This window comes from Sturnira hondurensis, unplaced genomic scaffold (assembly GCF_014824575.4).
Source record: "Sturnira hondurensis isolate 20B ecotype Veracruz unplaced genomic scaffold, ASM1482457v3 Scaffold0005791, whole genome shotgun sequence".
NCBI classification, from domain to species: Eukaryota; Metazoa; Chordata; class Mammalia; order Chiroptera; family Phyllostomidae; genus Sturnira; species Sturnira hondurensis.
Window position 1 is genome coordinate 244,771 of NW_028078422.1, and position 138,832 is coordinate 383,602.

Here is a 138,832-nt window from a genome sequence, read left to right on the forward strand (position 1 = left end):
GGAATTCTCACTCCTTCTGCTTTCATCTCCCAATCGCCCCTGGGAAAGAGAGAGAGAGAGAGAGAGAGAGGCTCCACCTCTCATGGCCACCTCCACCACTGCCAGGGGTGGCCCCCAGCCCTCCTGGCGATGAGTGGAAGCCTCTCCACTCAGGGATCTTAAGAGCTGGTCTGTGAGGCTTGTCTGATCCCACCCGGAGCCCAATCTCCACAAGGAGGGTTGAAATGGACTCCGTGGGCTGATGTCTGCTCCCTGGGGACAGAAAGGGGCTTTGAGGAGATGTCCTTTCCATCCCTCAGGGCAGGATCCTTAAATCATTTTTTCTGAATCAAGAGACCTTTGAGCAGACACCAGATGAGAAGTTACCAGCCCTCCCCCTCAGAAAAACTCATGGACAGCCTATATTGATAGTTATGGGAGGGGGGTTCACAGAACAGATGAGAGGGTAGAGAACAATTTGGTGTTTTAGGGAGTTTTCTCCTCAATCACCCTTGACGTGGAAATTGAAAAACTGAGGCCTAGAATGATAGGTAAGTGTTTTACCGAAGAAACACTGGGGACAAAGGTAGGGCCTGTACTTTCCATTGTTCTGCATAATATCGATCTAGGTGCAAAGCACAGGTGCTTGTATCAGACTGCCAGGGTTCAAATCCCACCTGCACTCCTAACTTGCCCTGGGACCGGTGCTGCTGCACGAACCTCCGAGATGATGTCGACAGCTACAGGACTGTGTTAAGAACAGAACCTGGCTCATAACAATGGCTAAATAAATTTTATTGATACTTTGCCACAAGGAAAGGTAGGCACTGAGGTGTGAAATTATTTTGACAAGAACATAGGAAAGGCACGATTATAACTAGGGCCTGTGCATCTCCCAAGTCGGCGAATGCCGTTCACCCCTACACGAATGTTGTTCAAACTGCAAGGCCTGACCCACTTGTGGTTCAGAAAATCAGTTCCACGGGGTCTCATATGGCACTGAAAACAAAATTAAATATCAGAGTGCATCACACATAAAGGTAAGCAGTATTCGGTGACTTTTGTTTCATGATACTATAAGTGTACATACATACGTGCTAGGCCTTCAAGTAATTTGGAAGTGATGACCTTGGCCGACGAGGACTCCAAGGAGTTTACACACAAGCACACTGGAGGGCTCAGTGAGATAAAACCCCTGTGCCCTAGGAGGGGCCGGGATCTGAGTTGTCCAGGGAGACTCTGAGGTAGGGGAATGGGCTGTGAGCTGCTCGGCATGCAGAGGAAGAAGAGGGTAGGCCACAGAGTCTAGACTGGAGCAGAAGGGCTAAATCTTGAAAGAAAAATTCCCCACAAGCCCACTCAGTGCCAGGCCCTTTGCTAAGTACACAGTGACGACTGTGACTGCCTTGGTCTTTTCCCTCTTGGGGCTCTCTGTGTCGTGGACAGAGTCCTGTCAAAGACTCTCCAGTGGTCAGGGCTGTAGTGATGGAAGCATTGTTCAGAGTTATCAACACTGTGAAGGGGCAGGACCATGAATCAGGAATACAGAGCAGCGAGTTCCAAGCTGGAAACCCATAGCTAAGGGATGGTTCTAGTGTTATGTTTACCTAAGGTCCATCCCCGCGCAGGACTTGACCGAAACACTCTCACAGACTTAGGTGAACTCAGGATAATCAATGCTTACTGGCCAAGCTGTGCGGCATACTGAAACCCAAATTCATAAGCTAACATGTTCCACCCAACCTATGCGAGAGACGGGACTGGGAACCAAATGTCTCACAGCTAGGTAGTACACTAGCATAAATAGGCCAGAATGTGTACAAAACTCTTTTCTTGCGGGGTCATTTTAAGGTCTTTGTCGGCCCATAAAAAGTTATATCCCATATTTAATTGCATATATGATGAGCAGATAATATTTTTGAGTCACAGAATGTCTAATTGATATAAATTGTTCTGTTTATATAAAATAGTCTACTAGCCCATTTACGCATGTTGTTTCGGCAGATGTGGATACTGAAGCACACACACGAAAAAACAGTGGAGCCTTTTACCCATCACTAGTAAGAAAATGCAAAGCTGGGTTTCACAGCCTGAGCTCAATCTGAGCTCAACCGTGAGCGACATACTGAAAAGGAAACCCCTCCTAACCTCAGGTCCAGGGCCCTTTAAGAGCCTCGGAACCGGGAGGAAAATCGAGAGCCGAGTAAAACGAGATCAAAGCCTATGCAAATAAGGAACAGGGGCTGTCGGGAAACACCACCGCTGCCAGCCTCTAGGGAAAGCGGGCGTCGGTCAGAGTCCTACTGCGCCTGCTCACTCCTCTCCGTTCTTTTCTTTCGGCGCCTGCGCGATCCCCATCACTAACCCACGCCGGCCCAAACTTGCCTACTGTACGGAGGCGTTCTGCTTTAAGTCCACTGCCTCCTTTTGTTGCGCTTGCGCTCTATCGCTCTCCGAGTCTAGCTCCCGCTTCACGTCAGTTCCTGTTGTTGCGGGAGAAGGCGGTATTTCCGGCCAGTGGGTGGGACGGGGCGGTAAGCGGGGGCTGGGGGAGGGGGCGGGGGGGCCGCGCCGCGCGAGCCGTTGGGCCTGGCTCGGAGAAGGCGTTGCCGCTGCCGCCGCCGCCACTGCCGCCAGGAAACAGAGCAGCAGGATCAAGCGCAGCGTGGTGATGGGCGGGAGTAGAGCCCCGCCGGAGAGGCTGGGCGGCTGCCGGTGACAGGTGAGCGCGCCAGTGCGTGTCCCCGAACGCCCTCCCGCCCCCGCGGTGGTCGCGTCGGGACCCCCAGCGGTGCCGCGCTGGGCCGTACCACCAGTGCCTGCCGGGCGGGGACCGCGGCCCTCGAGTCCCCCCCTTCCGGGAATGAGTTGGGGTGACTGCGCGGGGGCGGGGGCTCTAGCCTCGAGGGGCCGGGGGCGGGGGCGGCGGATTGCACCACTGAAGCGGTGGGGGGGCGCGTACCAAAGTGCGAAGACCGAACCATTGTGGAGTTGGGGCACGCACCCTAGCATGTGCGGGCTTGGGGCTGAACTCGTGGGCTGTGAACTGAGAGCATGCCTGGTGGGCGAGCGCTAAGTCACTGAGGGGGCGCGCCTTACGAAATGTAGGAGGCTGTACCTACTCGGGGCTGTGGGAGCAGGTTCTATAACTCGTTGAGAGAGGTGGAGGTTTTGGGGGAGGGATCTGTTCACCAAGTGTGGTCCGGGTAGCGCCGTCTGGGTTATACCACTGAGGCGTTGGGGGGGAGCCATCCCGAGAAAGTAGAGAGCGCTACATCAAAGTAGTAGGGCTGTGATGTTTATAATATTTGAGAGACAGGGCAGGCCGAAGACGACGTTCACGGGAGTGTTTTGGGAGGGCTCTAATGCTAGTGATCAGGAGGGGTTTCGGCCTCCTGTGTTTGGTGGGTGGAGCTTGGGGTTTACACTGAGTTGGAGGAGGATCGTCCTTTATTGAACTTAATAACTTTGGGGGAGGAGACTGTGTGGACCCTGGACTGCTGTCTACCCCACAATTTCCTATTGTTACACTCTGTTTTAAGGTGTGTGGGACAGACACCTCTGTGGCACGTTCTTTCCGTAGGGTGTGGGGAAATGTCTTAAGAGCTGCTGTTTGAAGTTTTCTGAGCTTTTGACTACATTTAGGGAGAAGAGGTAGTGAGCTTGGATTTAGGGAGCTGTGCTCACGAACCCGCTTAAGACTGGAGGAAGGAGTGTTTGGTGGGACACCTCTTCCAGGGCAAAGTGGCTGGAGACATCTTGATCCTTAGGATTTTTAGGTCCCCCTTCCTCTGATTTGGGGGCCGATTGAGCTCAGCCAGAGGTCTGTACTGGAATAATTAGGTCCTCCATGAACTGCCATTCAGCTTTGTCCCTTTTTCTCATCTCAGACAAGCATGGGGAGTCCAGTCAGGGCCTGACCTCAGTTGAGGGTAGGTGTGAAGGAGTCAGGCACCATGCTCTGCAGGCCCCTCCGTTTTCCTTGAGGCTGACTGTGTCTCCCTGGTTAGCTATCCAGGTGCCCATCATGTTTGCACTCCCCACCAGGGAATAACAGTTGGCTTCATCATTGGGTGGCAGTGGGTGGCAGGCAATGAGGCTAAACACTGTTTTCCCAGCTGTTCCCCATTGCATAGGCCAAGGGGACCTAGTCCAGCCTGATCCAGGGAGGGAGACTGCCCTTCTGAGGGCCTGGGACAGCCAGATTCCTCACAGATCTGTTTCTCACTCTGCCTGCTAGGTGGGTGCTTGGAGCAGCCCGCTGCAGATGGGAGGCCACTGCCCCTGCTCTCTAGGCCAGCTTGTGACCTTGGCTTGACTGGTAACCTTTGCCTCCAGGTCTGGAGTTCCTGAAGGGCAGGGCGAAGTCCAGCCGGGATGAGGATGGTTACGTCTGGTCCATGGCATCAGCTTCCAAGCTGACTGGCTTCCGTGGGTTGTGGTGCTTAGAGAGAATGGTCCCTGAGGAGAATGGTCTCTTCCAGGAGGCCTTGGTGGCTCTGTAGAATTTTTCTCTGCTAGGGGTTTGTTGCTCTGGTTTCCTCCTGCTAGTTTTAGAGGGTTTGCCGGATGGGGTTAAAAGCAGCAATAAAAACAATAACCGTGAGGTTGATGATTGACATTTATTGAATGCGTTCCATGTGCCTCACACTGTTCAGAATGTCTCACATGGACCAACTTGCTGAATACTCACATCTTAGAACTGTAAGTACTGGTGCTATGCTCTGTTTTAGAAGGGGAAACTGAGGCACAAAGAGGAAAATCATTCCAGAGCTAGTGAACAGTGTTTACTAAACATTCGCCATATGTCAGGAATGTGACAGGCCTTTTACACACATCTCATTTAAATCTCAAAATACCCCTATGGGTTGGGTATTGGTTGTGCCCATTTTATGGACCCCTAGGAGGTAAGGAGAAGTGTGCTACCCGTTTTACAGGTGAGGATACTGGGAAACTGAGACACTTGCTGTGAATGAAATAATTTGCCCCAGGTCTCACAGCCAGAAGTGGTAGAGCTGGGATGCAAACCGCTGGCCCCATTTGCCCTCAGAATGAACCTCTTGTCAACAAGTAACTGGAACCGTGGTTTATTTGCACCCAGAGGTGGATATGGTGTTTCTATCATTTTGCAGGGTCAGAAATTGAGGCTTAGAGGTGGCCTTACCTTACCTAGGTCTGTCAGACCTCCGGGGACAAGCCGGGGTTTGGAGGTGTATCTGCTTGTCCCTGGTGTCATGTACTCCTAGCTCACTGGCGGCTTCCAAGCTGGAGTGGATCTCTGTCACCTGAAAACCCCTGCCTTGGGCCCTACCAGCTGCACCCATGGTCATTTCTTTCTCCTTGTCCATCCGCAGGGCCTAGGGCAGCTGTGAGCACCTTTGTAGGCAGCCGGTCCAGCAGTCCTGGCTCACTGGTGGAACTAGGTCTGTCTTCAGAGTTGAGCCAGAGCATCCTTTAATCCAGGGCACAGTGTGTGCTGGGGCTGGGAGAAGACAGTAAAAGCAATATGCAGGGGTGACACAGGGTGCCTGTGTTAGAGGTCTCTACAGAAGGACGGTGTAGTGGGCAGGTGTGCATGTTCTGGTGCTTTCACATTCTGGCTATGTGACAGTGAGCCGCAGGGTTAATTTCTGTGCAGTGGGCTCAGAATGGTACCCATCTCTGGCTGCTGTGAGGGTTAAATGAGCTAATTCGCGAGAAGCTCCTTAAAGAGCATCTGGCACTGCGTAAATGCTTAGTCAGCAGTCCTGAGGGCATCAGCACCCCACCCTCAGCCCTCTGCAGCATCCCACTGTCCAGCCTCCCAGCCCTGCCCCACCAGGATTCAGGAATCTGGTGTCCTGGTCTCTGACCTCTGTAAAGAGCTTCACTGTGTGATTCAGAACACTGGATTCAAATCCAGCCCTTTTACTCAGTGGTCTGTGTGACCTTTAGCAGGTTCTTCAACCTTCTGGGCCCTTCTCATCATCCGAGTTATGGACTGCTGCTGATTCTCCCCGGATAGGTTGTGAAGGTTAAATGGCTTAGTTTGTGGAAAGCATTTATAACTGGGAAGTTCTAACAGTAAGCCTACAGTAAACATCCTGCTCTCAGGATGTATTTAACAAGAGTACCTGACACACGGTGAGTCCTAGGATAGCTTAGCAACTGCAATTGTTATTTTTGCTAGGATTTTGAAGGTGCTTTTCAAGTTACACAGCCTTGTCAGATAACACCAGGAGGAGGACATGGCCAAAATTAGCATCTCTGGTTTCTAGATGAGGGTTGGGAGTGGGAGGGACATATAATCAAATAAAAACTGGAAAACGCAGTGCCCAGGGCCCATCTTTCTTCCACACAGTTGCTGCCTTGAGCCCTTTTGAGTCTGAATTCCAGCTCCTCTGTAGATGTTGGTCTCTGCTAAACTCTCTTCTTCCCTGTATGTGTGTTTTTTTTTTTTTTTTTTACAGATTTTATTTATTTATTATTGGGAAAGAGAGGGAGAGAAACATCAGTGTGTGGTTACCTCTCACATGGCTCCCACTGGGGACCTGGCCTGCAACCCAGGCATGTGCCCTGACTGGGAATCGAACTGGAGACCCTTTGGTTCACAGCCCGAGCTCAGTCCACTGAGCTACACCAGCCAGGGCCCCCTGTATGCATTTTTACTGAATCTCCATCACAGCCCCCAGCATTGGTGGGAGTGGCCCTTTTGAAGGCTGCAAGGCAGAAGGCTGGGCAGGGAGAGTTGGAGAAGTGCGTGTAGATTTGGGTCAGGCTTCATAGAGCCCGGGGGGCCTGGTGGAGAAGTGTGGATCTGATCCTGAAGGCATTGTACAGCTGAGGAAAAGTTTCCATTCTTCTACCATTCATTGAGCTCCTGCTGCATGGCTGGCATTGCTCCAGCTCTTTGGGACTCGGGGGTGTACTTGACAAAGGCCTTACCCCTGTGGAGCCAGGGGAGACAAACCCGAAACCTGCTAAATAAGTAAGGGGCAGGTTAGAGGGGCTAGGCAGTGAATTAGAATCAGATGTGACTGGTGCTTCTTTAGATGAGCTGTCAGGAAGGCCTCTGCGATGGATAAGGAGACAGGAGAGGGAGAGCCTTGGGGTGGGGGAGAGAACCACAGCACAGGAGGCCGAGTGAGGCCGAGTTTGGTGAGGTGCAGGGCCAGGGTGAGTGAAGGACAGAGGAGGGGCTGGGTTACTCAGAGCCTTGCAGCCCCCTCCGAGGAGCAGCTTGGACAGACTTAGACTTTCAGCAGATGCCTTTTGCCATAAGAGGTTCTCAGGCCTCTGCTTGGGGTGGGGGTAGGTTTAGAGCCAGTCAGGGAGTTTCACATGCGTCCCACTTCCCCCTTGAGTAGAATCACTGCCTTAGAAATGCTGCAGGCCCGATGGTTGCCTCCCTCGGCTGTGGTTTTCACACCGTGTTCCCCAGGGCCGGTGGCTGTTCCCCTTAGGGACAGCTCAATGGGTTGCTTTGCTGCCCACCCCTCCCCAACCCAAATGGTTGGGCTAATGTCAAGTAACAGTGCAAAATAATAGGAATACCTGGTAAAAGCCATACTTGCTGATTCTGCCTTCCATTCCACTTGTGCCCGAGGGCCAGCACAGTTCCTGGCACTGCTCTAGACCTTGGAAGACCAAGCCTTGTGGGCCTGCCTTCTGCTGGAGACAGGAGCCCAGCAAACAAATCTGTGATAGGACGTCAAGTCACCATCAGTGTTATGAAAGCAACAAGAATGGGGGTCAGGGGGAAGAGAGTGTGACGTGTTAGTGTGTTTTATTTATTTTTTCATTTTTATTATTATTTTTTTGGTATTAGTATGTTTTAGCTGGGCTGATCAGGGGGCTTCCTGGAGGAGGTGACACATAGGTTGGGACTGGTGTGTGGTGAAGCAGCCATGGGAGAACTTGGATGAAAACCCTTCAGACTGAAGTGGAATCAGCTCTGAGTCCTACCTCACAGCGATGAGAACTGAGGCCTGGAGAGTCTGGGTAACTGTGCCGGGTCCCCCGGCCTGGCAGTGTTGGGGGCAAGCTCTCAGTTTGGGCAGCATGGCTCCATGGTTGCGGAGTGCCTTCCGTAGCCCAGCACAGGGCTAAGCCTCAGTAACTGTGGCTTCTCGTTCCACAGCTGAGCCTCAAACTTAGCTAAGCTGTAGAACGGTGAGCAGGAACCTGACTGCTGATTTTCCCAGACTCATTCAGGAATGTCTTCCTGGAAGGAGTGGAGCCCCTCAGAGCACAGTCTTGGGGTCTTCAGAATTCCCTTGAATTAGGAGGGCGGAAAAGAGTGTCCTTTGCACTTGATCTCCAACCCTCTGGGGGGCCCAGGGACACCCCTCCCTGGGCCTCTCTGACTTCCCAAGTGGAAGGCTCTCAACCACCAGGCCTCCGAGGCTGCACGGTGGGGTGGTTCCGTGGCAGGCTCTTCTGGACAACCAGCCAAGCAGTGAGAGGCCCAGCTTGGGGAGACAGCCCTGGGAGCAGGACCAGAAGGGAGGGAGTGAGGGAGCGGGCGTGGGAGGGGCAGCAGGGTGGGATCTCAGCCTGGCCCCCTTGGGGGCAGGACCCACTGCCAACTCGGCACCCACAGCAAGACCCGCTGTGCTGGGTTTGTGGAGCAGGGGACAGCAAGCAGGGGCTGGCCGAGGGGAGACTACGTGTCAGAGGTCTCTGCAGGAATTTCCTTGAGCCCAGCTGTCCTGCCCAGGAAGCTCGTCCGCAGATGTTCCTAAGGGTGAGGCCAGAAATCCAAGCGTGTCTTGGTTCGCCACCTTCTGGGCCCTTCCCCACGGACTGGGGTGGCTGATAATCCCTCACCCCCCTCCCCGAGCCCTGCCAGCCTGGTTTCAAGTCATCTTCAGCTGGTGGGTTATTTCAAAGTGGCCCGAGCTGGGGGCAGCCGGCCTGGTTGTAAACCCTGCTCCTGGCTCTCCCCTTGGTTGCTGGGAAACTGGGGACCTTATTTCATCTCTCTGAGATGTATTTTTGCTCAGCTGAAACCGGACCATCCCTGCCGGGACTGTAGGGAGGAATCAGGGAGCTAACGTGTTAAAAAGTGCTTGTCCCGGGCTGCCTGGGAAGGTGCCTGATGGGTCCAACCAAGCTGCTGCTTCTGCTGTTGGAGATTGTCAGGCTGGGCACCTGAGCGCAGAGAAGGGGCTCTGGGTGCAGCCAGCCTGGGCTTGCTGGTTGGCAGAGTAGGTTTGTGTTTAAAGCCTTGGGAGGGAATGGCAGGCCCGCTAGCCGAGGTTTCCTGCTGGGGAGGGCTCCGGACAGAAAAATTAATCACACTCGTCACTAAGTTCCTGCTCGCTCAGACTCGCGGCGGCCTGTTAGGTGTGTAGCAGTCACCTCCATTTTGTAGACAGGAACCCAGGCACGGAAAGCTAAGTGGGATGGCTGTGTTTTACGGAGAGCCAGCAGAGTGGCCCCTCTGGGGTTTTATGTGGTGCGTGCTCTCACCAGTCCACCACAGGCGGGGAGCTCGGCACAGCTGTTAGCGTTACACTGGTGAGGACACAAAGGCCCGGGAAGGTGATTGGATTCGCCAAAAGTGTTAGTAGGCAAAGATCATGAAATTGGAACCCGGCTCTGTCTGGCGTCAGGTCTACCTTTGTAAGCCTGGCTCTTCAGCCTCTGACCGATGTCATGGCTGTTGTTTCTGAGGTTATTACTGGTATTTTAATGATGTTTTTTGCTTTCTCTTCTATTAGAGCTGGCACCAAGGAGGCCTCAGTTGTCCTAGAAATGACTGAATTAGCTCCACTTGATGCTTGCTTAGGAGATGGGATGTGGCTGGCTCTCTCCAGCCCGTGATGCCCAGGGAGCCCTAGCCTTGGCCCCTTCCTTTCTCAGAACCACGGTGGAGGGGGAGCAGGAGGCACTCCCCACACCCTCCCTGCCTTGGGGTCTGATTCCTGAATCGCCTCTGGTGTCAGCCCTTGGCTGTTTCGGGTCATTTGTGTATTCGATTCTCTCACCAAATGACTTATTGAGTACTTGTTACTTGTCATGTATAGTTTTGGACGCCAGGGAGTGGCACGCACTCTGTGGAGGAGGCAGAGAAGTGGCATTTGCCCTGTGAGGGTCCCATGTGGCCAAGGAAAGGAGCAGAGATCTAGCGGGCCTTGGCTGGAGCGGGGCTTGGAGAGAGCCCTGAGGCGAGGCATCAAGGCTTGAAGGTGAAGCCCAAAGGATTGAGTGGGTCAGGCGGGCGGGCGGCCTGGGAGAGGCCCCAAGGCACCTTCGTACTGTGGAAGCGCTGAGAGCCAGGCTGCAGGGCGGAGAGGAGGGTGGCAGGGCGCAGGTCCAGCAGGCAGGGCTGGGGTCCCTTAGGGCCGTGTTTCTCAAAATAGTGTCTGAAGACCTGGGGGGCGGCAATGGCAGGTGCTGAGCATGTGATTTGGGGTAGTGTCTGCAAGTCGTCTACTTTATTTAGCCATGTTTTCATTTAGATGATATTTTCCAAAAGTGAATATGGGCACGTCATGAATCATCTGGGTGATTTCTTTCAGCCAGCTAGTGACAGTATTCACATAGCTGCCACTTCCACAGCTCTAACTGAAGCTCGGGCGGGCCCTTGCCTTTGGAGTTCGCCTTCGTGTGATTGCTGCCTGTCTCCCAAAATCCTGGCCTTGTCCCCGTGGAGCACGTCTCTTGTTCGGCCCCCATGACTACTCTGGGTTGTTCAGAAATAGCAGAAGCGAATGCTCAGTTAGGTCGATGTTAGGGTCCCGTTTCATAGGTGGGGTTGCTACGGTTCAGAGAAGAGACCAGTGCATCCTAGAAGTGGTAGTTAGGGCGTGAACCAGGCGGGCCTCCAGGTGTGCCTTTGGGCATCTGAGCCCTGTTCCAGCTCCTTGGGCTGAGTGGGTCAGGGCTCAAGGGCGACATGTCGGGTGGGAGCTTCTCCTTGGCCCCTCGGGCCTGTGAGCATCACAGTCCCAGCCTCACTGCCCACCCTCCTGCCTTGAGGCTCTGCTGCTTCGGTAGCAGAGGTTCTGTAGAACTGCACCTCCAATCAGCTGGCCACTAGCCATGTGTGCCATTTAAATTTTAAATAATTAAAACGAAATGAAAGTAAAAATTCAGTTCTTTAGCTGCGCTAGCCATGGTACCCACATCTTCAGCATTATAGAAAGTTCTCTTGGCTAAGAAAGCCATCTCTGGCACTCACCCAGATCCTGGGCGTGTGATCTGGTCTCTCTGGGTCTCACTTTTTGCTTGTCAAGAATGGGGATGGTAGCAGCATCTACCTCTCAGAGTCGCTGTGCAGGTTGGTATGAATCCAGGCCAGGCATGTTATGAGCTCTCAGGAAATGCTAGCTGTGGGCAGGACCGGGCCCGTTTGCTCCCAGGTGTCTTAGCCATGAGGTGGGACTTGGGCCACCAAACTCTGCCTCAGACCTCCTGGCTGGGCACCCCCAAGTGATGATGTGGAGCAGTGCCTTTGAGGGAGGAACCCCTCAGCCAGGCTGGGTGGGCCCTGTGTGTGTGTGTGTGTGTGTGTGTGTCTGTACGTTAGTTTGTCGGGGACAGCCTAGGTCTGCGGGGTGTCGGGCATTGTAAGGGCCGGCTGGGTCGGGCGGGTAGGAGGGCTCTGCCTCTTGGGAGTAAGGGCAGAGGGAGGAAGAAGAGTCTTGGCTAGGACAGCATGACCCAGTCTTCTTGGCTGTGTTCTAGCTGCCCGGCCTTGGGTACTCACTGAAACCTTCCAGGCCTCAGTTTCCCCTGCTCTAGGGTGTGGGTCCATCCCTAAGTGAGCCAGGAGTTAGGAGTGTCGGGCCAGTGCTTCTCCTGCGGACAGTTCCTGAGAATAAGGGTGTGACACGGCCCCTTCCTCACTGGGGCCGGGGGTTCCCTGTGCTGCTGCTCCTCAAGCCAGCAGTTCCCCATGTCTCCACGGGAAACAGCCACAGCCCTCGCCGTGGCTGGCAGTCCCTGCCCAGGCCAGGCCCCAGCTTCCTCTGAAGCCGCAGGTGCCTCGCTCTCCTCCGTCACCTCCTGACAGTGTCTCGCGCAGGCCACACCTTGGTGCTGCCCTTCCTGGGCCCGGTGTGCCCTTCGCCGGGTCCCCACGTGGCTTCCTAGTCTCTTTCAGGTTTCTGCTCAGATTTCACCGTCTCACTAACCCTTCTCCAGTAACCCTACACAACAACGTCAGAAACCCTCCCCCCTCCCCCGTACCTAGTCCTCGTATGCTTCTTCTGTCCACAGCATTTGCTAGCTTTTGGTAGTCCATGTAAGTTGCCTGTTTATTTAGCTGACTTATTTTAATGCCTGTCCACCCTCCGTCCCCTTCCCCCATCCCCAGCCCTGTAAACTCCCCAGGGCTGAGAGCTGTTTTGGTAGCTGCTGCCTCCCTGGGGACACAGTGTGGGTGCCATTTTTGTGGAATGGATGAATGAATGCAGGATTTTTTGTTTCACCTTCACTTGGCAGAACTCTTGAGCTCAAAGCTGTGGTTCTGTGTGCCATCCCCACCTTGCATTAATGAACACTCTGGCCTGGCCTGTGCTGGGTGGGGCTGGGGACACAAGGGGACCAGGACAGACCCCATCCCTGCTTTGTGGAGCTCTTGGTCCCTTGGGGGGGTGCACCCGTACCCAGGTCATTGTACACGTGATTGAGACAGTGGAGGTACGTGCTGCCAGGGGACGGGAAGGCTGAGGTCTGAGTGTCTGTGAATTGTAGGGCAGGGGCTGTTGGGATGCTCCCCTGAGGAAACAGGGATTTAGCAGGTAAATGTGTGTGAACAGTGTGCCAGGTGGGGGGACCAGCACGTGCAAAGGCCCTGGGGTGAGGGGGAGAGAGCAAGAAATGTTCACGGGACTAAGAGAAGGGGAAGGTATGTGTGGGGCAGCATACTGACCTGTGAGTCTGGAGAACCGGCAGGGGCCACCTCAGGTGGGTCCTGGTAGCCTCCATCAGGGCCTTGGATGTGACCCCTGAGCAGGGGGGAACAGGGTCAGAGCTGTGTTTGGAGGGTCCCTCTGGCCACATCATGGTGCTCTCAGCATATTTGGAGCCCGTGGCCTGGCAGACTCAAATATTTGACATGATTTCTGCGGGTGCTGAAAGGCCCTGGGTGGCAGGGTGAGGGGGAAGGTGGCAGGGAGGAGAAGGAAGCTGCTCTGGTGCTTATTCTTGTCCCGGCATCTTTTGCAGCCCACCCACGTCCTGAGCCTGCCTGCGGTCCTACCTGCTCCAAGTAGACAGATGGGGCAGCTGGGGGAGTGTGTGGTGTTTAAGAGGAAAAAAATATCTTTAATGCCGCTTCTTACCAAGAAACTGGGATAGGTAAAAAATTCACATGTTACGGAAGTGTGTTTGTGGGAAGTGAGGGTCCCCATGTCTCCACCAAGCGGAGGGAATAGTGACAGCTGGCAGGTGTTCAGCCATTGCCCTCTCAGGCTCTGTCTGAAGGACTCATGAGGATTAACTCACTCACCCCTCACAGCAGCCTCGGTGGTGTGTGCTGTTATTGTTTCTAACATACGGATGAGGAAACTGAGGTGAAGAAATGGGAAGCGATTTGCCCAAAGTCACACAGCCCGGCCTCACGACTGAGGTTGGAATGCATCTGGTTCCTGTGGCCACCTCAGCTCCTGCACCCTTATTCTGCCTCTGCTGGCTCTTTGACACAGTTCCTTCTCTGTCTGTGACGGCTGAACACAGACCTCTTCTTGCACCCCCAGTCTGTGATGCTGTTCCCTGTAAGGTCCACTGTTGATCATACAACCGCTTGTCCAGAAAGGATGCTGTAGATGAAAGCATCCTTTACATGTGCGTGGTGAGATGTCTGTCAATCTCAGTAATGTCGTGTGAAAAAGTAAGCATGTGAGAATTGAGGCGACAGGGTGTGTCCTGCTTGTTCCAAAAGGGATCGGTTGGACGTCCTATTGTGTGTGAGCACACTGCATGCTGACTGTCAGCGTTGGCCAGTCGGGTATTTCTTGTGCACAGTGTGGCCGTGTTGTGTTCTGTCCGCCGGACGGGTCCCCATTGAGGGCTGGGTGCTGTGCTGTGCCCTTTCCATGGATGAGCCTTGGATAGTGGTGCTGCTCGCAGCCCCGTTGCACAGAGGGGAACCTGAGGCTTGGGGAGGCTATCAGGCTATCAGGGAGCGAGGACTGGAATCTGAGTCTGCCTCAGGCCGTGTGGTGCATTGCAGTGGGGAAGCCAGGCTGCCTGGCGTCCCCTCTCAACTCTGTGTTTTCTGATTTGGTGGTGGGGGCAGTCTTTCCCCATCTGTGATTCAGTGTCTTTATTAAAATAGAGCCAGTAGAGTAAGTGCCTGCTGCAGAGTGTGCCTGTGAGGGTTGGATTTGCATGTACCAGGCACTTAGGTGTGCTGGGCGTGTGGTAAGTGCTATATAGACATTCCCTCTTTCTAGCATTGCCATCATATTAACTGTTACTGTAATACCAGAAGCTGTTGTGGACTTGAGGTTGCTTCCCGTGTCTCATGAGTCCAGCAGGAACACCCTCAGAACAGCGGTTCGCCCCCAGGGGGCATTTGGTAATGTCTGAAGACACTTTTGATGGTTCCACCTTGGGGGAGGATGTGCTTCAGCGTGTGGAGACCAGGGTCCCTGCTGAGTGTCTTGCTGTGCACAGAACAGGCCCCACAGCTGGAATGGCCCAACCCCAAGCAGCGCTGGTGCTGAGGCCGAGAAACCCCTCTGTGCGCTGTCATAAGCATTTTCTGCAGAAGTTCCTCCAAGGGCGAGTGTTTTCCACATTATCCGTTATGCTAACATGCTCTCATGAAGCACAGGAGCAGTTCACCGAGCTGCAGATGGTGAGTGAGGGAGTCGTTCTCCTCGCCCACCGTGTGCCTTTCCTCCCAAATTCCCACAAGCAGATGCTGATCATTGAACTTATTTCCTGAGCAAGTCCTCCTCTGGGAGCTGTAGGTGAGGCGAGGATTGGAGGGCAGATGACAGAGGCTCCCGGGGGGGGGTGGGGGGGGTCTCAGTGCCCGGAAGGAGCCCTCGCCCCACTCTCTCAAGTGCCTGAGATGCAGAGCCTCAGCCTCCGCTCTGCCTCCCTCAATCCCATCTGTCCTGTCTGGCAAAGAAACCAGGTCAGGGAGAGGGGGCGAGAGAAAAAGGACCTGACAAATGGTGAGGAAAGGAATTTCACTTATTTGGAGTCTGTTCTGGTACACATTCATTCCACAAATATTTATTAAATGCCCACGGTGCACCCAGCACCGTGCACCAGGACAGGCCAGAGCCCCTGACGTGTACTGAGGAGAGGTCGACAGTGAACTGATGAACAGGTAAGTCCTGAGTGGCAGGCGCTCATGGAGAAAAAGCGTATGGGGAGGAAGGCTGGGTGTACTTTTGTCTGGGGAGTTTAGGAAGGCTTCACAGAGCAACGTGAGCAGAGGCTGAGGATAGTGGGCGGGGCCCCGTGGGTGACTGGAGAAGAGCCTCCTGGTGGAGGAGCAGCGCGTGCAAGGGCCCTGAGGTGGGGGTGTCCTGGCGTGTCTCAGGGGCTGCGGGAGCAGACACCACTGACGTGGAATGTGTGTGGAGACGCAAAGGGGCAGGCGGCGTAGGGTTCTGGGGCTACTTGTAAGGACTTTGGCTTGTACTCAGGGTTAGTTGGGGCTCCAGAGGGTTTGAACAGAGAAGGGTGGGCTCTGACTCAGGGAGTCACAGGGTCCCAGACTAGAGAGGGGTGAGGACAGAAGCACTGGAGCTCACAGCCACCCTCAGTGGCAGGAACCATCCAGCTCGTTTTGCAGAGGAGGAAACAGGTTTGGAAGGACCCTTCCCAAGACTAACAGCTGGGACGAGGCCCTCATCCGGGGCCTCTCTCCGCTTGGCGCTGTGTCATCTTGTGAATTGCCTCTCGTGGATCTGACTCCCAGCTCTGAGATGTAGCTTCTGAAGGAGCTACATTTTGAAAACCATTGAGAAATAAGACAGATGGAAGTAAAAATGTCTTTAAAAACTTTTATAATGATTTATTATAGAGTGAAACATAACAATAAAGTCAGTGGTACCCATGTACTCAATGACTATTTTTAAAAAATAAAGCCTTGCCCTGGCTGGTGTGGCTCGGTGGGAGTGTCATCTGGGAACCAAAGGGTTGTGTTTTCAGTTCCCATGCAGAAGGCACACCTAGGTTGAAGGTTTAACCCCTGGTCTTGGTGCATACAGGAGGCAACTATTCGGTGTTTCTCACATCTATGTTTCTCCCTTCCCCTTTCCCAAAAATCAATGAAAAAAAAAGTCCTCAGATGAGGATAAAAAAAATAAAACCCACCCTGGCTGGTGTGGCTTAATGGACTGAGCACTGGCCTGTGAACCGAAGGGTTGCTGGTTCCATTCCCAGTCAGGGCACATGCCTGGGTTGCAGGCCAGGTCCCCAGTAGTGGGTGTGTGAGAGGAAATCACACATTGATGTTTCTCTCCCACTCTTTCTCCCTCCCTTCCACTCTCTCTAAAAATAGATGAATAAAGTCTTTTAAAAAAAAACCCAACTTGCCAGTACAGTCAGAGCCCCCTTAGGGACCCCTGTCCAGTCGCTGCGCCCTCCCTGCTCAGAGCTGATTGTTGAGTATGGTGAATTGCGTTCCCATTCAGCTTGCTTCTGTGCAGGTAAGTGTATCCCCTGAAATTCCAGCCTACCCCTTTCTGGGCTGCCCTGCTCCTCCTGGAGTGCGTGTCCCTCCTCCAGCAGGACCCTTGCGCAGACGGGATCACTGCGCTGCCTAGAGGAAGTCACACAGCCACAGAGCGGCAGAGCCTGGGGTCGAGATCTGGACCCTCTGGACCCCGGATCCTTCTCCTTATTCATTGGTGGTCCGGTCTTTTTGAGGAGAAATCCAGGCAGGCCAGCCTTGAGGTCAGGGGAGCCCTGGAAACCTGGAGGCCCAGTTAGAGCTCTCCTTTGGACCTCCAAACTCTGGTTCCTTTTCGTAGTTACTACTTTTGTCATAAAATACAGAAAAGTACGTTAAATTTATGTTATAACAAGTAATTGTAAAGCAAAGCCTGGTGTAACCACCACAGAACATCGTCAGCTCCCAGAAATATTCATCTGTCGTCCCACCCCCACCCAACAGCTATTCCCAAATCTAACCACTGCTGACTTTGGGATATTTGTTGCCTTGATTTCCGCCCAGTTTACAAGTGAGAAAGTCATTTTCAAACAAATAATGCCACGTGGCCTGTTCTGAACTTGCTATGAATGGGCTTTTGGTGTTTTATTTTGTGTCTGGCTTCTGGCATTCCATGTCACAGTCTTACACTTCATCCCTTTGTGTGTGTCAGTAGTTCGGTCCTTTTTATTGTGTAGAACGCTGTGCCGTCTGAATTTACTTCAGTTAACTTGTCCGTTCTTCTCTGGGTGGACACATGCTCTTCCAGTTTGAGGGTTACTGCCCACTGCTGTGAACATACATGTCCTTCTGTAAACACACTCTCGTTTCTGTTGGGGTGGCGGAATTACTGGGGCATGGTGCAGATGCACACTGAGCTTTAATTCTTACGCACGGTTTTCTGTAGTGGTTGAGTGTTCAATACTCTGGTCATGATTCCTTTACATCCCTGTCAATGCTTAGCCTTGTCAGTTTAAAGAATTTTAGCCATCCTGGTGAGTGGCTTTGATTTGCGTGTCCCTGTAACTAATGAGGTTGTGTGTGGTCCTTGGTCGTCCTCTCCTGTGCGGTGCCCTTGTTCTTTTCACCTCGCTCCCCACGTGGCTCACCTCCAGCTGACAGCGGCAGCTCCAGCCTAGGACTGGAGACTCAGGTCGGGACACCCTAGGGAGCAGCAGTGAGGGGGGGCGGGGCCATGCAGTGCTCCCCGCTGTGGGGCGTGCTGCCTCAGGCAGCAGCCAGGGCAGGCCCCCGTGCACGGACACCAGAGGCTGCTTCTCTGTCCTCTTGCCTAGGCGTCCTCCATCGGCAGCTCCCCAGGGAACAGGCCATCCTCTTGGCTGAGGTGCCTGGTATTTCATCACCACAGGACTGCGTCACAAACACCTCAGCGGAGGCGCCACCCTCAGTGGGAGGACAGGGCAGGATCCAGCCAGGACACAGGGGATCTTCCATTTCCTCCCCCTGCCCTTGCCCAAGCTACCGCTGGCCTCTTGATCACTGAAATGAGAATGTAAAAAGTGACTCTGGTGTGCAGAGCAGCGGCCAGCGCCTCCGCCACTGCTTAGCTGGGGAACCCAAGGTAAACGTCTCTCCCTCTCTGTGCCTCTGCCCTGCCCTAGGTGTGGTCCCCGCCCCTCCGGTGGGGTGGCGTAGAGCGTTTAAGAGAGGCTCCATGGGGACACTGCCACCCTGCTCAAGGCCACCCGACTGGCAGAGGCCACCCTTGGGCCTCCCTTGGCCCCCCTGCCTTCACTTCTCTCTTTCAGAGCATGGCAGCCATGTGTTTGGGCATTTCGGGGGGCCAGGCTGCAGGCTGAACCTCTGCTAACAGTGGGTGCTTTAGTGCCTTTGAATTACGGAGACTCCTTGAGGTGAAGTCACTGGCCTGGGAGGGGAGGGAGAGGAGAGCTGAGATTGGGTATCAGACCCCGTCCTTTCCTTTCACATCCACCCTTCCTTGGACTCCAGGTCCATCTTGGCCCTTTGGGAACTATTCCAAATTGAGCTCCTACCTGGGGAAGTACAGTGCCGGCCCCTGTGTTGGGGAGAAATTCCCTAAGTCCTCATCACAGCTGCCGGACTCTAAATGTTCTGCCACCCACCTCTTCTGACTTCTGACCCCATAGCCATGGGGACCACGTGGTAGTTCCCCATGCTTACCAGCTCCTTCCTGCATCAGGCCTTTTGCACTTGCTGTTCCCCTACCTGAAATTCTTTTCCCTGCATGTCAGGACTCATACCCTGCTCACAGTGCCTCACAGTGTGTGGCTAACAGCCCCATTACCTGCCATCCTTTTCCCCTGCTTTATTTTTTTCAGCGCCTCTTCACTGTGCGCCATTGCTGTGTGTGTTGGTGCCTTGTTTGCCGCTCCCACTGGAGTTTGAGCTTCATGAAGGCAGGGGCTGTGTCTTAGTGATGCTGTGTCTCTGGCCCCCAGGATAGTGTCTGGAGCTTAAGACACACTAAAAAAATACAACAGAAAACTGGGCATGACTAGACTTTGGGAGTGCTTCTGAGGCTGTCTCCGGTCCTGGCCTGGGGCTGTGCTGGGGAGACTTGGGTAATTCGTTGTGTGCGCAGCAGATGCACAGGTATGCTGGTCCACTGGGTTAGCATTTGTAGGGGTGGGGAGAATTGTTTGAGGAAGTGCACCGAGAGCACCCAGTGACGCCTCTGAGGTCAGGAAGGCTCTCTGGAGGAGAAATGGGTTCAGCCGAGACCTCAAGGAGGAGGGAGAACTCATAAAAACAAGGGCCTAAGTGACAGAAGCGGGCAGAGTGAGGGTGGGGGAAGGAGAGGTGGGGGAGTAGTACCAGGCGTAATCATTGTCATGGTCGTTAGCCTTTACTGAGGGCATTCCAGCTGCTCCTTGGCTCACAGGGAGGGATAGGGCTAGATTTAGCTGGAGTTTAGGGGTTGAGTACAGAGGGCTGGGAGCCCAGGGAGAAGGCTGTGGTGGGAGGGGAGGGGAGGGGAGGGGAGGTGGTGTTAGGTGGGAGAGGCAGTCAGGAAGCTGGGTGGCTGAGCAGTGGGAACCACCCTGGTCAGCAGGGGTGGGGGGCAGTGGAGCATAGGCCAGCAGAGGCCAAGTCCTGAGGGGCCTTGAATCCCAAACCTTGGAGCTTCTTTGCCAAGGCCAGTGGGAAGCCATGGAAGGGTTTTGAGTAGGGGAAGGACAGGGTTAGGTTTGAGGTTCCCCATAGCTGCTGAATGAGGGGCAGATTGGAGGGGAGGAGTCCAGGAAGGAGGTGGGGCTGGACTCTCCCCGGAGAAGCCAGCCCTGGATCTGAGCCAGGTTTAGGGAGGGCCGGATCTCCGGAGAGACTGGTCACATTAGCAGTTGCAGCACAGACTGGTGGGACATTCAGGATTGAGTGTCTGGCAGTCCCGGCTGTTGGGTTCACGGCTTGTGAGTCCTTTGGGGTGCTTGTCATGCCTGCTGGGGAGGGGAGCCCCATTGCTGCTTCTGGCCCTGCCTTTGCAGCTTGGAGTTCAGAATGTGATTTCTCATCCTGCTGTTTACTTCTCCGCCACTGTTCGTCTTGTCTTTCCCCCGCTTCCTCCCACTCACCTCCTTCCCTGTGCCTGGCCGGCAGCCTGCCACAGTCACATGCCAGGCAGTAGTGTGTCCAGCTCCCCTGGGGCACGAGAGAACGCTGATGCCCAGGGTGTCCCTACAGCCAGCTGCCACTTCTCTGGGAGCCACAGTAGCTCCTGACCTGCTGTCCGCAAATAACCCCAGGCCAGGAAAGGCAAAAGGCGCCTTGGGCTTCGTGGCTTCTCTCCAGGCTCCAGGTAGGGGCCCAGCTGGTGGCTGCCTCCCGCCCTTCTCCCCTCCACCCGCCTGCCCAGGAACCTGAGACAGGAACAGCAGCCTCGGCGTCTGTCAGTCTGTCAGCTGCTGGTCCCTGAGGACAGAAGCAGAGGTCTCGGGGAAGGGACCAGGGCCTTGACTGAGACCCCAGGACTGGCTCCTGGGCCCCAGACAAGTGTGTGTCTACACCGTAGGTTGCTTTCCTGTTCAAGATCCGGAGTGCCTGAGACGTGTCTTTTCTCAGTCATTTGGTGGGGGGCAAGGAGGGACCTGAGGCTGAGGGAGTGACGTGGGGTGGCCTGTCACAGGGGAGTGGTTTGCTAAAGGTGGAAGGGTGTTGGCTCCCTGATGTGGAAAGGAGAGAGTGAGTGAGTGAGAGTGTGTGTGTATTGGGGGTGGCAGGCAGATGCTGGTGGCTCTGAGCACTCCCTCAGGTGCCCAGGGCTGTCTGATTCATCCCTGGTTACCTCAGTGTTGGGGCATGGGAGTGACGCTGGAGGTGGGGCTGTGGCTCCCTTGCCACCTTCCCAGCCTGGAGCGAGGGTGGGTGGGTGGGTGGGCTGCCTGTATTCAGCGTGGGTGTCGTGGGTGTCATGGGTGTCGAGCCCGCACGTAGGCCTGGGAGCTCTGCTCCCTGCAGAGTAGGGCTTGGAGGGCAGAGTTGTGTTCTTCCTCCCACCCCACATTGGGGTCCCTGGGGACGCAGCCGAATCTTCCCCCCACAATGGGAAGCAGGGCTCTCCCACTTTTCCCTGCCTCCACTGTGCACAGAGCAAACCAAGCAGCCACAGGAGCCTCAGAGCTTGGCTGTCCGGAGGGAACGGGCTGGGGCCAAATCCCCCTCTAACTCTGATGCGCTCCCCTCTTGTCTTGCAGATCGTGCTCAGTTCACCGTGCTTCCTGCATGTCCTGCTGCCCTGAGCTGTCCCGAGCTAGGTGACAGCGTGTCACGCTGCCACCATGAACGAGGTGTCTGTCATCAAAGAAGGCTGGCTTCACAAGCGTGGTAAGGGGCTGCTCATGCTGCTTAGGCCCGTGGTATTGCACCATCCCCCCAAAACACCCCCACACCCTTCTTCCTGGCAGCTGATGCTGTGAGAAGCAGAGATGTAGGGCCTTCGCAGTCTCCCAGGGCCAGGATCCCCACCCCGCCTGCCTGCCCCAGGCCGGTAGCTCCTTAGCATCACATTTCGTGGACCCCTTCAGTGGTAGTCTGGGCAGGGGGGCTGGGGCCCCACCTGGGGCCGAGTCTCCTGGCCTTCCTGGGCACCCTGCATGAACCCACAGACCAGGCCTCAAGTTCTGCTTCTGCAGTGGTGATTTCATTCATAGCCCCATTTCGTAGGTAAAGAAACCAAGGCACAGAGAAAGGGAAGTCATTGAATTGAAGTAACAGGCTGAGGCGATATTCCGCATTCATTAAGCAAATATTCACTGAGTGTGTGTGGTGTGCCAGGGTGTCCCAGGCTCTGGGGACAGTGATGCCCTCAGGAAGTATACGTTCCATTTGGAAGTGGGGACAAACAATAAACAGATAAGCAGGTGTGATGGTAGGTGGTGATAAGTCTGTTGTGAAGAATAGGAACTTTGAGGGTGAAGGGGCTGGGGAGAGAGGAAGTGGCTCTGAGGAGGCGACAGCGAGCAGAGGCCCCGAGCAGGTAAGGGAGTGAGCAGTACACAGAGCGGGTTAAGGGTGGCAGCAAGGATGAAGGTGGGAGGGCGGCTGGAGCCTAGAGTGTGTGAGGGTGAGCGGGAGGAGGTAACAGGATGGAGCAGTGATGGAAAGGGCCCAGCCGGGAGCTCCCCAGGTGATTGGAAGCCGAGGAGGTTGTGGGCCATGGTGTGACCTGATCTGGTTGTGTTGGTGGGCAGCCAGGCCAGAGAAGTGAAGTCATTTATAAGGAAGAGACTGAAGAGAAAGGATCCCCAGACCCCGGCCACCTGTTTGCAGATCTTCACCCAGCTGTGCTGCCAGGTGCTGCCGGGGAGAAGCACATGCTGCGGGTTGGCTTGTTCAGGCCGAGGAGGTAGAAGGCAGACCGTCCCGGCTTCTGTGGACCTTCTAGAGGGAGGGAGGTGTCACGCCCGCTGGTAGCTGCTCTCTGTGTACTTTCATTCATTCAGCAAACATTTATTTTAGAGTGGCTTTTTTTTTTCCAATTGATTTTTAGAGGAAGGAGGAGAGAGAGAGAGAAACATTGATTTGTTGTTTTACCCATTTATGCATTCATTGGCTGGCTTTCGTATGTGCCCTGACTAAGGGTCAGACCTGTAACCTTGGCATATTCAGTGCATTCATTGGCTGGCTTTCGTATGTGCCCTGACTAAGGGTCAGACCTGTAACCTTGGCATATTCAGACGATGCACTAACTAACTGAGCTACCCGGCCCAGGCTCAGCCAACAGTTATTGAGCATCCTTTGTATTTCAGGCACTGACCTAGGCATTGGGGACATAGCAGTGAACCAAACAGGCAAACCCCCGTCTTCATGTTGGTGTTTACTTTCAGTGGGGAGGGTGGGTGGCACCAGAATAGGCATGCATGACCAGTGGTGGGAGGTGCCGTGGAGAAAACCAAGCAATGTGAGAAGGGAGGGCTGGGAGGTTAGCGGGGGAGCCGTCATAAACACGGTGTCAGGGAGGGCCTCGCCAAGGGGGGCCATAAGAATAAAGACATGAAGGAGGCCAGGGAGTGAGCCCCATGGCTAATGGGGGAGGAGCACAAGGGCGAAGGGGACAGCCAGCCTATGAGTGTGGAGAGGCGAGTGATGGGCGTGTTTGAAGAGGGCAGGGTTGCTGATGGGGCTGGTCCTGCTCACCCTGTCCTCTCCCAGCCCACAGGCACAGAGCGGTGACGAGGGACAGAGGCAGTTCCCCAGGGCCAGGCTTCCCCCGTCAGACTGAGCAGTGAGACCTGTCCTTGTTGCCCTTAAAGAAAGGGGTGTCATTCAAGACACGTCATTTTACCCCCCACAGATTGGGCCCTGTGTTTGGGGCTGTCGACTGAGCATTCTGAACCTTGGCAGATGTCAAGGTTCTAATCCTGGCTCTGCCACTTCCTCTTGGTGTGACCATGAGCAGGTTGTCACCTCTCCGAGCTTTGATTTCACATTCGTAGAATGGGTTAACAAGCCAGGCCTCTGCTGTCCGCTCTCTGTTTGCTCCAGGAGGCCCAGTGCCTAGAAAAGTGCCTTGGCATGTGGTAGGTGCTCAGTAACTGATTGCTGAACGACTGGTTGGGATGGTGTGTGGTGGTGGTGTGAGTGTGGTTGGTAGGCCAGGGTCCCGGGCTCTTGAGTTGCCCAAGGCCTGTGGCTCTTTGGGCTGGGGTGTGGGAGTCCTGGAGGTGGCTGGAGAACTGGGGTGGGTGTTGGGGTTTGTCTCTGGTCCGGGGCTGCTGTTGGCAGTACCCGGGTCTCGGCCCCTCTCAGGCCTTCAGTGTCTTCATTTGTGCTACGGGGGGGCCAGATGTTGAGATGGCACCTGCCTGGGTTTGCACCATCCACACACGTATTGTGTCACTCCTGGGCTCCCCAGTGCCCGTTGCTCTAAGCAACAGCTGGCAGAGGGGGGCCAGGCAAGGTGGCCCCTGCTGACTGCAGCTGTTTTGGCACCTGCGCTATCCCACCCCGCTCACTCCTGGTGGCTACAATAATAGCAGTCCCAGTTTCTTTGTGCTTGCTCTGTGCTAGGCATGGGCTCTGCTGTAGGCAAGCCCGACTTTGGTGCATTTTCTTCTTTTTAAAAAAAATCATCACCCAAGGATATGTTTATTGATTTGAGAGAGGGAGAGAGGGAGGGGAGAGAGAGAGAGAGAGAGAAAATGTCAGTATGAAAGAGAAACGTTGAGCAATTGTCTCCTATATGTTCCCCAACCAGAGATGGAACCTGTAACCTAGGCATGTGCCCTGACTGAGGGTCGAACCTGCAACCTTTTAGTGTATGGGACGACGCTCCAACCAGCCGAGCTGCCTGACCTTTTGTTGTATTTTCATAGCCGCCTTGTGAGGCCAGCATCTTACAGACCAGGACACTGAGGCTGGGCGGGAAGACTTGACTTCCCAGCAGAGGGGAGGCCGTGCTGCATCCTCTGACTTCTGAACCAGTGCTTCCAAGGCCAGGCCCACGTGCCGCCTCTCACCCGTCAGGGTCTGTGCAAGGAACGGGCAGAGGGAGAGCACCACTGTTGGGGCACCTTGTGCCGTGTGCTGGTCCCCTTGCTGACACAGCCAGGCCCTGCCAGGCCTGGTCCTACTGCCAGTTCAGAGGCAGACAGTGTGGTGGTCGGGAGTGTGGACGGAGTAAACCCAAGCTCCCTCCTAGCTCTCCTGGTTAGTAACTGTGAGTCTTGGACAAGTAATGGAACCTTTCTGTGCCTCAGTTTCCTCATTTGTAAAATGAGATTGTTCTGAGGCGGTTTTTCCTTTCCTCCCAGGTTTCTTTTGTTTTCTTAGCTTGTTACTGGTGCATAAAACACCACAGGCAAGTGCTTGGGTTACAAGCTCACCCCGAAACTAGTGTGAGGAAAACTAGTGTGAGGATCAAGAAGTAGAACAAGGTAGCCCCCAGAAGCCCCCCATTCCTCCCAAGCAGTAACTCTCCTAATTTCCTGTTTAGCTAGAGTTTTTCTGGTTTTGTTTTGCTTTTTGAAATTGAGGTAAAATTTATATAACACAGAATTAACCATGTTAAAGTGTACAATTCAGTGGCCTTGAGTGCATTCACAGTGTTGTGTAACCGCCACCTCCGTCTAGTTCCAAAACATTTTCATCACCCTAGAAGAAAACCCTGTGCTCATTAAGCAGTCAGTCCCAGTCGCCCGCGCCTTTTACCCCTGGCAGCCACCAGTTTGTTTCCTGTCTTTACGGGTTTACTTATTCTGGACAGTTCCTGTAAATGGGTCATACGATCTGTGCCTTTGTGTCTGGCTTCTTTCACTCAGCATAATGTTTTTGAGGTTCATCCATGTTATAGCGTGGATCAGTGCCTCGTTCCTTTTTGAATCCAAATAACATCCTATCGTATGGATATACCGCATTTTGTTTATCCTTCTGTCTGTTGATGAGCGTTTGGCTTATTTCTGCCTTTTGGCTGTTGTGAGTCGTGCTGCAATGAACATTTACGTACAGGTGTTTGGTACTTGTTTTCAGTTCTTTTGGTACTTCCCTAGGAGTGGAGTTGCTGGGTCATACATTCTGTATTTATAATATGTGTTTTATATAGATTATATAAATTGGGTCATGTTAGATTGTTGTTTTTATTAAAGATTTTTTTCATTTATTTAGAGAGAGCAGAAGGTAGAGAGAGAGAGAGGGAGAGAGACATTGACTGGTCACCTCCTGCACATGTCCAGCCAGGGACCAGGCCCACAGCCCAGGCATGTGCCCTGACTGGGAATCGAACCAGCAACCTTTTGCTTTGTGGGATGACATCAGCCCACTGAGCCATGCCGGTCAGGCTGGGTCATACGTTCTAGATTTGTAATCCATAGTGTATTCTATATTTAACTTTTAGAGGAAGTGCCAAACTTTTCTGTAGGGCTGCCCCATTTTACATTTCCACCAGTAATACACAAAGGTTTCAGTTTCTCCACATCTTCACCGACAATGTTCTTTTTCTTTTTTTTTAAATTGCAGCCGTCCTAGTGGGTGTGAAGTGGTATTCCATGATTTTGACTTGCATTTCCCTAATGACTAGTGATGGTGAGCGTCTTTTCCTGTGCTTGTCGCCCCTTTGTGAGATACATCGATGGGTTGCCCCTTGCATGCCCCCAAACTGGGGACCTGGCCGGCAAGCCAGGCGTGTGCCCTGACTGGGAATTGAATCCAGGACCTTTCAGTTCACAGGCTGGTGCTCAATCTACTGAGCCACGCCAGTCAGGGCTATTTTTTTAATACCTTTCTTTGCACAAAAGTTATTTATTTATTATCTGCACTCAAGGACAAATTTTCATTGCTTTTAGAGAGAGGGGCAGTGGGGGGGGAGAGAGAGAAACATTGCTCAGTTGCCTCCTGTGCAACCCCCACCTGGGGGTCAAACCTTCAACCTTAGGTATGTGCCCTGACTAGGAATTGAACCAACAACCTTTTGGTTTGTGGGACAGTGCTCCAACCACCTGAGCCACACTGGCCAGGGCTAAATGTTTTTAATTTAAACAAGTCTACTTCATTTTGTTGCTTATATTTTTTGTGTCATATCGAAGAATCCATTGACAAATCCAAGAAGATTTACCCCTGTGTATTCTCTAAGAGTTTTATAGTTTTAGCTCTTTTATGTAAGTGATCCTTTTGAGTTAATTTTTTGTATGCGGCATATGGTGTGAGGTGGGGTCTGACTCTCTCTTTTTTTGCGTGTGGATATCCAGTTGTCCCCGCACCATTTGTTGAAGAGACCAATCTCTCCCCATTCCATGGTCTTGGCACTTCCATTGAAAATCGGTTGATTGTGGTGTGTTTGTTTGTTTGTTTGGACAGTTCTGTCCCCTTGCCCCGTATGTCAGTCCTTACACCACACTGATTCGATTCCTTTAGCTTTGTGGCAAAATCAGGAAGTGGGAGTCCTTCTCTTCCGTTCTTCTTTTTCAGTGTTGTTTTGGTTGTCCGGGACCCCTTGCGGAGTGAATTTGAATTCCACGTATATTTGAGGATTGGTTTTTCCATTTCTGCAAAAAAAAAAAAAAGCTGTTGGAATTTTGGAGGGGATGCGTTCAATCTGTAGATCACTTTGGGCAGTGTTGTCATCTTAAATATGTCCAGCCATCCAGTCTGTGAACGCAGGCTGTCTTTGCCTTATTTAGGTCTTTAATTTGTTTCAGCAGTGTTTTGTAGTTTTTATTGTATGAAATTTTCACCTATTTATGCTATTATAAGCAGAATTCTTCTCTTAATTTCTTTTTTGGATTGTTCACTGGTGGTGTAAAGAAACGCAACTGGGTAGCCTGTTCTTTTGTCGAATTTGTTATATTAACTCTAGTCATTGTTTTGTGGATTCTCTGTGACTTTCTATGTATAGAATCATGTTATCTGCAAATAAAGGTCGTTATACTTTTTCTTTCACACTGGATGCCTTTATCTTTTTCTCTGACCAAAATGTCCACTTTCACCACTGCTCTTAAGGACGGTACTGGATGTCTTTGTCCTGTTCCTGGTCTTAGGGGAAGCTTTTAGTCCTTCACTGATAATGAATGATGTTAGGTTTTCATAGATATTCTTTATCATGTGGAAGAAATTCCCTTCTATTCCTAGTTTGCTGAGTGTTTTTATCTTGAAAGGATGTTGTGTTTTGTCGCATGCTATTTCTGCCTCAGTCAGAATGATTGTTTGTCTTTTTTTCTTTGTTCTAGTAACGTGTATTATGTTGAATGATTTTCACATATTGAACCACCCTTGTATTCCTGGGATAAAACCCACTTGGTCATAGTGTATAATCTTTTTTTAAAATAAATTTTATTTATTTATTTTTAGAGGGTAAGGGAAGGAGAGAGGGAGAGAAATATCAATGTATGGTTGCCTCTCGTGGGTCTCCTGCTGGGAACTGGCCTACAACCCAGGCATGTGCCCTGACTGGGAATCGAACCGCGATTGTGTGGTTCACAGGCCCGTGCTCAATCCACTGAGCTACACCAGCCAGGGTCATAGTGTATAATCTTTTAATCTGTTGTTGAATTTGGGATTTTGCTAGTTGTTGAACTTAATATACATGGAATCATTTAGTATCTGCATTTGAAAGAATTTGGTAGATTAACATCTGTAAGATACTTAGGACAGTGTGGCACAGAGTACTACTGTAGTGTTGTCTAGTCATCATCAATATCAGTGAGTGGATAGCCCCATAAGAGGAAACAAAGACTCTGAGGAGTGAGGGGACTTCACTAGTGGCCACACAGCAAATACAGCTCAGAGCCCACCTGCCGTCCGGCTCACTTGCACCAGGCACGTGAAGGCTTTGGCCCACTCTCTGCAGTGAGCTGGTGGGGGAGAGCGTTTAGGGAGGAGTGCCTGGGGTGTGCTGGGCCATGACCTCGGTGCTTTGTGGTTGAGGTTTACATTTTTTTAACAGTTTGAGATGTAATTTTCATACAATAGAATTCAGCCATTTAAAGTGTGCAGTTCAGTGGGTTTTAGTGTTGAGTGTTACATCATCAGCACCATAGGTTTGAACACATTTCACTGCCGTCCTCCTGCCTGCTCTCTTGTCCGCCCTCCTCCTACCCAGGTGCCCCTGTGAGGCAGCGTCACGCCCTGCTGCCCATGGCCGCAGGTTTGTCTGGTCTGGACATTTCACAGCAATGGGATCGTCTAATCTGTGGTTCTTTCTCCTGCTGTAGGTTACGGTTCATTCATGTTGTAGTGTGAATCCGTACCGTACTGTCTATCATTGAGTAGCGTTATATTGTGTGGATGTACGATGTTTCGTTTATCCGTCCATTAGCTGATGGACTTTGGGGTTGTTGTTACTTCTTACTAGTATGAATAATGTTGCTAGGGACATTTATGTGTAAGTTTTTGTTTTATCATCTCTCTATTTTTTGAGAACTTAAATAGCATTTTATTTCTTTTTTAAAAATATTTTATTTATTTTTAGAGAGAGGGGACAGGAAGGAGAAAGAGAGGGACAGAAACATAAGTGAGTGGTTGCACTGGGGACCGGCTTTCAACCGGGCATGTGCCCTGACTGGGAATCGAACTGGTGACCTTTTGCTTCACAGGCCTGCGCTCAAGCCACTGAGCCACACCAGCCAGGGCACATTTTATTTCTTTTAAAAATTTTATTTTATTGACGTACAATACCCTGTTAGCTTCAGGTGTGCGTGTGATTTGATATTTACATGCGTTATGGAGTGATCCATAAGTCTAGTTAACCATCTGCCGCCTCAGGAACTTTCTGCAGTGCTACCAGCTGCGTGTCCTGTGCTACACTGCACGTCCCCGTGACTTACTCGTTTTGCACCAGGTAGTTTGTGCCTCTTAATTTCCTTCACTATTTTGTAGCCCGTCTCATTTTCTTCAGCAGCCCTGTGAGGAGTGGGTCCTTGTAAATGTGTGTGTGTGTGCATGCGTGCACAGGGCGCTTGGGTATTCACGGTTAGAACAAATAGAGGGGTCAAGGGGCACTTGGAGGGCGCAGCAACATTTATACGCGGCCTGGCACAGTGTTGTGACACTTGACCCACCTGCACGGCTGTACTGGTGAATGTCAGCCCGCGGGGATTTGGCCTTACAGGGCCATAGGGCATGTGTGTTTGGAAGCCTGGGCTTCTGTCTTGGGACTGGGCCACGTGCTGGCAAGGGTGGCTTGCTGCTGGCCGCACGCTGAGGCAGCTGGGGCCCTGGGACACTGCAGCAGGCGCCTTCCTGCCACGCATGACCTCTGAATCACTGGGCCCAGCCTGGCTCCAGCCTTTGTCAACAGGGGCTGCCTCAGGTTTCTCTCGAAGTGGCACTCTCCTGTCCATCCAGGTGCCCCTTGTGAGGCGCGGTTCCACTGGGCTGTCTGCCCTGACCGCTCCCCCCCTTGCCTCCCCTTGGTCCAGGAGAATACATCAAGACCTGGAGGCCTCGCTACTTCCTGCTGAAGAGCGACGGCTCCTTCATTGGCTATAAGGAGCGTCCTGAGGCGCCTGACCAGACCTTGCCCCCGCTAAACAACTTCTCTGTTGCAGGTATGTTTGGGGAGGGTGGGCCCGAGTCTGGGCACTCGGAGAACAAGTGGCAGGCCGTGGGGGCACAATGGCTGTTCTTGGGCTCTGGGCCTGGCCAGGGCCTGTTTCCCCTGTTCCCTCCCCTCCCCCGCTCCACCTGCCTGTCAGCTGGGTGAGGTAAAGCAGGGAGCGGGGTAGAAGCCAGGCGTTTCCCAGAGCCCGGCCCCAGGCAGTGCTGCCTCCGTGGTCCTGCTGCTGCCGGCCAGGCCCTGGAGTTCCGGCTGGTGTCAGGTGCCTCTGTACTGTCAACAGCCTGCTTCTCTGTCCCTCCAAACTGGGGGCAGCAGTGGCCTCCCGCTCAGCTGACTGCAAAGCTAACTTCACATCCTCCATCTCCTCCTTGGCGTCTGAGGTGTTGCCCTCCAGCTGGACCCTGGCCAGTGAAAGCTTGGCAGACCCAAGCCCTTGCCTGGATCTTGCAGAACTACAGTTTTGCTGCCAACCCTCTGCCCCTGCTTCCTTCCTTCTGTGCTGACCTGATTGGTCACCGATCTTCAGTGTCTCACCTCCTAAGAACATTTCAAAGACACCTCCGTCTCCACTGCCACTCCTTAGCCCAGACCACCATTCTCTCCTACCTAGCTCCCTGTTCCAGCCTCTTGCCCAGTCTCATCTCTCCCTGCTTTCTCTGGAGCCCAGCCCTGGTTCCCTCTCTGTCCTGCTTAAAGCCTGTCCTGGTTGCTTTCTCTCTGTGACTGTGACATGGCTGTTCTCAGTCCTGGCTTCTTGCCTGAACTGCCAGCCTGTCTTGAGCAGCTTCCTCCACATTTCTCTCTGGGTGTCCTCTAGGTCCCTCATGCCCACCATGTCCCAAACTGGCCGTCTAGTTTCTCCTTTTGTCCCCCAACCTCCTACTCCCTGTCTCCATTTCGGGGAGTACCCTGCTGCCCCCTAGTCCTCAGGCTACAGGCCTCAGCCTCAGCCTCATCCCAGATGCCTCTCTCTGCTTCCTTTCTGGCCTATCGGCCTTCCCATCCCAATGGCTTCAGTCTGGTGTGGCCTCTGCCTTCTCCCTGGGCTTCCAGCGCCCATTCTCTCATCCTCTACACGGCAGCCAGAGGGATCTGGCTCAGTCTGCCCCTGCTCCTTCTCATTTACGCCTTCCATAGCTCCCTTTTGCCCTCAGGACAAAATCCACAGTCTTCACCGTGCCCCTGAGCCCTGCAGATGGCCCCTGCCCACCTCTCCAGCCTGTCTCACTTCCCCGCTCCTTATACCTGGAGCAGAATTTGCCATTTCCTAGGGGTACTGGGCCCTTTGGCACCTCTGGGCTCTGTGCACGATTCACCCTTCTGTCTCACTGGCCATATTCTCTCTTCCTTCAGGGCTCAGTGTGGAGATGCTCCTGCCCCCGGTTCCCCCTATCACGGTCCTGACCCCTGAGCCATCATTGTCTAGTGGTTTCTCCCCCATCCACACACATGCACCGGATCTTGAGCCCCATGGGGCAAGTTCAGGGCTGTCCACAATATGCCACTCAAGTGTCCCCAGTGCCGTCTGGCATGGAACCAACACCCAGGAAGTGGCTTGGGGACCAAGGTCTCCAGGCCAGCAGGGCTGTCCCCTTACCCTCTTGTCCCTGTTCTTCCTCTGCCTACAGAATGCCAGCTGATGAAGACCGAGAGGCCGCGGCCCAACACGTTCGTCATACGCTGCCTGCAGTGGACCACAGTCATCGAGAGGACCTTCCACGTAGACTCTCCAGATGAGAGGCGAGTCTGAGCCTCTGTGTGTCTGCCCTTTGAGAGTGGCCAGGCCTAGTGAGGGGCAGTGGCGCAGGTGGACAGGTCACCCGGGGCCCCCATGTAGCAGTGTTCTGTCCCGGCCCTTCTGGTGTGCGTTCTCCCCCGCGGGGAGGAGCGGGGTTCTCAGCCTGCAGATTGCCTGGGGCCCGAGGACTGGAAGGTGCATTGGGATCGCAGGCAGAGCTTGTTAACGAGATGGAGCTGGGGGCCACTTCAGGGCCTGTGGTTATGTGGAGGGTCAGAAGGCTGCAGTGTTAATGAGCATCTCCGCTGACTTTGAGGCAGGCCGTCCAGAGACCCGGTGTTAAAAAGATCAGTGTAATAATCAGGAGAGGCGATGCAGGTTTACCTGGTTCAGAAACTAAACATATTATAAGGAAGGTGTCCAGTGGAAGCTTCCCTCTCCCTTTCTGCCCCACGCCAGCCCCAAGTTAATGCTCTTCTGTGGCCGCCAAGAGCTTCGTCCGGTGGGGACAGGCTCGCTCAGATAGAGCCCTGCGCGCCCTACTCCCCTGGTCGACTTCTCACACGAAGGGTAGTGCTGCACACAAGCTGTCCTAAACCTGCTTTTCTACCTAACTTGTCATGGAGAATCTTTCTGCTTCCATCTGTAGCGAGCTGCGGCTGCTGCATTTCTGTGCTACACGACTGCATGGGTGTGTTCCCAGGTTTGTAGAGCGGTTCTTTCGGGACGGTGACGGGGCTGTTGGCGGCGTTGGCGCGTTCCCAGCCGTGCCGCAGTGCGTGCGCTACCAGCACCCGTCTTGTCGACGTGTGTGCACATGCGTCTGTGAGGCGAGTTACCGAGTGGAGGCCTGCTTGGTCACAGGGAGTGTGTATTCGTGATGTTGACAAGTGTGTCTGTCAGGCCGTGCTGAAGCGTGTCCGCGCAGCTTCGTGTTTGCAGGCGTTCGGGTTTTTATCAGTCTGCCCAGTGGGCAGTGGCACGCCAGGGCGGTTTTCACTGGCCTTTCCGCTGTGGGGGGTTTGAGCTCCCCTGGTGCTCAAGGGCCATGCGAAATTCTCTGGTTGTCTGTTCCTGTCCTTGCCTATTTTTCTGTTGGGTAGTCTTTTTCTTATTTAGTTCTGAAAACTCTTTATATATTAGGAAGCTTAGCACTTTATAATGAGTGGCAAGTATTTTTCCTCACTTTGTTCCTTTTCTTTGAAAAATAGTCTTTTAGCCCTGGCTGGTGTAGCTCAGTGGATTGAGCACAGGCCTGCGAACCAGAGGATCGCAGTTCAATTCCCAGTCAGGGCACATGCCTAGGTTGCAGGCTGGTTCCCCGCAGGCCAACTCCCAGCAGGGGACGCTCGAAAGGCAACCATACATTGATGTTTCTCTCCCTCTGTCTTTCCCCTCTAAAGATAAATAAATAAATAAAATCTAAAAAAAAAAAAGAAAAGTAGTCTTTTAGCTTTTCTATTGGCTGAGAATTCAACTGACCCCCCTGGGGAACCCCAAAACAGTGCTGTCCAAGAAAATGTTCGGCCATGATAGAAATGTTCTGTACTTACAGTGCCCAAGAGAACGCCTGGTGAGCATTTGAAGTGTGGTTAGTGTAACTAGGGGGTGGGATTCTTTTTTTTGTTGTTTAAAGATTATTATTTATTTATCTTTAGAAGGTAAGGAAAGGAGAGAGGGAGAGAAATATCAATGTAGGTTGCTTCTTGTGTGTCCCCTGCTGGAAACTGGCCTGCAACCCAGATATGTGCCCTGACTGGGAATCGAACTGCGATTGTGTGGTTCGCAGGCCCGTGCACAATCCACTGAGCTACACCAGCCAGGGTGGGGTGGGATTCTTTTTTTTTTTTTTAACTTCTTTTTTTAATATATTTTTATTGATTATACCATTACAGTTGTTCTATTCCCCCCCCTTCATTCCCCTCCACCCGCAAACTCCCTCCCCCACCATTCTCCCCACCTTAGTTTATAACCACGTGTCTCAAGTTCTTTAGATTCTATATTTCCCCTACTATTCTTACCCTCCCCCCTATCTAGTTTCTACCTACTCTCTATGCTATTTTCTGTACCTTCTCCCCCCTTCTCCTCCTCCCACTCCCCTGTTGCTAACCCTCCATGTGTTCCTCATTTCTATGGTTCCACTTCTGATCTAGCTGTCCTCTTGGTTTGCTTTTGTTTTAGGTGTGGTTGTTAATAACTGTGAGTTTGCTGTCCTTTCACTGTTAATATTTTTCATCTTCTTTTTCTTATATAAGTTAAGTCACTTTAGCATTTCCTATAATAAGGGCTTGGTGATGATGAACTCCTTGAATTTGACCTTATCTGAGAAGCACTTTATCTGCCCTTCCATTCTAAAAGAAAGCTTTGCTGGATAAAGCAATCTTGGCTGTAGGTCTTTGGATTCCATGACTTGGAACACTTCATTCCAGCCCCTTCTTGCCTGTAAGGTCTCTTTTGAGAAATCCGCTGACAGTCTGATGGGTACTCCTTTGTAGGTGACTGTCCCCTTATCTCTTGCTGCTTCTAGGATTCTCTCCTTCATTTGAGTCTTGGCTAATGTAATGATGATGTGCCTTGGTGTGTTCCTTCTTGGGTCCAACTTCTTTGGGACTCTGTGAGCTTCCTGGATTTCCTGGAAGTCTATTTCCTTTGCCAGACTGGGGAAGTTCTCCTTTATTATTTGTTCAAATAAGTTTTCCACTCGTGGCTGTTATCTTTCCTCCTTCTGGTACCCCTATAATCTGGATGTTGGAATATTTAAAGATGTCCTGGAGGTTCCTAAGCCTCTCCTCATTTTTTTGAATTCTCATTTCTTCATTCTTTTCTGGTTGAATGTTTTGTTCTTCCTTCTGGTCCATTCCATTGATTTGAGTCCCAGTTTCCTTTCCATTACTATTGGTTTCCTGTGCATCTCCCTTCATTTCAATTAGTTTAGCCTTCATATGTTCCTCTAATTTGTGACTATAATCAACCAGTTCTGTGAGCATCCTGATAAACAGTGTCTTGAACTGTGCATCTGAGAGGCTGGCAATCTTTTGGTCGCTTAGAGTTATTGGCTCTGGGACTTTGAGTTCTTCTTGGGCTATCTTTTGGGCTGTTCATGCCTGTTACGTAGCAGGATCGGAGCCCTAGGTGTTCACCAGAGCAGGGCAACTCAGTCACTGGGTTGTGACGCTGTATGTGGAGGCGGGGTCAAAGAGGAGCAATGGCGTCCCGTCTGCCACCTCCCGCCGCCGCCGCCACAGGTGCCACAGCTGCCACTGTCACCGGGGCCCACGCGTTTCATCCCACTGCACTCGAGTGTGCCACCGCTATCAGCCCTCCACCACTGGGTTCACCCCCTGGGGCCTGCATGGTCTGTCTCACTGTGCGCGAATGTGTGACCATGGTCAGTCTGCCCTACACCCTGACTGGGGCCGGTCTACCTGTGCACCTAGGTTGGGGGATCTTTCCTGCCCCACCCTGCTCCGCTGCTGGCTCCGCCCCTCTTACCGTCCCGGTTGAACGGTTCGTTGTTGTCGGACTTCCATATAATTCAATTTTGTGTTCTTTGGCTGTGTCTTTGTTCTCCAGACCTTTGTTGTATTCAGACTTGGTTGTGGGAGAAGGCACAGTGTTTCCACCTATGCCTCCATCTTGGCGGAAGTCCGGATTCTTTTAATTAATTAATTTAAATAACTACATGTGGCTAGTGGCTACCCTCGTGTACAGTGCGTTTCTAGAGCATACACAAAACAATGTCACAAGAGGTGTTGCCACAATCTATAGTATGATTGTTGTATACCTTCCCAAGGTTAGAAACATACTCACCCCACCAAGGGGAACAGAATTACCATCTCTGGCCAGCTGAGGTGTCACCGTCACTAAAGCCAGTTAGGGCCGTTAGGTGCATAGGATCTGGGTGCTGGGCTGAGTTTTGAAGTGCAGGTCGGAAGGAGTAGGCAACAGAGATAGGAAAGAGGGGCCAGCGCGTGTAGAGGCGGAGGTGAGACAGCTCGGCGTTCCAGGGGTCCTAGTGTGTTTTTGCGCCACCAAAGAATCCCAAGGCCAGAGGTCCTGGGAGGGGAGAGGTGGAGAGCCTTGAAGCTGGTGAGCCCAGCCAGGACCTAGACTCCAGACGGAGATCCCCACCGGGCTTGGCAGGCGGTGGATTAGTTGGGGTTTGTCACAGGGTTTCTGAAAGGTTCAGGGAGGTACAAACAGGAAGCCCTTGACTCAGCAGTAGCTGGCACACAGTGTGCAAGCCTGGAAAGGACCTGTGTGGAGCCACCAAAGTGCTCCTTGGGCAAGAGACCCCCTCTGGTTTTCACCGCAGCAGATGCCGTGCCCGTCAGCATGGGGAAGAGCCCCTTTCTGAGGACTGGTCCCCCAGTCAGGCACTGGCGTCTCCTAAGAATAGGACCTTTTCCTGTAGAATCATGGTACCGTCATCACATTTGAGGTGATTCTTTTAAACTGAGTTTGGTGACAGCCTCCCCATAGCCATTCTTGAACTTCCCCAGTTCTCAAAATGGTGCTTTACAGATCAGCGTTTATCGAAGGTGCATGTTGTCTGTCTGGCCTGTGTCAGCCCTTTGTCTCCCTGCCTCCTGTCCCCTGGCTTTCACCCTGTGACATTGATTTTTTTTTTTATTAGCCAGGCCAGTTGTCTTGTAGAATGTTCCACACTATCTACATATCATATTACTGCCTCGTGGGTCTGTTTACCCTGGTCTTCTGTGCCTGTATTTCCTGGAAACCAGGAATTGGGTCTGGAGCAGGGTTGGCAAGCTACAGCCCAGCCTCCTGTTTTGTAAATAAAGTTTTATTGGACCTCGGCCATGCCCATGGCTGCTTTTTCCCTATGGTGGCAGAGTTGAGTAGTTGTGATTAGAGGCCGTGTGGCCAAGCAAAACCTAAAACGTTTTACTCTTTGGACATTTACAAAAATCTGCAGACTGCTGGTCTTGGCAGGTGTGCTTACTAGTGTATTGCATTATTGTGATTGTTTTTCTTTAAGTATGTTTTATTGATTATGCTGTTATGGTTGTTCCAGTTATTCCCCCGTTGCCCCCCTCTGCCCGATACCCATCTTCCCTCCAGCATCCCCCCCTTCCCCGCCCACTTAGTTTATGTCCACAGGTCATGTATGTAAGTTCTATGGCTTCTCCATTTCCTATACTGTTCTTAAGCCCCCCCTGTCTATTTTGGACCTACCATTTATGCTTTTTATTCCCCATACCTTTTCCCACATTCTCCCCTCCATTTCCCGGCTGATAACCCTCCATGTGATCTTCATACCTATGGTTCTTTTCTTGTTCTGGTTGTTTGCTTTTGTTTTTTAGATTCAGTTGATAGTTGTGAGTTTGTTGTCATTTTTTTTATTTTTATTTTTTTAGAGATTTTATTTATTTATTTTTAGAGGGGAAGGGAAGGAGAGAAGGAGAGAAATATCAATGTGTGGTTGCCTCTCGTGAGTGCCCTGCTGGGAACTGGCCTGCAACCCAGGCATGTGCCCTGACTGGGAATCGAACTGCGATCGTGTGGTTCGCAGGCCCACGCTCAATCCACTGAGCTACACCAGCTGGGGCTCTTTCATTGTTTTTTCAAATAAAGTTTCAATTTCTTGCTCTTTCTCTTCTTCTGTCATCCCTATGATTTGGTTATTGGTGTGTTTGGAAATGCCCAGAGTCGTCGTCTTCTCTCCTTTTTTTGAATTCTTGTTTTTTTCGTTCTGTCCTGGTTGAATGTGTATTTCTTCCTTATGTTCCAATTCATTGATTTGAACCCTGGCTTCCTTCCCTTCACTGTTGGTTCCCTGTGAGTTTTTCTTTATGTCACTTAGTGTAGCCTTCATTTCTTCCCTTAGGCTTTTGTGGAGCTCAGTGAGTTCTCCGAGTATCCTTATCACCAGTTGTCATAAGGTCTTCATCTGATAGGTTGGCTACCTTTGTTTCTCTTAGTTCTTTTACTGGGGTTTTGTTCTTTCATTTGAGCCATATTTCTTTGTCTTCTCAATTTGGCAGCCTCCCTGTGCTTGCTTCTGTGTATTAGGTAGAGCTGCTTTGACTCCCTGTCTTGGTACCTGTTATAATGTTGTATAGGGTGGAGCCTCCAATGGCCAGGGCAGGGGCAGCCTGCCTCACCGCTTTGTGGCTTTGTGTGGTGGGGAGGGGCTCTCAGGGAGGGGGCAGTGTGCTGTGTGACTGCTGGAGCTTTATTCAGCACTCACCCCACTTCCAGCCACCTATGTGATGGCACCCTCTGCTGTTGCCCTGGTGGTGATTCCCAGAGTGGGTGGGTTTGTATTCGTTCTGGGGCCCTGCAGACCCTTTAAATGGACTTTCCTGAGAGGCTGGCAGTTGCTTCTGCCTCCCCAGCCCGCACTGGTCTTTCCAGCCAGGAGTTAGGCTTGCTCCCAGGCATCCCTGGTGTGAGAGTGCCTGTCCTGTGGGCCGCAGCAACCTGCCCCCACCGCCTCCCCCGCTGCCGCACCGTGTCCTCTCCACCCTCTTTCCCGTCTGGGTGAACGTGTCTTCTATAGTCCTTGGTTGTCGGACTTCGTACAGCTCAGTGTTCTGGCAGTTTTGGGTGTTTGTTGTTTCGAGGTTTGTTGTTGTCCTTCTTATGGTTGCGCAAGGAGGCAAGGTGTATCCTCTGTGCCTCTGTCTTGACCAGAAGCCCCCTAGTGTGATCTTTTTCATGTAAATCTTATAATGTAATTTCTCTGCCTAGAACTCTGGGGGCTTTTAGTCCCACTTGGAGTAAGTGCCGTGTTCCAAAGTCAGCACCATGATCTGCAGAGTCCCACGTGGTCTGGTCCCCTCTTCAGAATCACTTTCTGCCGCTGGTTCCCTCTCTTTAGCCCTGCTGTTCCTAAACATGCCAGACACACTTTCGGCCCCAGGACCTTTGCACTTGCTGTTCCCTTGGCTTAGCATCTTTTTCTCCCAGATGTTACTGTTCTTTCTTTCCTTAACTTCATCGGGTCTCTGCTCACATGTCACCTTCTCGGAGTGTTCTGTCCTCCCCCCGTATTTCCCTTACCCTTACCCTGCTCTATTTTTCTTCATAGTACCTGTCTACCAGCTGTGATATTTCTTTCTTCTTTTAATTTTTATTGATTTGAGAGACAGACAGACAGATATCAACTTGTTCTACTTAGATTCTTGCATGTGCTCTGACCAGGATCAAACCCACAACCTTGGCTTCTCAGGACAACATTCTGACCAACTGAGCTACCCGGCCTGGGCCACATTTTCTGTTTGTGTGTGCTGGGAACATAAGTGGATGTTCAGTTAGCATTTGTTGAATGAACAAGAGAATAACGAAAACTAACTCTGTTGGCCAGACCCTGTTCTAAGATCTTTATGTGTACTAACTCATTTTACCCTCACGGTATTTCTGGGAGGTGGCGCCCCACCTGTAAAGCAGGGATGAGGATAGTGAGGTGGAGGCACAGGGAGTTACAGAAGAAAAGAAAGATCTGGGGGATCTGAGTTCTCCCCACCAGGCGTGGCTGGCTCTGCACCAACCAGCTTAGCCATCTTAGGGCATCTGCGCGCAGAGTGGGAGCGCAGATGCACTCTGGCCGCCTGCACCCGTCTAGGACGGCCCTGGTTAGGGAGAGAAGTCCCTTGTCTGCTCTCAGACCAGCGGCCACTGTTCCCCCTGAAGCTGTGTGGAGGGCAGCCCTGCTGTCTCGGGTGTCCTGGGCTTCCTTCTCCTGTGTGTTTAGTCTTGGTTAGCAGGGCGCCTTGGGGCTGCGGCCCAGGATCTGGAGTCAGGCCGGCGCCTTGCCACTTTCTCAGTGGGGCTCAGTTCCCTGGCTGTCACACAGGACAAAGGGGGAAGGCAGTGTGGAGGCACTGCCCAGGCAGGTGCCCCACGGAATCCTGCATGTTGGCACCTTTTCTCTCCTCCATCTCCTTGCCACCAGCACCGCCTGCCCAGAGAGCTGCCGTGGTCTCCTCATGCTCCCTCTCACTGCCCCTAGTCTGTGCCCCACACAGCAGCTGCGGACTTAAAACAGAACTCGATCCCCTCACCCCTGCATAAACCTGTCAGTGACTTCCCATGGTAAGATGTAAATCCCTCGCACGGTGGGACATGCAGTCCCCTGTGGTCTGGGCCTGTCCTCCCTCCTATCCTCACCCCTCCATTCCCCTCTCTCGGATTCAGCTCCAGGGCACCTGCTGGGCCTTCTGAGGACACCAGGCTCCCTCCTGCTCAGGGCCTTTGCCACGCTCTTCGTCCACTGGGGTTTTCCCTCCCAGCACTTTGCATGGCTGCCCCCTCCCTCCGTTCCACTTCACAGCCATGTGCCAAGTGCCTATTCTGGGTGCTGGGCATAGTCTGTGTTCCAGGGACATCTGTCAAGTCCTGGCTTACGTGACACCTCCTTGAAGAGACCTTTCCAGACCACCCACCCTCTGGGAAGGGGCTTCCGCTCCAGTTCCTGCCTTGGAAACTTCACACACTTACCTTCTCCGTTAGGCTCGGAGCTCCATGGGGCTGGTTTCCTCCCGCAGCCTCTGAGCACCCAGAGCCAGGCCGGGTGAGCAGACGGTGTTGAGGAAGTACTGCTGGCTGGCTGCTGGGGCGAATTCTCACAGCCGCCCCTTGATGTGCTCACTCAGTACCAGGCACTGCCCTAAGCGCTAATGTCTGGTGTCGTATTTCACCCTTACACTGCCCTCTGGTCCCTGCTCCGTGTGGCAGCCAACTGAGACACAGGAAAGTTAAATCACCTGTCCAGTGGTACCTCCAGGAGAGACAGAGCTAAGATTCATGCCAGGCTATCCAGCTCCGGGGGCTGTGCGTGCAGCCCCTGGACGATGCCCCATGTGTGTGGGAGGCAGGGAGAGGCTGGAGAAGCAAGGCAACTCGGGGCCCCTCCCAGCCGGCTTGCAGACCAGAGCTGAGCTCTGGGCCCCAGCTGCCGGCTCCCAGGCCTGTGCCATCCTCAGCCTGCAGCTGGATGAGGGAGTGCGCCTCCCTCAAATGTGCCTTCCTGGCCTCGGAGCCCAGGGGAAGGATAAGAAGGCTCCCGGAAGGTCCTCTGGGGGGAGAAGTGCTTTGGGGGTGGCGGGGGCACTTGGGTCCCTGGGCCTCTGCTTTGGGCCATGTAACTGGGCACATGTCAGCCTCTCTGTCTCGGTCTCCTCCTTTGTCAGAGGAGGTGAATAACTGCCTACTGCACAGGGTTGTCAGGAGGCCTCATGGGTTACCTCACCTAAAGTGTCTGGGCACTTGACGTGAGGTAAACTGTCCTCTTAGGAATTTTAAAATGTTGGGTGTAAGACCATGGGTTAGAGAAACAGAGCGCCCCTGCCAGTGACAGGCTTGTGCTTCTGTTCAGTGGCGGGGTCCACTCTTGGGGGGCAGTTTCCCTCCGCTCAGCCCCTGTGCCTGTGGCACGGTGTTCCCTTCTCCCCGAGCCCTCGGGAGCGCACCCTGCCTCGTCCCTCTGGGCCTCATCTGGGAAGGAAGCGGTAGGTTTCATTAGGGACTGGTGGCAGGTGCTAGGAGCCAGGTGGCTCCACTGTGGCCTGGCTGTGTGGCCTGCGCAGGTGGCTGCCCTTCAGTTTCCACTGAAGGGACACGCCCGGCCCTCCTCCTTAAGTGCTCTTAAGTAGACAGAATAAGGTGGTGTTTGTGGAGCTGTTACTGTTCTGTTGTGTCTCCTTGGGGGAAGGAGATTGGTTCCCCTGGGGGCTCCGCTTTGAGGTGTGGAAAGCACATCTTCCCCAGCTCGGGGTGGGAGCTCCCCTCTGCCCCAAACACCATGTTGCAAACCCTGAAGGAGTACACCCTGGACCAAGGCCCTTGCTTTTCCCTGAATTTCGAGTGCTGCAAGCACCCAGCCTCAGTCCAGTTGGAGCAGAGTTGGGAGCTTGTCTGGCCTTGGGAGAGCCCCAGTTACCCTGTCCAGCCTCCTGCCGAGTTCTGCAGGTCCCTGTGCGACTGGGCGCCCGAGTCAAGGTGGGTGGGGTAAGCCAAGGCCCTATCCAATGTTGTTAACATCTTGCTCGAGTTGAGCACTTTCTATGGATACAGTGCTTTGCACATTTCCGCTTATCAGTGTCTCAGTGTCCCCAGCCCACCACGGAGGGTGGCAGACTGAGAGGGGTGAGCTTGCCTGTGTGGCAGAGGTGCCATTTGAGCTCCAGCCGGTGTGGTCCCAGAGCCCGTGCTCCTGGTCAGAAACTGCGTCCGGGAGGCTGCTCCAGACACCCTGCGGTGTGGGCGCACCAGTGCCCACTTATCCGAGGTGCCGCTGAAGGCTGCCCGTGTCCCCCTCGTGCGTGACGACGAGAGCACGCCGGGCATCTTAGTCCGCAGCTTGCTGTTTCTTGTGTGACAGTCTGTGAGATACATGCATGATTTCCTTTGTAATATGTCAGTGTCTCTCTTAGTACATGGTGATGCCTTTTAATCCGTGGTTTTATACCCACCGTCAGCATTTTTAAATTTCTAAGAGGACAGTTATAATTTGACAGAGTAAATCAGATGTGTCCCCACCCCCATTTTTAGAAATACAGGCATATGACTGTAGGCACAGGGATTTATGTTGTAAATGGTTCCAAAGAGGGCACAGGGTAGAACTAGTTGAGAAATGCCTGCCTGAGGCGTTGGGTCAGAGAAGAGAAGCCAGTGCCACTCTGCGGAGGTGTGCCGGGGCCTCAGTGTGCTTTGTCCAGGTGTGCACAGGCCTGGGTGCTCTCCCACCTGTGGTGCAGGTGGAGGGGTGAGTGCTGCGTGTGCACACATGCTCGCGTGTGTGTTAGAGGACAGTAGTGGCAGACTGCTCTTTGCCCCTGGGTTCCAGTCCTCTGCCTGGAGTCCACCAGGGCCCTGGGTCAAGACCATCATTTTCAGAGTTGTTTGTGCTTCTGCGAGTGTGTGTGTGTGTCAGTTTCTTTTGTTTCTAACTAATAGTGTGATAGCGAGCTCTGTTCTGCCCGTCCTGTTCCATGTAGGCTGTCTCGGGTCATTCCAGTCTGCAAACTGGTCTGCCTCATTCTTTCTCTCAGCTGCAGTGTGCACCCTCTCGACCTTGCAGCGCCCCATGAGCGCGTGACTGCTGCCCTGTTTCATCGCATCCAGGGTGCTGTCACCTGAAGACACGCCAGTGTTTTACATAATATTAGGGAAAAAACAGTGCCCACTTAAATTAGGACATGGGTTGTGGGGCGGGTGGGATTTGGAAGTGTGCTGGACCCTTGAGCAACGTAGGTCAGAGCTGCATGGATCCACATATACATGGAATTTTTTCCAATCAATACTGTAAATGTACCTTATCTTCTTTATGATTTTCTTCATAACATTTCCTTTTTTCTGGTTTACTTTGTGGTAAGAATATAGTATATAATACATATAGCAACCAGAATAGGATTTAATTGACTATGTTATCAGTAAGGCCTCTGGTCAATAATAGGTTGTTAGTGGTTAAGTTTTGGGGGAGTCGAAAGTTAAATACATGGGTTTCACCTATGCAGGGGGTTGGCACTCCACACCTGCGCTGGTTCGGGGTCGGCGGTAGTGCTGTGCGCTGTGTGTGGAAATAGAGGCTTGAGGCATGCGGCACAGAAGGCCGGCCCGGGCTCTGCCTCGGAACCTCGGCCTGTCCACTGCTCCTTATGACCTTGGGCAGGGGCCTCAGGGGTGCAGACAGTTCGCACCTGCTGCCTGGGCCTGGAGGGGGATTCCGGAAGACTCTGTGCTCATCGGGGCTTGTTTAAATCATGGTGATTCTGGAGGTTGCCTGCTTACACTCTCTGAATTTTCTTATTCCTAGCAAATGTTTTCTTTTTTCCACTGTTCATGTGGCTGTTTTATAGACATAAAATCCATAGGGGGTTCACAGATACTGTGTTGGACCACCTAAAACATTGCGGGGTGGGCCAAAAGTGGAGGTATGGGCAGTTTGAAGCATCCAGCCTCATGTTTTTTTCTTCTTGGTCTCTGGTGGCTTTTACTTATTTTTCTCTCGATCCAGACAGAACAGTTTGCAAAGTAACAGAAGCAAATGCTTCCCCGGTGAATTTTAAGGCACAAGTGACAGACTAGTTTGTAGTTCTTAAACCAGACTTCTTTTCCTGGGACCTGCTTCCCTGCCTGCCACCTTCTCCTCCACACCCTTCCCCACTGGGGACCCCTTCCCCACTCGGGACCCAGTCCCTGAGCCTCCTCCCAGCAGACAGCCCCCTCCAGGCAGTCATGTCTGCGGCTCTTGCCTTTTAAGATCTTCAGCTACTTTGGCTAATGAATGCTTCCTTTTACTCTGGGTTTTCTTTAACAAAATGTTGGTCACTCGTACACTTGAGCATGTTGTTTGTTCTGGAAGAATTCAGAGGAGCCCTGTGTCTCCCTCATTCAAGGCTCAGGGTGGCAGCTGATTTTCAAGGAGCTGAGAAGAAAGGTGGTCTCTGCTTTGATCATGTCATCGCTGCCTGACTTCAAGTGGCCCCTCCTGGGCCATAGATGGTCTCTGTCCTTGTTCCACTCTTGCCCCCTCCCACCCGGGGGCCTGTAAAATTTCAGTTTAGTCCTGTCAGCTCTCCCCAGCGCAGATATCTACCTAAGTGCCAAGGGTTTTTGGAGGGGGTGGGGCTCAGCCCTTCCCGCCCAGGTCTCATGGCTCCCCTGACCTGTCCCCACACAGGGAGGAGTGGATGCAGGCCATCCAGATGGTAGCCAACAGTCTCAAGCAGCGGGGCCTCGGCGAGGACCCCATGGACTACAAGTGCGGTCCCCCTAGTGACTCTTCAGCAGCCGAGGAGATGGAAGTGTCGGTTAGCAAGGCTCGGGCCAAGGTGGTGAGTACCCTGGGAGTGCGGGCAGCACTGCTGGTCTGTGAGCACCCCCCCCCCCCCCCCGCAACGTTGGCTCTGCTGCCCTTGTTTTGCATGGAGAGTGTGCAGCGCCCAACCCTGCCTGCCTGCCCGTAGCATGGGAGAGCTCAGTGCGGACGTCCCGGGGCCTCTTTGCCCGCTCCTCCTGTGGAGTCGGCAGCCTCCGTCCACCCCCATGTTGGAGCCCTCCCGGGGCCTTGTGTCCGGGAGAGCCTTGGTCTGAAGGCCACTGCAGACACAGTGGTTGCTGCCCAGAGCCTCTCTCCCTGCTCCTACCGGAGCACTTTGGCAACAGTGTCCTTTGATTTTCCTTTTTCTTTGTGAAAATGTTCTCCCAGTGGCCATGCGCCAAGCTGCGCTGATGGCCCTGCTCCCCCCACCCTGGCAGACCATGAATGACTTCGACTATCTCAAGCTCCTCGGCAAGGGCACCTTTGGCAAAGTCATCCTGGTGCGGGAGAAGGCCACCGGCCGCTACTACGCCATGAAGATCCTGCGGAAGGAGGTGATCATTGCCAAGGTGGGTGCTCCCCGGGCTGCGCTTGGCTGGCCGGGGGTGGGGTGGGGGGGCTGGACCTGTGTGGGGCCAGGACACATAGGCGCGCCTTCCACCGTCACCATCTTGTTTCCCCACTGAACCCATAGCCCTGTGCTCAGTCCCGCGCATCCCCAGCACCCCTGTGGGTGCCTGGGGAGGGAGCTGAGAGAGTCTGACGGGGCCTGGAGCGCACCCGGGGGTGGGGGCTCAGCTCAGGGTGTCTCAGTAGGATGACGGGCCAGAAATGGGGTCCTGTTCCTTTTTTTTTTAATTTAAAGCTTTTAAAATAGAAAATTTCTAACATACACAAAAAATTTTAAAGAAAAATAAATATAAGGGATACCCGTGTAGCCATCANCCCATAGCCCTGTGCTCAGTCCCGCGCATCCCCAGCGCCCCTGTGGGTGCCTGGAGCGCACCCGGGGGTGGGGGCTCAGCTCAGGGTGTCTCAGTAGGATGACGGGCCAGAAATGGGGTCCTGTTCCTTTTTTTTTTAATTTAAAGCTTTTAAAATAGAAAATTTCTAACATACACAAAAAATTTTAAAGAAAAATAAATATAAGGGATACCCGTGTAGCCATCATCCAGAATCAGCGATTACCAGCATTCGGTTGGTTTTGTTTCGTCAGCTCTGCCCTGCCCTTCTGGAGCACTGGCAGGCATATTTTAGACAGCATACAGTGTACCCATACACACTGGGACAGTACTTTAGTAAGTGAAGATTTTAAAGACGGTGATTGTGATATTGTGATTATTCTCAGCAGAGTGAACAGTCCCAGTGTCATTGGTCCGAGGCAGGGTTTCTGGGCCTCAGCACTGTTGACACGCGGGCCAGATGGCTCTCTGCTGTGGGGGGTGCTGCGCCCTGGTAGGGCGTGCTGCCTGTCCCGCCTTCCCCACCTTCTCCTCTGAGTTGTGACAGTCAGAAATGTCTTCAGACCTTATCACCGAGCACCCTCAGGGGATGGGCCCCCCCGGGGGAGGGCCCGAGTCCAGGCCTGCAGGTGGTTCCGGGTTCTCAGCACCTCTCTGGTGCCCGAAGTGCGCTCAGGCCCCGAAGTCCAGCCTGCGCTGGCGTCAGCAGGTGGGCCCAGGGAAGGGCCCGAGCATCTGCTTTTCTCTGGGTTTCCAGGCAACGCTGGCGCCATCCATGTGGGGACCAAACACTGAACTGCTGCTCCACATTTTGGAATCTGGTTCTAGGTTCAGTTGCTTCTTCCAGCAAGAACATTTATGGGTGGTGGTTCCCACGACCTGCGGCATCACCTCAGGGCTTCACGATGTCTGCTAGTATCCCTCTCAGGGATGTTCAAGTTGGCCTGTGGCTTTGGGAGGTGACAGCCTGATCTCGTCGTCATAGATCCCCATCACCTTTTCACCTTGTGGTTTTGAGAGCAAGCCACTGAACATCCTTGCCTGGGTCCTCGTTTCAGTGGGGTTTGTGGGCGGTCAGGTGCCATTCCTGCCGTTCTCTCTCTGCACATCTGCTAGGAACGGAGCTGCCTTTCACCAGTTGTCCCATCCTTAGGTGCAGGGCAGGTGTGCTGTCACCCACAAGCCCCTCCCCTGGCCTCTGTTTGCAGGATGAAGTCGCCCACACAGTCACCGAGAGCCGGGTCCTCCAGAACACCAGGCACCCGTTCCTCACTGTGAGTGGCATCCCCTCAGCCTCTGCGCCATGGGGGCTCCTTTAGGCCAGCCACTTTGGCCAGACCTCAGGGAGTGAGCCCAGCCTGCTACTGTGAAGCAGGGACTTAGTGTTGGCCAGATGGCTGGGGCCAGGTGTTGCTGGGCTCCCCAGGTGGCCTGAACTTCCTCATTGACGGTGGCTTCATGTCAGCCCCTCTGCTGACCAATGAAACAACATTACAGTATGGCCCAGGAGAGCATGGCTGCCGTTACGAGTTTGAGGCATTTAACGCAGCTGGACAAAGTGGGAATATTAGTTTCTGTTTTTATCTTACCAGTGCAGCCCTAGAAGCAGATGTGTCACTGTGCTGCCTGTCAGTGCAGACTGAGCAGATGCCCCTTCGGACCGCGGCCATCAGTTATGGTCCAGGCTCAGGATGGCTCGGGTTGTTTCTTCAGCTCAGCGGCTGTCCAGGGGCTGTTAGTAAGCCAGGTGCTCGTTCACATGAACCCGACAAGGCACTTCCACATGAGGGACGAGCAGAGGGGCAGCGCAGGGCTCTGAGGAAGCCTCTGAGGGGCTCCCAGGAGCCCAGGTGAGGACTGTTGGCAGACCGGTGGCCCAGCTGTTTTTGGGGTCAGCTCCAGCTCCCACCAGTAAACCTCAAGTGTACGTGTGTGGGTGTGCGCGCGCACGTATCTTTAAGAGTTGAATGCATTCTACTGCACAATAAATAGGAAGAGGAAGAGACGTGAAACGGTGCTGGTTGCTCAGAACTTAGTCTCTCCCGACTGTGCTTCCTGGAAGCTTAGTGGCAGGCAGAGGACACCATGCTCAGTGCAGTGACCTGCTCCCAGCACAGGGAGCCACGAGGCCACTCACACACCCCAAAAGGTGAAGCGGAGGTTTGAACCCTGGCTGCCAGGTTCCCACGGCCGGGCCAGGGTGGGGAATGTCTAGGCAGAATCAGCAGTGCCCAGGCCGCTTCCTTCACTGCAGGCGCTGAAGTACGCCTTCCAGACCCACGACCGCCTGTGCTTCGTGATGGAGTACGCCAATGGTGGGGAGGTGAGTCATGCTGTCTCCCGCCTGGCTTCCGGGGTGTCTCGTTTCCCAGTGCGGGGGCAGTGACATGCCCAAGTTCGCATAGCTAGTGAGTGCTGGGTGGGTGCAAACTGCGGTCCAGTGAGGTGTGGAGAGGGCTCTGAAGGTGGCTGGACGGCAGCGCTGCGGAGGACGTAGCGCTGCGGACGCTGTCGAAGGGTGGCCTGCAAAGAGCATGTGCAGGTCAGGAGCTGCCAGTGCTGTGCTCTCCCCATGGCCCCTGACACGGAGCGGTCAGCCGCTCGGTGTCCCCCGCTCTGCATTCTCCGTCATGCAGATGGGATTCACTGGCTCGTGATCGTGGGCTTCGTCGGTCCCATTTGGTTTCACAGCTGTTGTCACTCGCTCGTGACTTGTGCTCCTCTGCTTCCTGCTGTCACCCCTCATTCACTCCCCCTTCCCGCCGCCCCCTTCACTCTCCCGCTGGCGTCTGCTGTCAGCTTCCTTCACGAACTCATCTCAGTGGGTCCTTCTGGCTGTCACCTGCTGGTTCATGGAGTGGGTGTGATGTCGTCACTGGGCTGCCAGGCAGGGTCTGTCTTCCTGCTCTGGGCCAGGAGTCTGACGTCCCCCCTTCCCTCGGCCGGCAGCTGTTCTTCCACCTGTCCCGGGAGCGTGTCTTCACGGAGGAGAGGGCCCGCTTCTATGGCGCAGAGATCGTCTCAGCCCTGGAGTACCTGCACTCGAGGGACGTGGTGTACCGAGACATCAAGGTGGGTGTGCCTCCCGGCAAGGGCCCGGGCTGGCCCACGGCATCCACACAGAACGCACACCAGGGAGCCAAGCTGCCCCCTCTGGAGAGGGTTTGTTCGTGTGTCTATGCCCAGCTTCCCCTGGGGCATGAACCCTCCTGCTCCGGCCCCAGGTGGTGGTCCTCAGCAAGCAGCCCCACGTGAGGTCCCTTCCAAGCCTCCTCACGGGAGTGAGCTCTCCTGTGCTGCCAAAGGGTGCAGCGGGCACAGGCACTTTAGAAGACAGTTGGCAGAATCCACCGACACTAGCCATGTTCGTACACAGCAAGCCAGCCTCTGTGCCCCAGGCGTGTGCACCCGGGAATGTGGACACACCCTCCTAGCAGCCCTGTCCACACTAACCCCAGACTGGGAGCAACCCAAGTGTCTGCTGTCAGAGCGTAGATAAAACCCATGCTGTGCACTCACACACTGGGGCTCTGCACAGCCGTTAAAGAGAATGGACTCCAGGCAAACACAGCAGCATGGATGCATCTTACAGGCTGATGTTGAGGCAAAGAGCCACAGGCAGGACAAACCTGTAGTGTTCACAGGTGTATGTGTGTGTAGGGGGGAACTGCGAAAAAGAGCAAGAAAGTAAAGTTACTTCTCTGTCCGGGGCCAGGGGCGGGGGGTAGTTACTAACAGGAAAAGGACACATGGGGGATCTAAGGGCCTGGAAATGTTCTGCCTTGACCTGGGGGAGGTTATACAGCGGCTCCCTAAATAGCCCATTGGTGTGAAGTTTAGGAAAAAGTAAGAAAAAGAAAGATAATAGCCCTCACGTCCGAAGTTGAAAACTGCAGCCCACGGTGGGAGGTAGGCTGGGGCAGGACCAGGCACTGTTTCTCGCCCTGCCTTTTTCCAGCTTCCCCAGGCTGGGGAGGGCCTGGGGAGGTGTGCAGCCTTGGGGAGTGAGCACTTCAGTGTGTGCTGGGTGTGCCCATGGCCTAGTCAGGAGCCCCTGGTCTGACAACTGCCATCGCAGGCCACAGGTCCCTCCAGGACAGGGCTGGCTGCCATACGGGGTGGCAGGAAGCCCTAGGAGGGCAGGTCCCTGATACACCGACTTTGCCTGCAGCTGGAAAATCTCATGCTGGACAAAGATGGCCACATCAAGATCACTGACTTCGGCCTGTGCAAAGAGGGCATCAGTGACGGGGCCACCATGAAAACCTTCTGTGGGACCCCCGAGTATCTGGCGCCTGAGGTATCTGGGGCTGTGACGCCGAGGGAGGCGGGGCCCTGGGACTGTGTGCTTCCCCGGCCCAGACTCTCGGAGGACCAGGCTCCAGTTCCTTAGCTAGGCCTCCCCAGTCCCGGGGGAGCCTCGTCCCCACTGGCCTGTCAGCCTGGGCCCTGGGGGGTGGGCCTGGCCCCTCACTGCCCCTCCCCGCCAGGTGCTGGAGGACAACGACTACGGCCGGGCCGTGGACTGGTGGGGGCTGGGCGTGGTCATGTACGAGATGATGTGCGGCCGCCTGCCCTTCTACAACCAGGACCACGAGCGCCTCTTCGAGCTCATCCTCATGGAGGAGATCCGCTTCCCACGCACGCTCAGCCCCGAGGCCAAGTCCCTGCTTGCTGGGCTGCTCAAGAAGGACCCCAAGCAGAGGTGAGGGCCGGCACCTGTGCTGCCCTGTGCTGCCCGCTGCCACTGTCCCTACAGCCCAGAGGAGCAGCGTCCACGGGCACCCCTGCCGGTGGACATAGTGTACGGGCCCCACACGGCTTCTGATAGTGCCCACGGCTGGCGCTTAGGGAGTACTCCTTGGAGGCCAGGCCTGTCCTCCGTTCTCTGCCCATACTGCCTTGCTTAACGGGGACACTGAGGAACAGGGAAGCCCTTTCCTGGCCTGGGGTGGCACAGTCGTCTGTGACAGAGCCTGGATGTGAGGTGGCCATCTGCCCTCTCGGTTTACGTTGTGGGCCGGGGGCCCGGTGGCGGGCTCCCGGCCCTGACCCTGGGCGCCGAGCCCCCTCTCTGCCCCACTGTCCTCTGCGAGGTGCTGGACTGTGGCCAGGACAGGGTGCGGAAGGTTGTTCAGGGCCTGCGCTAAGCGTGTCTCCCGAACCGGCTGGCCCGGGAGGCGGGTACTCACGGCCATCTCTGCCCAGGCTCGGCGGGGGGCCCAGTGATGCCAAGGAGGTCATGGAGCACAGGTTCTTCCTCAGCATCAACTGGCAGGACGTGGTACAGAAGAAGGTGAGTGCCACCACCCACCTGCGCCCAGCAGGAGCCTGGCCCCTGGTGGGTGACTTTGGCCAAAGCCTCCTGTTCTCAGGGTCCTGAGCCTGGGTTCCTCTCCTCCACAGCTCCCGCCACCCTTCAAACCTCAGGTCACGTCTGAGGTTGACACGAGGTACTTCGATGACGAGTTCACTGCCCAGTCCATCACCATCACACCCCCGGACCGCTGTGAGTGTCTGAGGCCCTGAACCCCGTGGCTTAGTGGGCATGGAGGGGGTCCGCCCCTGACCCAGTTAAGCTCGCAGGGGCTTTTGCTGTCAGTTATCTGTGGACCCAGTGACAGTCACCAAAAGCCGTTGGGTACAGCACAGTCCAGTGCCACAGACAGAAGTCTGGGCAGGAGACGCTTGGGAAGTTGCCAGTGCTGAGGCGGCAGACCTGTGGTTGCAGTCCCCATCAGCCCAGGTCTCTGGAGCTGGGTTAGTTCATTGACTCTGTAGCTGTTTGAGTTCTTATCCTCACCTGCCAGTGCTGGGCTGTGCTGGAGACACAACAGTGATGGGGGCAGTCCTGGGCCCTGCCCCGAGAGAGCTCCCAGTCCAGGTGGGGGTCAGTCCAGAGTGGTCAGGGCTAGGTGTACGCCAAGCACTGGGGAATCCCAGAGGAAATGCCCGACTGGGCCTGCAGGTCAGGGAGAGCGTCCTGGAGAGGGAGACATGGGGACATGGCAGCTGAGACTCAGTTCTGGCAGAAGGAATGGCAGGTGGACGCCTAGAAAGGGGAGCATTGCAGAGGCCAGAGTGCACGGGGCGGGGAGAGGGCAGGAGGGAGGAGTGGGGAGCCGGGGGAGGGTGCTGTGCACAGGAGGGACCGGGTTGCATCAGGTCTTTGGAAAGACCCTCGGCTGCATGTGGAGGAAAGATGGTTGAGGGCGGGAGTGGTGGCCAGGGAAGCCAGGAACGGGGCCCAAGGGATCTGGTTCCCCTCTGCTACCCCCACCCCCACTCCGGGAGTCTGGGCAGGGTGCCGGGCCCTCTGCAGTCCTGCTCTCCACAATCCACCTCCACTGGCCCCTGCAGATGACAGCTTGGGCTCGCTCGACCTGGACCAGCGGACTCACTTCCCCCAGTTCTCCTACTCGGCCAGCATCCGAGAGTGAGCAGTGATGCCCACGCGCCCGCTGCCACTACCACGGGACACTCATGGCTGCCATCACGGCCCGGGGGGGACTTTGTCCTTTTTTTAAAACTGTTTATTTTGCCTTTTTTGTTTGCATCTCCTTCCCTCATCCCTGCAACCCCATTTCCAGTTTTTTTCTTCAGTCCTCTGCCAAACTCCCCTCAGCGGACCCAGCGGCCCTGCCTCCAGAGTCCTGGCCTGCTCTCACCTTCGTGCCCAGATCAGGACTGGGGAGACTCCCTGGCCTGCCCCGGGGAGTTGGGCAGTTGGGAAGATTCTGGTTTTTAATCAACACGCCCCAGTGGGGAGCAAAGGTGGAGTTGGGGGCCTGCCTGAATTTCTAGCCAGGCGCCCACAGCTGCCTGCCTCTGCACTGTGCCGCCCCCAGAGAGTGGACGGCACCTGGGGTTCCTTCTATGCCTGTCATCAGGCTCCAGGTGTCCTGGCAAGGGGACAGTCCGGCCCCCTCCTCACACAGGGGCAGAAAAGCAATAATGTCCAGGGCCAGGTGGGGCCTGTGGGAGCTGTGGGAGCAGAGCTTCCTCGCGAGGCTGGGGTCAGTCACCTGGTGGGGAGCCCGGAGGGGCTGAGGGATGGGCACTGCCTCCCTGTGCCCCGTGCTGCTCTCCTGACCCTGCGGATGAGGCAGGAGGAACATTTCGGGGGCTAGCCCCCCGCCCCCCAGCCCGGTGCCTTACCAGGGCTCCCTTCCAGCTGGCCGTACCACCCGCTGGGCGCTGGGCCCTGGGCCTTGCCCCTGTCCCTCCCAGGATGGGGCTGGAATCGCCCCTTCTCTGCCTGGGGCCGAGGGGCCCAGCCTCGGCTGTTATACATCTTGCACCGAGACAGGATTGGGCCCCAAGGACTCGGGTCGAGGAGGGGGCGTGGATGGGTGTCTGGTACATGCTGGAGACCTCTGGGAAGAGAAGCTTCAGGCCCCCTCCCCCTTTCCCAGCCCCATGTTCTGCAGCCTTAAGGTGAGTGTGTCAGTGCTGTGTGTACTCGCGTGCATGTGTGCCTTGGACTGCGTGTGGGTGTCCTTGTGCCCAGGGTGTGTGTGTGTGTGTACGTGTGTATGTGTGTTGGGTATGCGTGTGTGGGGGCATGTCCAGGCTTCGTGTGTGTGGTGTGTGTGGGCTTGGGCCCCTGGCCTTGACCCCAGCCTTTCATCCCCCGGGGAGAGGTGCTGGCCTGGCCAGGGAGCCACACCTGAGGTCCACTTGCTGCCCTGTCCCCCCGCCCTTCCCACCAACATCTCTGGGTATTTGTAATGTAGCTTTTGTGGTTTTGATAGCCCCACCCCATCCTGTAGGTAGTTTACAGAGAGACATCTGGGGTGGGGTGGGCTGGGGTGGGCTTGGTTTGGGGAGGGTGGGAGGTCTCTTCCTTTTTGTGTGTGTATGTCATTTATCTGATAGTTCTCTTCCCCACCGGCCCTTTCCCGTTCCTCATATTTGTACGGTACAAGCAATAAAGACTCGTTTCAGACCAGGCCCACCACCCAGGGCCTTTCCTTGCTTATGGAGTCCAGCCCCAGGTACAGGTACCCGTCGCCTCCTGGCCCCGTTGCTCCATTAGGTAGGGCCTTTCAAGTCGTTGGAGCCAAGAAGCCTTGGGTGGGGGTGTTGTCAAGCTCTGGCTAGAGAAGGGGCTGCCTGGGGGTGGAAGCTGCTGAAAAGTTTGGGAACCCCCCTGGGCCTGGGGTGGGGTACAGTGGACAGAGACCATCCCAGGCCCTCAGAAGCTGCTTAGGTGAAAAGAGGTGGGGTGCAGGGTCAGGGGTGGCGGGGCTGGGTGGCTCTGAACAAGGCGGTTGTGTGAGGGTAAGCGCATTCATCTTCCATGGTGCTTGAGCCCTAGAGCAGGCATTGCTTGCTCACCCCCCCCACCTGTTTGTGCTAAACTGGGGAGCGCCCCCCATACCCACACAGATTCCTTGGTGTGTCACTGGGATTTGTGGCTGTCAGCTGGGAACACCTCAGGTTGGGTCGCAGCCCTCACAGCTCTGGGAGTCCTCTGGCAAGCTGTTCCCATGCTTGAGTTACTCCTCCCAGACCCCGGAACCAGGGCTGCTGCTGCTGCACACAAGTGGATTTAATACCTGGTTTTGCCAGACGCTAAGGCTTCCCACACGTGGAGTTTTTGAGGTCTTCAGTGATGGTAGGAGAGAAGTGGAATTCAGTTTGCAAGTACCTTGTTACCTGCAGCCAAGACTTAAGGAATTCTTCGGATTTCTTCCCCTAACTTCATATGGACATTATATTCCAATTACAAAAGTAGGTTCTGGTTGTAATCAGAGAAACAGCAGAGGCCTATAAAGGAAAGCCTTTTACTCTCACCTCTAGTCACAGCCCGCGGTGACTGGCGCTAGAAGAGGGCCCTTCACACAGTCGCCGCCCTGCCCGCCGGGTCTGCCCCACTGCGGCCCGCCCTCCCGATGGGCTCCTGCAGGCCAGCCACCACTGCCCCGTCGAACGCCATGCCCGCAGTTGCAGTGGTGATTCTTATTTCTGTTGAACTTTACCCACAGTTTTAGGTGGAAGAACTCTAATAAATTTGCCAATTAAAAATTTTTTGAGTAATTTGGTTTTTGTCATGTGAATGTGGAAAATGTCACAAGGGGTGTGTGTGTGTAAAAAGAGGAATGCAAGCAAACACGTGCTGAAGAAAGTAAAAATCACCCAGCTCCCAGGCCGAGGGCGCTGATTTTGGCATCATGTTACTGCTCCGCAGATGGACGGGGCTCGTGAGGAGGCCGGTCCCTCCTCCTCCCACGAAGCTCTTCCCTCCCACGTAGTCGTGCCAAGCGCCTGGGCGCTCTGCCGCCGTGTCTTGCCCACACTCCTACCGCTGTGCGTGCTTTCAGAATGTGTGTGCACTCACTTATGGAAAAGACCTTTCAGCCACTGCGTTGCGGGGACTGCCTCGTGGACATTGCTGTTGTACTTTCCAGCTGCTTCACAAGGTTCTCGGGGTGGACGTACCTCAGCTGGTCAGCTCCTCCCATTGACAAGAACTGACTTCGGTGCCAGGGTTTTGTGTGCTTCCCGTTGCCGCGGACAGCCCTGCAGTCAGCCTTAACGGTCTGTCTTCACTGCGCTTGTGCTTCTGTGGCCTACATGCCACGGTTGCTGGAGTTCAGTACGTGTTGGATGGCTCTCCAACCAAGTGTGGTTCACGTATTTTCCACTTGAATCGGAAATAATTGCAGACTGGTAGAAAACTTTGAAACTTAAAAATAGTACATAAATGATCCTAGGACTGGAGCAGGAAGTAGGGTGAGCCTGGAGCATCTGGTTGTCCCCAATAGTAAGGACCTGCTTTAAAAAAAAGGGAAAAGAAAACCTTACTAATGGCAAGTAAAGGGAGACGGGAGCCAATAGGAAGAGCTGCTAGTGGCCAAAGCTGAAAGCAGTTTGAGCACCAAAGTAAGTAGTAGTTCAGTGTTGGTTGTACGACATGAAGGGTAAACTGAGTCCGTACTGACAAGTGAGGGGGGCAGAAGTCTGTGCGGAAGTCCAGATGCTCTCTGTAACGACTTTGTTGTCTGTAAGGAGGGGAGCATATCCCCACTCCTTCGGTTTGGGGGCTGCAAAGTGACTTCCTCCCAGAGAGTCCAGTATATAACAGGCAAAGCCTGCAGAGACTTCAGCTGGTGATCAAGGTCGCAGTCAGCACTGACGGTCACGACGGGAGGACGTGTCTGACTCAGTGCAGTTACAGTGGCACTTGATCCCTGTGGCCTTCCTCCCTGGAACATACCCCCAGTCAGAGAAAGAACAGATATCAAGCAAACCCCAGCTGGAGGATGTTACGAAATACCGGACCACAAATTCTCAAAGCTGTCAAGGTTGCTCAAAACCAGAAAAGCCTGAGAAACTGTTACAGCCAGGAGGAGCCTTAGGAGATGAGAAGGTTAAATGTGTCCTGAATGGGGTCCTGGGTTAAAGAGGGGGTGTCAGGTAAAAAGGAAATCTGAAGAAATCTGAAACACATCTGACTTGAATGATGTATTTCCTTGGGCTCATTAAACCGACTAGTCATCTGCCCGCATGAGTGTGTAAGAGGCTAGTGGGGGAAATTGGGGGGTGGCCCATGAGCACTCTGGACTATCTGCCCAAATCTACATTTTTATTTTAAAAAGCATAAATAGCTCTAGACTCCCCTTCAGGCATGTTCCCCACGATGTTTTACAGTTACTTTATTCCCTCCGCTCTCCATATTTATCTGTTGGTGCTATGATGAGAACAATCTCTTACTGAACCACGGCCCAGTGGTCAGGGTCGGGAAGTTACCATTGAAACGATCAGGTTTCATGATGGATACAGCAGCAGCCTTGTGTACAAAAGAAAAAACTTGTGGCTAGCCATTCAGCCCAGGCTCACACTGCCGAGTTCAGTTGTCAGGTTTGAAGCTTACAGGGCAGTTAGTTGTTTTGCAGAATGCCCCTCGGTTAGGTATTGTCTGATGTTTCCTTGTGGCTGTAGTCAAACTTTTCGGCAGAAATTCCCAGGAATGAAGTGCTCTCGGTGCAACTTACCAGGAGGACCCCAAACATCCCCGTGGCGGTGGGGACTGACCCTGTGGTTGAGGTGGTGTCTGGTCTCCACCGTGAAGCTATCACGTCGTTCTCCTTGGCGTTGGGATCTTGAATAGAGGTGCTCAGACAAGGTAAATATCCAGGTTCTCAGCAAGTGCTCGTGGGAAGGGACAGCAAGTGCAAAGGCCCCGAGCCAGACAGGTGCCAGAGGTGCTTAGGGACGATGAAGAGGACAAGGTGTCTCGAGGGGAGCGAGAGTCCGGGGGAGAGGAAGGAAATGAGGTTAGAGGGGTAACAGTGGGCCAAAGGGGACTTTATGGTAAGGAGTTTGGTTTTACTGCGACAGGAAGCCACTGGTCCAGCGTCTCACACTCTGCTCACTGCGCCAGCCTCACTGACCTCAGAGCCTGCGAATAGCAAGCTCTTTCCTGCCTCTGCTCAGTCAGCCTGGTCTCATCACTTGGGATACTCTCCCCCATCTGCTTTCCTGGCAAAGGCCCCTTCTCCTCTTTCAGGTTTCAGCCCCCATATCACCTCTGAGATGTCCTTTGAGACCACTATTTCTAAATTACAAAAGCAGCCTTTCACTCACTCATTCAAATGTCTACTGAGTACCTCCTGCCCAGCCCTGTTCTAGGTACTGGGGATACAGAGGAGAAAAACAGGCAGACAAGCCCTGTGTCACGGGGTTCGCCTTCCAGCCCGGAGGGACACAACAGGCAGTTTCGGACTAAGGGCTCAGGAGGACACGTCTCACGGGGAGGGTAATATCTGAGTAAGGGAGCGGTATGGGAGGAACATTTCAGGCCCTGAGGTAGGAACATGTGCCTGGTGTGGGTGAGCCAGGAGGCCAGTGTGGTGAGAGAGAAGGAGTGGGGAAGACTGGGAGAGGAGACTAGCCCACAAGTGTGTTTGGGGGATGGGTCGGGGGTGGGGAGATAATACACATCCTTGTGGGCTTTCGCTTTGAGGGGGATGGCAGCGGCGATGGAGTTCTGAGCAGAGACCCAGGGTGAGCTGACTTACTAGGTGTGCACGGGATGCCTCCTGGGAGTATGTGGGGGACAGACAGTAGGGCAGGGGTCCCCAGTCCCCGGGCCAGGCCGCAGACCTGTACGGGTCTGGGGCCTGTTAGGAGTCGCCACAGAGTGGGACGTGAGCGGCGGGCAAGCGAGCAAAGCTTGGCTCCCATTAGCGCCTGAGCTCTGCCTCCTGTCCCCAACTCCCTCTCCCCGTGAAAAACTGTCTTCCACGAAACTGGTCCCTGCTGCCAAAAAGGCTGGGGGCCACTGCTGCAGGGGATGGGAACGGGGACCGGTGAGGAGCCGCCGCACTCCAGGCCCGGGCAGGCGCTGGTGACTTGTCCACATCACCGGCCCAGCTCTGGGCCTTCAGGAAGCAGCCACAGGGGATTTGCTCACCCCCAAATTCCCACCGCAGAGAACACAGAGGCCTTTAGGTTATGAAGTGACTTGTAGCTTCTACGAGTTGAGCTTCGGCTGTGTTAAGCCCTGTGCTAGACACTTAAACACAATCTTGTAAAATCCTCTGTCAGCTAGGTGTTGAAATAAACTCCCGCGCCATAACTGAGGGACGTGAGGCTCCGAGGGGCTGTTTCCAGTCCTGTACTAAGTAGCGGGACGAGGGGCTGACTCCAGCTGCCTGACCCGAGAGTCTGGAGCGGGCAGAGCCGGCCTGTGGTATCCGCACTGCCCGTGCACCTGCCCGTCTGCCCAGGTGAGTCGTGCTCAGCGCGCATGCGCCCAGGCTCATTTAAAGCGCCGTTCGCGGATCCTGCCTCCAAAGGGAAGAGGTGGGCTCTCGGTTTCGCCCCCAGCGCCAGCCTGAAGGATGCTGGTGAGCTGCAGCAGAGCGGGTCTCAGTCTCGGCTCCTCCAGGGTCTGACCCCGGCTCCTCTCCCCAGCAGATTCCGGCGGCCTCCCTGGGCTCAGAGCCTTCGAGCGCCCCAGTCCCCGATGACGTCCCCGCGGGCAAGAGCGCCTCCCCAAGACGCCTGGAGAGGCCCCCGGGGCCGTGCGTGCCGGCGGGGCTGGAGGAGGCGCTGAGCGCTCTGGGGCTGCATGGAGAACGCGAGTACGCCGGGGACATCTTTGCCGAAGTCATGGTGAGGGCCCCCCCCCCGCCCCCGGAGAGACACCCTGAGGGTGGCAGAGGCGGGCAACGAGGCCAGGGCTGCCCCGTTCGCCCAGCGCCAGCCCAACGGGCATTTCGGAACTCCTTCCCCGTCAGTCTCAGTCCCGCTCCAAGTTTGTGGGTTGGTTTTTCCTGCACATTCCTCGAATGCCCTTCCCCACCCTCCCAGGCTGCTTGCAGCCCCTCCTTTGGTATTTCAGAGCCCCTCGTACTTGTCTCTCACATGTGTTCGTTTAACAAAGATTTAGCGATTTGTCGACAATGATTTCCTCCCCCTGTCCTCCCTGTACCTTAAAAGATTATAGAGTGTCAAAGTAAAGTTAACAAACGTTGCTGAGCGTGCCCTAGGCGTTGGGGGTGCTGTGAGGCACAACACAGGCAGTCTGAATTCATTGTGGAAGACAAGCAAGCGAATGCAGCCCGTAACTTCAGAAGGGCCATGGAGACCAAAACACAGGCCGTGGGAGTCCTCAGACATCTGCCTGAGACAGGTGCTGTTGGAAGAAACACTCAGGGGATGAATTTATTTAACACACATCTTGTGAACATCTCTCCTGCGCCAGGGTCTCTGTTAGGAACTGAGATACAGCTGGGATTTGGACAGAAACTCCCTGCCCTTCTGGTGCCGGCAGTCTACTGGGTCAAACAGACAAAACACACAAGGAAACTCGAGCTATCTCCAGACCGGAAACACTATGAGGGATAGGGAGGAGCATGGAAAAAGTTCGGGAAATTTTAGCTGAGAGTGGAATGACTGAGAAGTCAACAATGCAAGGAGCTGGCGATGGACCATTTCAGGCACAGGGAACAGTGCATATGTGAATGCACAGGCCCTGAGATAGGGATAAGCTTGGCATAGCCTGAGGCCCAAAGAAGGCTGAGGCAGCTGGAGTGTGGGGGGAGGGAGAAGGTGATGTTGGAGCAGGGGCAGGGCCTAAGAGAGTCTAAGAGGAATCAGATTTTCTCCTGAGGGTACTGGAAGCCTCGGGAGTGGTTTAACCTGGGGAGTTCTTGGTCAGGTTTGTATTTTAGAGAGGCCCTTCAGGGTGCTCTGAGGAGGATGAACTGAGGAGTTGGTGGGACCCCAGGGGAAGATGCTCAGGAGGACCTGTGGCCACAGGGACTGCAGGGTGGAGAAGTGGATAGGGACACATCCAGAAGAGAGGAGTCTTGGGATCTAGATGGTTACAGGAAGGCCAGTTTGGGTGTGGCATCGTGCCTCCTCCAACTGGGGCGACGAGGCTGCCTCGCCCAGGGCTGGAGTTGCCGAGAGAGGCTGATGCACAGGTGTGGAGAATGAGGCACTCCCTACCTAACCCCAGGTGTGCCGTGTGCTGCCCCAGAGGGCTCTGCCCCGCACTGTGACCCCGGAGATGCGCGCACTAGTGGTGGACTGGCTGGTCCAGGTGCACGTAAGTACGTACCGGGAATGGGGCGGGGCTGGGTCTGCATCGCAGCCTGGTTGTCACTCGCACCCCTCCCTAGGAGTACCTGGGTCTGGCGGGGGACACACTCTACCTGGCAGTGCACCTGCTCGATTCCTACCTGCGGTCGGGCGGGGTGCGCCTCCACCGCCTCCAGTTGCTGGGCGTGGCCTGCCTGTTCCTAGCTTGCAAAATGGAAGAGTGCGTGCTTCCCGAGGTACTTCTGGGGTGGGGCTGGGAGGGTGGAGCCCTTTCTACGCGCTGCAGTCACAGGTCAAACGCCTACTTTGTGCCAAGCATCGTGCCCGGCAAACACTTCTTGTCTTCTTGGAATCCCAGCAGATCCGATAAGGTCGGGGCTGCCAGTGTGGCCCTTTAACATTGGAGGAGGCTTAGGCCCAGAGAGAGGAAGACACCTGCCCCAAGTCAAGCAGATGGGACTTGGACCCAGTCTATAGTTACAGTAGTTATAGTCCTTATTGAGAAGTTACAGTTAACATGGGTAAACCCAGTGCATCTTCATAACTGCCTAGTGAAGTAGGAGCAATATCTCCATTTTACAGATAAAGAAACTGGGTCTCAGAGCACTTCCGTGAGGGTCCATGTCACACAGTGCAAAGTGCCAGGGGTTCTAACTCTGAAGTCTGAATCCTCCACGCCTTTCAGACAACAAATCAACGGCCCCATTTTACAGAACAGAAAACTGAGGTCCAGGATGTGGACAGTACTGAACCCAAGGCAGGGAATAACAACTAGAGTCCAAGACTCTCCCCACCTCTTTTCCCCAAATCCACAGCCCGCCTCCCTCTGCCTCCTGGGTGCTGGCTCCTTCTCCCAGGTCCAGCTTCTGCGAGCTGAGCGCCGTATTCTGAGCCGCTTGGATTTTCGGCTGTACCACCCAGGTCCGCTCCTCTGCCTGGAGCTGCTGGGTGCGCTGGCAGGGAGCAACCCCCAGGTGAGGTGTGGGGCAGGGGGAGCAGGGGCGTGGCTTGTGCGGTTAGGGTAGTGATCTGTGCAGTATAGAGATGTGGCCTGATGGCCACCCCCATGTTTGGCAGGTGATGCTACTTGCCACCTACTTCCTGGAGCTGTCTCTGCTGGAGGCTGAGGCAGCTGGGTGGGGGTCTGGTCGCTGCGCAGCTGCTGCGCTGAGCCTGGCGCGCCGTTTGCACCACGGGGCGGGCTCTGGACCAGAGCCGGTGCTTTACAGGTACGGCCACAGGGGAGGGTGATGGCTTCAGGATCTGCCTTCCTGGAAGTTGTCTTTTCTGTCTCAGAGTGAGAAACGATGCGGGGGGTGGGGCGAGCAGGGAGGGGACACAACGGACACCTAGACTTGATTTTTCTGGGCGTGAGAGAGAATGGGGTTTCTGCCTAGCTGGAGGGGGTCCCATTTGCTTTTCTCTGAAAGTGTCTGAGAGAGTGGGGTGTTTGCCCAGACTTGGGGACCCTTAATCTTCTTCAGGGTGGAATACAGAATCTCCCCAGGCCCGGAAGATGCTCTGACTGCGTTCCAGGGTTGAGAATGAGAGGTCTGCTAGGCTAGCATTCCCCAGCTTCCCTCTAACCACGAATGGGATGCCGCCCCCTTGGCTGTTAGAATGCCCATTTCCTTGTTAACCAGGCTACCGAGGAGCAGGGTGAATTGTCTTTGATCACAGCCCGAGCCCACGGGGTAGAGTTGGATTCTTGCTCTCCTCAGCCCCATTCCTTTCGTCCTCGAGAGCTCTGGCTCTCCCTAACCGTGCCCTGCAGAGAGAATCAGGAGTCTGCCTGTCTCTGCCCGCCTCCCGGCCGCCCCCGCCCCACTCTGGATGGTGGGTCGCTTGCCCGACCTACCCCCCAGGCGGTTTCCAGGGACTCAAGTCAATGTCTCTTCTCGACCTCGAGCCCCCAGCTCCAACTACGGGTCATCTCCGCCACCGCTACCCCTTGCGTCCACCTTAGTTTCCCCGCCTCCCCGCCGCAGCGCCTCCGAGCTGGGTCCGCTGGAGCTACGCCTGGTCGGCGCCGCGCTCCGAGGTCCCGCGCCTGGCTGTGCCGCCATTTTCCTCAAGTACGCTCGGCCTCAGCGTCAGGGCACCAGCCTCGCCGCCACCCGCCTGCTCCGCTGCCCCCAGCCCGGCCGGCCTGAGCCCTGAGACCCCGTCAAAAAAGACTCCGTGTATTTTGTCTGTCTCCCACTTCAATAAAAGAGTTTCTTTTATTCCGAGCGCTCTCTGTCCTCATTGGTCGAGTTACGGTCCCACTCTCGCTTTTGATTGGTTCCTTTCTGGTCATCCTTCTGATTGGATGTTCTTACCAAGTCCTTTAACGTTGCAAACTATGGACTCCTCCGCTAGGGGGTACTGGCTGGCTTCTGCAATTGCGGCTCTGCCGGGTCAAACAGGGACCCCAAGCGCAAACACTTGCGGGAGATAGATGGGCAGAAGCTGACAAAAAAGTTGCAATGCAACTGGCCCTCACTCTCGGAGATGGGAAGAATCTGGAAGGAATGGGGACTGTGGGAAACTGAGAATGTCCGCTTCAGTCATGAAGGCAACTTCGATGTTGCCAGATTTGCAGATTTTGTTTAGGTGACCCCGAAAACCTGCAATTCCATAAATATCTCTGCTTCCATATATTGGCAACTAATTCAATATTTCTTAATGGTTGCACAAGCCCGACATATCACATATCCTAGCCTGCATCAGTGTGTGACGTTATGGGTCTTTGACAGCAAGAGCTTGATAAATGAGATCTGATTTATTTAATCTCATTGCATTGTAATAAGGTTGTAAATTAATAGATTCACAACGCTTTAGGACATGGCCTGACACGTAGTAGGTGTTTCAAAAATGATATCATTGCATTCTAGCAGGACTGAGTTAGGGACAGTGTCCGATCTTTCTACTGAGTCCCTGGCACTTAGCCATTTAGTAGGTGCTCAGAAAAATTTTTAATGAGTTAATAACTCTCCATGTTTTTTTAAATTTATTTTTAGACAGAGGGGGAGGGAAGGAGAAAGGGAGAGAAACATCAGTGTGTGGTTGCCGCTTGAGCACCCCCTACCTGGGACCTGATCTGCATCCCAGGCATGTGCCCCGACTGGGAAAGGAACCACCAATTCTTTGCTTTAGCAGCCCGGAGGTCACTCCACTGAGCCACACCAGCCAGGGTAAATCTCCACATTTTTAGCTAAAATAAAACACACCTGAGATGCAGAAAGGTGACCTGGCTGCTCTGGAATTCATCCTCAGGAATATTAGATTCCTAACCAAGCCAGGGTTTGGATGTTCAGGGAGGAGTTTCTGCCTTCAGATGTTGAGGTTGTAGGACCAGGGATGGGAAGAGCCTCCCTCAGCCAAGTACAATAAGAGCTAAAATCAGATGCTGCAATTGGAACGGAAGGTGCCCTGTTCAGGATTGGGGCTGTCGGGTGGGGTCCACCATGGGACCTCCTTGGTTCTTGGGGCTAAAAACCAAGCTAGGGTCTTGTGGGGGGTAGGGGGGTAATATATAAAGTGATTCATTCATGCACTCATTCAACAACCAGTATAGGGATGCTGACTCAGAACTCAGCACTGTGATCACCTCTCTCACAGTCTCAATGATGATAAGAAACACGGGTTGTTAATTGCCTGGTATGTACCAGGCCCTGTACTAAGTTCTTTTTTATTTTTAAGATTTTGTTTATTTATTTTTAGAGAGAGGGGAAGGGAAGGAGAAAGAGAGGGAGAGAAACATCAATGTGTGGTTGTCTCCCACACCCCCTGCTGGAGACCTGGTCCACAACCCAGACATATGCCCTGACTGGGAATAGAACCGGTGACCCTTTGGTTTGCAGGCCAGGGCTCTGTGCTAAGTTCTTTATCTGCAGAACATAATTCAGTCCCTACAACCACTCTGAAGTAAGCTCACTTGTTAGTCCCATGTCACACAGAAGTCAGGCAAGATGGGGGCAGATCAAGGAGCTTGCCCAAGGTTCTACTGCTAAGTAACTAGCTAAGAAGGGTGGAAAGACAGCCACCTCCTTCAGCCTCATTTCCCCCAAAGCCTCTCACATGTGTTCTTTTCTGTATACTCATGATTGCACAGCTCACTCTGGGCTGTCATATGCCTGCATTCCCACTCGTTTTCTACTCGGACAGTGAGCTCAATGAGGGCAAGAAGCAGATCTCCTATTCAGAGGGTTATCCCCTCCTCCAGGAAGCCTTCACTCACCACTATAGTCTAGGGAAGGTGCCTCCTCTGGGCCCTCAGAGCCTGTTGTGTGTCCTCCACCCCGGGCTTGACCTCCCTGCCTGTGCCTTGCCCTGACCACTTTGCCTGAGCTTCCCAGGTTAGCCCACTCTGGGCGGCCACTGGGCACTAGTCTGTCTCCTCACTGGACTAGGGGTTCCATGAGGGTAGGGCCCAAGGCTCACTCACTCCCTGCTGCGTCCCAGCATCCCCAAAGCTGGGCACAGAAAATATATCAGTGAATATTTGTTGTGTAGATAAATAAGTTTCAAAGTTGCTATCATTGTCCGTTCCATTTTACTGAGGAGGATACAGGTAATTTAGGTGAAGAAAAAAAGCAGGGACTTGAATCTGGCAGCTTGAGTCCATAGCCCGTGTCCTTAGCCAACATGCCAAGTGCCTAGTGAGCTGAAAACCAGCTTTCCACGAGGTTGAACTCTCTGTGCTCTTTTCTCCAGTCTTGTCCTTTCCTTTCTAGAAAGCTTTGGGAGCTTTGGGCACGAGGGAGGAGAGCAGGCAGGAGGGTGTGGGGAGTAAGATCAGTGGGGAGAAGGAAGAGGTGGGCTGGAGGACGAGGGCGGGGGCTAATGTGAAGGAGAGAGTGAGGAAGTCTTGAGGGGTTTCTCTAGACCCATAGGGGGCAGCCGGAGCCTGCTGCCGGAGGTGCGGGGGTGGAGAAAGGGTGGGGGACCGGCCCCGCGGGGGGCGATGCGGTAGCTGCAGCAGCGGCCGCAGGAGTTTCCCACAATGCAGCGCGGCGCGCTGTCCCCGGTGCTGATGCTCAGCGCTGCCCCGGAGCCTCCGCCGCGCCCGCCTCCCGCCCTCTCCCCGCCGGGCCCGGGCCCCCGCCATGGGTCAGCTCGGCCCGGTCCTGCCGCAGAGCCGTCGGCGGGCCTGGGCGCGGCGCTCGACAGCAGCCTGCGGGCCGCCGTGGCGTTCAAGGCTGAGGGCCAGCGCTGTTACCGAGAGAAGAAGTTCCGGGAAGCCATCGGCAAGTATCATCGGGCACTACTGCAACTGAAGGCGGCGCAGGGGGCCCGCCCCGGAGGCCTGCCCGCCCCCGCCTCAGGGCCCGCCACCAGCCCGGGGCCGGCCCGCCTCAGCGAGGAGCAGCAGCGACTGGTGGAGAACACGGAGGTGGAGTGTTATGACTGTCTCACGGGTACGCGGCCATCGGGGGCGTGCGGCGGGGGCTGTTCATATGACAGGGGTGGGGAGTGAGGGGCCACCATGAAGCCTTGGGTAGAGGGTGGGGGCCGGGGGCTTGAAGGGGCCAGGGCTGGGGTCTGTTGAGGGAGACATCAGAACTTGTCAAGGAAAGGGGTTGGGGATTTACGGGGCCGCGGGGATGGAAGGAGCTGGGGTGCAGAAAATGGGCTTTGGGCTGCCACCTGCGAACCTCAGGTGAGAGAGGCTTACCCTGGAAGAACCATTTACAGCCCCATTCATCACCTGAGATCGCCCTCAGTAGTATTCCCCGCGCCCCCGCCCTCCCCGCTGAAATCGCCCCAGAGCTCGTGTCTGCGTTCCTCGCGCCCTCTAGCGGAGGCGCAGGTTGACTCTGTCCTGATTGGTCAGAAGCCCCGGAGTTCCTGGTGGCCTAAATAAGCCCTTAGTCCCGCCCCTGTGGGAAAGGGCGGGGATTCCCCGCAGCCTGGAGGCCGCGCTCCTCGCTGTCAGGGAAGTCTGGGGTCGCGGGCAGGCTCTGAGAGCACGGGTCCCCGTGCCCCCGCAGCCTGCCTGTTGCAGTCGGAGCTGGTGAACTACGAGCGGGTGCGCGAGTACTGCCTCAAGGTGCTGGAGAAGCAGCAGGGGAACTTCAAGGCCACCTACCGGGCTGGTATTGCCTTCTACCACCTGGGCGACTACGCACGCGCCTTGCGCTACCTGCAGGAGGCCCGAAGCCGGGAGCCCACAGGTGAGGGGCGGGGCGGGGCGGGGCGGAGGAAACAAGGGCAGGAAGGCCAGGGCTGAGCTACTTCAAGGGAGTGCCTCTCCACCTACACGTCCACTCACGTTCTTCCACCTGCCACCCTTTCATTCTGATGCTTCCCATTCAGCTGATTCCCGATTGCCTAATCCCCCCACCCCCACTCATTCCATCCACTCCTTCCCTCACTAACGCATTCCCACACTCACCTGTTCATCCACGGGTTCTCCTAACCACCACTTGCAAACCACTTGCTGGGAGGCAGACCTCAGGATGGGAAATACCGGGGAATTGCTGGGGGCGGGGTTGTAGGATGGAGGGGATGGCAGACCTGGAGGCCTGTTCCCTGCCCTCTGGGAGATCACAGTCAGGGAGCGTGGGTGCGCAGAGATACAAAACACAACTATGGATTAAGAGCCAATGAAAAGGAGCACAGCTGGTGAATGACACGGGGCTGTGGGTGCGGAAGCAGGGTGAGTTTTCCAGGTAAATGACTGGGAGAGAACAGGCTTCGTGCAGATGCCGTTGGACGATGAGGAGAGTGTGACGGGAGCCTGAACCGAGGCATCCCTGGCAGCGGGCAGGCGTGGCAAATGCAGCCTGGAGGTGTGATGTGTCCGGTCCTTGTTTGGGCTGCGGCTTTTGGAGAAGTGCCCTGGTGATAACCAGGGAGGGAGCCACTGCCTGGGGACAGTGAGGTGTGCGCTGAGGCGCTTCAGATGCCACCTGCTGCCCCCAAACACCCAGGTGATGCCCTGCCCACCTCCACTGCAGACACCAATGTCCTTCGCTACATCCAGTTGACTCAGCTGAAGATGAGCCGGTGCAGTCTCCAGCGGGAAGACAGTGGGGCCCGGCCTCGGAATATCATCGGCTGAAGCCCAGCCAGGGGACCTGTCCCTTCCCCCCACCCTCCCCTACCCTCCCCCACCCTCCCCTACCCTCCCCCACCTCCCTGTGTAACTTCCCTGACTCGTGTGTCTGCTGGTAAAGCACTTACCACTGGTAATTATAACCTCTTTGTGTGATGTTCTTGTGGGAACTAGGAAGGGGACAGAGTTTGGGGCTTCACTCTCTGCACCTCAGAAATCCAGAGGAGCCCGGGAAGGGAGAAAGGGTCGGGGATATCCCACTGGGGATGAGCCAGGGCCAGGGAAAGACACAGAGCCAAGCAAGGTAGGGGGCATGGGTTACCTTTAATGCTGCGTTTTGTGCTGAATCCCCCATGTCACCCTGTCCCTGAGTGTCCCTGCCCACCCTCCCCAGCTGCAGGGTGAGCACAGGGCCCAACCCCAGGGTACAAAGGAATAAATTAAACGTCCCCCCTCCCCCCTCCCCAATAAATAGAGTGAGTATCCTGCCCGAGTCCTCCCCTGCCTTGTGGCCTGGTGGGAGGCCTGAGGCGCTACATTCATGGCTGCCCAGGCGGGTAGCGGTGGGCAGGCCTCAGTGGGAGCTGCGGGCCCCGCACAGGGGCACTGTGCTGTCCTGGCTCTGCCCCTCCATGTCCATGTCAAGCAGCGTGGGCTGCTCACTGCGGGGCCCAGGGCTGTCCGGAGTATCCGGCCTGCTAGGAGGCGAGATGCCGAGTGTCCGGCTGAAGGAGACCAGTTTCCAGGGGTCCAGGCGGGGGCGGCTGGCAGCAGGCCGGGGTCTTGGGGCAAAGGTCAGGGTGGTGGGGCGACCAGGAAACTCGGGGGGCCGGCGGCGGGTAGGAAACAGGGCCTGGGGTTCGGGCAGGCGGGGGAAGTCCAGGGGATCTCGAGGGCCTGGTGAGAGAGGATCAGACCGGGTGAGTGGGGTGGAGCAGAGGGCGGTATTGAAAAACCAGGAGCGTTGACAGGAGGACTGGAGCTTCTGACTCCTCTCAGAAATCTGCAGGAGAAAGAGCCCTCCTCCCCCGCAATTCCCCTGCCCTGGGCCGGGCCAGAAAGAGCGCTCAGAGCCCCGGAAAGCCTCCTGCTCAGCAGCACCTCCACGTGGGGATGGCTGTCTCTCCCACAGGTGAAACACGAATCAAATGGGTACAATAATCGTAAAACAGTAGCTCAATGCCTGATAGGAGGTGCTCGCTTCCAATCATCTTTGTCAGGTTAAAAAAGGCACAGAGAACAGGGCCTAGTGCAGGTCGCGGCCTGGCCCTGTGGGCACTTGGGCTTGCTGCCTCCACTGCGTCCGTCCACAACGCCTCGGCAGGGAGAGCCCCGGGGACACAGCCCCTTCTTCCCCTGCTAAGCAGGAAATGGCTGCCAGGCCGGGGCACTGGACCTCCGCAAGGGCAGGGAAGAAGGGGCCGTTTTTTTTGCGCACTGGGGCACGAGTTGCCTCACTCACCAGGGCCAGGGGCCGCCGACTCCGGTGCCCCCCGCTGCCCCAGCGCTCCGTCCGAAGGCGTCCGCCGGTGCCCGTGGCTCACAGCGCGAGTGGCCGTGACGTGGGTGGGCGTCAGCGACTGGCGCGGGTCCTTCTTGAAGCTCTCCAGCTCCAGGTCCACCAGGGGGTTTGTGCTGGGCAAGGGCGCGGGCGGGGAGGGCGGCGGGGAGGGCGCGGCCGGCGCAGCCTCGTCGCTGTCAGAGCGCAGCAGCGAACGCGTGGAGTTGCAGTCGGACACGGAAGACAGAGACACCAGGGTGGCCGAGGGCGCCAGGCCCGGGCCCATGTCGTCGCGGCGGCCCGGGGAGCGCGCAGGTGGGCTGAGGCCGCGTGGGAAGCGGCCGGCGCGAGGGAAGAAAAGGCCGTCGAGCCAGCGCCGCTGTTCCTCGACGTCCGCCGCACGCGCCTCGGCCACGTCGGCGCCCAGGCCCACGGCGCCCAGCAGCGTGGCGCAGCCCAGCAGCGCGAATTCGCAGCGCCGCCGGGCACTGAGCCCGTGCCGGGTGCAGGGCCCCGGCACCCCCGGAGAGGGCTCGGTGGGCAGCGGCACCACGAGGTAGGCCGGGGTGCTGTGGGGAGAGGGAGCCCCGCTGCTGCCTCCATCTGCCTCGGCGAACTCCTCTGCAACCGGAGAGGGCCGGCACTCGACTCCGGGCGGTCCCTGGGGGCTTGGTGGCAAGGGCTGCCCCCAATGACCCCTCCAACAGCAAAACCACCATGTCCACTAAGCATGGCTCCCCGCTATAGCCCCCTGCCCCTGGGAGTGATGCCCACACCCCCCTTTCTCGGAACACTTTCTGCCCTCTAGCCCAGTGAAATCTGGTTCCCTCCCCACACCCCTGGGGAACGGTAACCCCTTTATCTTGGCTTAGAGTCCCCTTCAGCGGGGAATATCTCCTCCCTTCCCCTTTAAAGCACCCTTACCCTCTTACCCATCTCATTGAGGCTGGCGAAGCCTGGGGCAATGGGGGTGTGTTTGGGGGACTTGCCCAAGTTGGGGGCGCTTGATGACCACTGTTTGTTGCCTTCCCCCAGGGCCTTCAGCCTGCAGGGGAACCAGAGATGCAGGGGTGGCCCTGAGCCTTCGGGGGGGGGGCGCGTGGGCCTGGGGGTGGGGCACAGGGTGGGCTCCAGCGACCAGTACCTCTCCTCTCCTCCAGCCCGCTCCTTCTGCAGGGTGGAACTGGGCCCCCACGTCCGGCCTTTCTTCTTGCCCCCAACCAGTTCTTCCTTCTTCGGGGGCCCGCTGCGGCCCCAGGTCCCACTGCCACCACTGCTGCTGCCACTGCTGCCACCGCCACCGCCGCCATCCACGGGAGTCACTGGGCCGAGAGAAGCCACTCGGTTACCGTGTCCTGGGAAGTCTGTCCCCGCTGGCCTCTCCCTACCTCGGATTCATCCTCCACCTGGAAGCCCAAACTTGAATCATGACCCTTCTGTGCCCTAAATCCTCCCACAGCTCCCCAGTACCGTCAGGAGACTGTCCCAGCGCCTCAGCTTGGCACACGAAGCCCCTCAAACGCTATTCCTAGCTGCCTCCCTCAGCTTTAATCCCATCACTTCCCTTGGCCTAACCCTTCGACCGTCCATTCAGCCCCAGGCGTTTCCTGGGCACCTGTTCTGTGCCAAGCCCTGGGGCAAGTGCTGAGAAGACAGCAGTGGACGAAGCACATCAGACAGCCCATCCGTGGTGTGGGCATCTGAGTGGGCGAAGACGGATGACCAACAAGACCCACGCTGGGCGGGTCATCCGTGCAGTGTGACAGGGTGGCCCGTGTTGTGGGGAAGACGAAGCAGGGAAGGGGCCTGGTGGCCAAGCTTCTCGTGGGCAAGGGCGAGGTGGTGAGGGGGTGAGTCAAGAAGACACAAGGGACAGGAGCACTTCAGGCGGGGGAACAGCCAGCGCCAACGCCTCGAGGCTGGAGCGCGGGAAGTGTGCCCTGCACAGCTGGGAGGCCGGTGGGTGGGGGTGGGGAGAGGGGAAGGCCAGCCAGAGTCAGGTACTCGGGCAGAGGGTGCAAGTGCCATGGCTGGAACCCCGCGTCTACTCCGGGTCTTTGCACAGGCTGTTCCCTTCCCCTGGAATCCTGCCCCTTCTCAGTCCCTTTCCTGACCTGGCTGGCTGCTCGCCCTTCAAGCCTCCAGCTCCCGGGGACTTTGTTCCCTGGAGGGTCACTAGCCTGTCTTCCCTGCTCCTACAGCACGCGGAAGGCACCCTGATCCCAGAATACTGATTCCACCCCACAGCAGTTTCTGTCTTTATGTCCGCCATGAGAACGACCGCCAGACCTGGTACAAAGCAGGTGCCCCAACAGGCCTGCAGGGCCAGTGTGCGGTGCAAGGCTGGGGTGAGTGATGGGGCAGAACAGATTCGGTTCAGCTCTGTACCCTTCAACTTGTCGGCAACCCCCCACAGCGCACCTCTGCCAGGCAGCCCCCACTGCAGCCACCTCCGAGGCCCAGCCCTGGCCCGGCCCCCACCACCTCCCTGGTCTCACGCCCTTACTCCTGCCCTCCTACCACCCACGTGCCCCACAGCAGCCAGAGGGAAAAGGTATGTTTCACCACATCACTGCCTTGCTCACGGCCCTCCAGGGTTGCCATGTCACCTTTAAAATAAGATCCAGGTCCCTTAACCTGGCTCTCAAGGCCCAGCGTGACCCCACCACTGCTGAACCCCTGACCACAGACCTACCGCTCTGCATCCCGTCTGTTCTCCTCCAGCCAAGTAGCCTTTTGGGCTGACACGCACGCCTCGCCTGTTCCTGCCCTCAGAGCCTTGCCTTTGCTGATCCCACTGCCCGAGACCCTCTCCCTCAGACCTCTGCATGCCTCGCTCGCTCCTCACCACAGAGGCCCTGCTCAGCCCCCGCGCCTCAGACAGGCCTTCCTGACGGAAAGCAGCAACTTTTCTCTTCAATTTCCTTCCCTGATTTCCTTCGCAGCACTCATCTCTGCAAGAAATTATCCTGCCTGCTCACGGATGTATTCGTTGTCTTTCCCCCGACGAGAATGAGGGAGGGGACCCTGCCTGCCTTGGTCCCTGCGGGTCCTCTGGCCTGGTGCAAGGCGCATGCTCAGAGACGTTGGCCTGGTGCAAGGCGCATGCTCAGAGACGTTTGCTGGCTGGTGGACTGGTCAGGGTCTTGGGAGACACTCACGGCGGATGGCCCTCAGCCGGGGGATGATGCTGGGGCTCGCAGGGGGGCTGGCCCCATCGGATCCTTTCCGCTTGTCCAGGGTTGGAGAGGCCTGGACTGTGATCTTATGCTCAAAGCCTGCAAAACAGAGAGATTCCCTTCAGAAGCGGTTGCACGGGTTAGGAGAACAGCTCCCTCTACAGAAGGGCCGTCCCCTCTGAAGGACAGACGTGCCACCATCTTGCATTCCTCGGTGCAGTGCTCTCCGAGCGCGGTTCCCAGACGAGCAGCACCCACATCAAGTGGAAACATCCTGGAAATGCATGTTCTCGGCATCTGCCCCCCCCCCCCCCCACAACAAGCGGCTTTGGAGGTGAGGTGCAGCACCCGACTGCGGTGGAGCAAGCCCTCCAGGTGCCTCTGATGCATGTTCGGGTTCGAGAGCTGCTGCCCTGACCGTAGTCTAGGCCCGAGGGCCCGCTATGGTGGCCACGAGCCACACGTGGCAACGGAACACCTGAGGAGTGGTTTATGCAACCAAGGGAACGGGGAACTTTACCTTTATTTATTTAACTGTAATTAATTACAGCTTACTGTTAAAGGCGGATGTGCAAATTTGGTCATTTTTAGAAACAGTTACGCACGTTCGGGATGACTTGGGCGCGTCAATCTACTTTTCCAACATTATATTTTGTGAAATCTAAACACAGGTCGAGCATTGTTGGTGAAAATTTAGCCCGGGGTTGACATGTGCTGTGAATACAGCATACACACTGGATTTCAGAGATTTAGTGTGGAAAAAAGAAGGTATAATATATCAATAGCAAGTTTTTCTTGTATTTATTACATGTAAAACCAGCCCTGGCTGGTGTGGCTCAGTGGATTGAGCAGTGGCCTGTGAACCAAAGGGTCACCGGTTCGATTCCCAGTCAGAGCACATAGCTGGGTGCAGGCCAGGTCCCCTGTAGGAGGCGCACAAGAGGCAACCACACATTGATGTTTATATCCCTCTCTTCCTCCTGTTTCTCTAAAAATAAATAAAATATTTTTAAAAGGGTGAAAACATAACATTTTACTATGTTGGGCTAAAGTATATTATTAAAATTTCACTTGTTTCTCTTTCCCTTTTTTAAAAAAATAAATATCTTTATTTATCTTTTATTTTATTTATCTTTAGAGGGGAGGGAGAAGGAGAGAAACATCAATGTATGGTTGCCTTTCGTGCGTCCCCTGCTGGGAGTTGGCCTGCAGGGAACCGGCCTGCAACCCAGGCATGTGCCCTGACTGGGAATCGAACTGCGATCCTCTGGTTTGCAGGCCCACGCTCAATCCACTTAGCTATGCCAGCCAGGGCCCTCTTTCCCTTTCTTAATGTGGCTATTAGAAATTTTAAATCGTGCACTGTGTGTTAGCTGGGGCTGTTGGCGGCACCACCCTGCGGCCGTGGCCTCACATAGGGAGAGACACCCGGCATGATGGGCATTCATAAAGAGTCCCACCAACCCTCTGTCCAGGTGGCACTGGCAACACAAAAACATCACCTAGGAAGCAGTCTTTGAACAAAAAACATCAAACCTGCACTTGAAACTGATTAAGCCCCGAGACCCACGTGGAACTTCTGTTTTTCTACGTCAGGAATGGCCAAACATCAGCAATTCCACAGGGTTCGACCTAATACCGTTTTATAGGAAAGCCAGGGGACAGGCGCCAGGCAGGCGACACCAGGGCAACGCAGGCGGCAGAGTCCAGACCGTGGGGATGCCACAGGGTGGTGTATTTCCAACAAATTGTGGCAAGGAGGGAACGGAGGTGGAGTCAAGGCTGCGAGCANCAGTGGCCTGTGAACCAAAGGGTCACTGGTTCGATTCCCAGTCAGAGCACATAGCTGGGTGCAGGCCAGGTCCCCTGTAGGAGGCGCACAAGAGGCAACCACACATTGATGTTTCTCTCCCTCTCTTCCTCCCTCCTGTTTCTCTAAAAATAAATAAATAAAATATTTTTTAAAGGGTGAAAACATAACATTTTACTATGTTGGGCTAAAGTATATTATTAAAATTTCACTTGTTTCTCTTTCCCTTTCTTAATGTGGCTATTAGAAATTTTATTTTATTTATTTTTTTAAAAGATTTTATTTATTTATTTATTTTTAGAGGGGCAGGAGAGAGGGAGAGAAACATCAATGCATGGTTGCCTTTTGTGCATCCCCTGCTGGTAGTTAGCCTGCAAGGAATCGGTTTGCAACCCAGGCATGTGCCCTGACTGGGAATCGAACCGCGATCGTCTGGTTCGCAGGCCCGCGCTCAATCCACTGAGCTACGCCAGCCAGGGCTTAGAAATTTTAAATCGTGCACTGTGTGTTAGCTGGGGCTGTTCGCGGCACCACCCTGCGGCCCTGGCCTCACACAGGGAGAGACAACCGGCATGATGGGCATTCTGACATCACCTAGGAAGCAGTCTTTGAACAAAAAACATCAAACCTGCACTTGAAACTAATTAAGCCCCGAGACCCACGTGGAACTTCTGTTTTTCTACGTCAGGAATGGCCAAACATCAGCAATTCCACAGGGTTCGACCTAATACCGTTTTATAGGAAAGCCAGGGGACAGGCGCCAGGCAGGCGACACCAGGGCAACGCAGGCGGCAGAGTCCAGACCGTGGGGATGCCACAGGGTGGTGTATTTCCAACAAATTGTGGCAAGGAGGGAACGGAGGTGGAGTCAAGGCTGCGAGCACATAGCGGGGACACAGAAGGCAGGCAGTGACGGCCCTGAAAGTTGAGCCAGGGGTCACTCTACGGGGGCTGCGGGCACGTGAAGGGCATCTGGGTGGCCGTAGGTTCTCTGCTCTCAAGGGGCATTATACAGACTCATAAAGCTGTACAGTTTTTTGGTGGTTGTCTCTGTGTGTGATATACTATGCAATAAAGAAAAGTTAAAAAAAAGAGAGAAAGCGATAAACCCCGGGTTAGAGATGCTCTCAGCGGCCTGCCGGGGGGTGCGCAAGGGAGGGAGGAGGTACCGGAGGGCAGGCTGATGTGGCTGCTGCCTTCCCGCAGCTTGAGCAGGCGGCTGCGCTTGAAGTTGCCCTTGCGTTTGCGGACTCGGGGCTTCTCCTGGCTCAGCTGGCACATCAGCAGGTGCAGCTCCCGCTCCACGATGTCCATCTCGCGCTCAGCCAGCTCCTGCTCCCGCCGCCGCAGCTGCTCCTCCTGGAAGCGCTGCTCCTGAGCCGCCCTCAGCAGCTCCTCCTCGCGGCTCCGGAGCTCCTGCAGAGGACGCGGGCGGCTTGTGGGGCGGGCCTTACCTGCCCTGCCCTGGAACGGACCCAGGGCTGCCTGGTCTGCCTGGGCCCTGCGCGGGAGTGTCCCGCTGTGAGGCAAGTCGGGGGACACAATCCACTGACACTTCGCTAGCCAAGCCGGGTGCCAGGGCAGGGGGCTGTGCTAGACGGAAGAAAAGAGTGCCTTTTTTTTCCTTTGATTTTTGATTCTTTAACTCTTCAGTTTGGAAAACTGAAAACATCCACAAAAGCAGAGACAATAGCGTCCACATACTTCAACAACTGTCTCTATCGTGCAGATCTTTCTCCATGCACCCCCTTCCTCCTCTCCTCTGGCTCCTGCAGTACCACTTGTAAGCACTTCACTGTGGGGCGCGGCTTCCTTACCAACCCGCCAACAGCAGGCTGTCTTTCCTTAACACTCAAAAGCAGTTCCTGTGCCCCAGCCCAGGAGAAGGCACTCTGCCCGACCCCAGGCCTCAGGCCTCAGGGGTCCTGCTCCACGCCTCTCACCTTGGCCCGGCCCTACCTTCTCTTTGGTCCGGAGGTCATCGAACATGTGCTGAATCTCCAGCTTCCAGTCTTCCTGCAGCGAGTGGAAGGACTCCAGTGGCATCTGGAACAGGGCTGACTGCTCTATGACTTCAAGCTGCTTCAAGATGCTGCCGAAATCTGGCCGCCCGTGGGGGTCAGGGTCCCAGCATTCTGGGGTGGGAGTCGGGGTGTCAGTGGCTCTGCCCTGGGGCACCAGCCTGCTCAGTGAAAGCCAGGACTTCACGGGGCTGTGGCCAGACAGCCTCCATGGAGCTGAGGGGAAGGAATTCAAACCCAAATTCCTGGCGACATTTCACTTGGTGAAATTCTGGGAGAGACACCCAGGGACCTGCTCCCTGACTGGTGGTAGAATCAGGGATCAGGGAGGGATCCCAGGGCCAATGAATCTGGCAGGGTGCCCTCCAGGGCTGAGGGCCTGGCCAGAGTGAGGGCCTAGGGGCCGTGGAGCCAAGTGTGGGAAAGACCGTTCATGCTCTGATGGGTCCAGTCCCTTCTCCCTTCTTCCTGGGTCCACCGGCACAGACGGTGGGAAGGGGCGAGGTCTGGGCCCAAGGGCGCCTGCCACCCAAGCTGACCCTACCCTCTCCACAGGGCCCTGGCTCACCCTCTAGCAGGCGGGCAAAGGGCTCGGGGCACGTGGAGGGGATGGGAAGCGTCAGCTTGTTCATAGCCACGCCATATGCCACAGCCAAGGCGTCGATTTCACGGTAGGGGACCTCACCCGTCAGCAGCTCCCAGAGCAGCACCCCGAAGCTGCAGGTGGGGGAGAGGGAGGGGTGATGCTGCGGTCCACCCCAATCTTCACCTATATGCTAGCCCTGCCTCCGGTCCCCAGCGGCGTTCCTTACCCCAACATCCAGCCTAGCTGATGAGGCCAGAAGAACCTAATTTGACCTCCACTGGCCCGGTCTCAACTAAACGTGGTAGGATTGCTCTTTGATGTCTTGCCTTTGCTCCCTGCCCCCTCACCCCACCTGAAAACCTCCAGTGGGCCTCCTGTGTCCATGCAAATCCATCCTTCTTTAGCCCTGACCTCTGATGACCTCAGCTCTGCGCACTCTCAGGCCCCGCACCAACCTCAGCTTCCTCATGCAACCACACCGAGGAGCTGAACGGGCTCTGTTCTTCCTAACATGTGGCCTTTGCACATGCTGTTCCCTTTGTCAGGAACACGTTTTCTCTTGTGTAACTGTCCCTTAAGTCTCAACTCAGGTGCTCCCTCTGCCAGGAGGTCGTCCTTGATTGCACAGCCTCCAGAGCTGGGTTAGAGGCCCCTCTTCTATGTTCCCATTGAACTTCGGCACTTACCTCTGAAAGCCAATGAACACTATTCAACATTTATAAAGCACTGTCTTCTGGCCAGCGCTGTACTGGGCACTCTCAGGAATTCCTACCACAGCCCTGGAAGGCAGGAGGTCTTGGTATGACTCCCCTTGCACCCACTGACCAGAGGTAGGCTCAGAGAGGTCGAGCCACTTCCCTACAGGCGCGGAGTCACACTCACACTCAGGTCTGCCCGGTGCCCAGGGCAATGCCCTTCACGGCTGTACGACGTCAGGGTGTACATCGCTGCGCTAGAGCTGCCTGGGTGTCTCTGTTTGCCATCTGACCCTGATCGCTGTGTCCTGCCACGCCTGTCGTGCAGTAGGCCACATGCTCCCTGTACCCACACACGCATTTGTCCAACGGACACCTATCAAGTCTCCATGCCGTACCGGACACCGTTCTAGGCACTGGCACCGCAGAGGCAGCCCCTGCCTCACGCGGCCGGCAGCCTGCCTCCTTTCTCAGGGACAGTCCTGGTGGCTTTGTGCTGGGTGCGTGCTGCCTGAAACGATTTCCCATCCTCCCGTGCAGCTATGCACACCCGTGACGGTGGTGCTGGTGGGGGGGGGGGGGCGGTTTGCAGGAGGCTGTGTAGTGAGCACCTAACTTCCAGGACCCCTTTCAGCTTTTCCCTTCCCACTGGCTGCACTGTGGACAGAAAGCTGGAGCTCAAGAAGCTGTTTTGGACCATGCAGTGAACTTGGCAGTGGAGGCTGTACACGGTGGAAGAAAGTAAGAGGGGCTTGTAATCAGAGATGGCATGACTCCCACCTCTCTTGTGTCCCTGGAAACCGCTGGGGTGTTCTAATGGCCACAGGGAATGGGGAGTGATACTCAAGTTTGGCAGCTGGGAACCATGGGTACTTTTGTCCTGAAAAGTACAGGACAACACCACACAGACAAGAACTGTCCTGCCCAAAGTCGATGACACCCCGTTAAGGAACCATGACATAAGGCCTTGGGTCCCTAACACCGGAGGCTCCACGTCAGTCCTGGTCTCGCACGGCAGCAAACGCTTCAGTCTGGCTTTCCTTTGAGGTTTCTGTTCCCTGCCACCGAACTGGGACCAGCTGCACATCTGGGACCACAAGTGAACGCCCGGCGTGAAGCCAGTCAGGGCCTCGCCCAGAGGACTGCGCTGCTCTAGCTGAGACGTCCTGTCTGACTTTTCAGCCCCAAAGCCATGACTTTGCTGCTTGGTCCACCGGGAGCTGCAGCAGGGGGCTGACCTGGGCTTGGCCCTCTCCCAGCAGAAGGCCCTGGTTGCAGAGTTTTGCTGCCCCCACAAAGTCTTGCAGGCGACAGCCACAGCCTCCTGACTGGCCTCCTGCCCCCACTCCTTCGCCTACGATCTGTTCTCTGCCCTGCAGCGGGAGGGAGGCTTCCACTGCTGAATCAGACTGTGCCACTCACAAAAGCCTCTAATGGCCTCCCACTGCGTTTGGAGTAAAACCAGAGTCTGGTGCCTCATCCCAAGGGCCTTCCAGCTCTGCTACGTCATTGCCTACCACCGTCCTCCTGGTCCGCTCCAGCCGACCACACAGGCCCGCACAGCTGTGTCTGGAACATACCAACCTTGTTCTCACCTCAGTCCCTCCTTCGTGTGAGCTGTTCCCTCTGCCTGGGAAGCTTCCCCCCCCAGATTCTGCAGAGCTGGCTCTGGCTTGCCATCCAGAGAGCCGCTCAAGCGTCGCCTCTCAGAAAAGCCTTCCGCAAGACACGCTCCAGTCTAGGGCATTTTTCCATCAACCTCCCGGCTCGTCATGCTATCTAATACTTTGGTCTGGTGAATTAACTTCTCTTTTTAACATGGTTTTATAATTTCCTTAGCCTAAAAACAAATTTTATCAGCTTCGTGTGTATTTACTACCCCTGCAAGCAGGGAACGTGCATTTTTATTTCCCGCTGTATCCCTAACGTCTGGCACAGGTGGATGGATGGATGGATGGATGGTTGTCTCCAAAGACCTCAGCTTCCTGTTTGACAGCTGGTGTCTGCAGGGCCTTCAGTACTGCTAGCATCTACAACTCTACCACTTTGGGGGTCCCCCCATCTCCCCTCACTCCAAGTCATCCTCAGCTGCCACTTTTTCCAGCAGAGACCTGCTTCAGTGCCTGTCTGATGGCCTGACCTTGCCGGCAGGCCCCTTTGCTAGGCCCGGATCCTGCCTTCAGGTGGAGACTGTCCCTCCCGCTCTGCCCTCGCCCCTCCTCCCTTTCCAAGAGGCCTCCCTGCCCCACCATCAGCACCTCCAGACGTCACTGCTTTTGGAGAAGAGGGAGAGACGGATAACCTCTGGGGCCATCCAGGCGTAAGTCCCTGCAGCGCTCATTTTGGTGGTCTTGTGCCACTCGCGGGCGAGGCCGAAGTCTGTGATCTTGAGCACCGTGTCTGCGAGGTTGTGGTTCTCGATGGCGTCCAGAATCAGGACTGTGGGGTAGGAAGAAAGGCGGTCACCCCAGACCTGGTGCGCTGTGCCCTGCAAGTCCCCGCCCTGCCTCAGCTGGAACCTCGTCTCCTCCCTCCCACCTCAAGCGGCCAGTACCACCCCTGCCCCAGGCTCCCGGGAGGTCGCCTGCCCTTCTGACTCTAACCTGGACCCTGGGGAGCTCAGTGAAAGATCGATGGCCAAGGCCTTGCTTCTGCTTGGTCCAAGCCTTGAATTCCCAACCTCCCCAGAAGTGGCGACTACAAACCGTGAGCAGAATGGATGCCCTTGCCATCCCGTGTATATACTGCACTTGTGGCCCAATTCTACTCCTTCCTGTGTCATAGTCTTTGCCGTGTGACCTCGCTGGTCTTTCCACTAGAGGCAGAGCACACGTCTCCTTCCTTTCCTCCGGGCTGGCCACGCAACTTGCTTCGGCCAGTAGAGTGAGGCAGCAGTGAGAGCGCCAGGCCTCGGCCTTAAGAGGCCTCCCGTGCTGGCTCGTCCTCTTGCACGTCGGCCATTGCCAGGAGAACGTGCCTCGCTGGTCCAGGGAAGGTGAGAGGTCCTCGGGGCAAAGCCTCTCCAGCTGAGCCCCGCCCAGAGCATTTACCCTCTAGCTGGCCTACAAACGTATGAGCAGTCATACATGACAAGGAGTTTGACGACACCAAGTTTGGGGACAGTTTGTGACACAGTAGTGCTGTGACGAAATCCGATGGGTCTGTCCCGCAAGCAGACGGAATGGCTCCAACCTGCTTGCTGCCTACAGTGGGTACCAACAAGAATGATCGCCGCGCCTGGTGTGCAGCAGGAGAGTATTTTGTGGCGGGCACAGTGCTAAACAACCCACGGATTACTTCATTTACATTCATTTCATTATATTCATTTACATGAATTAACTAGCAAGCAGCCCAGGCACTAGCAAACTGAGGCTCAGAGAGATGAGGTCGCGTGGCCAAGACCACACAGCTTGAAAATGGTGGGGCAAAGACACGTCTGTCACCAGAGCCCAAAACTGCCACGGTATTCTACCACCTTACATCCGACAGAAGCCCCAGAACGTAAAGTGTACTGCCTGGGTTTCGGGTCCAGTTCTGCCTCTCATTGGCTGCATAATCGTGTATAATTTACTTTATTTTTCTTACTACTAAAATTTCTCCTGTTATTTATCTTCTAGGGTTATAATAAAGATCTAGTGCCTGAAGCAACAGTAGGTCCTTTAAAAACATCAGGTTAGCTATGACTATCAGTGTGTGTGATGTTGCCATAATTGTTCCTTATTTTCCACCTGTATCTTCGAGCTTCTTGATTCCTTCTTTGGTCACAATAACAAGGAGGTCATTCTAGCATCGGGTTGACTGGGCGGATGAAGAAACCGGGGGTTAAAGGGATCAGTGCCTTTCCCACGGTCACACAGTTGGTAATCTTGTCCACTCTTCAAAGCCGGACTCAAATGCCGCCTCCTCCTGGCAGCCTCCTGTGGCTCCTTAGCCTGTGACTCCAACTCCCAGGAGTATTCCCTTCTTGGGCCCCCACCTCTCCTCTTTGTGGAGTGACCCTGTGACAGAGGAAGCAGCCTTATAGTCACTTGATTTCTGCACCTTCCAGGCAGGGCCTAAATCAGTCTCCTTTAAAATATATTTCTGATCATGTCAGCCCTGCTTAAAATGGTCCACTGGCCACTACTACACTGAGCAAAATGCCCAAAGTCCTCAGCATAGCCCCCAAGGTCAACGGTCTGACCTCTGTCTACTGACCTGTCTACCTGTCTGACCTCATCTGTCCTGCCTCTGCCTCATTTCTACTCTCACCGCCCCCCCCCCCCCCCGGGTCTCCTTGCTGTCTCTCTAACAAGGTCCACACGTTCCCTCCTCACACCTTTGCCCTACCTGCGTCTTTGTAGGGCTGGGTCCTCTCTGTTCAGGTCTCTGTTCAAATGTTGCCTTCCCTGACCATCTGATGCAAAGGGCTCTCTCTGCCCCATCCTCAATGTGTTTTATTTCCTTCAGAGCCTGACACTTTCTGGGAATTTTATCTATCTAAATATCAATCACCTATTTCTGTTCACTAGACTGTCACTTTCACGAGTGGGGAACCTTGCCTTGCTCACTCCTTGCACAGTGCCCGGTATGCTTAATTCTGCTTAAGAATCATTGGTTGAAAGACCCAATGAATGCATGACATCAGATGAGGCGCCCCTTAGGGAAGGGGGCCTGGGGGAAGCGGGGCTGTCGAGGCCCCGCGTCCTCTGTCTCAGGCACGGAGCAGTCCCATTGCCTGAGCAGGAAGCTCTGGCCTAAAGAGTCCCACCAACCCTCTGTCCAGGTGGCACTGGCAACACAAAAACACGGGGGTGTGACCGCAGCGTCCTTGTACCCCAGCTGCAGGCTGTGAATTAGTGGAGGCAAGGGAGAGCTCAGAAGCTGTCCCAGTCTTCAGGAGGCGCAGGCAGGTGGTCCTGACTCCACTCACCCAGCATTTCACAGGAGTTCGAGCGGGAGCATCTACGAAGGCAGGGACCAACTACGTCTGTCTTGCTTCACTCTGCAGCCCTGCCTCAGGGCTTGACACACCTTGGACACTTGGAAGCTCTCTGCTGAGTGTACGAATGTCAGGCCTGGCAGGTAAGGAAGACTGCCCCCTCTGTTTTAGGTGGTGGTGGGGGCATAGCAACAAACTTACAAAACTCGTGGGATGGATTCAAACAGATTTCAGCAAGTAGCATTGACGGGGATCAGCAACAGATGAGATGTGAGCGCTGAGCAGAGCCCTTCACAGTCACGTGAGGGCGGGGACATGTTGGTGTTATTCACCACTGAGCCCTCTCGCTTAGCACATGATCTGGCCCAGTAAATATGAAACTAAGGAGTGAATAAATAAACGCAGAAATGAAAGGAGGAGGGAGGGGGCAGAGGAAGGATAGGAGAGCCAGGAAGGCAGGATTTTTTCCCTGTTGCATCCTTAACAGCCAGGACAGGGTCTGGCATACAACAGGTGCTCTGGAACGACCTGGGAATGAATGAAATTCCTAGTTTGCAGGTATCATTAGGGCAGAAATCACGGCCATCTTGTTCCCTGTTTGGCACCTACTTAATAGGTGCTCAATTAATATTTGCTGACATCATGAGAAGCTCCTTGACCTAGATGTGTGTGGGTCCTGGGGAGCCTTCCCTGTTAGCTGGTCCCCATCCTCATTCAACAACCAATCAACTTTTGAGAGCCCGCGTTAGGCCCAGCAGCCTAGAAGCCTTTACATAAGGCGCATCCCTCTTCCTTCTTCCTCATCTTTCCCAGTCTGCCTCAGCCAGCCGGAGCAGAGGTGTAGGAGGATGCCAGGAAGTGGTTCTCAACTAGGGACCGGTTTGCCCCCCAGGGGACATTTGGCAATGTCTGGAGACATTTTGCTGATCATAGCTGCAGGTGGGGGTGGGGTGGGGAATGCCAGCGGCATCTAGTGGGTTCTAGAGACCAAGGATGCTGCTAAACAACCTACAACACACAAGACAGACCCTGTGATCACCCCTCCCCGAGGGTCAATAGTGCCAAAGTTGAGAAACTCTCACTCTAGGCCAGGTCCTCTCTGTCTCGGCAGGGCGGATGCTGGCGTCCTGGCTGGACAGGAGCACCACGAGGGCAGGCACTGCATCTGCCCTGTTCACACTGGGGAGGCAGGGCCTGTCACAGTGTTCACAGATCCGTATTCACCAAGCTACTGTGTGTGACTCTGTAGACTGCGAGGCAGGTAGTCCTTTGACCTTTCTCAGCAACCCTTCTCTCCGAGAGGGGCAGGCCTGCCTCACTGGGCCCTGAAGGTATACTGCTGGCCCTTCCTACCCCAGGCAGTGTTTTCTGGTGTCCCCATTTCCCGCCACCTAGGCCTGGTTTCCTGAGGTTCTGTGAAAGCAAGTTTTGGGGGAGGACACCACTTACTGTTGATGGACTTGAGGTCCCGATGGATGATGGGCACTGGGGCATCATTGTGTAGGTAGTTCATGCCCCGGGCCACCTGCACAGCCCAGTTGACCAGCACATGAGGGGGCACCCGGCGACCTGCCAGCACCCTGCTCAGTGCGCCCCCCCTGGCATACTCCATCACCAGGCAGAGGTGTGGGGGGCTGAGGCAGGCGCCCCTGAGGGCAATGATGTTGGGGTGCTGAAGGGCTCCAAAGAGCCGGGCCTCTTGGCGCACCTGCTCTGCTGTCACTGCCGGGTCCCGCTCAGGGTCCAGCCGGGCGGCCTTGACGGCCACCTCCTCGCCACGCCACAGGGCCCGATAGACCTTGCCAAAGCCCCCTACACCGATGATCTCTTCTAGCTGCAGCTCGTGGAAGGGAATCTCCTGGGGCAGCTGGAGGCTGGCGGGTGCAGCGGGTGCGGCTGGGGCCACGTAGTTGCTAGGGAAGACGCCCACACGGCCGCTGGGTAGCTGCCCGGTCCACCAGCCCTCGTCGCCCGATACCGCACAGTCCTGTGAAAGCACCTGGACGCGGTCGCCCCTCCGCAGGGTCAGCTCCTCGTCTCCCGCCGCCTCGTAGTCGAACACTGCGGTCCAGACGGGCCCCGCGGGGGTCGTGCCCCATTCCTTGGCCACCGCGCCCCCCTCCTCCTCCTCCATGGGGGAGGGGCCGGGGGCTGCGGGAGACGGCTTCAGACAGGCTGCCCGCGGGCTGCAGAGGGCGGGCCCCGGTGGCCAGGATGGGGGGCAGTCCCTGCGGGTTCTAGGGGGTTCCTGGGGGCCATGGCTGGGGGGCCCTCCGCAGGAGCAGGAAGAAGTCGCTTTAAAAGGGCAGGGTCCTCAGCTCTGATTCAGCTGTCCAGGCGGGGCGGGGTGGGGGTAGGGAAGCAGGTTCACTGGTCCCTCTCGAATGTCAGGGCACCAAGAAGGCCTGGCTGCCCGGTTCCCGAATTCCTGCCGGGGCCCGCCGGTGGGGGATGAGGGCGAGGGCAGCTGGCAGCCCCCTTCCCCGCACCTCTCACCCCGCGCAGCTCCACCGGCGGCCCCCGGCTCCGCATCCCGGGCCACGACCGCCGGGCAAGGCGGGGGTGGCGGGCCCGGGGGCGCCCGCCCCAGGACGGGGTGGCGCGCCCCTCGGCCTCCTCAAGCTCGGGGCGGCCAAGCGGCCCCCATCCTCTGCACCGGCCTCCGGGTCGGCCCCAGCCCCTGCCCCTGCCCCTGCCCCCGCCCGCGCCGCTTCCCCCCGGCCTCTGGCGGTGCCTGAGTGACGCGATCGCCGCCGCCGCGGTGCCGCTTGGGAGTTGTAGTCTTCCACTGTGCGGCTTCGCGGCTAGCCCCCAGCCCAGAACCCCGCTGCCAGCCACTGACAGCAGTGAGGACTTCGTGGGGCCGAGGAGTCCTCCCGGGGAGAAGAGCCTGGCCTCGGACCTCCCTGAGACCCAGAGGCCGAACGCCTGAAGGAGGTAAGGAGAACAGGGGAGCGTGCCTCACAGACCCTACTGCGGGGGCTGCGGCCCGGGGTCGAGTCGAGGGCAACAGGCACGCTTCGCAAAGCGCGAAGGTGCTGTGTAAAGCAGGGTTACTGCTCAGAGCCTCTATCGGCCCCTGGGGGTCCCTATCCGAGATGCACGCCGGGAAACGTAGTCCGCTCTCCGACCCGCGCTGCGGGAGGCAGCCCACTAACTCCTGGTTTCGGGAGTCCGCCGGTGGCACCAGCACGCTAGGGAGACGGGCCGATGGGGAGGCCTCTGCGAGGAAGACGGGGCTGGGAGGATGTGTTTGCCGTCCCTGGGGATAGCACAGCCGCATCTGCCTCCCCCCGCCCAGCTACGGGTTCCTCTGTCTCCTCAGTCAGAACTCCTACCCGCGAGAGTCCCCGCCACGCATAATAGGAACTTCGATTAGTGGGTGGGAGGCAGAGAGGGCTTAGACCCCAATTCTCTACGCGTACCGATGACGCGTAGAGAATTGAAGTCCAGGTCTAGAACTAAAAATGACATGGCAAGAATCAAAGGCAGATTTTTAAATTGAAAAACAAAGCTATGTGATTAGAAGTGCCATCCCATGCATTTCATTTTATTAATTTTTAAATTTATTTTTTTGATTACAGTTTGGATTCAACGCTTTTTAAAATTAGTTTCAGGTGTACAGCACAGCTGACAGATATTCATATAGATTATAAAGTGTTCCCTGTGATAATTGAAGTGCCCACCTGGTACCATAAATAGTTATTATAGTATTGTTAACTATATTCCCTCTGCACTACCTTACATCCCCATGCCTGTTTTGTAACTGTCAATTACCGTATTTTGCCACGTATAATGCGCACTTTTGTGCCCAAATTTTTTAGGGAAAAATAAGGGTGCGCATTATACATGGGGAGTACTAATTCCATATTAAACCAGCTTTGCTTGTTTTTGATCACCTCAAAGCCCACGTAACACAAAGTGCAAAACCAATCACGGCGGACTTGAAAACCCAACTTGCTGTGATACTTGGTGGACTAACTAGCCAACTGCAACCTCTCTGATGTGTCAGTAAACAAGCCCTTTAAGGCCCTAAAGAAGGAAGAGTGGACATCATGGGTGCAGTGAGCTGGTAATGATTTAATCACCTATAAGCAGGATCACGAAAGCATCCATCGCTCAGGTTTGTGATTGGGTCCTAAGGTCGTGGAATGGTGTCAAGAAGGAAGTGGTTGTGGAATAGCTTAAACGACGTGGCACCAGCAATGCTATGTATGGAACTGAGGATGATGAGATTTACCGGCATGAGGACAGTGACTCTTCAAAAGACACTGGTAATGTGCAAATTGAAGAAGACGAGACTTCTGATATTGACAGTGACGAAGAGTTCTTGGCCTTCTTTGATGCATAAACACTGTAAATTTGTTACAGGCACATAAAATTCCTTGCGCCTTGTATCTGCTCTTGTGTCTTGTAATTATGTGTTACCTAACATTTCTTGTACCACGATATGTTAAAAAATAAATGCTAAAATTCCTTTATTAAAAAGTATCTAAATATAACTAAATAAATAATTGAATTAAAAACTTAAAAGATTTTTTCCCTTAAATTTTGGGCTAAAAACCTGGGTGCGCATTGTACACAGCAAAGTAGTACTTCTTAACTCCATCACCTTTTTTTACCCTGTCTCCCAATACCCCTCCCCTCTGAAACGCCCCTGAAAAGGGGGGGAAAGAGGAAGCAGCTGGCAGAGGTTCAGTGACTTGTTCAAGATGCTCAAATCTGTGAAGGGCAAAATTCTGGGTCTTTTCACTTGGCCTCTCCTGAGTGGTCTGAGGGTCTGGAGGAGGCTAGAAGAGGGGAACTCCATTGGGCTCTGGTTCCCAAACTCTAGAGAACCGCCTCACAGCCCTGCTGGGGTTCCACTCTCCAAGGGAAGTGAGTACCTGGATCTTGGCTACCTGTGGGGCAACTCAGGACCCACCAAGAATGCTTGTTGGCAGAGAGAAAACCTGCTTCATTCTGAGTACAGATGGTTCTGTTACATCCTGATACATGCAGTTTCTGAAAACCTGGAGTTCTGTAACGCAGTGCACTGAAATGACAAGGCTTTATGGTGTCAGATAAGAACTTACAAACCTGTAGAAAATTTAAAAGAGCCTGGCATTTATTGGAGCCTGACTGAAGATACACCTAGAAGCAAGATCTCAAGAGACTGTAAAGAATGCTTCCCAGAATGACAGTTTGCAGTTGCTTTTTTGCATTTGAAATGAAAAAGGGAACATAAAGAATAGTACATGAAGGTGGGAGAAAGCACGGTGGAGATAGGATTACTGTACAGACTAGTTAAAAATGTGCTCTGTGGTAACTTCAGGGCAGGATGGTGGCCGAGGTAAACAGCCTGTTTCCTCACGTAACCACATCAAAATTGCAACTAAAATATAGAACACCATCAACTCAGAACCATCAGAAATCAAGTTCAACACAAGCCTGACAAGTACTGAGTTAAAGAAACCACACCCATCCAAACTGGTAGGAGGGATGGAGATGCAGAATGGGCAGGTCCCACATCCGCATGTTGTGGATAAAAATTCGGGAGGGGTATCTCGGGAGTGAAGAGTCCCAGCCCCACACCAGGACCCCACCCCAGGGTTCCAGTGACAGAAGACAAGTTCCCATAACTTTTGGCTGCAAAACCCAGCAGGGACTGAGTCAATGGAAGGAACTCACGGAGTCCCAAGCAGTTCCCCTTAAAAGAACCCACACATGAACTTACTCAGACTCACTCCCTCTGAGTTCCAGCATCAGAATAGCAACTTGAAAGGCACCAATGGCATAGAGGGAGAAACTGAAGTGTCTGGCATCAAGGTGGGAGCTGGGAGATTGCTTTCTCCAGACAGAAAGGTGGGCAGAGGCCAATGTCCCTTTTTTGAACCTTTCCTCCACAAAGCCACAGAGCTGGCAGGTAGGTGCCCTATCTGAGGCTCCATCAACCTGGCTAATACTGTTTGCTCTGCCCCAGGGAATCCCCAGAGAGGCCATCCACCGCAACTTGCAGGCCCACCCAAGCTGCTTTTAAATATGAATGGCTGGTCTTAGCTCATGCTTCACAACCTCCTAAATCCTATCAAACAGGTATACCCACCCAGCCTCAGTAAGTCCCCAGCTTCCAGGCCCAGTACCTCTTGCTAAGTGGCCCCAGGCCCGGCACTAGCAGCAGCCAGCCTAGATTGCTTTATAGCTCAGCCACGGTGCCCCTAGGCAGAACACAAGTAGGGGATGACCTTGGCCTGCACCACCCAGGAAACCCCAGCCCCTGCACACACATCAGAGCACCACCATTCTCCCCCTGCACAGCTGATCCTCCGCAGAGGGTGGACGTTGGTGGTCAGTGGTCACAGCCAGTCCTTGTAGCTGAGTGGCCTGGGTAAATCCCTCCCGTTGATCGGCAGATAGCGATCAAGACTCAACTACAAGAGGAGGACGTACTCAGTCCACGTGAAGAGCACACCTCCAGTACCCAGCTTGGGTGATAGGAGAGGCTGTGTGACTGGACCCTATAGGACACCTCCTATGTTAGACCACACTACTACCAAGACAGGGAGTCATAGCAGCTCTACCTAATACCTAGAAATAAACACAGCATGGCTGCCAAAATGAGGAGACAAAGAAACATGGCTGAAATAAAAGAATAGAGCAAAGCTCCAGAAAAAAAGAACTAAACAAAATGTAAATAAGCGATCTATCAGATGCAGAGTTCAAAATATTGGTTATGAGGATGCTCAAGGAACTAGTGAGAACCTCAAGAGCATAAAAAGACCCAGTCGGAAACAAAGGATACACTGATAGAAATGAAGAACAATTTATAGGGAAACAACAGTAGAGTGGATGAAGCTGAGAATCAAATAAATTATTTGGAACATAAAGAAGCAAAAAGCAACCTATTAGAACAACAAGAAGAAAAAAGAAAAAAAAATATGAGGCTAGTGTAAGTAGCCTCTGGGACAACTCCAAGTGTTCCAACATTCACTTCATAGGGGTCCCAGAAGGAGACGACAAAGAGCAAGACATTGGAAACCTGTTTGAAAAAATAATGAAAGAAAATTTCCCTAATTTGATGAAGAAAATAGACATGCAAATATAGAGCCTCAACCAAGGGGCTGCAAACAAGATGGATGCAAAGAGGCCCACTCCAAGACACATCATGATTAAAATGCCGAAGATTAAAGATGAAGAGAGACTCTTCAAAGCAGTAAAAGAAGAGCAGTTAGTTATCTACAGGGGGGGTTCCCATAAGATCGTCAGCTGATTTCTCAACAGAAACTTTGCAGGAAGAATTGTTTGGCAAGAAATATTCAAAATCAGGCCTGGCTGGTGTAGCCCAGTGGATTGAGCACGGGCCTTCGAACCCCATGATCAAACCCCATGATCAAACCCCATGATTGTGGTTCGATTCCCAGTCAGGGCACATGCCTGGGTTGCAGGCCAGTTCCCAGCAGGGGACGCATGAGAGGCAACCATACATTGATATTTCTCTCCTTCCCTTCCCCTCTAAAGATAAATAAATAAAATATTTAAAAAAAAGAAATATTCAAAATCATGAAAAGCAGGGACCTACAGCCAAGATTGCTCTACGCAGCAAAACTATCATTTAGAATCGAAGGGCAGATAGAGAACTTCCCAGACAAGAGAAAACTAAAGGAAGTCATCCTCACCAAACCATTATTATAGGAAATGTTTAAGGGACTATGAACAATAAAATTCCGTTGTTGATAGAACAATACATATCTATCAACAACTGAATATAAAAAACAAACTAAGCAAGCAAGAAGAACAGAAACTGAATCATAGATACCGAGGGCATTTTGAGGGTTACCAGATTGGAGGGGTGAATAGGTGAAGAGGTGAGGGGATTAAGAAGTACAACCAGTTACAGTTACAGAACAGCCACGTGGATGTAAAGTCCAGTGTGGGAAATGGAGAAGCCAAAGAGACGCATGACCCATGAACTTGAACAATGATGTGGGGGTTACCCGAGGGAGTTGGGCGTGCTGGGTGGAGCGGTCACAGGAAGAAAATTGGGACAACTGTAATAGCATAATCAATAAAATATATTTTTTAAAAATGTGCTTTTTTGAGGGTGGTTCCCCTCTGAGGGTTATGAAAAATAGGTATTTTAAATATGTGTTAATACAGATACACAGAAGCAATGGACAGGACTTCCTTAAGGCAGAGATAACTCCTTACTAAAGAAGTTATATGCCTGGGGTGTTTACTATCCACCATGATCTGCCCTGTTAGGAATTTATAATCAGATAACCCTGGGATTTATTATAGTGCCCCTTTTTCATCCACAACGGAAAACATAGAATTAGAGATGGTTTGCTCAAAATGTATGCAACTTTATAATCAGAGTGCTAAAAAAATACACTAACAATTCTAATAGGAATACTAACACAGTTAAATTTTTCAGATATTTGCGCTTAACAACATCCCCTGTCCCTTTGCAATTGTAAAGCCTGGGGCTCGTCTGGAGATATGAACTTGGAAATGCTGGTCTGGAGATATTCAATTCTAATGAAGACTATTTTCGTCGAGATTAAAAATGGAATCTTAGGGGTAGCCTTCATTAATCTGCTATTTTATTTTATTTATTTTCAAAGATTTTTATTTATTTATCTTTACAGGGGAAGGGAAGGACAGAAGGAGAGAAATATCAATGTATGGTTGCCTCTCATGAGTCCCCTGCTGGGAAATGGCCTGCAACCCAGGCATGTGCCCCAACTGGGAATGGAACCGAGATCCTTTGGTTCACTGGCCTGAGCTCAATCCACTGAGCTACACCAGCGAGGGCTAATCTGCTATTTTAAGATAGGAAAATAAGTTGCAGGTTCTTCACCTGCATTTACAGCTTTGCCACATACCCTAACATTGTTGCAAGGGTTGTGGTCTTTGAAGCCACTAAATAGGCCACTGTGGGTATCAAGAAAACATTTTCTGCAGATAAGCAAATTTCCCTTTAGGATCTTCTTTTGTGACTAAAGCTGTCCGCTCCCTGTTCAAAACATTGACTTCCTGGAGAAAATTGTGTATTAGCCGACATGCTTGTGTTATGCTGACATCATTGCTCTCTTTGCCAGCTGCTTATGGGGTGATTCAAGTCAAAGAAGGCGGCGGCAGAACAGGTCGTTCCAAGCATATGCCTGGACCTGGGTGAGGAAAGGGACCTGCCTTGTCCTAACCTGGTTGGGCACCGCAGTGGAAATGGGGAGAAGTGGGGTGGAATGGGTCAACGTCTTTTTAAAAATCCTTTGGATTTTGATTGAGATTGTAATGAAGTTCATTTGGGGAGTATTTATGACTTTTAAACATTGAATCTTCTGTCCTTGGACACATATAATTTTCTCCTGGGATATCTTGTACATGCTGTCTGTGGTTCTTTCACTGGGGCTTTACTGTTTTTATATTATTTGTGGCTGGGATTTTATTTCTTTTTAATCAGTTACTACTGTTTTCTTTTTAAGAAAAAATCCTCACCCAAGGACATGCTTATTGATTTTAGAGAGAGGGGAAGGGAGAGAGAGAGAGTGAGAGAGAGAGAGAGAGAGATATGAAAGAGAAACATCGATGGGTTGCCTTTGGTACACACCCAGCTGAGGATGAACCTGCCACCTAGGCAGGTGCCCTGGCCGGGAATCAAACCCACGAACTTTTGATGTACTGGATGATGCTCCAACCGGCAGAGCTATGCAGACCAAGGCTGCTGTTGCGTTGTTAATGTGGCTCTTGAATCTGGCTACCTTGTTGAACTCACTCTTGTTCTGGAATAGCTTGACATACCTTCCTAGCCAGTTGATTCTGCTGTCAGGAAAAAAAAAAAAGAAAAAAGAAAGTTTAGTCTTTCCAATCTTTATAACTCATCTCGCTCCCTTTGGCTATGACTTCCAACAAGTGTTGGATAATAGTGATAACAGACAATCCTTGTCTTGTTCTGGACTTTCAAAGGAATAACATGAAGGTTTCACCACTCAATATTGTATTTTCAGTAGATTTTTAGTAGGAGTTCTTTATCAAATTCTATTCCTAATTTGCTAAGAGGGTTTTTTTATTACAACAGTGTTGACTTTTTTTTTAGAGTTGTATCAATTTATTTTATTTTTATTTTTTTAAAATTTTATTTAACTCTTGTTCAAGTACAGTTTTCTTTCTTGTATTCCCAGCCCCGCCCCGCCCCACTGCTCCCCACCTCCCTCCCATCTCCGCCCCCAACCTTAGTTATGTCCATGTGTCCAGTTCATGTGAGTCCTTCCCCTTTTCCCCTGTGATTCTCTCCCCTCTCCCCTTTGGACCCTGTCAGCACATTCTGTATCTCAGTGTCTTTGGTTACATTTTGCTTGCTTGTTTGTTTTGTTGTTTAGATTCCTGTTAAAGGTGATATCATATGGTATTTGTCTTTCACCATCTGGCTTATTTCGCTCAGCATAATGCTTTCCAGTTCCATCCATGATGTTGCAAAGGGTAGGAGCTCCTTCTTCCTTTCTGCAGCATAGAATTCCATTGTGTAAATGTACCATAGTTTTTTGATCCAGTCATTGACCGATGGGCATCTAGGTTGCTTCCAACTCTTGGCTATCGTAAATTGTGCTGCTATGAACATTGGGGTGCATAGGTTCTTTTGGATTGGTGCTTCAGGGTTCTTAGGATATACTCCTAACAGTGGAATTGCTGGGTCAAAAGGCACGTCCATTTGTAGATTTCTTAGAAAACTCCATACTGTTTTCATAGTGGTTTTACCAGTTTGCAATCCCACCAACAGTGAACTAGGGTCCCCTTTTCCCCACAACCTCTCCAACACTTGTTTGTTGCAGTGTTGACTTTTATGAGAGCCTTTGTATGCATTTATTGATATGATCAGATGTTTTTATTTTCTGGCTTAATATGTTAATATTGAGCCATACCCTTCTTTCTTTCGCCATTGCTGGATTTGATGTAATAATATTTTATTTAGGATTATTTTGCATTTGTTTTCATGAATGGAATCGGCCTATGGTTTTTTTCCTTGTGCTATCCTTGGCCAGTTTTGACATTGAGGAAATGCTAGCTCTGTTCTTTGTTTTAAAGTATATTTTATTGATTAGGCTATTATAGTTGTCCCATTCTTTTTTCTCTCCTTTTCCCCACTCCACCCGGTACCCCTCGTCCCTCCAGCATTCCCCTCTTAGATCATATCCGTGGTTCATACTGATCGATGTTTCTCTTATACATCAATGTTTCTCTCCCTCTCTTTCTCCCTCCCTTCCTCTCTCTCTAAAAATAAATAAATAAAATCTTAAAAAAAGAATTTGTTGAGCTTTCCTTTTTGAGCTGGTATGTGGCTTTTTTGGTTTTGTTTCAGAAGTGTTCTCTGTGTATTTTTAAATGAGGTGCATTCCAGTTGTTGGGATCTGAGGTATGACTATATAGGTTTTATTATTTAATTTTTATCTACTTATTTTTTCTCATTTACATTTTTTTTCTGTTTGATCTGTGCCTTCCTGAAAGTACAATGAAGTCTCCCATTATGAATGAGAATATGTCCATGTCTCCTTTTAGCTGTATCAGTTTTTACTTTATATATTTTGAGTTATGTTGTTAAGTTCATAAGGGTTTATCATATTAGTATATCAATGAATTATTTCTTTTATCAGTATCAAATTATTTCTTTTATCATATTAGTATATCAATGAATTATTTCTTTTATCAGTATCAATTATTTCTTTTATCACAACAGATTCCTTTGTTGTTCTTCCCAATGATTTTTGCTGTTAAGGCTCCTTTTATTAACATTTCCCTGGTGCTTCTTTTCTCATTCATTCATTCTTCTTTTCTTTTTATTTTCTAGAGCTGATTTTGCCATACCACAAATGTATCTCATTTTTGACACACAATTAGCAATGCTTATGTAAAGCTACTCTTTTATGTTATTTCTCCCCATCTCCCCATTCCCACGTCTATTCCTTCCTCCATCGCATAGGCACACTTTCTTATGTGTTTAATTTATGGTTCTTAGATATGTCTATATTTCTAAAAGATGTATAAAAATACAGACGTGTCCTATGTGTTATGCAAAATTTCCCAGGTTGGAGGAGGGGAAAAAAGAGGCTGAGAACTCCACCATGAGAGGAAGAGTTTATTAAGGGAACTTACACATGAGGTGTGTCTTGGACGATGGCCAGTCAATGTGGATATCCTCCGTCCCCCTAATTCTGTGTTTCATAGTGAGTCCCTGTGCTGGGAAAGGAATGTGCATATAATCTTCTGGGAGGCGGACCGCCACATGGCCAAAAGGCTCGGGCTCCAGAGCTGGTTAAGAGGCAGATCATGGTCATGGGCATTTCACTCCCCCAAGGCAGAGCACAAGTTCTTGTGTGAATCCCTGGTGGGGTACAGGGTCTGGGCCCCCTTAGGAGTCAAGGCTGCAGAGTATCTTTAAGATGGAGTTAGCCCTGTCTGCCCACTTATGTATATGGATAATGTATATTTTTGTATATATGTATATGTTTTTAATTTACAAACATGGTATTAAGTAAATTTCTGTTTTTACTTTGATTAGTCAGTATTGTTTTAAGAGAATTCCATGTTTTTTAAACATCTTGATCGTTGTTTCCAATTGCTGCATAGCACTCCAATTTATTAATTCACCATGCTTAATTATTCACCGACTGATGAAGACCATCACTGCTCTGAATCCTTGCTACTACAAACAATACTTCAATCAACAACCTTGTACTTATATCCTTTAGGACTTGTGCGAGAGTTTTTCTGGATTATACACCTAAGATTGGGACTGACGGACCATAGGACATATGTATTGAATTATACCAATGTAGGGGGTGTGATAGTTCCAAATTCCACATGCCTTCACTAACTCCAATAACTTCACTGATAAGTTCCTCTCTGACCTTCTAATTCTGGGCACTCTAGTGGATTTAAACTGACATGTAATTTGCTAACTTCTTACGATGAGGTTGAGCATCTTTTCAGACATGTTAGCAATTTGGATTTCCTTTTCTCTTAATTGTCCTTTCGTATCTTGAACCCATTTTTTTACATTGGGTTTTTTGTTCTTAAATATTTGCATATTTTGTTGTATATTCTGGATATTAATCACTTTTTTAAGGATTTTATTATTTATTTTTAGAGAGAAGGAAAGGGAGGGAGAAAGAGGGAGCGAAACATCAGTGTGTGGTTGCCTCTCACACACCCCCAACTGGGAACTCGGCCTGTGACTCAGGCATGTGCCCTGACTAGGAATCGAACTAGCAACCCTTGGGTTTTTCAGGCTGGTGCTCAATCCACTGAGCCATATTAATCACTTTTTGAAATTGAAGGCATCTCCCAGTTTGTCACTCATTAGTTAACTTTTCCAATCATGTCTTTGTTTGGAAGAAATCTTTAATTTTAATTTTCACTATACGGCTTATGTTTTCTGTGTTTAAGAATGTTCATTCATTCCAAAGTCATAAAGATAGTCTATATTTTTCTACTAGTGTTTTGGGTTGAATTGAGTCCCCCCCCAAAAGACATTGAAGTTGAAGTTGAAGTCCTAACCCCCAAGTACTACAGAATGTGATCTTATTTGGAAATAGAATTGTTCTAGATGTAATTCGTTAAATTAAGGTGGGGTCTTGCTGGAGTAGGGTGGGCCCCTCATTCATTATGATGGATGTCCTTCTAAGAAGACAGCCATTTAAAGACAGACGCACACAGGGAGAACGCCACGTGACAACAAGGGCAAAATCGGAGCTGTGCAGCTGCAAGCCAGATTGCCAGCAAACCACCAAAAACTAAGAGGAAGCAAGGAAGGGTCCCCTACAAGTTTCAGAGGGAGCACAGCCCACTGACACCTTGACCTTGGACCTTCAACTTCCCAAACTGTCAGACAATACACTTCTGTTGTGTTAGGCCGCCTAGTTTGTGATACTTTCTTCTGGTAGCCCTGGGAAATGGATATACAACTTTACAAACTTATCTGTCATATTTAGGTCTCGACTCCATTTTTTTTTAATCTTTGTGTTGCAGTGAAGGTAGGGTACTACCTTTCAAGTAAAGGGACTTTATTTTCTCCTTATGAGGAGTCAGTTTTCCCAACACAATCCTGTAACAATCCATCCCTTCTCTTATGATTAGGATGCTTGCTCTGAAATTCCGTGAGTGCTTTGATGTACTGGTGTCTATTTCTGGCCTCTCTACTCTGTTCCCTTGATCAGCTTGTCTGTTCGTGTGCTATACCACCTTTGTTTCCTCCTTCTTAACTCTGGCTTTAAATTTATCTTATCCAATACAGAAAATCTCTCTCTCTCTCTCTTTTGCCATTCTTATCTCATTGTGGGTTTTGACTCTTACATATGCATTTTTGAATCTGTTTATTGTGTTCCTCAAAAAGGAATCTTTCTGAAATTTGGACCTGCATTGAATTTATAGATGGATTTGGGTAGAAGAGATATCTTAGTGTTAAATCATTGCTCTCATGAACGTGATTTATCTCCCAGTTTGTTAGATTTTGTTATGTTTATTGACTTTAGAGAAAGAGGAGGCAGGGGAGAGAAACATGCATTTATTGTTCCACTTATTTATGCATCATTGGTGGTTTCTTGTATGTGCCTTCACGGGGGATTGAACCCACGACCTTGGTGCATCAAGATGATGCTCTGACCCATGGTGCTGCCAGCCAGGGCATCCAAATGGCTAGATTTTTTATGTCCTTTTAGTAAGATTAATTTTTTAATAAACATCTTTTGGATTGATAGGTGAATTACTAGATTACTTTTTAGCTTTTGTTACTAATCTGAATGGAATCCTCTATTTTGTTAGAGTTTCTAGCTACTTATTATTATATAGGGGAATGCTATTCATTTTTCCAATGTGATCTTTTTTGGCCAATTTGCTGAGTATCTTAGTTTTTTTTCCCATTGCTTTAGAGAGAGAGAGAGAAGAGAGAGAGAGAGAGGGATGGAGGAAGAGAGAAGGAGAGACAGAGAGAGAGGGAGATGAGAAACATCATGTGAAAAACATCAACTCGCTGCCTTTTTGTTCGTGTCAACCAGGGATCCAACCTGAAACCTGGCACATGCCCGGATCAGGAATCGAACCCATGACTCTTCAGTCTATGGGATGATGCTCCAACCAACTGAGGCACAGCAGCCAGGGCAGTATCTTTTAAAAATATATATATTTTATTGATTATCCTATTACAGTTGTCCCATTTTCCCCCTGCCCTCCCCTCCACCCTGCACACCCCCTCCCACCCACATTCCCCCCTTTTAGTTCATGTCCATGTGTCATACTTATAACTTCTTTAGCTTCTACATTTCCCATATTACTGTTACCTTCCCCCTGTCTATTTTTTGCCTGCCATCTATGTTACTTACTCTCTGTACCTTTTCCCTTTCTCTCCGCCTCCCACTCCCCTGTTGCTAACCCTCCATGTGATCTCCATTTCTGTGGTTCTGTTCCTGTTCTAGTTGTTTGCTTAGGTTGTTTTTGTTTTTGTTTTAGGTATGGTTGTTAGTAATTGTGAGATTTTACTGTACATGTTTTTTTATCTTCTTTTTCTTAGATAAGTCCCTTTAACATTTCATATAATAAGGGCTTGGTGATGATGAACTCCTTGAACTTGACCTTATCTGAGAAGCACTTTATCTGCCCTTCCATTCTAAATGAGAACTTTGCTGGATAGAGCAATTTTGGATGGAGGTCCTTGCCTTTCATGACTTGGAATACTTCTTTCCAGCCCCTTCTTGCCTGCAAGGTCTCTTTTGAGAAATCAGCTGACAGTCTTATGGGAACTCCTTTGTAGGTAACTGTCTCCTTACGTCTTGGTGCTTCTAGGATTCTCTCCTTTATTTAATCTTGAGTAATGTAATTATTATGTGCCTTGGTGTGTTCCTCCTTGGGTCCGCCTTCTTTGGGACTCTCTGAGCTTCCTGGACTTCCTAGAAGTCTATCACCTTTGCCAGACTGGGGAAGTTCTCCTTTATTATTTGTTCAAATAAGTTTTCCACTTGTTGTTCTTTCCCTTCCCCTTCTGGTACCCCTATAATTCAGATGTTGGAATATTTAAAGATGTCCTGGAGGGTCCTAAGCCTCTCCTCATTTTTTTGAATTCTTGTTTCTTCATTCTTTTCTGATTGGGTGTTTCTTCCTTCCTTCTGGTTCACTCCATTGATGAGTCCCAGTTTCCTTCCCATCACTATTGGTTCCCTGTACATTTTCCTTTATTTCACTTTTCATAGCCTTCATTATTCATCAAATTTGTGACCAAATCCAACCAATTCTGTGAGCATCCTGTTTACTAGTGTTTTGAACTGTGCATCTGATAGGTTGGCTATCTCTTCATTGCTTAGTTGTATTTTTTTCTGGAGCATTGGTCTGTTCTTTCATTTGGGCCATATTTTTTTGTCTTGACGCCCATGCTACGTAGTGAGGGGCGGAGCCTTAGGTGTTCACCAGGGCGGGACAACCCAAGTTGCTGTGTTGCGATGCTGTATGTGGGGGTGGGGTCTGAGAGGGAACAATGGTATTTGCTTCACTCTCTGCCAGATTTCAGTCACTTTCCCTGCTTCCCCCACTTCCCCCAAGCAAATTGGGCCCTTCTGGTGCTGATTCCCGTGTGGGTGGGTTTGTGTACGTTCCAGGACCCTGTGAGTCTCTCCAGTGAACTCTCCTGTGAGGCTGGGAGTTTCCCCCGGCACCTCATCTCCCACAGGTATTCTCAGTTGGTATTTTGAGGCTTTATTTCCCCGAGCTGGGACCCTGGGTTGCGCGGTCTGTCTTGCTCCCCATTTTTGCCTGGTTTATCTGCACATAAATGTGGGACCACCCAGTCCGCCAGCCACTTTGTGCACTGCACCCCTCCACAATCCTCCACCTCTCTGGGTCCACCAGCTGCTGCCTTGTATGCCCGGGATCCGCCAGCCACTGCCTTGCCACCAGCCCTCTCCGCCTGGCCACCTGACTCCGCCCCTCCTACCGGTCTGATGAATGTGTCTACTTTAACTCCTTGGTTGTCAGACTTCCATCCAGTTCAATTTTCTGTCAGTTTTCTGTTTCTAAATTGTTGTTGTCCTTACTTTGCTTGTGTGAGGAGGCACAGCGTGTCTACCTACATCTCCATCTTGGCTGGATGTCCCCCAGGGCAGTATCTTATTAGTTTTAATGGTTTGGAGTTTCTCTATAGAATACCAAATGACATCCACAGAACGACAATTGCATCATCCCCCCTCCCATTTCTTATTTACTTATTTAGAATGAGTTACTGCCATGGCCAGCCCCCCAGGAGAAAACAGTGGTGAGGGTGGCTAGCTGTGTTTTCTTCCTGTACAGGAAGGATATGAGTTTAAGTTTCTGTGTTAAGTGTGAAGTTTCTGGGAAATTTTCGGTAGAGAATCCTTATCCATTTATGGAAGTTCCTTTCCATTTCAAGTTTTCTGAGGACTTTTACCATAAGTAGATGTTGAACTTTATCAAAAATTTTTTCATTCTCTGGAGGCAACCATGTGTGAACTTCACTTTTTTATTCCACAGTGGAGTACATTCATTGCGTTGTTAATGTTCTGATACTTACTAAAACCTATTTGGTGATGTTTTTATTTTATTTTTATTTTTATTTTATTTTATTTTTTAAAAAGATTTTATTTATTTATCTCTAGAGGGGAAGGGAAGGAGAGAGGGAGAGAAACATCAATGTATGGTTGCCTCTGGTGAGTCCCCTGCTGAGAACTGGCCTGCAACCCAGGCATGTGCCCTGACTGGGAATCGAACCGCGATCCTGTGGTTCGCAGGCCCGCGCTCAGTCCACTGAGCTACACCAGCCAGGGCTGACAGTTAATTTACTTCAGCATTCTCAGCACTTCTAGGATCTCATTCCACTGTCTTCTGCTACTGTCATTCCCTTGTTACTGAGAAATAAGAAGCAACACTTCTGGCTATTGTAATGATTTTCTCTGCAGTGTGCTAAGGTTTATGTCTCATGTGGATCTATTTTTAAATATTCTGTATGGGATTCATTAGATTTTCTGCATCTGAGGAAGAGTCTTGTCAATTCTGAAAAATTCCCATCTGTCACTCCACATATGCTTCTCCCCCTTCTATCATCTTTTTCTAAAACATAAATTAGATGTATCTCGGACCTTCCCACTCTGTTATATATTTCTTAACCCATTCTTTGTAATTTCCCTCGTTTATTCTCCCTGTGTTATGCCCTGGGTAACTTCTTCAAATAGGTGTATTTTCTAGTTTCTTCTTCCTTCAGCTGTGATATAAGCTATTTAATATGTCCACTGGGTTTTAAATATTTCTCTAATTTGTACTTTTTCTTGTTCAAATCTTCCTCACCAATCTTTTTTTTTTAAACTTTATTTATTTATTTTTACAGAGGGGAAGGGAGGGAGAAAGAGAGGGAGAGAAACATCAGTTGGTTGCTTTTCATGGGCCCTGACCGGGGACCCGGCCTGTAACCCAGGCACGTGCCCTGACTGGGACTTGAACCTGTGACCCTTTGGTTTGCAGGCCAGCATTCAATCCACAGAAGCCCACCAGCAAGGGCTTCTTCACTCATCTTGATAGTCTGTTTTTCCTTCAGTAGTTAGTAGTGTTTAAAGTCCACCTTTAATTTCTTTAAAATTTAATATATTTTATATTCTATATCTTGTAATTTTAATATTTATATCCTTTGTGAGTCTGAAGCTGAGGTTTATCGCTTCTGCTTTTGTAGTTGGTGAACCTCACTTTCTTGGGATTTTATCTGTGGGAATTCTTTAAGGCCTGTATTTAAAATGCATTTCCTGGGACTTCCAGCCAAGATGGAAGTATAGGTAGATATGTGTAGGAAGTGTAGGTAGTGTAGGTAGAAGTGTAGGTAGATGCTTTGCTTCCTTACACAACCAAAAGAAGGACAACAACAAAATTAAAAACAAAAACCAACAAGAACTGCCAGAAAGTGGAACTGTATGGAAGTCTGACAACCAAGGAGAAAAAAGAAACATTCATTCAGACTGTGCCACACACAGTGACACGGGTTGCCCCACCCTGGTGAACACCTAAGGCTCTGCCCCTGACAACATAACAGGTGCACTAACACCAAGAAATGTGGCCCAAATGAAAGAACAGATCAAAGCCCCAGAAAAAGAAATAGCCAATCTATCAGATGCAAAGTTCAAAACATTGGTAATCAGGATGCTCACAGAAATGACTGAGTACAGATACAAAAATAGAGGAAGAAGTGAAGGTTATGCAAAGTGAAATAAAGAAAGATGTACAGGGAACAATGAGTGAAGGGAAGGAAACTGGGACTCAAATCAATGATTTGGAGCAGAAGGAGGAAAGAAACATTCAACCAGAACAGAATGAAAAAACAAGAATTCCAAAAAATGAGGAGAGGCTTGGGAACCTCTAGGACAACTTTAAACAGTCCAACATCTGAATCATAGGGGTGCCAGAAGGAGAAGAGGAGGAGCAAGAAATTTAAAACTTATTTGAACAAATAATGAAGGAGAACTTCCCCAATCTGGCAAAGGAAATAGACTTCCAGGAAGTCCAGGAAGCTCAGAGAGTCCCAAAGAAGGTGGACCCAAGGAGGAACACACCAAGGCACCTCATAATTACATTACCCAAGATGAAAGATGAGGAGAGAATCTTAAAAGCAGCAAGAGAAAAGAAAAAAGTTACCTACAACGGAGTTCCCATAAGACTGTCAGCTGATTTCTCAAAAGAGACCTTACAGGCAAGAAGGAGATGGAAAGAAATATTCCAAGTCATTAAAGGCAAGAACTTACATCCAAGATTGCTCTATCCAGCAAAGCTTTTATTTAGAATGGAAGGGCAGATAAAGTGCTTCTCAGATAAGGTCAAGTTCAAGGAGTTCATCATCACCAAGCCCTTGTTATATGAAATGTTACAGTAACTCATCTAAGAAAAAGATGGTTGAAACTCTGAACAGTAAAATGACAACAAACTCACAGCCATCAACAACTGAACCTAAAACAAAAACAAAAACAAACTAAGCAAACTACTAAAACAGGAACAGAATCACAAAAAAGAAGATCACATGGAGGGTTATCAGCAGGGAGGGGGAGAATGGGGGCAAAGGTACAGTGAATAAGTAGCATAAACGATAGGTAGAAAATACACGGGGAGGTTAAGAATAGTATAGGAAATGGAGAAGCCACAGAACTTATATGTACGACCCATGGACATGAACAAAAGGGGTGGGGGGATGCTGGTGAAAGGAGGGGACGCAGGGTGGAGGAAGGTAGAGGGGAGAAAAAAATGGGACAACTGTAATAGCATAATCAATAAAATATACTTAAAAAAATAAAATGCATCTCCTTGGATAGAGTTAGTGTTTGCTTATGCCATGGACCCATGAGAGTGGCTGACTTGGAAACACTCTGAAATTTTGCCTAGAGGTCTTTCAGGCTACACCGAGACTTCAGAGTTAGGTTCTTAAGCCCACCATTAGGAATTCTCATGGGAAACTTTCTTTTACTTTACTAATTATAGAGGCGGAGACAAACATAGGTTCCCACCCTCTTTTTTTGGCTGATGCGGGGGGCATTTTTTTAAAAAGGTACCAACTGAGGGTGCCTTTTGAGGGTTCCCACTGAGGGTTCTGGAATTTTATACATAGGGCTCTGATCTTGCCTCTCACTCTGCTTGAGTCCCAGGATTTTGCTATTGTGAAAATGGCCTATTAATACCCAGGCTTAATGCAGAGAACGCCAGAGGAGCAATGAGTCTACAGCTCCCTTTACATCTCTGGGTTCATGCTTTCTCGTTGTTGGTCTGTAAGGACAAACTTCAAGAATGAAACAACCAAGAGGAAGAACCTGGGTGCCTGAGCCCCCAGACCCCCTCTGCAGTCCCTCATTGAATTAAAGAGCTAATTTATATGTAGGTAATTGCACCTATTCATTTTTAAATTAATTATATCTTGTCCCTTACTTTCATGGACAACAAACTTATTTACTCGTTCATCCAATAGTTACTCTCCTTATTCAGAGAACCCCAAAGGACTGTTGAATCCTAAAACCAGGGACAGTCTCTGTTATAGACTGAAATGTGTCTCTTCGTACTCTCACACACAAATTCACATGTGGAAGCTCTAACCCTCGGTACCTCAAAACGACTATAGGAGATAGGGCCTTCAAAGATGTGATTAGGCTAAAATGAGGCTGTTAGGATTGGCCCCAATTCAGTCTGACTGGGGTCCTTGTAAGAAGAGGAAATTTGAAGACAGAGACACCAGGGATACGTGTGCACAGAGGCAAGAAGGCAGTGGTCTTGGAGCCAAGGGGAGAGACCCCAGAAGCCAAACCTGCCTTCACCTTGATCTTGGGTGTCTAGCCTCCAGAACTGTGAGAAGACAAGTTTCTGTTGTGGCTTACGCCACTCAGTCTGTGGCACTTTGCGCCTGCTGCCCCAGCAGGCTAACGCTGTCCCCGTGCTGCAGTTTCAGACACTGTCTTAGCCCAGAGGGAGGAACCACGGTTTCATCCTGGGGCCTTGCCAAGCGGTCCACCTCACACCCATAGCACAGCCTGGTTTGGCAGACAGACCCAGACTTGAGATGTATCCCAGTCACGCAACATGATGTTTCTCTTTCCCGGGTGTCATTCAAGTCCTTCTGCTCCTGACTGAATCTGAGGAGAGGCAACACCTTTGTGGTGCTCCAGTCTTTTCCAGATGTCTTAGTTTAGAAGACCTGTGGGGCGCGCTGGAAAGGAGGCCTGGAGGAGGTGAGAACAGCCGGAGTTAGGAAGAGGAAAGAGGGAAGCACTCTCTCACGCACGAAACCAGGTTTCTCCCAATAGCTGTGGGTGAGGAAGGCATTTTGTGAGGTCTGGAAAGACACAGAGAAATGCAGGAAGGGGATGATATACCTATTCACCTTTATTCGTTCCTTCCCCCACCCTTTATGTATGGCAAATTCATTTTCTCTTTGAAAAAATATTTACTGAGCCCAATCACTGTATTGGCCCGCAGCCTGGAGGGCACAGCCTGCCTTTCCTGCAGTTCCAAGTCACTCCGGCAGGCGAAGCACTGGGCATGCGCAGACAGAGTGTTGAGAGTTTCAGAGGGGGCGGTAGGGGGGCGCGGTAGGAGCATGTGCACAGAAAGACCGAACCCCATCTGAAAGGCTTCAGTCAAGAAGTTGAGACCTGAGAGAAGAAGACATTGAGAGAAAGAGTTCCAGGCAAAAAGAACCGTGTTATCAAAGCTTTAACGTAATTAAAGTTCACAACACTGAAGCCGAGTGGCTGGACTGTGGGCTGTTGGGGACAGTGGCAGGGCCTGAGGCCGCAAGCAGAAGCCTGTTTTTAAGGAAAGATTTCAGACTCTCCCTGAAGTCCAGTGCAAAGTACAGGGTTTGATAGTGTGACCTGACCTACCCGGATGGTTGGGTCATGTTCGGAAGGCTGCTGCAGTAGCAGTTCTGGGGAGATGCTGGTGGCTTGGAAGGGGGTAACTTTTGCGAGCACTGAGAAAAGTGACCGATTTAGAAGCTCTGGAACATCCCAAAGGAGCTAATACGGGGTCAGGGAGAGGGAGGAACTCAGTGTGACTCAGGTTTTTAGGAAGATTGTGCAGAGCTTGAAGAGGGTCTATGTGTTACTCTAGGATGTCTGTCCGTGGGAAACAGGGTTGTTTTGTGTTTTTTTTTTTTAAAGAAAATAAGAGTATGGAGAAAGAATAATAATATCTGGAAACAGCATTGTGGTGCTAAGGGATGGCATATTGTGTCCTTGTTCAAAATATTTGCTGTCTCTCCTGAAAGACAGCCCAGTTGATATCGGCCTTGGCCCTACGACTTGCTTTAGCCAATGAAATGAGAATACAAGGACACGTAAGTGGAATCGTCAAGAGCCAGCTCATGGCTGTCCACGTGCCTTTTCCAAACTGTGCCAGGAGATTGGTGATGCTTCAGTGACTGCCCTGTGAATGAACAGCCTGGGTCCCTGAGTGAAGACAGGGAGCCAGAGCCCAGCCGACCCAGGCTGGACATGGTGGACATACTACCTCTTTCTTCCTTGAGACCTTGAGCTGTTCGGCAGGTGCAGGGTATGAAGAGCCGTGCATTAGGACTGTGATGATTGTCTTCAGGGAAGGAGCCACCTTTAGTTAAGGTATGAATTGGAGGTGTCACCTGATGGTAATTGGCACCAATTCAAATGCCTACAGGAACTCCCAATTTGGGGTGCAGTGAAGAAGGAAACTGTGTTATGTGAAAACAGCTTGAGGTAATCCAGCATGGCTGGGAGGCTGACCCGGGGCCAGGCCCCTCTTTAGCTAGGCGGCTCCACTCCACGATGGTCCCCCTCCGCTTCCCCCCTCTCTGCTCCTGTTGGACTCAGGCCAGCACGAGTTGAGAGGCCAGCTCCATTCTGGGACACGCACTGCTCTGCTCTTGGTGGAAAGTGTGCTCTCATTGCCAGGGGGAGCTGGCTTATACGAGGGGGGACCCCCAGAATGGAATTTATTTATTTAAAAATTATGTATTTATTCTTACATGTTTAAACTTCAGTCACCTTCAACGCACTCTCCATTTGATGCAACCCACCTATTGAGATTTTTTTCCCACTGCTCAAATCAGTTTTTGAACTGGTTGATTTTGATGTTTTTTAGTGCGTCTGTTGTTTTTGTTTCGATTCTTCCACATTGGCTAAACGTTTTCCTTTGAGGACTTTTTCACCCAGGGAAGCAAAAAAAAGTCACTCGGGGCAAGATCAGGAGAATAGGGAGGGTGGGGCATGGGGGTCATGCCTTTTGGTCAAAAGCTGCTGAACACTCAGTGTGGCCTGGGCAGGTGCGCTCGTAAATCACCCATGACAAACTCCCATCCAGTTCTTTGGCATTTGTTTGGTCCCAATTTCAGTAGTGACGTCCATGCTGGTGCTTGGCACAGACAGGCATACCCCTCCTCCCCACGGGATCTCCACACAGGGCTTCCACCTCCTTGCCCCACCCTCATAGAGAGGATAAGGGGTTTGTCCAAAGACCCATGGGGCAGGTTAGAGACCCAGTCCAGGGCTTTCCTGCGACATCTTAGAAGGAAGTGGCTCTCTCAGCTCAACAGGAAGGCGGCTCAAAGGAATATCCAGCAGGCCTGGAGGGTAGGTTTCCGATTGCTGCTGCTACGTATTCCCACAAACTCAGTGTTTACAGTAACACACCCTTATTATCTTAATGGTTTGGGAGGACGGAAATCTGAGATGAGTCTCACTGGGCTGAAATCAAGGGTTTTCAGGGCCATTTCCTCCTGGGGGTGCTAGGAAAAAATCCATTTCCTTGCCATTTCCAGCTTCTAGAGGCCACCTGTATTCCATGGCTCGTGGCCCCCTCTCCATCTTCAAAACCAGCAATGGCATCGCTCCAGCCTCTGCTTCCATTGTCCTCTCTCTCTCTCTCTCTCTCTCTCTCTCTCTCTCTCGACTCTCCTGCCTCCCGCCTTCATTCATAAGGAATTTTGTGATTACACTGGGCTCCCTTGGATAATCCAGGATAATCTCCTCATCTCCAAATCTTTGTCTTAATCGCATCTGCAAAGTCCCTTTTGCCATGTAAGATATTCTATTGACAGGTTCCTGAGATTAGAACACGCACATCTTTGGGGACCAGTATTCTGCCTCTCACCGGGCCAAGTTGGCGACTGGTTCTCAGGCAGCAGTGCACTCTTAGGGGCCCTCTCCAGGGTTCCCTGCTGTGTGCTCATCTCCTCTCTTCCTTTTTCTCCTTTTCCCATTTATCCCTGTCCTTGGAGCTCATCACGACAGCTATCATCAACCAGAGGCATTTGCTCGGTCTTCTAATTCTTATGAGTGGTGGTCCAAGCTAAGGCACCTCTGACTACAGGCACGGGATTGAGCTTGATCAGACACCGCCCCCTGGTGGAGCCTCTGGAGCAGCACAGTCTAAGAGAAGTGGAATGTGAGCCGCAGAGGCGAGTCAGTGCACGCTTTCAGGTTTTCTAGGAGTCCTATGTAAAAAAGTAAAAAGAAATACATGGGATTAATTTTAAAAATATACATTTAATTTAATCCCAATATCAAAAGTATTATCATTGTAGCATTCATTCAATATAAAAATTATTAATGAGGCATCATATGTTGAGTCTTTGAAATTTGGTGTGTATTTTATTTTTCAGCACATCTCCGTTCAGACTAGCCACGTTGTAAGTTCTTAATAGCCAGCCATGCCAGTGGCTACCATAGTGGACAGTGCAGGCCTAGAACGTAAACTCTGCAAGGGTCCCAGGGCCTAGAACAGTCCCTGGCACAGCGGACCCTCAAGCTTGTCTAAAGCAAGAAAAACAGACTGCCCTGTTCAGGCTTGGACTCTTTTTCAAAAGCCCTGGGCAGCTGACCCAAAGAATGCAGCCTAATTAGGCAGGTCGTTTGTATCTAATTTGCATGCATTCCTCCCAAGCATATTTGCTACCTAGGGAACTTCTCTCTAATGATTCCCGCTGGGTCCACTCTTACCCAGGCAATGTTGAGAAATGCACCTCGAGGTGTGCACAGTGCTTAGTCCTGTCTGAAGCTGAAGGGCAGAAGGGGACTCTCCCTGGAGCCAATTCCCGGGAGACCTCGAGGGTGGTGGGTGAAGTCACACGCCCCCAAACACGCGTCCATGGCTCTCCATGATCCAGTGTTGGTTCTGTTTACCTCCTGGCTTATCACTTCATTATGGACCAAACTGTGTGCCCCGCCCCCCACTCCAAATCCATACATCGAAGCCTTAACACCCAACGTGACAGAATTTAGAGACAGGGCCTCTAGGAGTTTATTGAGATTAAATGAGATCATAAAAGTGGGCCCTAATCCAATAGGACTGGTTCCATTACAGGACGAGGAAGAGACACCAAGGGCCTGCACACACAGAGAAAAGGGCCAGGCGAGGACACAGGGAGAGGGCAGCCACCTGCAAGCCAAGAAGAGGCCTCAGGAGAACCCAAAGCTGCCGGCCCCTTGATCTCCGACTTTCTGCCTCCAGAGCCATGAAGAAACAGATCCTGCCGTCTGGCCGCCCAGTGGGCGGTTGTCTGTTTATAAACTGGCACACACGTGTTCTCTCTCCAGTCTTCAGTGCGGCCCTTGAACTGCATTCCTGCCCTTCAGTAACCACGCAATCCCATTTCTAGGCGTATTCCCAAGACATCTGAACACATGCTCACACACAAACTTGTACACGAGTGTTCATAGCAGCTTTGTGCGCAATAGCCAGAAAGTGGAAACAACCCAAATTTTCATCAGGTGATGAGCGGACGAACGGAAACCAGTGTGCTACGTTCACGCAATGGGATATCATTCACCTGCAAAGGGGTGGATGGAGTTCTGACACACACTACAATGTGTATGAACCCTGCAAACAGGCTTAGCGAAATAAATGAGACAGTGAAAGGGTAACTATTGTATCCTTTTATTTATATGTTTAGAGGAGGCAAATGCATAGATAGAGAAAATAAATTAGTGGTTGCCAGGGGCTGGTAGGGGTGAGGAGAGTGGGGAGTTATTGCTGATGGGTTTGGGGTTTCTTTTGGGGGTGCTGAAAATGTTCTGGAATTGGAAAGTGGTGATGATTGCATAGCGCTGTGAATGTACTGAAAACGACGGACTTCTGTTCTTAAAAACTGAGTGGTAGAGCAGGGGAGTTACATCTCAATTTAAAAAATGATTGCCTGTCATACGGGATTTCTTTTGTTCCTTGAACCAGCCGTATCGTCACACCTCTGAATCCTGCTGGTTAGAACAAAGCCTTCATCCTTCCTCCCGATCTCCTTTCCCGCCAAGCGGTAAAATCTAAGCCATACACTGCAACTCTCACAGAGGGGGCTTTGCTGCCGAGAGTCATGGCACTGCTGACAACGTGCAGCCACGTATTCTGAGGAGGGGAGCTGAGGTGGAGGCTGGGCGGGGAGTGTGTCTAGGGGGTGCTTTCATGATCAACGGTGTGTGTGTGTGTTTATTTAAAAAAAAAAAAGAAGGTTATTTCCAAGAGAGCGATTAAAGGTCTAGGATCCGAGAACAGAAATACTGGTGCCCACGATGATAGTAGATACGTAAGCGTTTGGTGGGCACCTACACGCTGCAGGTAGGCCCATCATCTCTTGAGAGTCCAATCAGAGGGCCGCACTCCGGAGGCGGCGGCTGCAAACACTCGGTGATCTTTCTCACTAGGCAACACAGAGGCCTTTGACTTAGCCGACAGATGGGAGGCTGGCTTTTTCTCAGGTGAAATGAGGAATGGATGGAGAGCAGGCAGAGAAGCTCATGCAGGTTCAAGTCCCAGGATCCCAGGAGCCTCTGCTCTCCGCAATGGCACCCCCGCCCCAGGCGTTGGGGACCCCGTGTCCCACTGGTTGGGGGTTGTTGCCACCTGGTCTCGATGAGCTTAGCTGGGGTGCAGCTGGTATGCCGTGGCATCGATGTCCACCGAACCTTTCATACAAGGCGCCTGCTGGACGTGACGTGGCAGAACCTGGGCCTCACGGACTTTATGGGGGAGGTGGCACGGCTGCTCTGTGGCCGGTCTGCTGTCGTTGGTGTTTGTGCAGGTGGCAGGACACGCACGGAACCTGTGCTGGTGCACACCACCTGGCACTGAGGTTGTGGGATAAAGTCCTAGCGCTCTTCACCCCTGCAGGTGACTGACATCCCTAATAACTCTGAACAGCTAAACTGGCTGCGATTCCTACGCTGAAGTCCCAGCCCCAGTACCTCAGCACGGGGTCTTATTTGAAGATTGGTCCTCACAGAGGTATCAAGTTAGAGGGAGGTCATTGGGGGGGGGTCCCTAATCAGTAGGACTGGTGTCCTCTTAGAAGAGGAAATTCAGACACAGGCGCCTGTGGAGGGAAGGTGGGAAGAGACACAGACAGGAGACACATCCACGAGCCAAGGAGCCGGCCCGGATCGGACCCTCCCCTCACACTCTCCGAGGAAGCAACCCTGCCGACACCTGATTCGGGCTTCCAACCCCCAGACTGCCAGGCGACACGTTTCTGTTGTTTAGGCCATTCCGTCTGTGGTATTTTGTTATCAGCCCTAGCAAACCCGTACTCTGGCTTAGGTGCACTTCGACCAAGATGACGTCGGTCAGCTCTGGCCGCCAGGTCCATGACCCTCCTACGAGAGCCGGTCCTCCTTTCTTGGTCTCCGTCCTCACCAGCCGGGGTGCTGAGGGGGGCAGGCTCCTCTGATTGCACTAAAGCCGGCTGGCCCCATAAGGCACTGAGTTCTCCGATCCCACCAAGTCCCAGAGAGTCTCAGGCCTCCGCAAATAAGCAAGCTGAGTCGAAGCAGCCACTGGGTGGTCCACGCTCCCCTGGGGAGGCGGGGCCCTGCAGTCTTGCAGTCTCCCAGCTACATGCTTGGGAAAAGGGAATCTCGGAGCAGGGCTGCAACCAGGAGGGCCTGGGCAGTCGACAACAAACCCAAAGGGGCGCTCTGCCCTGCTGCTCCTTTGAGTGGCCTTTGCTACTAAGCCCAGGGCCGGCTCCTCTTTCCCAAACTACGTGACATCTGAGACCTGGGAAAGTCACTGTGGCTTCTCAAACAACTCCACAGTGAGAGAAGGAGAGATGGAGGGCGTGTGGCTGAGGGGAACTGCTCCCCTGGCGTAGCCCAGTGGTCCTTCTTTGGAGAACATTTTTTTTTCTGGGCACCACACACGAAGTAGCAGAGCCAGCTGCTCGGCCGGGGGGGACGGAGCAGGGCCGGGGAGACGTCCTCGCTGGCGAGGACGGAGACCAAGAAAGGAGGAGGACCGGCTCTCGTAGGAGGGTCATGGACCTGGTGGCCAGAGCTGACCGACGTCATCTTGGTCGAAGTGCACCTAAGCCAGAGTACCAGTTTGCTAGGGCTGATAACAAAATACCACAGACGGAATGGCCTAAACAACAGAAATGTGTCGTCTGGCAGTCCCCAGTCAGGGGCATGTGAGAAGCAACTGATGAAGTACCTCTCACGTGCGTGTTTCTCTCCCTCTCTTTCTCCCTCCCTTCTCCTCTCTCTAAAAATAAATAAATAAATAAATAAATAAATAAATAAAATTTAAAAAGAGCTTCACAATTTTGGAGTAACAGCTTTCTACCTATATTACTCACTTAAGCATATCAGTTAAAGCTAAACTCTTGCTGTAGCTCTTGCTGTAGCTCAGAGTGCTGGCCTGTGAACCAAGGGGTTTGCTGGTTCGATTCCCAGTCAGGGCACATGCCTGGGTTGCAGGCCAGGTTCCCAGTAGGGGGTGTGCAAGAGGCAATCACACATTGATGTTTATCTCCTCCTCTTTCTCCCTCCCTTCCCCTCTGTCTTAAAAAAAAAAAGCTTAACCCTTTAATTAAGGCTAAACTGCTTAACACCTGAGTTCTACCGCCATTCCCCTGTGAGTTTTCGTTATCTTATGTGTAGAGGGTTAGTTTACACACTAAAACAACGTAAGATACAAAGGCTACACGGTTTTGGAAGAATGGCAGGCATCTGCCTCGGAGCCTGTTGCCTATAGAACACGCAAAGAATAACCCTGCCACCCTCTGCCAGGCCAGCCTCAACCTAGGCTGTGCCTGGAGTTCCTTCGCATCCAAAATACTGTCCGTCGAGGCACCATCACCCAGGAATCCTCGAGGAAGCGAGAGCCCGAGAGCACTTCTTTTGTTTCAAATCTCACCCATTATTCCATGCATTCTGGAGACATCAGCTTCTCAGCCAGTCCCATCCTAGACTGTGTACCATTGCGGTGACAAACTCCTCCTACGGCCCCTTCCTACACCCGCCCAGCGATAGAATCAGATCTCTCTGTGTCAGTCTGACCCCGGAGTGCTCACGGTGCCTACTCACTCTGCCTTCCGCCCAGGAGTCAGCTGAGTGGCAGGTAACCAGAAACTTGCCTGAGGTTGAACAATGGCTGGCGGGGCTGCCTTGGCACTCGGCTTTATCAAAAATCTCTTGCATTCCCCGAAGGACTGTTTGGTGAGGGTCTACCATGGGAAAGATATTGTGCTAAAAATATGGAGTCTAAACACCACAGCCCACAGTTACTGTCCCAGAGGAGAATCGGCAGAGTGGAAAGATAGTTCCGCAAACAGTTACAATCTAACTCAATACAGGGAGAAGCTGTTGATTCTACTGGGATCCTCTAAAGAGCCCGGAGTTTGCCTTAGGAGTCTTCACAAAGGAATGTGTTTTGAAGATTTTATTTCTTTATTTTAGAGAGATAGAAAGAGAGGGAGAGAAATACCGATCAGTTGCATGAGCCACAGGTGGGGACTGAACCCACAGCCCAGGCATGTGCCCTGACTGGGAACCAAACTGGTTACCTCTCAGCCTGCAGGCTGGCGTTCAATCCACTGAGCCCCACTAGCCAGGGCCACAAAGGGATTCACACAGGCGAAAAACCGAACAAGACTGGCCAGAACCACATTATTAATTTTTAAAAAGTATTGCAGGAGAGAGAGAGAGAGAGCGAGTGAGCAAAATCACGCTCTTAACCACATAACCACACGAGAAGTTTACGGACTTTGAACTGGACAGCAGGCTTAGAAAACTATTGCTAAATCTTAGATATCATCTGACATGATTTTATAAAACCGTCTCTAATTTTTAAACCAACCACTGCTTTCCATTTATGGAATTTGTCTAAAAATGTTTCAAACCTTAAAGAGAATTCAAATAAAAATATCTTTAACAGGAAAGAAAAACGAACACTGTTTCATCAGCACGGGGAGTGTTCTTGTCTTTTTCTCCTCCCTGGGGGTCAGAAGCGTCACACCAGTAAACACCGTGGAATTCAGAAGCACATTTGCTTTGAGACTTTCCTTGGCCTTCAAGTCCAGCTGACGCTTTACAGAATGAGAAAGACTAACTTCCGTTCTTAAAGGGGAAGCACATATCCTGATCTCATAGTTCCCTCTGAGAAAGGGGGTCCATGTGCTTTCCATCCACATGAGGGAACAGTATAACCAAAGCTCAGCAGCGTCGTGAGAATATGGTTTGCCCTAGGAGCCCAGCGATTCGTGCATTTCCGGAACGCCGGGATAAGGAACAGAGATGAGGCCAGGCTGTGACTGAAGATACCTTGGAAGAGGCTTTTATGCGGCCTTAAAAAATTGAAGCTTCGCCCTGACTGGCTGGTAGAGAGTGAAAAGGAAACACCCCGTGTCTGCCTCTGCTCACCCCCCCACTCTCTGCACCCCAATCCTGCTCAGCAGTGTGTGGGGTTCTGTCCACACCGAGAAATTCTCCAGTTCTCTGCCGACCCCAGCTGGGTGTCCTATCACTCAATTAAATTCTGACACTGTGTTTCTGAAGTTAGCACCTGCTCCCCTGGGGGGTAAGGGCTCCAGCCCCAGAAGACACCCCCGGAAGCCCCTCCCCTACTACTAATTGCAACTAGTAGTAGGCCCTTTAGGTTACCCACAGTCTGTCCAGCGTGGCTACACACTGGGGGCTCCCTGCTAGAACTGCTCACAGAATTTAGGAAAAACTTCACCCTACTAGATTACTGGTTAGCTATAAAAGGCTACAACTTGGGAACAGCTAAATGGAAGAGGTACATAGGGCAAGGTATGGGGGGAGGAGTAGGCCCTTTCTTGCACAGGAAGCAATCTGAGCGCCTCGTAGGATTTTTAAAAGGCTTCATTATGCAGGCACGATCCATTCAATCTATGGCCACTGGGGACTAACTCAACTTCCAGCCTGGGGTTGGGGTTGTGGGGATGGGGGGTGGTGAGTGGTTCTGAAAGTTCCAGCTCTAATCCAGGGGTGTCAAACTCATGTTCATTGGGGGGGGCGGGGTTGGGGGGGTGGCCACACCAGCCTCTAGGTTGCCGTCCAAGGGCCGAATGTCATTTTAGGACTGTGTACTGTTACATTCGAAGAGCGAGTAACCAAATGTCCAGGCACTTAGAGCATTTAGATGTTATTTATTGGCCAAACTTTTAACCTGCGCAGGGGCGAACTTCCCAATGTGACCGAGGTCACGTAGCTCCGGGGAGCCCAAAGTGGAAGTCGCGCCTGGCTTACAGACTAAAGGGTTTTTATAGAATACTGCAAGCAAGCAATATACAGAAGCAGATGTGGCTGTTAGCGATTGGTGCCATTGAACAATAGCCTCCTTACTCATTGGTGGGACCCTCTTGTTGGAAGGCAGAACATATTTTTCTTTTTTTTTTCCTCCTACTGGCCTTCCACATTCTCCTTATCTAGCTTCATGCCTGACTGGCCTTGTACACTGACTACATTCTGGGGTGGGGGCCTAACTATATCCTGTTGGAATTTCTACTTGCAGCTGGCTCTTATCGTAGCTGGCTCCTACATGTACCTGTAACTACTCCTTAACAGTTAGGTTGGAGCTGGGCTGTGCCGCTGGGTAGAAGCAAGGTGCAGGGCTGGATAAAACAAGCTGGAGGGCCGGATTCAGCCCTCGGGCCGCCCGGGCTCTGGTCACCGGTCCCTACCCTTAGGTTGTAGGGGCTTCCCAAAAGTCAGGTGTGGCTGAAAGAGGTAACAAAAGACACTCCTGTCACCTTTATCTGTCTTATCACTTCAGAAACTCCAAGGGTTTTAGGTGCTCTGTGCTGGGAAAGGGAACAGAGACCAAATATCTATTCATTACAAATCACGAAATCACAGGCAGTATTGACAAACTTTTTGTCCAGAGTCTGAAAAGACCAGTTTTACCAATTTATGAAGCCGGGAGGATGCAGAGGCCGGGAAGCCCACCCTCCCATTCCGCACTTAGGGGTGCTGATCGGGCAAACCACATTCTGCTCTGCCCGATGGACGGTTCTACGCCCCGGGTTGCCCAGGACTTTCCCAGTCTCGGCGCTCAGAGTTCTGCCTCCCGGGAGCCTCTTCCCAGCACCTCCGCACGCCTTCCGCCCAAGGGACTTGCGGGCTGTTCCTGTGAGCGTTACCCCGGCAACACTTCACTCCTCCGGTTCCTTCCTGGAGGTTGTCGCGTTTTTCCAACACTTGCAAAACCAGTTTCATGAGAAACGTCAGCGCCCGGCAGCTGGTTGCAGAGTCTTTGTTCCCCGGGCTCCAGGCTTCCTGCGCTTGGTCCCCCTCACTCACCTTAGGGCCGCGGGTCCCAGTGGGGTGCGCAGACCTGCAGCCTCCGTCCGCCTGGGCCTGGGCCTGGGCCTGGGCCTGGGCCTGGGCCTGGGCCCCGGACGTGGTAGAGACGCGAAGCTCCAGGTCCCCTCCCAGACCAAGCGGAGACTCCAGTGTCAGGCTCCGCAGTCCGTGTCCTACCAAGTCCTCCAGGCACTGTGTTGGGGTTGAAGGGCTGCTGCCTTGGAGTTCTCTTTTTACCCGTTCCGTTGCCTGGATAACGTCTTTAGAACAAGAGGGTAACGGGTGCGGCTTCTGCCTCCACCGCACACCTGCTGATCCGGAGCAGGCCGCGGTCTTCGGACCAGAGCCGTGGCGGTGGCGTGGAGAGGAGATGGCCGGAGACTTTGAAAAGGCCTTGATTACTGTATGCGGGGAGTGGGGAGTCTAGGACAGCTCTCGATTTCCTGGCCTGGGTCCCAGGTAGGCTGTGGTGGCCATTCACCAAATACCGGCACTGTAGGAGGAGGGGCCAGGGTTGGGATTACGACAGGTTGGGTTTGCCCAGCTTCCAGCTGAGACACTCAGGTGCAGGCACCCCGGAAGCACTTGGCTGCAGGGCCTTGGGCTCAGGGGAGAGGTCTGAATAGAAATCGAGATTCGGGAATAACCAGTGCCTAGGTAGCTGCTGACGCCAGGGGCCTGGGCGAGTCTCCCCAAGGAGACAAGCAGCATGAGATCCCCCATCCAGGCGTGGTAGGCATAGACCCTGGGACAGACACTGAGAAGGCAGGGTAGGACGGGAGGACCAGAAGACTGAGGAGTGGTAGAAAGTAAGGGACGAGGGAGGTTCAAGAAGGCGGGTGGAATGTCTGTCACAGGGAAGCCAGGGAGGCCTATTAACCAGGTGCTTCCCCGCTGTATTCCCGTGCGTTGACACCTGGGGTCTTGCCGGTTCAGGAGGGACCGCCTCTGCCAGGACTAGCCAGTTCCTAAAGACAGGCATGATTTTTGAGCATGATTTTCAAACACAAACCAACCAATCCAGAGCCCACACACCCCACCTCCTGTATCAGGCTGTCACCCCCTGGGCCACTATCCATCTGCCCTCGTCTGCCCAGGGCCAGGCCCCAGACGACTAGGGAAGACCCCGCGCCTCCTCACTGCACAGGAGGTGGCACACCCGCACCAGTCTGCGCCTTGCCTTTTCGTTTTACCTCAACTACGCATGTGCATCAGGTCCTTGAATAACTCCGTTTTGTTCAGTGTCGTTGTGTTATAACGTTGAGAACTTAACTCTTGTTACTACTAGCCCCTGGTAAACTTGGTTTCGTGATAAGTTGCCTTGCTTAGTCACAGACCCTACTGATGATGTGGAGTGAGAACTTACTGTCTCTCAGAGGTCACGGCACACACATCTTATGTATATGTTGTATAATCCTAATACACCACATTCCTTTTCACAGCTGTGTAGTATTCCACTTTATGGATGTGCATAGATGATTTAACCAGTACCCTATTATTTCAGGGCAATAGTTTTCCATCTCTTCTTCTTCTTCTTCTTCTTCTTCTTCTTCTTCTTCTTCTTGCTNTGTCGTTGTGTTATAACGTTGAGAACTTAACTCTTGTTACTACTAGCCCCTGGTAAACTTGGTTTCGTGATAAGTTGCCTTGCTTAGTCACAGACCCTACTGATGATGTGGAGTGAGAACTTACTGTCTCTCAGAGGTCACGGCACACACATCTTATGTATATGTTGTATAATCCTAATACACCACATTCCTTTTCACAGCTATGTAGTATTCCACTTTATGGATGTGCATAGATGATTTAACCAGTACCCTATTATTTCAGGGCAATAGTTTTCCATCTCTTCCCTTTCTTCTTCTTCTTCTTCTTCTTCTTGCTATTATAAATAGTGTTGCAACAAAAAGGCACACTCATGGGCTCATGTGACTTTTTTTTCTATCTGCAGGTCTTTCCAATAGATTCCTAGATGAGGGTCTAGGATCAAAGGGCACACTTGCTGGATATTGCCCCGTTCTCCTTCGCTCTGTTTTACCTTGTTTGCATTTCAGCGGCAAGGTGGGAGAGTCCCTGCTTCCCCACAGTGCTGCCAGGGCAGTGTCCTCAAACGACTGGAGTTTTGCTCATCAGATAGGTGAGAAAAAAGGTCTCAGTATACTTTCAATTTTTAAATTATGAATGAGGTTGGGCATACCTTTTTATTTTTTTAATTTTAAATACAGTCATTTTTAAAAATATTTTTTATTTATTTATCTTTAGAGGGGAAGGGAAGGAGACAGGGAGAGAAACATCAATGTATGGTTGCCTCTCCTGAGTCCCCCGCTGGGAACCAACCCACAACCCAGGCATGCGCCCTGACTGGGAATCGAACCTCGATCGTGAGGTTCACAAGCCCATGCTCAATCCACTGAGCTACACCAGCCAGGGCGAGCATACCTTTTTATACATGTGGGGACATTTGTATCTCTTTTTATGTGAACTCTCTTCACCTGTCTTCCCCACTTTTAAGAGGTCTCTTGGTCTTTTCCCCTCAATTTTTAGATGCTTTTTATAAGTTAGGGATACTAATTCTTTGTCTGTGACATAAGTTGTACATATTTTTCTTCTGAAAAATTTAAAGAAGATTTTTTTTAATTTATAGAAAGAGGGTAAGGGAGAAAGAGGGGGAGAGAAACACGAATTAGCTAGCCTGCAGCCCAGAGACCTGGCCCACAACACAGGCATGTGCCCTGGCCAGGAATCGAACCAGTGGCCATTCGGTGTACAGGCCGGCACTCAGTTCCCTGAGCCACACCAACCAGGGCACCTGAAGCTTTTAGTTTGTGTCTAGTAGTTTTATTTTTTTTGGAACAGCGCAGGTTTATATTTTCATTTGGCCATTTAACAAAATTCTCTTTTATTGCTTCTGGATTTTGACAAATGGTTTGGAAAGTTGACCCTATTGTAGGTCATCAGGGGACTCAGCAGAGTTTCCTTTTACTGTTTGTGAGGTTGTGTTTTCCACTTGGATCTCTGATACACTTGGGATTTAATCTGGTATCCAGTGAGGAAAGTGCATTGAAGCTTCCGTTTTGGTTATCTGGTTGCTCTAATCCTACTACATTAAAGACTTCTCCAAAGTTCTTTCCCAAATTAAAACTATTTTGCAATCATAAAATGCATTTCCATAAGCAATTGTTTCTATTTCTGGATTTTCTAATCCTTCCCTTGATCTTTGTGCTTATTCGTCCACCAATAATATTGTTTTTATATGTGGCAGAGCTTCTTTCCTCACTTCTCCTCCTCCTTTTCTGCCTTTGTCGTTCCAAACGAACCTTAGAATCAAGCTGTCTAACTAGAAAAAAAAAACACCCGATGACATTTTTATTAGGACTAGCATGCATTTACAAGCAAATTCGGGGGCCATGAACTGACGTCTCCACATAATGTTGGCAAGGTCTAGGATTCCACCCTTGGAATCCAAGCGCCATCTGGTGGCCACCATGCGCAACAGACGTTTTTCTCTAAAAAGGCCGCTCAAAGCAGTCATTTATTATTGTGGACAGTTCCTCTGCATTCTTGTCTTTCATGACCTTGACACTTTTGAAGAGTACTGACCAGCTGTTTTATAGAATATCCCTTAGTTTGGATTTGTCTGATGATATTTTTAATGGTTGAAATACATGCAGTTATGCATTTTTTCCCCCAAGAGTACCACGGAGTGCATCATATCAGGGGTTTCATGATGTCCATGTGTCCTATGTGTCTCACTACTGGTGACGTTGACCTTGACCACTTGATTATAGCGCTATAACTGCCTTTCCCCACTGCAAAGTTATTGTCTTTCCCCTTGTAATTAATAAGTACCTTAGGAGGATACTCCAAGACTATACAAGTCTTGTTTCTCCTCAAACTTTTCATCCACTAATTTTAAAGACTTTATTTATTTATTTTTAGAGACAGGAGAGGGAGGGAGAAGGAAAGGGAGGAAAACATCGACTGGGTGCCTCTTGCACACCCCCAGCTGGGGACCTGGTCGGCAACCCAGGCGTGTGCTCTGAAGGGAATCGAACCAGCGACCTTTCGATTCGTGAGGCTGACGCCCAATGCGCTGAGCCACACCAGCCAGGGCCACCCACTAAGTTTAACATCCAATGGTAGATCTTGTCTGTGACCGTCATTCCTGGGAATTTGCCTCGCAGCGATTTTTCATGTCCCTGTTTCCTTCTACATTTATTAGTTAGAATTCTGCTGCAAACCAGAGCGACCTCTCTTCCCCATTTGCTTACTTCTTTGGTCACTTACTTAGATCCGGGTGGACCTGTGGGTATTTGTTCCCACCTATGGACTATAACTTGATATCAAGAAACTTTTTAAAATTTTTGACCTGATGGATGTGAAATGGCATGCTTCTGTGGCTTTAACTAGATCAGAGAACAGAGAAACAAAAACTAACAGATAATTAAAAAGCAGTATGATTCCCATGCAAATTCCTCTCCACAACAGTATCCCAAATAAAAAACAACTATTAAGACTGGAGTCCATCAACTCCCCAGAGTGGAATCTGCCAACTCCCCACAGACCACTTTCCTTCACCAATGAAGTGTTTAAAGGCAGCTGATGCTTTGAGAGGGAGGGACAGTCCCCGAGGTAAAGAGCTGGGGAACCCCCACAATGCCTGCCATGGGGTCAGCCTGCCACAGGCAGCTGGGACCCCCAGCCTGCGCCCTCCAGGCCCCCCTGGAGTCTGCATGGTCCCACTGGAGGCGCCAAACACCGTAACTGAAAGGCAGGTCCAAGTCGCAGTTGCTGATGAAAAGGAGAGCAGTTTATTTGCAGATGCTGGCCGTCTGGAAGACGGGGGACTGAGCCCATCTCCTGGAGGGATGGGGAACTCATGTCTCAAAGCCAATCTCCACCTGGAAGCAGGTATTTTTTAAAAAATGAGGAGGGAGGAGGGAAGAGAATAAAGAGATCAGGGGAGAGGGTTGAAAGTTCTCTGCGTGCAGATGAGCACAGTCCATGCCAATAGGACAAGCGACGGCCTGGTGTGTGTCATCCTGGCTGCGGACGAAAGTCAGCAAATCCCCCAGAGCTGTGGTGCCTGAAGGTCAGAGTCTGCATCATCTGAAGTTAGTTCCTAGGATTCTTACACCAACACGCCGTTCATGTACGAGCCATGTATTAGTCAGAGTCGGCACTTAAACAGTGCCAAAGAGCGCTGAGGCAGGTGTCAACTCCCCCCTGTCACAGCCACTGTTTGGTCCTAGAACCCACTCATGACTCCAAGTGGAAACCTGTCCCTCCTGATCCTTCTTCGTCTCAGCAACCTGCTTTCTGTCTCTGAGTCATGCAAATGAATTTCAATCACTGCTCTAGATAATCCCAAACTAGTTTGAAAAGCAACATAGATGACATTTGGTTAAAATGTATTTGTATACCTCTCTGTCTGTGACACCAATGCTGTCTCCAGGTGAACAGAAAGAAAAGTGAAAATTACGCCACAGGTTCTAAGCAGTAATTATCTCTAAGGTTAGAATCAGAAAACTTTAACTTCTTGCTTTACATAATTAAAGAAAAAGGGCTGAGCACAGGGATGGATAGCTGTTGCTTTATTTTTGTGCATTCCACCCCCCACCCCTTGTATAAAAAAGAGAAATACAGAAAACATCTGGAGCCATTTAGGCTTTAAATTCTGGACCCTGCCTCCCCTGTGGCCTGTCAGGTTACCAAATAAATGCGTCATTTAAATGGCTTGATCTGGGTTATTCCTGTTGTTTGCATCCTGATTGATATTCTTTATAACAGCTCTAACAGGCACGCACTATTAAGTATTTTCTACAAAAGGAAACGTGGGTTGAGAGACGCAAGTCCTGTCTAGGGACACCAACTAGTGACGCACAAGGATTCTTCTCCTGCCCCTAACTGTCTGCAGCTGCAAAACGGATGGAAACCAAAGAATGGTGAAGGACCCTGGAAAAACACCTCCCTTCACTTGGCCTCTGACTTTGAGAGAGGGTAAAGCCCAAGGGCAAGGTCACCTGCCAGGAAGTCTTGCTCTCAGAGCTGCTGGTTTCCCACCTGAGCCATGGGCAGGCTGTCTCCCTCCTTCCACCAGGTGGAGTCTGCGCCGTGGTGTTCTGCCCCCGCCCCCCGCACTGGGGTGGGGACCTGGCGCCCAGCTCAGCCCAGGCCCTGCTCCGGGACTGGGGTGACAAGTGGAGGGATGCTGGGTCTGGGCCTGGGACTGTCACTGTGCCGTGTGTCTGGAGGCCGCCTCCATCCCGTTTAACAGAGGAGAAAACCACCTTGGGGAAGGGCATGGACTTGTTCAAGGCCATTGAGGTAATTTTTTTGGAGCCAGGATGGGAATCTATGTCTCCTGTTTTCAAGTCCTTGGTTTTTTACACTCAACTGACTTCAAAGACAGAACACAAGTAGCTGCCTGTTCTTTCTCTCTCTTTTTTTTCCCTAAAGGGTTGCAGGTGTTCTTTCCGTAGAAGGAAAGGAGAGAGAGAGAGAGAGAGAGAGAGAGAGAGAGAGAGAGATGTGAGAGAGAAACATCTAGCAGTTGCCTCCTGTAGGGATTGAACCTACAACCTTGGCATGTACCCTGATGAGAGATTGGACCTGCAAACTTTTGGTGTATGGGATGGTCCTCCAACCAACTGACCCACCTGGCCAGTCCTGTCATTGATTTTTAATTTAATTCTATTGTTGGAGAATGTCCTTTGTGTGATTTCATCCTTATACATTTATTAAGGCTTCCTTTATGAACTGGCACATGGTTTTTTTCTTGAAGATTGTTCCATGTGTATTTGAGTGTGTACTCTCTATTGTTACATGGAGTGTTCTGCATAGTTAGTTTATAGTGTAGTTCAAATCTCCTACATTCCTGTTTCTATTCTGCCTGTTTTGTCCACTATTGAAAATGGGGCACCGAAGTTTCGAAATATTATTATTCAAATGTTTATTTCTTCTTTCAATTCTGTCAATTTTTGCTTTTTGCATTTTGGGGCTCTGTTGTTAGGTCATGTATGTTTGTAATTGTTATGTATTCTTGATGGATTACTTTAGTATTGTAAAATGTCGTTCTTTGCCTCTAGTAACCATTTTTGTCCTCAAGCCAACTTTGTCTGATATTAGTATAGCCACCCCAGCTGTGTTAGTTACCATTTGCATTGTATCTCTCTCTCTCTCTCTCATTTTACTTTAACCCATATGTTTTTATTCGGAAGTGTGTGTCTTGGTGACGGCATCATGGATTTTTAAAGAATCCGTTCTGCTCACTGTGGCCGGTGTGGCTCGCTTGGTTGGAGTGTCTTCCTGCAGACACAAAGGTCATGGGTTCATTTCCGAGTCAGGACACATATCTAGGTTGTGGGTTTGAGTGGCGCCTACGATCTCCGGTCCAGGCGCGTATGAAGGGCAACCAATCAGCGTTGTTCCCTCTCTCTCTCCCCACCTCTCTCTCCCTCCCTCTCTAAAAGCAATGAAAACACGTTCTTGGGTGAAGATAAAAATAATCCACTCTGCATAGCACTGCCTTTTAACGAGAGTGCTTAACTTTTTGCATTTATTATAAATACTGAAGGTAAGCGTTATGTCAGCCATTTCGCTATTTATTTTCCATACATCGTTCATCCTTTTTGCTTGTCTGTTCTTTCATTACCTTCCTCCTTTTGTAGTGCACTGTTCTGGTGTTCTTGTTTCTCTCTCTGTGTGTAATATTTTTTCGTGTTTGCCTCAGGCCATACTTTCTTGTTCCTTTGTATGTCTCATAATATTTTTGGTTGGACACTAGACATTTTGAGTCATAAGGGGCAACTCTGGACTCCTCAAGTTTTGTTTCTGTTGCCGTTTGTTGTAGCAGTTCCTTGTTTAGTGATTTTCCTGGCTTTTCTAAACTAATTCTGTAAAGTCTGTGTTCTTCACTGCGTGTAGATACTGAAATCTCTGCTTGATTAGCTTATGGATCAGCTAATGAGGGAATAGAGATTTACTGATATGCCTGGAACCAATAGGTTTCTCAGTTTCTGGTAAGGGACATGTGTGTGTGTGTGTGTGTGTGTGTGTGTGTGTGTGTGTGTGTGTGTTGGAGCATGCTTTCCACACTTAGCGAGGCAGTTTAAAACCTGGCCTTCACCTTGGCTTTGTGCAGAGCCTCGAGGTAGCTCAAGGTGAGAGCTTTAGGGCTCAGGTCTTTCCTGAGCTTGCACGTACCTTTGGGCCTACCTGTAGCTCTCTGCCGTGCACGGCTTTCTAGATTCTCAAAATATGTCAGAGATTTTCAAAGTGCCTATGGAAATCTTATTCTGCAGCTCTTCCTTGTAAGCTCTTTTTGTTAGTGGATTGCTTGTCTGTACTACTATTCACCGCTTCAGGAGGCCATGGCATTAAACAATTGCTAGTGATTTTTTTTAACAAGTTCCACCCACTGTGAGAAGGCATTTCCCCCTGGGAAAACTCTAAGGTCAAACATAGACAGCCTTGAAAGTGGGGTCTCCCAGGGTCCACCAGAGAGGCTGAATATGACAACTCTTTGTGAATGTGGCTTAGAACCCCCCCAGCCCTGTTGTGCTCCTTTGGGTAGCTGCAAGGCCGCTGTATTTTTACTGTGACTATGAGCTGTGGTGCAGCTGGAGAGCAGGAGACAGGACAACAGTGAATTAAAATTCCACAGACCTTACTGATCTTGCTGAGTTTTAGACATTTATACTGAGTAGGTGCCCCCCACATTGCTGCAATCCTTTGATTAATTCCCAGCATTCTGAAAAAGTTGATTCTGGACTTTTTTTTTTTTTTGCAAGTTTCATCATTCATTTTATGGAGGAGAAAATTTTGGGTGGTCTTTACTCCACCATTCCTGATGATGCCAATCCTGTTATTTTCTTATGATAGATAAGTATTATTAGGCACCTTTGTCCCTACCCAATAAATATTCCTGTGCCCCCTGTCCCTCTCTACGGCGATGGAAGTGGAAATGAGAATGCGGCGCGTGCTTCCAGGAAAACATTGTGAAAGTCATCTGGACAGTTTGTGACCATTGCGTTTCTCCTCCTTGCACTCTGTCAGGCATAGTCACATATCATGCTTCGGTCAATGCAATGGAGAAGTGAAAATGTGTCCTTTGTTCCTGCCCTTTCCTGTTGTGGAGGTGATCATGAAAACACATTTGAGATGAATCACTGCCAGACTGAGTCCTTCAGTGACTAGAATGATTATAGCCTCCTGTTAATTCATATTTGACATATAGTGTAAGCAGTAAATATACTTGTATTATGTTAAAGTGCCAAGATTTGGGGGGCTATGTGTTACTGTCATGTGACTGAGCCTGTCCGAGTGATATAAATATTCTGTCTGGTGGGTTTGTGTTTGAAGAACGTAAATGAAGATGTGGTTATGAAGTAAACTAGAGTAAGGAACAATGACCAACGAAAGAGTTAAAATTCAGTACCTTAAACAAGAGAGATAGATACAGGACCTGCATGAAACAAACCCCACAAAATCATTTCAGAGAACGTAAAGCAAGACCTGCACAGTGGAGAGCCACGCCACGCTTTGAATGAGGAACTTAGTACGCTGCACAGTTGCTCCAAGAACGTATGAATTCAGCATAGTGCCCGTTAAAATCCCCAGAGGACGTTTAGCTGAGTAAAATAATCTTAAAGTTTACATGGAAGAATAAATGGCTCATAAAATGCAATAAAATTATGAACATAAAACTAAGGGGAGGTTATTCTTATCAAATAATTAAACACTCCAGGAAGTCATTGTAATAAAAATAGTGTACTACTATCATGTGACTAGGTAGATATATGGGGGACTTTAGAAATAAAGCTCAGGAAAGATGTGATTTTATTACACATAAAGGTGGTATTAGAACTTAGTAGGAGAAGAACTGCTTATTTAAAAAATGATGCTGGCGTAGCTGGCATCATTTTTAGAAAATAAAGTATGATCCTTATATAATGCTATACAGAAAAAGAATTCCAAGTGAACAAAATACTTAAGGATAAAAAATAACAAAAATCTTAGAAGAAAGTTGAAGAAATTTTATGTACAATTTTGTGGTAGTCAAGTCCCTTTAACAAAGATAAGGAATCTCAAGCCCATATAATAAAATGTTAATATATTTGACAATATAAAAACCAAATGGCAGATGATGTCATAAATAAGGCAATGGGAAAAAATGATAGCCTGCAAGGCAGATGAAAGGTAGTTGTGTAAATAAAAGAATAATAACCAATTAGAAGATTGGGCAAAGAACATAAATAGATAAATTATAGAATCAAATATTCAGGAGACCAATAAAATAGGAAATGATACTTGACTTTTAATATGCAGAGAGATGGAAGTTAAAACAACAATAAGACATCGTTATATACCCATTTATTGGGAAAACCAAAAATGACTTACAAAGCTAGTAATGCTGATGGGAAGGCTGGATAAGATTTTCTCACATATTGCTTGTAGCATTGTGATTTGTTACAGAATTTTCACAAATAATGTGGCATTATGTATTGAAATTAAAAATACATATACCCTTCAATCCAGAAATATATTTGAGCCTACTCTATTGAAATAAAGAATCAGTATACATGATGTGTATGTGTGAAATTTTCATTATATCACAGTTTGTTGAAGCAGAAAACTTAAAAGCAATGATAATTTCCATCAGTGAGCGGTTTATCAAGTTTATCAAAACCTGACATGAACTGTGCTGAACAGAAAGTAGTTGTGGGCTCAATAAATAGAACTCGGACTCTGGGACTGTTACAGGTATAGGGTGGTTCTCTGTAGGGGCAGAACTGCATGCTGGCTGAACCACTGGGGTCACTTACAGTTCCCACAGGAAAAGGCTTGTTTCCTGATAGGACTGTCTAAGTTGAGCTGATGGGCTCTGTGTTTCTGATTAATTATATTCCTAATGTGTGATTCTGAAATTGACAGTCAACATTAAACATCTTCAGGTATTAGATCATAGAATCTAGAGGTATACGCTTTAACTAAGTGTCTTGATTATGTTGGTTGTCTTCTGGCTTATAACCAAAGATTAAGAAAGAATAGTAGTCCTGATCTAGAGGCCTATTTGTAAAACAAGTTCCAGGAAAAATATTCGAAAGCACACTTTGCTTGAGAGAATAGAAAAGTATAGCTAGTCCAGCACAAGACAATGTTAGCATTAAACGAGTCAAGGTCACAAGATGAATAGCATCCGTTTCTGCACACCGAGATGACACTGACACATTGTTAAGATGTTTCGCATCTCCGGAGCGGTACAGCAGAAGGACCACCCACTGCCACCTTGAAGAACCCAAATAAGGAAACACCAGGAGTCAAAGATGAAAATTAAAGACTTCTGGCCAAGATGGAGGCAAAGGTAGACATGCTTTGTTTCCTCACACAATCAAAAGGACAAAAACCAACTTAAAAACAAAAACCAGCCGGAACTGTCAGAAAACCAAACTATATGTAAGTCCGACAACCGAGGAGTTAAAGAAGAAATGTTGATCCAGACTGTCCCATTACACAGTGACGTGCTTTGCCCCACCCTGGCGAGTACCTTGGCCTCTACCCCTTACAAGTAACAGGCATGCCAAGACAAAGGAAATATGGCTCAAGAAAACAAAATAAAGACACTGAAATAGAGAACAGGGGGACAGTGACCAGAGGGGAGAGGGGAGGGAACTTCAGGGGAAAAAGGGGAAGGATTTACAGGAACTAGTATAAAGGACACGTGGACAACAACTAAGGGGGGGTGGAAATGGGAGGGAGGTGGGGAGCAGTGGGGGGGGTGGGCTGGGATGGGAGTAAAAGACAGAAAACTGTACTTGAACAACAATTAAATTAAAAAAAGAAAAATATGGCTCAAATGAAAGAAAAGATCAAAACTCCAGAAAAATAGCTAAGCAACAAGGAGATAGACAACCTATCTGGACAGCAAACTCACAGCTATTAACAACCACGTGTAGAGTTCAAAACACTGGCTCACAGAAATGATTGAATATGGATGCAAAATAAAGAAAGAAGTGAAGACTTAGCAAAGTGAAATGAAGAAAAATATACAGGGAACCAACAGTGAAGGGAAAGAAACCAGGACTCAGATCAATGATCTGGAGCAGAAGGAAGAAATAAACTATTAATCAGAACAGAGTGAACAAACAAGAATTCAAAAAAAAAAAAAATGAGGAGAGGCCCTGGATGGTGTGGCTCAGTGGATTGAGTGCTGGCTTGTGAACCAAAGGGTCACTGGTTTGATTCCCAAACAGGGCACATGCCTGGGTTGCAGGCCAGGTCCCTATTTGGGCGCATGTGAGAGGCAACCACACATTGATGTTTCTCTCCTTCTTTCTTCTTCCCTTCCCCTCTCTATACATACATACATACATACATACATACATAAATCTTTTTTTTTTAAAGATTTTATTTATTTATTTATCTTCAGAGGGGAAGGAGAGAGGGAGAGAAACATCAATGTATGGTTGCCTTTTTGTGCATCCCCTGCTGGGAGTTGGCCTGCAGGGAACTGGCCTGCGACCCAGGCACGCGCCCCGGCTGGGAATCAAACCGCGATCCTCTGGTTCGCAGGCCCGCGCTCAATCCACTGAGCTACACCAGCCAGGGCCATAAATAAATCTTTTTAAAAAATGAGGAGAGGCTTAGGAACCTCTGGGACAACTTTAAACATTCCAACATCTGAATCATAGGGGTGCCAGAGGGAGAAGAGGAAGAGCAGGAAATTGAAAACTTATCTGAAAAAATAACAAAGAAAAACTTCCCCAATCTGGTGATGGAAATAGATAGACATTGAAGTGCAGGAAGCTCAGAGTCCCAAACAAGATGCACCTAAGGAGGAACACACCAAGACACATCATAAATTACCCAAGATCAGAGATTAGGAGAGGATCTTAAAAGCAGCAAGACAAAAAGAGAGAGTTACCTACAAAGGAGTTCCCATAAGACTATCAGCTGATTTCTCAAAAAAAAACCTTGGTGGCAAGAAGGGGCTGGAAAGAAGTATTCCAAGTCATGAAAGGCAAGGACGTCTACCTAGCAAAGGTGTCATTTAGAATGGAAGGGCAGATAAATGCTTCCCAGATAAGGTCAAGTTCAAGGAGTTCATCATCAACAAGCCCTCATATGAAATGTTAAAGGGACTTATCTAAGAAAAAGAAGATGATCAAAACTATGAGCAGTAAAATGACAACAAATGTATAGCTATCAACAGCTGAATTTGAAAAAACAAACAAAAACAAACTAAGCAAACTAGAACAGGAACAGAACCACAGAGATGGAGATCACATGGAGGGTTATCAGTAGGACAGGGAGTGAGGGAGAGAGGGGGGAAAACATACAGGGAAGAAGAAGCATAATTGATAGGTACAAAGTAGACAGGGAGAGGTTAAGAATAGTACAGGAAATGGAGAAGCCAAAGAACTTATATGTACAACCTGTGCACATGAACTAAGGTCAGGGGATGCTGAGGGATGAGGGGCTGTAGGGTGAAGGCGGGTATAGGGGACAAAAAAATAAAGAGGAAGAAAAAATGGGTCAACTGTAATAGCATAATCAGTAAAAAATACTTTAAAAAGATGAACATTAAATAATTACCTAATTACCGACCCATCAACAAAACCCTCAATCCTAAACCCCCAACTCATGATTTTAGCTTTTTTTAAAATTATTTTCAAGTACAGTTTTCTGTCTATTGCTCCCATCCCATCCCACCCCCCATGCTCCCCACTCCCTCCCATTTCCACCCTTCTCAGTTGTTGTCCATGTATCCTTTATGATTTTAGCTTTATAAGAACTTTTGACTCCCTGGCTGGTATAGCTCAGTGGGTTGAGCATGGGCCTGCGAACTACACGATCACAGTTCGATTCCCAGTCAGGGCACATGCCTGGGTTGCAGGCCAGGTCCCCAGTGGGGGACCCATGAGAGGCAACCACACATTGATGTTTCTCTCCCACTCTTTCTCCTTCCCTTCCCCTCTCTTTAAAAAAAAAATAAATAAATATCTGGCTGGCAGGCTGGAATAGCTCAGTGGATTGAGCATGGGCCTGCAAACAGAGGATTGCAGTTCGATTCCCAGTCAGGGCACATGCTTGGGTTGCAGGCCAGTTTCTGGCAGGGGTCACACGATACATTGTGTGTCCTCAGCAGAGGCAGCCATACATTCATATTTCTCTCCCTCTCTCCTTCCCTTCCCCTCTAAAGATAAATAAAATCTAAAGAATTAAAATTAAATAAATAAATAAAATATTTATAAAATATGAGTTTTAATTTCAGGCCATCTTTGGTAATTACTTTAGGTCTCTGAGTTTGTAAGCCTGCCAAATAGGTGTCCCCTGAGCTTGTTCTATTAATATGTGGCCCCTTTTCTTCCACAGTCTGGTAAACCTGGGCCAGAGGACTCACAGAAAGGGTGGACACCCTGGGGGCCCTGTGAACCTGTCCTGCTTCACCCATGCATGCCCTGCTTGGGTACCCTAACAATGATAAGCTCTTTGCTTCCGGAGTTCCATTGGTGCCCTCTGGAGTTGTTTCTTCCTCAACCCTGGAAGTATAACTGGACAGAGAGCTCATTGCTTGCTGCACCAACAGAGCCAAACATTGATCCCTGAGAACTGCAATGGGGACATCAGAGCCACTTTGTCACTGGTGTTGGGGTTCTTGGATTCCCCAAGTTAGAAGCCCCCAGAGAAATTTCCAGAGAGATTTTATTAAGCTTGTGCTTGAGCACGGAGGAGGCAGCACCAAGGAAAGGAAGGTTCTTTGAACTGGCTTAGGGTATGGCTCTGCTCGGCTGCTTTTAGAAGCTGGGGACACACTGGGCTTGCACAAAAAGACAGGCTTTTTGAAAACACCAGGCTGTGAACTTTTCCACACAGGGATAGGTGAAGCAAGTGCTTAGAAGGGAGATAAAAAGTATAGGTATACAAAGTTGAAATCTAATTAGTGCCATTTGTGCTAACCACTCCAAGGACAGATGAAGTCAAGAGGATAAATCTCATTTTGCTTCATAAAGCTGAATAATCAGCTTTATGCTGATATTGAGAATATTAAGGATCTCTCAATAGTCTGTTGAGATCCTTCCCTAAGACCTCCCCTAACCTCCCAGGGTTTAAAACCCTCAAGATGAGCGACCCAGGATGGACCTTCCCTCCTGGTAGCATGCCTGCACCTTTCCTCTCTCTTAGGCACGCATCTTCTAGACTCTAAGGGTTCCCACCAGACCTGCAACCAGGGAAGCAACGGACAGTGGCGGCTACTCACGGGCTAATCCCTGGAACCTGTCTCCAAGGCCCCCTTTTCTCTGACTTTCCAGTGGGCCAGAGCAGCCCCATCCAGGCTCTCTCCTTTTGCTTCTTCTATCCTAAGTTCTCTTTGGTTTCACTGTCCCCGGCTTCCATAAACATACTCTCAAAACCACCTGGACTTGTGTTGTGAAATCTTTTCTGCACAAAGTCAAGAACCCACACTCCACCCGTCGACCCTAGGCAGACCCACTCTGGGCCTGGTTCCTGTTGGGTAGCAAATGTACCATAATTTTCTTATCCATTCACTGGGTTGTTTTAAAAATTTGGCTATTATTCATGAAGCTGCTACGAACACCATGTGTAAGGCTTCATGTGGGCATTCGTTTTCACTTCTTTTGGATAAATACTTAGAAGTGAAATTGTTGAGTTGTAAAAGTGTATGTTAACTTTATAAGAAATGACCAAACTGTCCTCCAAAGTGGTTTTACGTTCCTACCAGCCATATATGAGAAGTCTTTTTAATTTTAACATTTGAGTGGTTGTATAGCAGTATATCACTGTGGTTTTGTGTTTCCCTGGCGACCGATGAGATAAAGTATATTTTCAAGTGCCCATTGACCATTTATATGTCTCCTTTGGGAAGTGAGTGTTAGATATTTGTTCATTTCAAAATTGAGTTTTTATTTTTCTTATAGATCTGCAAAGTTGTTTATACATGCTAGATACAAGTTAGGTATAGTATTATGAATATTTTCTTCTAGTCTGTGGCTTGCTTTTTTTTGTTTTCTTAGCCATGAATTTTGAAGAACAGAATTTAATTCTGTGCAAAGAATTTAATACTGTGCAAAGAGCATTTATTTATTATTTATTATTTATTTTATTTTTTATCATTTTTATTAATGTTCAAATAAAGTTGTCTCAAACAGAATTATTTACATTCACTTATGTATTTCCCATTTCCAGTGCTAATTATTCCCACCGCTACTTTCCCTGACCCCACCCACCCCTACCTCCCACCCTCAATCCTTCTTTAGCTTTGTCCGTGTGTCCTTTATACATGTTCTTTGACAACCCTTCCCCTTTTTCCCCCCGTTATTTCCCTCCCACCTCTCCTCTGGTTACTGCCAGTTTGTTCTTAAATTCAATGTCTCTGGTTACATTTTGCTTGATTGTTTGTTTTGTCGATTAGGTTCCACTTACAGGTGAGATCATATGGTATTTGTCTTTCACCGCCTGACTTACTTCACTTATGGCTTGTACTTTCTGTGTTCTATTTAAGAACTCTGTACCTATCTCAGAGATGCAAATATTTTTTCCTGGTGCCTATACAGTTTTAACTTTAATATTTAGTTCTATGATGACATTTGAGTTAATATTTGTATATGGTCTGAGATATGGGTCCAGGTTCTTTTTTTTTACATATGGGCGTTGACTTGTTCTCTATGTCGTCACATTAATTTTTTTTCCACAGTATTTCTTAATTGTTTATTTACCAAGGGAGACTTTTCCTTAGCCAAATATTCCTGTTTCATAGTTCAGGAACACAGGTCAGCGGCAACCTTCCACAAAATTCATGCCAAAGAAATTCTTTACGTCCCAAGATCACTTTACCCTCTGACAGATACCAGCCTTCCTCATCTCCTCAAAATCTTTCCTGGAATCATCATTTCTGAAGAAATTTGCATATGCCATCTTTCTTTTTTTTCAGCCACACCAAACTCACAGGAAGCTGCCACCCCTGAGAATACAAGGATGGCCCCAACAAGATGAAATCGCAGGTGCTTGGCCAGGAGGCCATGCATTTGAAGTTTTTGTCAAAGCATTGGACGTCATGGTAGTTGTATGCTCCTCAACATGAACGTCCTTCCAGAGGGAGAAACGCGTGACGCTGCAGCAGCCTCTTTACATTAAATTTTAAAATGAATCTCCTATATATAGCTAATGGTTGGGTTTTGCCTTTTTATCCAGTCTGGCAATCTCTGCCTTTTCATCGAAGAGCTTGGCCCATTTTTAATGTGATTATTGATATTGTTGAGTTTAAATTGACCTCTTTTGACATTTTCTTTCTATTTTCCCCTCTGTGTTATTTATTTTTCTCCTTTTTACTTTTTTGATTACTGAAATGTTTTTAAAGGAGTTCTTCTTATCTCCACTGTTGGATTATCCACTGTTATCTTAGTGTGACGGATTGTCGAGCGTCTAGGTGCAAGCCAGGCTGTGTGAAGATGGGTGTGTGTGATTCTGAATATACGGACATGTGGGACATCATAGGATCCAGTGGAACGATGACTGTGTGTTTATGATCTTATGTTACCACTGGCCTATTCTGCAGAATAAAGAGATTATGTTGCATCTTCTTGTAGCATAAGCTTTATTTAAAGATTTGGACCAAAGATTTGTAATTTACCTGCCCAATCATTTTTTATATAAATTCAACTGATGTTTTCTTCATGAAAAATGCAACTCGTAATAACTTTGTAAAAACCTCAAATGACCCTTCTACTCTTCGGTGCTGTTTGGAGTGTTTGACAGATAAATGTGAGAGTCTTAGGCTGAGGAACTAACTTTACATTTGGAAAGGCAGTGTGCCAATGAATAGTGAGCTCGTGATTAGAGTCAGTTCTGGATTGTGGGTCAGACTTCATTAGTCCTTCTTTCTAAAGAGGCAAAGAATGGTCTCAAGACCATGCACAGTCCATGAGGGGATGACTTGCTTTATTTCAAATTATAACACATTTTGCTCATCCTCTTGCCTTGCCTTTCTGAACAGTTCAGTCTAAAAGCCACCGTAAGATGGGTTCACGCAGGGCTTCAGAGCCTCAGTGGCATGAGGCGGGTGTTTATGCAGGGGGTGGCTTGGTGCAGGGTGACAGCCTCCTGGAGGGCATTCCGAACAGTGGAATGGACCAGCATGGGGTTATTAACACGGACAGGGTAAGGAGGATTTCAGAGCCAGGCAGTGTGGAGAGGGTACCTGGGTATGAGTACTGCCATTTTGGGATGTTGGAACCCAAAAGAGGTGTTTGAGTCATAGGGGTAGTGTCAGAACCCAATATCCATGCTCCCAGCTAAGGTGAGTGGCTGCTACCTCTTACCAATTACAGCTTTCTCCTCACTCGGCCCTATCTTAAGAGGTAAGATTTAGCCCTGGCTGGTGTCGCTCAGTGATTGAGCACGGGCCTGCGAACCACACAATTGAGGTTCAATTCCCAGTCAGGACACATGCCTGGGTTACAGGCCAGTCCCCAGCAGGGGACTCACAAGAGGCAACCATACATTGATGTTTCTCTCCTTCTCTCCTTCCCTTCCCCCCTAAAGATAAATAAAATCTTTTAAAATTTTAAAAAAAGAGGTAAGATTTATTACAATGCCTAATGATAGTAAAATTCCTCTTGCTTCCTGGCAGCATCCAATACGGAGCAAAGTCCTGCTTCCTGAACCCCTCCCTAAAATCACCTTACCCAAGCCCCAATCCTTCAGTGTCTTTCCTAACACTCTTCCTCAGACGCTGTACAGTTCCCCATGGTGTGCGTTCTCTCTCATTGTAGTGAGTACTGAACTCAACTTGTTCAACTACAGGGGTGTTCCTGGGGTGTCTCTGGCTGGAGGTGTGTAGCTAATTGTAACATTATTATTATGGAAGCTTTTGCTCTCATTGGCCTTGGCTCATGCTTACTTTCAAAATGTAGAAAGTAGTTTTAAATGTAGAGCATGCCCAGGAGGTCTTGGACCCCTAGAGAAACTGTGTTAACCAAGGTCACTCTTTTTTTTTTTAAAGATTTTATTTATTTATCTTTAGAGGGGAAGGAGAGGGAGAGAAACATCAATGTATGGTTGCCTTTCATGCGTCCCCTGCTGGGAGTTGGCCTGCAGGGAACTGGCCTGCAACCCAGGCATGTGCCCTGACTGGGAATCGAACTGCAATACTCTGGTTCTCAGGCCCGCGCTCAATCCACTGAGCTACACCAGCCAGGGCCCAGGGTCATACTTGACTAGTAGTTTAGAGTGTTTTCACCTAAACAAAATGGAGAAAGGCCCTGCGAGGTGTCATGTGGATAAAGAAAAAGCATGGTCTCCACCTCTGGAGTCTCCACATCTTCTCAAAGATTCTCCAAGAGCTTTAAGTTGCATGAATGATCAGAACAAAAGTAAAAACGACAGGAACACTGGAGAAGATTCTGTCCTAATCATCTTTCAGATTCCTTATTTTTCAGAGACGCCAATGAAATGCCAACTCTCTCAAGCAGAAAAAGTAGGCCCCGTTATTAAAGTATTAACTGTGGGATTTCTTTAATTGGCCTCCTATCTTCGCTGAGGTCGTTGACTACAGGGATGAAGTCTGCTTCATCTCTGAAAAATTGGACACTCCCTTCAGACGGCCAGGAAATGGGGTGTTGAGCGAACACTTCTCAACGGCACCAAAATAAGTCAAAGCACCAGATAACGTTCCTGCCTAAGGAACAGTTTGTCACACAGACTCAAGCAGAGAATACCTTGCAAGAGGAGAGCCCTTCAGTTTTGGGGAAGGACTTGGGTGTTTTCTCGTATCTCTAATGCTTTCTGTTGTTTGTGTTATTTCACGTACTCTTCTCACTGTCCCTTGGGACTTGGGTACTGTGCCCATTCAACGGACGAGGCTGACGGAGTGATAGCTTAAGGCAGATGCTTCAAGTTGCACCACCATCCCAACTCCAGGAAGGGTGTTCTGTTCAGGTCGTGGCGGTACCCTTTGCCTGCGTTGTTTTCTTTGCTGTCATTTCCGGGGCACGTGGCTTTGTTCTTTTCCCAATCTCTTTACCCTCCACTGATGTGTAGGGTTTTTTGTCACTTGGACCATTCCCCTCCTTCCGCATCTCTAACTGGCTTGTAAGAGATGGCTTGTCCCCTCTCTTTTTCTTACTTTATTTTTCTGTGATTTTGTCATTGTCATTTTTAAGTGCCCCATTTAAAAGGTCAAATACTGTAGAAAGTGTGTAGCAAAACAACGAAAAGCGTGTCCATGGCACCCTCACCCCGTATTTCCCTAGCTGCTTCTAAGAGGCAACGACTTCCCATCCTTTGTTTCTTTTGAAATTTACTTCTGTATTTCCAATTAGGTGCTTTGGTGAACTTCTCGGTCTTAGGTATTACCCGCTATTGAATGTCAAAGATGAGGACTCTAGGTGTCTTACCAGCCTGCTTTTGTCTCTTTTCTCTCTTGCTCCTGTTCCAAACCCCATCTCCATCACTGGAACCCTCCCCCCCGCCCCCATCCATGCTCCAGGCCCACCACCAGCCCAGAGACCCCTGGTTCAGCCTTTCCAGAGTAACCCTGCGGTCTTCAGCCAGGCTGGAGAAGGCTCATGGGCCTGGGATAACATACCTTGTTTATTTAGTGCATGCCAGGTTCTAATCACACTGGATGTATGGATTTTTTTTTAAGATTTTATTTATTTATCTTTAGAGGGGAAGTAGGGAGAGAAATATCAAGGTATGGTTGCCTCTCATGTGCCCCCTGCCAGGAACTGCATCCCCTGCCAGGAACTGGCCTGCAACCCAGGCACGTGCCCTAACTGGGAATTGAACCGCAATCCTCTGGTTTGCAGGCCCGCGCTCAATCCCCTGAGCCACACCAGCCAGGGCTAAATTGATTTTTATATAACCTTTCAGGAAGTCCTTTCCAGCCCTCCCCTTCAGTACCTGGCACCTCTGATTTGTGAAATGGGGATGTTTCTGTGCTTCCCTTTATTTAGTTCAGGCTCGTTTCCTCAGGTCTGCTACGTCCATGAGAAGGTATCTGCCTCTTTCCAAAATGGCACTGTGGCCATCTCCTCTCCTGCATCCTTGTCAGTTTGCATTCCTTGCCTTTTAGTGAGGTTCCAGGAAGGAGGAAGTTTTCTCTGCTCAATCTGCCAAGCCCATCAATGGAGGAATCACCCCTGTTCCTTCGAGATCTGATTCTCCAAATGTTTTTCCTTATGTTTCCAAATGTTTTCTTTCCGTCTCACTCCAAAGTGTGTAGTAACATCCACACATTTGTTCAAGAGACTGAGTGTCTGCTATGTGTAGAAATAGCTGAGACTTGAACTGTGGTCAAGCTATGATCCCCGACTACAGTACAGGAGGCTTCAGTCTGGAGCTAGCACGGTGATAAAGTCTAGCCACAAGGGGTGCCAGGGGTGTACAGAGGAAGAGTTCCTTCCCAAATTGGGGCACGAGGGAAGGCTGCCCAGAGGGAGAAGTGTCCAAGCAGAGACCTCAAGAGTGGGAAGTGGTCCAACCAAAAGTATCTATGCTCTGATGAAACCATATGGAGAAGAGTCAGAGCCAGTCACAAAACCAGGGCATCCAACGCCCACCCTTCACATCCCCCCATCCCTGCTCTGAAGGATTCTGTGGGGTTGCTGCTTTCATCAATATTCCTAGAGTGTGAGGAAGGCGGGACTCACCAAAGACTTACATGGTCTTCTACCTGTAGCAGACGGGGGTGGGAGATGCACAGGGGCTTTATTTTGTGGCCAGGGGCCATGGTCTGAAGTTCATTTTCCACCCCTTCCCCCCAAGTTTCTGAAGTCATTCTGTTCGAACTCTTTGCTTCTCCAGCTGCAGCCCAGGCCACGTGCCTCGCCCACTCGTCTGTCAGAACAGGAGGGGCACAGAGGGTCCCATTCAAGGCCCAGGATGACAAAGCATTTAAAACTTCCAAGAAGAAATGAAATGGAGTCAATCTTGTGTATTTATTGAATAAATCAATCCTGGGTAGAGAGAACAAAGAACTAGGTTTGGGGACAGAGGCTGGGGAGGTGGGGGAGTCCTGTGTGTAGGGGAGGGGTCACTTGTAAAACTCATGCTCCTGTTCATCCTTCTTGATGACCGTCTTGTAAGCCTTCTCGAAGTCCTTCGCCAGGACGATGTAACGGTTCTCTCGGACGGCCAACATTCCACTCTGTTACAGGGTGAGAGTTAAAATCCGCCCCCAGCACCCCCACCTCTAGTGAGGGCGAAGGAGACACAGACAGGGCCCGATACCCCAGGGAGGCTCTGAAGGGTGGAGGAACCGCAGCAGAGTGCCCTCCGAGAGGGGGGGCCTTCCCCCACCCCCAGCCTGGATCCAGAGAAAAATGACCACTCACCTCCTGACAGATGGAGTTGATATCCGCGCCTGAAATCTTATCTGGTCGGGCCACATCTGCGGTGGAGGAGTTAAGGAAACCATTCCCGGCCTGATGGGGTGAATGCCTGGAGCTGGAAGTCGTCCTTGGGCCTCTTTGTCACCACCCCCTTCCCTGGACTTTGGTGTCGCACCTCCACAACGTGGGTCATGGTGATGGAAGAGGTGGAAGGAAAGAGCCAATCCCTGTTCCCAAATGTGACCCTCCCCTCACTTCTAGGGCAGGATACAGTCTTCCAAGTCAACCTCCTCAGAGAGGTTCATCTTGCTGGTGATGGTGGAGAAAATCAATCTCTTCTGGCGGCGGTCAGGGAGTGGGAATTCGATTTTGCGGTCAAGGCGTCCTGGCCGCAGCAGAGCGGGGTCTAGGGTGTCTGCTCTGTTCGTTGCCATGATCACCTGGCATTGGGGACAGGCCAGTTCAGACCTCTGTCCCTACTGCCTCCTCCTTCCCACCGTAATACCCGCCCCCTCACATGCCAGCCCCACCTTCCCGAGTCCCATGCCACACCTGCCCGTCATAAACCCCGAACCTTGACATTGACATTCTGGTCAAATCCATCCATTTGATTTAGCAGCTCGAGCAGGATTCTCTGAACCTCTCTGTCAGCTGGAGCACACAACAGTCAGTCCAAGGCAGTGTGTACGACTGCCCAAGACTCCAGCCCCTGTTTGGGCATCACTCACCCCCTGTCTGGGCATCAAATCTCTTGGTGGCGATGGCGTCGATCTCATCTATGAAGATGATGGCAGGTGCGTTCTCCTTGGCCAGACGGAACACATCCCGGACCATGCGGGGGCCCTCGCCCAGGTACTTCTGTACAAACTCTGAGCCCACAACCCGGATAAACGCAGCTGAGGGCAAGATGACGAGGGTTAGACAGGGAGGGGCCTCCTGTGGGGCCCTGTCTGCTGTGACTGAAACGGGGAGTTCCCTGAGGACATCCCGTCCTTTGAATGCCCACGCAAGTAGCCAGGCCATTCTCTAACACCCTGCACTGAGTCTAGAGGCAGCATCCGGGACCAGCCATCTGCTTGCGCCCCACGGCCCCCCAGCAGCACACATCGTGAACTAGACCTATCCACAGATGGGTCTTCCCCGCCCCCCAACATTTAACAATCAGGACATTTAAGAAAAAGGCGTACGTGCCTGTATGGAGAAGAGCTAGAGGCATTCATGGAGTCCAGATACAGAAAGAACTGGATTTCCAGAGCACTTCAAAAATTAGTAAGAAGGTAGATAGGCTGCCATATACAAAGACATCATATTACCTCACTACGGGCTCCAACTTTGCTATAAGGACCCACTTCTGAATATCTTGCAAGAATCAGGGACCACAAGCACGTCTTCTGACATAATTGACAACTGGCAATGGGGATGAAGACAGGTTCTGGTTCCTTCCTTTTTAGCTTATTCTTAAAGTTTAACATGTAAAGTTGCAGCGATTATTCTCTATCCCCTTATTCTGCCTAGGTGTTCTCTTCATGAATTCAGCACTGTGTGA

The 138,832-nt window shown here is 51.3% G+C and overlaps 5 protein-coding genes and 2 long non-coding RNA genes across 15 annotated transcripts in view; 3 read left to right on the top strand and 4 right to left on the bottom strand.

Annotated features, from left to right (window-relative positions):
* Positions 1 to 2,523: 2,523 nt before the first annotated feature.
* Positions 2,524 to 53,524, top strand: AKT2 (AKT serine/threonine kinase 2). 4 transcript variants are annotated; one of them, XM_037047465.1, is made up of 14 exons: positions 2,524 to 2,701; positions 21,283 to 21,412; positions 29,938 to 30,066; positions 31,706 to 31,817; positions 44,462 to 44,615; positions 45,040 to 45,171; positions 46,773 to 46,838; positions 47,819 to 47,887; positions 48,514 to 48,636; positions 49,736 to 49,864; positions 50,055 to 50,269; positions 50,773 to 50,860; positions 50,971 to 51,073; positions 51,925 to 53,524. In XM_037047465.1, exons 2-14 carry the CDS (start codon positions 21,367 to 21,369, stop codon positions 52,002 to 52,004), a joined length of 1,446 nt encoding a protein of 481 aa, XP_036903360.1. In that variant the 5' UTR covers positions 2,524 to 2,701; positions 21,283 to 21,366; the 3' UTR covers positions 52,005 to 53,524. The 4 variants fall into 4 exon arrangements, with proteins under 4 accessions (XP_036903360.1, XP_036903362.1, XP_036903363.1 ...); XM_037047467.1 differs by lacking the exon at positions 2,524 to 2,701 and adding an exon at positions 17,951 to 18,170; XM_037047468.1 differs by lacking the exon at positions 2,524 to 2,701 and adding an exon at positions 20,083 to 20,387.
* LOC118988091 (uncharacterized) lies at positions 41,377 to 46,228 on the bottom strand. The gene is made up of 3 exons (XR_005066714.1): positions 45,886 to 46,228; positions 44,644 to 44,650; positions 41,377 to 41,387 (listed from the first exon to the last, which is right to left on the bottom strand). It is a non-coding gene; the product is annotated as an uncharacterized LOC118988091 (long non-coding RNA).
* Positions 53,430 to 56,835, bottom strand: LOC118988090 (uncharacterized). The gene is made up of 2 exons (XR_005066713.1): positions 56,565 to 56,835; positions 53,430 to 55,344 (listed from the first exon to the last, which is right to left on the bottom strand). It is a non-coding gene; the product is annotated as an uncharacterized LOC118988090 (long non-coding RNA).
* A 1,522-nt stretch (positions 56,836 to 58,357) lies between these two features.
* CCNP (cyclin P) lies at positions 58,358 to 62,331 on the top strand. Its single transcript, XM_037047527.1, has 7 exons — positions 58,358 to 58,421; positions 58,489 to 58,689; positions 60,041 to 60,130; positions 60,204 to 60,359; positions 60,939 to 61,097; positions 61,201 to 61,352; positions 62,112 to 62,331. The coding sequence occupies exons 1-7, from the start codon at positions 58,416 to 58,418 to the stop codon at positions 62,281 to 62,283; spliced, it is 936 nt and encodes a 311-aa protein (XP_036903422.1). The 5' UTR covers positions 58,358 to 58,415; the 3' UTR covers positions 62,284 to 62,331.
* Positions 62,332 to 65,110: 2,779 nt separating this feature from the next.
* Positions 65,111 to 67,217, top strand: TTC9B (tetratricopeptide repeat domain 9B). Its single transcript, XM_037047529.1, has 3 exons — positions 65,111 to 65,525; positions 66,099 to 66,281; positions 67,068 to 67,217. The coding sequence occupies exons 1-3, from the start codon at positions 65,111 to 65,113 to the stop codon at positions 67,169 to 67,171; spliced, it is 702 nt and encodes a 233-aa protein (XP_036903424.1). The 3' UTR covers positions 67,172 to 67,217.
* Positions 67,218 to 67,470: 253 nt separating this feature from the next.
* On the bottom strand, positions 67,471 to 84,601 carry MAP3K10 (mitogen-activated protein kinase kinase kinase 10). 6 transcript variants are annotated; one of them, XM_037047476.1, is made up of 10 exons: positions 83,878 to 84,601; positions 79,216 to 79,396; positions 76,245 to 76,393; positions 75,615 to 75,790; positions 74,825 to 75,071; positions 71,828 to 71,944; positions 69,811 to 69,988; positions 69,599 to 69,711; positions 68,628 to 69,287; positions 67,471 to 68,062 (listed from the first exon to the last, which is right to left on the bottom strand). In XM_037047476.1, the coding sequence occupies exons 1-10, from the start codon at positions 83,975 to 83,977 to the stop codon at positions 67,740 to 67,742; spliced, it is 2,244 nt and encodes a 747-aa protein (XP_036903371.1). In that variant the 5' UTR covers positions 83,978 to 84,601; the 3' UTR covers positions 67,471 to 67,739. The 6 variants fall into 6 exon arrangements, with proteins under 6 accessions (XP_036903371.1, XP_036903364.1, XP_036903369.1 ...); XM_037047469.1 differs by having other exon boundaries at positions 83,328 to 84,601; XM_037047474.1 differs by lacking the exon at positions 67,471 to 68,062 and having other exon boundaries at positions 68,646 to 69,235; positions 83,328 to 84,601.
* Positions 84,602 to 136,874: 52,273 nt separating this feature from the next.
* Positions 136,875 to 138,832, bottom strand: part of PSMC4 (proteasome 26S subunit, ATPase 4) — a 7,831-nt gene continuing 5,873 nt past the window's right edge. The window contains exons 7-11 of the mRNA XM_037047477.1: positions 138,015 to 138,182; positions 137,861 to 137,937; positions 137,558 to 137,726; positions 137,290 to 137,345; positions 136,875 to 137,102 (exon numbers count right to left, since the gene is read on the bottom strand). Coding sequence (XP_036903372.1) covers positions 136,989 to 137,102; positions 137,290 to 137,345; positions 137,558 to 137,726; positions 137,861 to 137,937; positions 138,015 to 138,182 — 584 coding nt within the window. The 3' untranslated portion in view covers positions 136,875 to 136,988. The remainder of the gene's footprint in view (positions 137,103 to 137,289; positions 137,346 to 137,557; positions 137,727 to 137,860; positions 137,938 to 138,014; positions 138,183 to 138,832) is intronic.

Coding starts and splice junctions, on each gene's coding strand:
- AKT2 (XM_037047465.1), top strand. CDS start 21,367: ATGAACGAGGTGTCTGTCATCAAAGAAGGCTGGCTTCACAAGCGTG. Junction 47,888..48,513: donor AGTACGCCAATGGTGGGGAG/GTGAGTCATGCT, acceptor CTCGGCCGGCAG/CTGTTCTTCCACCTGTCCCG. Junction 50,270..50,772: donor AAGAAGGACCCCAAGCAGAG/GTGAGGGCCGGC, acceptor ATCTCTGCCCAG/GCTCGGCGGGGGGCCCAGTG.
- CCNP (XM_037047527.1), top strand. Junction 58,690..60,040: donor ACATCTTTGCCGAAGTCATG/GTGAGGGCCCCC, acceptor ACCTAACCCCAG/GTGTGCCGTGTGCTGCCCCA. Junction 61,353..62,111: donor CCAGAGCCGGTGCTTTACAG/GTACGGCCACAG, acceptor TCCCCGCCGCAG/CGCCTCCGAGCTGGGTCCGC.
- TTC9B (XM_037047529.1), top strand. CDS start 65,111: ATGCAGCGCGGCGCGCTGTCCCCGGTGCTGATGCTCAGCGCTGCCCCG. Junction 65,526..66,098: donor GTGTTATGACTGTCTCACGG/GTACGCGGCCAT, acceptor GTGCCCCCGCAG/CCTGCCTGTTGCAGTCGGAG. Junction 66,282..67,067: donor CCGAAGCCGGGAGCCCACAG/GTGAGGGGCGGG, acceptor CCTCCACTGCAG/ACACCAATGTCCTTCGCTAC.
- MAP3K10 (XM_037047469.1), bottom strand. CDS start 84,012: ATGGAGGAGGAGGAGGGGGGCGCGGTGGCCAAGGAATGGGGCACGACC. Junction 79,397..83,327: donor GGACCTCAAGTCCATCAACA/GTAAGTGGTGTC, acceptor CCTACCCCACAG/TCCTGATTCTGGACGCCATC. Junction 69,712..69,810: donor CGGGCTGGAGGAGAGGAGAG/GTACTGGTCGCT, acceptor GTTCCCCTGCAG/GCTGAAGGCCCTGGGGGAAG.